This window comes from Chelon labrosus, assembly GCF_963514085.1.
Source record: "Chelon labrosus genome assembly, chromosome: 7".
NCBI classification, from domain to species: Eukaryota; Metazoa; Chordata; class Actinopteri; order Mugiliformes; family Mugilidae; genus Chelon; species Chelon labrosus.
This window is the reverse complement of record NC_140343.1, coordinates 29,728,846-29,873,024: the sequence shown is the minus strand read 5'-3', so window position 1 is coordinate 29,873,024 and position 144,179 is coordinate 29,728,846. Positions and strand designations below refer to the sequence as shown.

Genomic DNA, 144,179 nt, shown 5'->3' with positions numbered 1-144,179 from the left:
GATAGTCTTGGCAGTAACATATACATTTAAAACGTGTGTTTGATTTGTGTCTTTATAATTTACACGGGGGGGGGGGGGGGGGGGGGGGGTCATTGTGAAATATGCTTTTCATTCCAGCGAAACTTCACTTTGAGTAACAGTTTGTTTGGTGTTCTGTGTAGATACTGACACTACCAGGAGAAGAAGTTTCTCTGCTTTGTCTCAACTGCAGCCTTTTACTTTTAGAGCTATTTTTTCCTTATGGACGCTGTTTAGAAGACATTCCAACATAATTGTTCATTCATTCATTCATTCATTCATTCATTGTAACCGCTTGTCTTGTGAAGAATCACTGCTAACCACCACACCACTGTGCCGCCCCCAACTTAATTAATTGCTAGAATTTACTGTAAACACTGCCTTTTGCGTCTGATAACTAATCAGGTTAAATCTTAGCTGATATTGTTAACATACTGTGTTGTTACACATTATATATATTTTGGTTTTTAATCGATTATTCACTAAGTATGGTTACAGAATGTATTTAGTCATCTGTTTGTTTTATTAAACATTATCTAAACCTGAAGAAGCAGTGTCCAGTGTACATGTGCTTGTAGATGAAGGTCATTTTCAGTATCAGTCCTTTGACTTGCATTAGTAAGCACTTAAATCACACATTACTGTCCGTGATCAATGCTGAGTATGTGAAATAAAAAGAACAACTGCAGCCTGTGACAAACAATGAAAAAAGAAAGGTAAAACTATAATATGAGCACACATTAGCAAGTAGTTTCCGGTATGGTGGCAGTTCTGGTCAGATTTTAACTGGGACTAAGAAAAATAACAGCATGTCAACAGTAAACAGAGCTGGTTTTTCATCCCACCCCATTATTTCATTCATTCATTTTCTGTAACCACTTGTCCTCTTTAGGGTCGCAGGGGGGCTGGAGCCTATCCCAGCCGTCACTGGGTGAAATCCAGGGTACACCATGGACAGTCTATCACAGGGCTAAGACAGAGAGACAGAGCCATTCACACTCACATGCACACCTACGGCCAATTTAGAATCTAACAAGCACGTCTTTGGACGGTGGGAGGAAGCCGGAGTACCCGGAGAGAACCCACGCAGACACAGGGAGAACATGCAAACTCCACACAGGAAGGCCCCACTAGGATTCGAACCCAGAATCTTCTTGCAGTGAGGCATCAGTGCTAACCACCACACCACTGTGCCACCCCACCATTATTTCAATCATGGCCAAAGCATGTGACCATACTTTAGGACCTGAAGAAGAATTGCATGTTTAAATTAAAGGAGTCCTGTGCAGCTGTGGCTCAGCAGGTATTAGACATCCAATAATTGCCAGGTTGGTAGTTTAATTTCTGGCTCCTGCTTTCCCCTTGTCCAAGTGACCTTATTACCGCACTGGTTTTGTATATATGAAGTCACCAACCCCATGTCTTGTAAAAAAGCAGCATTGCTTTCTAAACCGTCTCTGAACCATTCACTGTATCCTTCAGGGAGATGTAGACTTCCAGCATTTTGACACACCTTGGCCTGTGTGTCCTGCCTCTGCAGTGGCTGTCATTTGAGATGTAGCGGGTCTCTCTGCCTCTCAGCTTCTCTCTGCACCCTGCGTCTCCACTGTTAGTAAATAACAGCAGCCATGTTAAGCCCTCAGCCCCACAGCACTTTCACCTGCCGAGTAAAGGCAGCCTAGATAATACAGGATCACCTTGCACAGCCTGCAGCTTCACTGAAAACACAGCCCAGTGCAGCGTGTGTTGGTGAGGTGTAAGGCGGAGCTTGTGTGTCAGTTTCATGTAAATTTAAATTTAATGTGTTTACGTTAATTTTCTAATTCCCAAAGTGCTAGTTTGATTAGTTTGATCTGAGGGCAACCCTGTCCTTGGCTGAATGGAGTCCTGTGTCCTTTTCACTGTTGTTCAGAGAAATTTCCCCTTTAAGAAACCTGCTCAGCTGCCCTGAAATTACTTCACACACTAAACTGCTCTTGTCCTCACTTCAATCTAGCCTCTAAAGTCTCTAATCATTATTATTGCACTCCCAGCCTCAATGAAAGCAATAGAAACACAAAGCCTGGCGCAGCAAGCTAGCACAACACTCTAGGACGGCTTCCATTCCGGCTTTGGTTGGGTTTTGGATTATAGAATCATTTTTGATGGACGTGTGGTCAAATTCGTCCCTGGGAAAAGCCCTTGGTGTTCCTCCCTTTTATCTCAGACTAATTTTCAGGGTATCTAATAGTCATAATCGAGGCGGCCATGCTGGGTGTTTGTGTTTGAAGGAGCAGTCAAGGAGCCACTAATCCCCTCACACACTGTTTGTAGTGCTGGCCCCCAATACAAGAGCTGATTTTGTTGCCGAACACTGAGAGAGAGAGAGGGGTGGATTTGGTTTTGGCTCTTATGAATATACACACCCGCACAAATACAAAGGCACAAATACTCTGGTGGAAATCCTGGGATTCCTGCCATAATAGCAGACAGACTTTTCAGTGCCGGGGCAAGTTTATGGAAACGAAATCTCACCAAGGACAACTGGCAGATCCAGACTCAATTTTATGATTTTATTACTGAAAAATCTGCAATTCATAAATTTAGTTATTCCACTTGTAAATGTTTAGAAATGAGAAACCTTACAAAATTCAAGAACTAATTAAAGTAGACCTTCGTGGGAATACACTGGGTATGTTCTCTGAACAAGAGCCTCAGAAAGTTGGTATAATTTTCACATTCCAAAGTCACATAATCAAAAGAAGTAGATTACAAATGACATAATGACATGGTTTGAATGCATGCATATGAACAGGTGCATCTAATGTGAAGTATCCAATATTTTAACTTAACATTTGTAACAATGTTAACATGTGTAACAATGTTACACATGTTCAAAAAATTTGTCAGCCAGTAATTATTTGTCTGACTTGTGCTCCAATAATGCAATGTTTCAGACAAATGAATAAAATAGTTCAATCAAAACGTCAGTAGAAAGCACTAGAAGTTATGCTCTTCTCATAGATCAGCGGAGGCTTCAGGTCTTTTGGTGTTCAGCAGATTATGAGAGTCAAGTGTGGTATAGTCCTCTGCCCCAAAGTCCACTCTTCTCCCAGCGAGGGAGTCACACAAAACAGAAGTGAAGATGCTCTCTTGAGCAGATGGCAGTGAAAGAGCGGGGACCCTCACAGAGAAACACTGGGGGCCCTCTCTTCAGACAGATAGCAACAGGGTGTCGGCCTACAGTCCCCCCCCCCAGTGATCAAGTTCACCCTCTCCACATGCACCTGGCCCATTGGCCGGACCACTCATCATTCAGAGTGGATAAAATAAAAAGGAAAGACTGAGGGTATTATGCTGGAAAGGAGAATAAAGGTAAGGGAAGAAAAGAAAAGAAAAGAAAAAGAAAAAGAAAAAGAAAAAGAAAAAGAAAAAGAAAAAGAAAAAGAAAAAGATGTACTGACTAGATTTGTTGGATTTGTGAACGTTCAGGAGAGGAGAGAGAACCAGCTGAGCCATGGTCTCCACTTAAAGCATTTTGGACACCACAGATGATCTTGTGGAAACATCTGAGTTGGGTTAACCAGCTAAACAGGTCATATTCCGCAACAACCCCCTCATCCCCTGCGCAGCTTCCCCACATTTCTTCCCATCTCCCCATGTCTTACCGTCCCATGGGGCTGCAGGTTTCTGGTCCAGCAGCCTGGGACAAGGCCACCATTAACTGCAGGGCTGTGCAGAGGGCACGAGGGACAAAAGGCCCAACACGCTGTCCCTTCCCTCAGACAAGGCCTGAAACAAATGTTACAGGGCTGGCACAGAATGGAATCATCCGGCCAGTGTCACTGAATACATTTACCTACCTCAGAGCCCATTCAGCCCCATGCTTTGTTTTAGCCCAAGAAGAAGGGAGGGCGTGAATGGAGGGGCGGGAGCAGCTAGGGACTGGGGGCATGTCAGCATTTGTGTGTGTGTGTGCATGAGATGAGAGAAGGGAGGAAGGGAAGTGAACGCATGAAATGAACGACAGAAGCTCCAGGTTTCCACAGTGACGGCCGGAGCTCTGAAAACACCACAAAGTTTGTGAGGGACGGGAGGAGGTGTATATATGTGTGTGTCCTCCCCCACAAGGGCGCCAGGAGGTCTTGTTGATTGTTGTGTTTTGTTTTTCTTTTGGCCTCCAGCTCCCTTTTTTTCCTCTTTTGTCTCTGCTATCCTTCCTGGGCTCTTTTTAGGCTAATTGGAGACCTGGAGAGCAGAGCAAACTCCTGACAAGACGTCCTTTAAGCTCCTCAACTCCAGTTTGGTCAAATAATTAACAGTGAGAGACAAGCATTGGGTCAGCAGGAGTGGAAGTCACAAAGTCAGAATGCAGGTCTGAGTGGATTGCCGTTGTTTCATTTAAAGTGTTTGACTTAAGTTTGACTTCCTAACAAACATGATGGGATGGACTTTTATACTGGAGTAGATACAGATCAGGAATTAGTTAGAATTAGTTTCCCATTTGAGGCTTTGCGATGTTTGGCTTGTTTTTCACAGCTGGACTGTGAAAATGACTTCTGTATTTTCAATGGTTGTACAAAGATGTAGAGTTTGTATATTTTAAATTGTAAACATTGTGCAAAATGATCAGCTGATGCTTCAAAATGCAGGCAAAGACATTTTAGTTTTACTGTCCTTTTTGTGGTCAAATATATTGTACATACCTTGAGTTTAATTTACTTTAAATGAACATTCTTTAAAATGACTTTAGTATAGAGTAATATGCAAGACTAATTAAAGAAACAATTTCATTGATTATTATTGTCATTATGATTTAATTTCCTGATTATTATCTGGATTCAATTGTTAATCTTTTGACAGAAAAAAATCCCAGTTACCGTTTTTTAACTGTTTATTTCCTAAAACCAAAATATATTTAACTAAGAAAGGAGTGACAAGTTCAGTATAGGGAAGATTGGTCTTGCAAAATTACTTCAACCATTTAATTACTTATATCTTATTCTCTAATAGTTAGTTCAATAAGTTCATGTGATCAGCTCACACTATTTCTGTACAGTCACTGCATCTCTTCTGTACGGTATATTGAAATTCAAATGAACAGAAGAGACTGTATCAAAAGTAATTCACAAAACGTCTGCATGCGCACACCTTCCTCAAATAAAAAAGCTTTTAAACTCAAATTCGTCCCATACACCAACTGAAAGTAATTAGTGTGTCATTTCTCCCATAATCCCTTCAGCTAATCTCCTCCAATCCACTGAGTTTGATTCAGTCATCTTTTCTCTCATATTCTAATCTATTTTGCTTTTGAGTTTTTGTGTGGTTCACAGCGCGCCGCCTTTTTCACAAAGAACCGTCACTGAGCTATGACATTAAAGGTATTGTTGAGCAGGGCTTGGCCCAGAAGCCCCCTTATATGGGCTCACAGTGCAAGGAAGTGCGTGTTTTCATCATTGTTGTCATGGGAATGAACACACACACACAAGCACAGAACCGCCTCCCCCCTTGTTCTGATTTTAGCTGACATAAATTCATTATTTTGTGTGGGACATGCCCTCTTGTCTCGCAGCCATGTTGCTGCTTTCAGCACCTGAACTTTAAAATATGTGCCAGGAAACTCTAAGTTTCTGAAATGTAAGACTGGTGGTTGGGTGGGGGTGAGATATGTTTTATGATGGTATAGCCAAGGAATGAGAGGAGGGCCTGATGTATAACTCAGCCTGTACCACCACAAACTGCCAGCGCCATTCATCAGGGCTTTCAAAGAAGTCACAGAGGACAGATGAGAAACAGAGCTGACTGCAGTTAAAGCTTAAACATGACCTTGAGAAATCCCCGCCAGTGATCGCACAATCACATATTATCTGTGAAGTTGACATGGGGACATGTGTACAGGGTGAATCAAGTATTCAGAGAACACCCATACATACATATGAACATAGAAGAACATAAACATAGCGATAAGCACTTGCATACATGCACTAGTCTATGTATAACTCCAACAATGTTTAACTCATTACAAATACATAACAATATGTTTGCCACTTTTTGGTATTTACTTTATTTGTTTGAAGTCATCTCTGTTTTTAACAGCTCTGCTTGAAATTTTTGCATAAGTAAAGAGGCTTAGAATTATCACTAAAATGAAATGTACTCACTGTACTAATTGTCTCTCTGATTACCTTGTTTGACTACCTTTACTGTTGTAATACTGTCAGAAAGAAGGTAGTTTGAACTGATTTATGTATATATCCAGATCAAGTGCTGATCTGTATTGTCAGATAAAGACAAGAGGGTAAAATAATGTGCACTAACTCTCTCTGAAGCACAGTCGAATATACTGAAAAAATAAAAATTTGGTGTGTTTGCAAAAATGCTAAATGTTAAGTACAAGCAGCTTAAATTAGTTGTAAACTGCTTGTACCTTTGGTGTCAAATCATCTAATCCTAGTTTCTTTGGTAGCTAATTTCTACCCTGAGTACAAAATAAAAATGTTTGCAATTTTAACAAGAAGTTAAAAAGAGTATTAATCCCTATGGAGTATCCTGGTGAACTATATTGTTTTAGGAAGACATAATAACTACCATTTAGTGACAAGTTAAATTCACAAAATTCAAAAATTCATTCATCCTCCAGTCTAGGAAGATGATTCAGACTAATGTGAATTATTATTTTGTGCGAGAGGAAAAATTATGTATTGTAATTTGGGTGAACTGACCCTTTAATGAATCAGACAAAGAGAACCTCTGATCACACTTCCATCTTTTGTTTATGTGTCTCTTTGGACTCTCTGTCTCCCCACACTGTCTGTTTCAGTCTCAGACTGTCTCTAACCTGTCTGCCACTGTCTCAAAACCACCAAAGAGATTTGTTTGCCATACATTCATCACGGCCGTATGTCAAAATAGGGGTCCTATTGTTGCACGAGACACCTCCTTCAAATCTCTACGCTGGTTAACTGAGTTTGTCATTCACTGTCAGATGTTTGACAGAGAAGAGAGCCAAGTCCTCCCTCGTCAATCTTTCCCAAAAGTCAACACTGGGCCAGACACGCACGCACAAACACTGAAGCACACACACTACAATACAGCGCCGAGGGGTCTGGGACATCCCGCAGACAGCATCCTGTTCCCACTGAATGGTCCTTGTGTCACAAAGGACAATTTGGCTTCTCTCCGGCCCAGCTACCTGCATGGGATCTGAATGCATCCTGACTGACTTGTGGCCTCAGGTTTTTGTGTTTTGGGAACGTCTCTCCCTTCTTTACTCTCTCCTCCGCCCTTGCCCCCCTCTTCTCTTTCTCTTCGTCTCAAGTGGTCTGCAGAGGGTGTCCTGGGAACCTGGCGGGTTGCCCCGCTGACAGCCCCCACCAGCAGCCAACACCACCACACACACAAACGCCAATCCCTTCATGATGGACCACTGAATTAGCCCTTGTTATCCCACTGTTTGACAGCCATACTGGTCTTTAACTGACATGCGCACACTTTATAAATATCTATATCTATATCTATATCTGTAGACACACACATGCAAAAATACACACAAACATGCAGCACTGACAATGGCAAAGATTAACAAGCAGTTTGCCAAAGAAAGGCCAAGAGGCATGGGAAGAGAGTAAGTTGCCAGCATGAATTTTCTACTACACACACACACGCACACACGGTCCTGGCTGTCTTTCTTCAGGACTAAAAAAACGCATTCATTCACTTTGCAGCTCTGCGTCTCAACAGAGAGAATCATGCATCATTCACATGTATGATGTTGGAACATATAAAATAACTGAGCATCTGTTTCATATGTTACATAAAATGCAAAAATGAAATGTACAACTTATTCAACTGTTAAAAAATTCAGGTCTTATTTTGTTTTTATCTTGTTGTTGCCCATGGTTAAAATTAGATCAGTGCCACAGAAGAATTGCAACACTGAAGAAGAAAAGTGTACTACCTTGCTCCCTCTCTTGTCTTTCTCTTCTCGTTCTCTTTAAAACAATATTTGTTGTCCATAAGTACAAAAAAGTAATGAAGTTGACAACAGACTAGGCTGTTTTTACTATTTATTTATGAAGTTCATTTGAAAGACAACTTACACACACTCCCCACACTCTCCCGCTGTCCTTCTGTATGCACAGTATAGCTCAGCTGTGTGACCTTCATATTATTCAAACACAAACATCACCTGCATTCACTCACTGGGGATTCAGACTCAAACTCAAAATCAGATACAGCAGCGGTTCAGCGGAGTCTACTGTCTCCATATGCTTGCACTGAGCGTCTGTGTGTCTATGTGTTCCAGTATGTGCATGTGTGTATGTAAGCGGAGAACGTGGCGGCAGGCAGCAGTTCCCCCCGAGGGTCCTTGCTCATTACCCAGAGGTCACAGCCCACGCCTGGCCACTTCCTGCCTGGCCCTCAGGAGAGCAGAACATGCTGGGCTATGGATCACACGTGCTGGTCACAAACAATCCTGTTTCCTGTCCTAGATCGAGCAAGAGACCCAGAGAGAGGGTCATAGAGAAGAAGAAGAAGAAGAAGAGAGAGAGAGAGAGAGAGAGAGAGAGAGAGAGAGAGAGAGAGAGAGAGAGAGAGAGTCCTGGCTTCTATCTGCCACTTGCTGTGCTCATTTCCTCCAATCTCAAGCCCTCTTTCTTTCTCCCATTCTTATTAATTAGCCTCCTGACTATTCACCCCGGCCCAGTCGGCCCAGCACCAGCAATGAGAACAAAATACTCACTGGCCATCTTGTTCCAAACTTCCTCCCACATTCCTCCGTTTAAAAGACATGAGTCATATTGGCCTGAATCAATCATGAATGAGGAGGTTTTTAAGTGTGAGACTTTCTCAGAACATTGAGGAAAGTCTGTGAACTGCTCTGCTTTGGACCAAAGTACCAACGTCTACTGCTGTTAACACCTGATCAGGCAGCAACCTGTCGGGGATACTGTCATTACAAACCAATGCAGTGTGCCAAATGTAATTAAAGAAAATGTATATAAATGGATGGACAAGACATCATTGGTTTCCATTTGATGAAATGGTGCAGCCATGAAAAACATGAAGTCAGTGTAAACGTAATACAGCACCACTAAGGAGTCAGAACAATACAACAGAACAAATACAGACGCATCTACCCATTCGCTCACAGAAGCACACACACATTCACACACCAGTGCCACGCGCTTGCTCGAGGACACTTCAGCAAGTGGCACATTCCGGACTGCTAACCCTCTGGTTCATAGATAACCCGCTCTACCTACTGAGCCACAGCCACCCCAGAACTGAACAATCGAGCAGTTTCTCCTTATTTCCAATCTTTACAGAACTTATTAGCTTAGCCACACTTAGCTTAGCTATGCTTACTGCTAACACGGTCCTAGTTCTACCTTCATACGTTTTCTGTAGTTTTTCATCACAAGCTCATTCTTACAGCAACCCAGACATACGCCCACATCACCCATCATAGCATATTCATTTTGTTCACATTTTCATATCTTATTTCATAAGAAATCGTTCTAACTTAAGCTGGATTTAAAAACTACTAGCAAGGTCTCATTTCCTTTCTATAGAAAGAGACTTTTTACACCTCCATGCAGGGCAGCATTAAATCTTAAATGTAATAACTGGTAGACTTCATATAAGATCACTTCATCTCCAAAACTTTAGATTTATAGCATCTGTCACTTTTTAAGTATTAGCCTACACTGGGCATTGAGCATCCAGAGAGGACCTTTGCTGAAAAGCCACACAAAATGAAGACTGATGTCCTGAACAGCATCTCAGGACATCTTATTGATGCCAGATGGGCTTTGTGAGAGCTAGATTGGCCCCAAGAAAGAGACCTTGCACAAACATTATTGTTTACCAGAGCAGAGCCATTGTTGGTCCAGCGTCTGTGGCTTCACGTACCAGCATCCTGCCAAATTAGACTGCAGCGGCAGGGGTACGACTATCCCCTCGCTTTCATGCTCCTATGGCCCCTGAAGCTTGACCACAAATTCTTTTATCATTGGTCAGTGGCTGCTACAATGAGCCTCCAGGAGACTGACCCCCTGACTCACCGCAGGGAGCCTACCCAGGCCTGAGCAGGGTCAGAGCTGCAGAGGGCGGTGGCCGAAGGGCACGGCGCTGTTGTGGAGGTCAGTACAGGGTTGTTGACTCTGCTACCTGACCCTGCTCGGCTGTTCTCCTGTGGGGTCAGGCCTGGAGCTCAGAAAACCTCCTGCAGAGAACAGGGGATGAGCAGCTATTCACTGTAGCTGAAGAAGGCGCTGCGTCCTGCTCAGCGTTGACCACCCGGGACCAAGTAGGTCAGCCAGGCCAGGCTCCCACTGCTGGCCACAGATCAGAGGCTGAAAGCAACCATGCTCATTAAAGAAGGCATTCTGCTTTGGAGATATGTGTGAAAAGTTCCAATTAGCTGGAATTAGGTTGCACGAGGCAGTGACGCCTCAATTGATCATATTGATTAGAACCCTGGTGTTCAGTCCAATTCCTCATAGTTGCCAAGGCGAGCATAAGCCATACAGCGCTAACACTAAGAAAATCCAGATGGTGACGTATTACACCATGACAGAAACTGACAGACATTCTGTACAGAAAATGTTCACCCACTAAAACAGATCTTCAAAGGCAACATGTGTGATCTCTCAAGGTGATGAATGAGACCAACTGCCTCATCTACCTGGAATGTGAAATAAATATATCATTACACTGTTAAGAAAATGATGTCAATGAGGAAGTCCAAAATCTGGGTATTATGTTTAGTATGAGGGGACACAAACCACAGCAGCTATCCCTGGTCTGAAATGCTTTTCATCGTCCTCACAGAAGATTCTCCCTCCGTCTGCCTCTCGCACCATCTACTCAGAGGTCTTCAGTCTTTTTGCATTGCAGGGATTTCAGTAAAATAACTGTGTATTAGCTCCAACTCCAACATGGAGACTGGTACTCAGTTTCAGAATGGTGCTGACACACCAGCTCCATGCTCAGGCTGGACTGAGAGAAAAGGCAAAAAGTGCAGGGGTCAGGAGGTGAACTGATAACACACAACAACAGGTTGTGTCTTGTTCCCTCATATCTGTCTCCCCCATCCATCCATCCATCCATCCATCCCTCCATCCATCCATCCATCCATCCATCCATCCATCCATCCAGCCAGCCACCTGTCCACACATCCGTCTCTCTCTGTCAACACTGTGTGGCTCAGCTCAGGCTTGGAGAGGAAGCCCCTGTCAAGATATGGTCCTTATCACAGCCGGGACAGCCCCCTCTGTTCCCATCATCCATCAGGCAGGCAGCCACCTGGACGACTGCTGGCCCTCGCTACAACCTGATTGGATAGCTAGGGTGAAAGGACACGCAGGAGTGGAAGAGATAAGATAGATAAGAAGCCTGAGCACATTCTTGTAATTCAGCATTTTGTCTTTGTGACATAGTGAGAGTTAGGAAGTCAGCCAAGATTCTTTTTCTCCTACAGAGTTTTATCATATTACACCATAAATGAGGCAAGGACTGTCAAATTTAACCAGGAAGCCAATTCTGGCCTCTTTTAAGTTGCTATGGACTTCTCTACTGTATGAACCATGGAGATGTGGAAATGCTTCAGATTTCCTCAGAGATGCTTCTCTTATGCTCTTCACCACCTCCTATTCTGTTTGTTTTGCTTGTATTAGTACCCCGGAGGGCCGAATTATGGATCAGCAGAGGAACATCCATCTCCATCTCGCCTTAGCCTCTCGCTCGTGCTAAAATAAGTGGCCAATTAACTTGGCGGCAACCGTGTGTGCTTGTCCCCATCTGACTGTAGATTAATGACCAGCGAACACTTTCCCTCCCCAGGCCCATTTATCAGAAGCAGCAACTAGGTCAGATGATGATTAAACATCCGGACCGCCAGGGCCTCCAGGGGCCCAGGTCCCAGCATTACTGCGGGTTCCAATTGAATGTAATTGCTCTCCCTTCTCTTGGCAGTGAGAGGAAAAAGAGACAATTTCATTGGCAGGTCCTATTAGCCTGTGAGGCAACGAGAGCTGAGGAGTCCAGGATGTCACCTTTCCTTTGAGAGTGTGTTTGAAAAGTCCACTTCATTAAAGTATACTCATTTAGAGCAGGACTTACCCCTATACCAGCTGCTGCAGAATGTCGCTGTCTTGTGTCGCGTATCAAGACTTGACAGCATACAAAGAGTTGGTACAGCAGCAGGGAGGACAGGTGACAGGAAAACTACTTACTAAAAAAGTTTTATAAAACTTGGGTCTTATTTTTTGCAGGTTAGGTTTTTGTATAACATAACCTGTATAACATATATAACATAAGAATTCAATTGCAAAATGAATTCCAGGAGCTTGTGTAGAAATTCAGTTCAGCACTGATCAGTAAATATTGCAGGAAATATAACTAATAAGGCGGCAATAGAAATTAAACTAACTCTGGAATAGAAAACAAATATGAACATAAAATTCTTATGTAAACTAAAATTGACATTATCCTCAACAGTTCTTCATTGCCTCTTATGGAGCCATATTTATTAATCACAAAAACGAAATATACTTCTTGGGTATACCATTACTGAATACCCAAATGATAATTTATGTTCTTAAAACTTAACTGATGCACTTATCGAGATCAGTGACATCCTCTGGTTACTACCATGCCTGATATTGTCCATGGCTGGGTGCTCGCCATGCAGACCTGACTACAATGAAGGAGGGTATCGATGGCATTTGAAAGGCAGCAGAGCACTGTGGCCAGTCTGACCTTGTCCTGCCCCAGCCTTTCAGCATTAGGCCTTTCAGATGCAGCTGGACAATACCGACTGGTGTCCGGCCTCCGACTGCTTTCTGAGCCGATTAGGAACCGGACCTGCCACAGAGGGACAGAGCCGTGGTTGGACACCACCCACATCCAATGACTCCCCTCTTACTGAGCCACTGAGGAGGTTGCTAGGGGCCCAGGTCAGCGGCCAGGCTGACCTCTGATCTTCCGCCATGTTTGGACACGTCCCCACACAATACACAGTCCAACGTGGCTGATCAGAATATGGGGGGATAAAAGAGGGCAAGAGGGCTCCGGACTGTTGCATGCAGTGTGTGTACATGTGTGTCGTTGGCATGACGACCTGGTCATAGGCTGACGGACCACCAGACCTTCCCTTAAACCTCCTTTCCTCCCCCAGATGTGCAACTTATGTCCCAGGTCCCTTTGTTGGGGGCCAGGAGGGAGGAATTACACTAGGGATGATCCCGTATTACTGGGCCTGCCTGCCTTTCAGGTTGGGCTTAGTTTTGTTGGCCGGGTCTGGTCTTATCCTCCTCCCAGTGTTGCCACCACTGAGCTGATCCCTTTGATGTCCTCATACACTGACCACCAGCTTGCAACAATTCACATTTTTTCCTTTTTAAAAACTAAATTGCTTTTGCAGGATTTGTAGGTGGAGACATACAAACTGATACAATTATAACATTGAGAAATACTTCTACTTAACACAGAGACCTGCTTCAGACAAAAACACAGTAGGTTAGTTTTACATTATTTCCTTTAAACGACTCGATTCTGAAAAGATACATAAAGGTTTTTCGACATACTGAGTGCCATAAATGTCTAGAGTGGCATACATGAAGATTAATAGAGAATGAGTTATTTTTACATAAAATGCTAACCAGGATAAAATCCTCCATCCCTCCTCCGTTCCTTCATTTAATCCACATTTTAAAGTATGCTTCATAAAGTCAAATATACAATTTTATTTATTTGTGTGTCTCAGTGATGCTTCTGATGAACATCAACTCCGACCCCATGAGCCTCTCCTCATCTCCACAGCGCCCCCTGCATCCTGCAGCTGTCCTGTCCATTTGGACTGTATTAACCTGCGACCCACAACTAACCCCTCACCTCCCAGCTGTGTGTGTGTGTGTAGTGAGAGGCCTTGTATGTGACCACTGGTCCATACATTTGTTTTTACTGTTCAGTTCAGTGTGCACAGCCATAGGGTGTGTGTGTGTGTGAGTGTGTGATTGGGTTCTCGCTCTGACACCCCTGTGTGTAATCATTCAGCACAGAGGTCGTGTGTCAGGGGTCAAAGGGTCTGTGGGGGGCAGGACGCGATGGTGTTTGGTGGTGATTCAGGGGGGAGGAGAGGCTGGGGTGCATTTTGGTGCACATGCTCCAAGGTATATAGACTATCTTAATTGGCCCCTGGAGACATCAGGGAGTGTGTGTGTGTTAAACGAATGTGAATGAATGAATGTGTGCTTGTGAAGATAAACCTGCTGCATCTTTATGGATGTGATATGAGAGGATGCAGAAGAGTGTGTTTTGTCTTGTCTGTCTGTTTTGTCTGTAAGTAGCAATGTATAGCGTGGAGGAGGAGCCCTACAGGTGATGGTGCAGAGATACATTGTTGTAAAGGAGAGATACTTTGTAAAAGCAAAACATATATGTTGAACAATATAAGGTTTATTTTCATATAGTTTTTTTTATTTTCATCATTTTTACAAGTACTATTTTTTATGGTCTATTTTTTGTATGTTATATTAGGTATTTATTGACTGCTTTATTGGTTTTGCATCACTTATGCTGATTTACACTAATACTGTTTTGCAATGCATGCAACCTGCCTGTTGTCTGTCACCTTCAACTATCTATCTATCAATTTATTATCGTTCATATTTGACTTGAGAAAATTCTGCACTGTTTTGCAAGTATTCAATAAATAAATCCAATAAAAAACAAGAAGAAGAAAAGAAGCGACTAATTTAAAAGTTCTGTTATTGGTTAAATCAAACCTTACAAAGACAGACTTATCCCAACATCCAGTGTTGAGGGGTTTTTTTTTAAATTAGAGAGGCCTATAAGCTGCTGGCTTAAAACAGTGAGAGATGAAGGAAAAACTTGGAGACTTGGAGAAAAAGAAAAACATTTCTTCTTTATTTCCACTGTTGATTCTGCTCTCTGTTGTTCTGAGCGCAGTTAGCTCTTCTCTGTGTGCATGTGTGTGCGTTTAGGCTTCCACAACCCTGTTTGCTCAGGCACCGTCAGGCCTTGTGCCTTGCGACCACATTATGCACCTATCAAAGTCCTTATTTGCCCTCCTCCTCTTAAAAGGACCGTCCGTGTCTGGCTGATAAAAGGCTGCCGAGTGTCTGTTTCACTCAAGACTGGAGAGACAACGGTTACAGTCAGTGAATGTTGGCAGAGCAAACATTCCTGAGCACCCAGCATCACAAACACACGCACACACACTGCAAAGGAGGAAGGACACACACATATAAAGCAAGGGGATAGCTCAGAGAAACAATTGTTTATCTAAAGGGAACAATCTCATTAGCAAACAAAACTCAAGAACTCAAACGTACACACATGCACCATGCTGATGCACATTATGGAAACTGAGCATTCTAATATATAGTAATAACTACAACAGATAACATAGAAATTACAGTAATGTATTGTTTTCTATTGATAGGTTATTGATTTTCAGCACATTTTCTAGATCAGAACAACTATTTCCTTCCATTGTAGGTTATAGAGTATTCATTGCACATGTCAACAGCACACTGACAGAAGTTAAGGATTTAGTTAATTTTAGTGAGCAATCTTCACATATTCTAAGATCTGATTTAAATATGGGATGGAGTAAATTATTTACTGTACACTGTGTGTATAGCATCTACACAGTGATTTGAAGCTGAATATAACTCGGAACTTTAAGTTGATAGTAAAACAAACAACGGCAAACCAATCATCAGTGCTTAGATTTTCCTAGGGCAAAAGTTAATTGTGGCTGTGATACTTCAGGTGAAAATTGGTGTGTTCTATATAAACATAGTTTAAAGTGTTGCAAAAATGAAAAGATAAACCAGGTTTAAAGGTTATTTCAATTATTTAAACACTGCCTGCTGTTGTCCAGTAGTAGTAAAGCTGTTCTCCGGCAACAGTCAAACACTCAGTGGACTGCAGAGACACCTTGACTGACTGGTTCAATATTTGCTGGTGCAGAGAGGAGGAGTGTGGAGGTTGCAGGAGGTCGGGAGGTCAGCAGTGCAGAGCAGTGGCCTTTCAGCTCAGATACGGCTGACCAGCAGGTGATCAAACAGGGAGGCTGCAGCGGGGGAGGAGTGCAACAGTGACATGATAGAGGTGGATTTTAATTTGAAAGTTTAATTTAGTTTTACAATACGTAAGTGTGGTCACCGGTTCGAATCCATGGGTCGGCTGGGCCTTTCTGTGTGGAGTTTGCATGTTCTTCCTGTGTCTGCGTGGGTTCTCTCCGGGTACTCTGGCTTCCTCCCACCATCCAAAGACATGCTCATTAGGTTAATTGGTGATTCTAAATTGGCCGTGAGTGTGAGTGTGAATGGTTGTCTGTCTCTCTGTGTTAGCCCTGTGATAGACTGGAGACCTGTCCAGGGTACCTCTTGCCCGATGACAGCTGGGATAGGCTCCAGCAGATCCCCGCAATCCTTAACAGGAATAAGCGGAAATGAATATGTAGGGGTGAAGAAAGAGCAAAGTTTATAGTCATACACACTGACCGCTAGAGCAATAGTCGGTCATTCAGCATTTTTTCACTACGTCATGTGCGCCTCATACCCACATTAGCAAATCAGGACAAAGATCCTCATCGTGTTAATTTTGTACAAATCACCTTCCCTGAGCTGTTCATCATTCAATGTCAACATTCAATCAACATCTTCCTGCTTAATCCAATTTTCAACTCTTATTTAAGCCAAGGTCATGTGAAAGAAAAGTCAAATGACCATTTTTTGTGTGTGAAACTAATGTGCAAGGATTCCTTACAACAATGAATAAGTAGCGTGGCAATTCTCTTGTCCTAATCTGTTGATCTGTGATGTCAGGCAAGTCAAAGTGTTCTGGGAAAACACTGAACCATTCATAACGTAAGCCTGTTCTACTGTTCAACACATGTAAAACAGGCCTGTTTGAGCATGCAAATCTGATTAAAAGTACAAGCTGAGTGAAAATAAGATCAGGACTTCCTGAAAAGAGACAAAAGCTCAGTAACTTGATCACTTTACCAAAGGTGTTGTCGTTTCTGTCCGAGTTTAACGGATGATGCTGCTAATGAAACTGAGCCTCCTCAGCGCAGACATTCACACCCAGCTTCGCTGTGTGTTTGCTTTTGGTTTCAGTGCCTGCTAAGATACTATTGTTGGCAGTCAAGTAATGTCGCCAGACCGTTTTTGGTTTGGCCTCACTGTGGCACTTAGACGATGAAAGCTGGTCCTCAGAGTCCCCCATCCAGTAATAAGTGTGGCCCCCTGTCACCGCCGCTTCGCAGGAGGAGGCAGATCACTGTGACTGACGTAAGTAGTGCAGACTGATACAATTTCAGCCTGGCAACGCAGCCAGGATCTGGCAACCCTCCGCTCTATTTACCTAAAGGCTAAGGCAGCTGAGCCCGGCCCTCACCTGCTGGCCTCATGGTTGCCATGAAGGCTCACATAATCCCACTAAATCCATGCAAGCGCAGAGCCGCTTCTTGTGCTAAAAGCTCCACATCCCTCCCTCTCACCAAGGCCGCCTCTTGATTAAGAAACAGTTTGCGCGGCGATCAGTTTTTCCATGGCAACATTGCATATCTCTTTTCAGCAGAGGAAACTTCCCACCCCTGTGCTACATACACACACACACACATTTATTTCTCTGTCTTCTATTTGAGCATGTTTTCCCCTGAGTTTCACTTTTATTTTTAGTGTCAGTCACTATTTATCCAAATAAATAAATATTAAAATAATTCTGGATGTCTGTATCTTAGTATGGAATGAAACTGTTTTGTATGCTAACACTTAATAAAGATGTGCAGAAATAGCAGTTGTTGCATATGAATGTTGGCACATTAATCAATTTTTTATTTTTATTTTTTTGTCTCACTGATAAACCCTGATGCTATAAATAAAATTTCCTGATCTGTACAATTGAAAGTGGCAAGTTTGTTGTAGAAGTCACCTAAACCAAACCAAACCAAACCAAGCCCAAACCTTACAGAAAGACTGCCCATTTGCTGTCTGAAGCTCTACAAGAGGATATTTTAATTCAGTAGCAGTTTGACATGAGAAAGATCCTCATTAGAATAAAATATTTTATTAATAAAATGCTGCAACTGTATTTAGCACATAGAGTATAACTACATTTCTAGGAGACATTTGTGATTCTGGGATCTTATCTGAAAGCTCCTTGCAGGTTTTGGTTGTTCCCACTAATTACAGACAGTCTGAGGTTTGAAGGTCAGCCTTTAACATGACATTGGAAGTGGTGGTTTGGTGTTTGTTTTTTGTTTTTTTCTTTCAAACAGCTGATCTACTGTGTGAGCGAAGTAGGAAAATATCAGTCATAAGGGAATTATTAACAGAGGCTTTTTTGCTCCACAATGGCCTAATTCATTTATGACGTCCCGGGCTGTGAGAGGATGAGGTCATTTTATGGATTCTCTCTGGGTGTATGTCAGACTTTGAATGGTGAGAACATGTAGTGGTCCTCTGCCTTACCACTCCTTTGGACACACACAGACTCATGCACACACACACATACACACATATATAGCTACAGGACCACCACAGGATTCACACGGTCGAGCCTCCTTCAGTTCCTAAAATGTAAGCACTGAGTGCTGCGATAATTTATAGCTCACACAGAGTAAGAACAGGGCTCTCTGTATATATGTGCGTGTGTGTTGGGGATGTGACAAGGAAGGTCGGTGACCTCTGTGACTTGGCTAAAATCCCCATGGGCCTAATTCGGCATTGGAATGGACCCCACAGCGCAATGGGAAGATGGCTCCAACATAATGAACACAAAGGCCAATTGTGACGCTATTCTCTGCAGGGCAGAAAGCAGAGGGCCCCGGGGACAGTAGAAGGTTTTGTTGGCTGAAATGGAGAAGGAAGCCTGTTGCTTCAACAAGCCTCTGATAAGATTCATCAGTGGTGACGCAACAGTGGCAGTTTGTCTCCAGGGGCAGAAAGTGTTAGATTTACATCCACTGTATTTATCTGTACTTGTTGACTGAAGAGCTGATAAATGACTCTCATTGGGCAAATCAGAAGCTTTTACATATTATGGCACTTTCCTATATATAACAAGGAGTCTGCCATGTACTTAGAGTCAGACAGATTGTGTTATGTGCTATCAGTGCTTGTTATGGTTAGTTTACTGCAGTGAATTACTCAGGAATTGATTGCGGAATTTTTTTTATTTATTTATTTATTTTTTACATATGCAGCACTCAAAATTAAAGTCATTAAAGAACAACCCTGACTGTTTTTTTTTTTACCATTGTCCTCAAAAATGTTATAAGGTCTTATACTCAGAAAATAAATAGCATCTCTCACGTGAAGCAATTCCAGTTGTCCATCTTTGGCAGAAATATATGCATTTGTATCGAGGCACGTTGTCAGAGAAGGAGTGAAGCTGATGGAATTAGTAATTTATTTAAAAATCTTTCTTTAAAAGTGAACGATTAGAGACTACACTGAAGAGCTACCCTTTTCTGAAAGATGGCATTTTACTCCACTGCCTTTGAAATGTAGCACTAAATCTTTACAGTGCTATGTTATTAAGATGTTTGTTATCACACATAGCATCAGGGATGCTTATCGGTCCCAGAGTCATTCTACAACATGAAAATGTTGTCCAAGTGATGAAGGTCCTCTTCACTGGTTGGTGGGGCCTCTCAGCTGCTACTGATGAGGGCCTGTCCTGTGAGGAGAGACACATTGGCTGAAAACATTGGGCAGTGTTTTACTAATCTTATGTTGAGTAACGTTTCTTACCTTTGCTGTCTCCTCAGGTGTTCCGCCTAAAAGAGTCTGCTGGAGGCCTGAATACATTCTTAAACGTCCCGGGAGAGACCATTAGAATAACTGGAGAGGGGGATAGCAAATGTTTGAAGATGGTAAATAACTGCTCTGAGTGAATGTTTGATATATAAGATTTTTTTTTTAATGAGGTTGACAAAAGTCACGGTATTGTGAGTATAGGATATTTGTTTATTTATATGATTTACCCCAGGATACTGTAAGGTGGATCTGGGGAGAGAGCCCACCTGTTCAGTGGTAGGGCTCAAAGTGTAATTAGTAGCAGCCTATAAAAGGGAGCCTGTGCACACAGTTGTCAAAGATATTTAAGTTCCTTAAAAAAAGAGTTCAAGTGTACCAATGAGAACCGATGCTGTTATAATTGCCAAACTTTGATTTGTCTACTGCACTTGGTGTGTGGATAATTAATAAATTATAATAAAAACTATTCATTGCTAAATTTCTCTAAAGCATCCTCCAAAGGGAAATTTACCAGTCTTAAAAGTGGACTTCCTAGACCACTGTCCATCAGAGGATGTTCTAGCTGCTCTATAGTACTTGCCATAATCTCATCGGGTGACGGCCACATACGTTAATCTGGTTGTCTGAATCCCCCACAACGTCAGCCAACAACTTGATAACAGAGGAGACAGAGAGATGAGAACAAAGCCTGTGCCGCCAACAAAAAGGCAACCAAATGCAAACACGGCTGCTACTGACAGAAAACACCCAACCCCACAACTTATAGCCCTTTTCTTAGACTTATTCAAGGTTTTCATCATCTCGGTAGATGAGTAGTGAATAGGGGGAGTAGTGGCGGTCCACTACTCCCCCTGCCAAAAGGCCCTGCATGTGTCTGCATGAGTAGGTGGGGGATTAAAAAAATGAAGCAACAAGATCTGTCCTTTCTTTTTTTTCAGAAAGACTAGAAATGAAGCTTTGTGCATGTCCACTGCTGTGGCACATTTGACAGGTCTGGCCTGACTGCTTTTGTGTCACCAGCATAAAGGAGGATTGAGGGAAAACACAAACTGAGCCACTGTGCCGTTGTGGCGCTGGCTATTAGTCAACGTGACGGCCTTTGCAGATGCTAATGGTTTATAGTGTGTCCCGGGCCGGCCTCCCTCCTCCCAGAACGTGGCTATCTGATAGCACAAAGGCCTTCTGCTGGAGGTTGACTTTTCCCCCTTTCTTTTCATGGCTGCTGCAGAGTCATTAGGGTTTTTTCACTCAGTCTTCAAGAAAACAGCTGAATATAATAGCGGCACAGGAACAGCAATTTGACGAGATGCAGTTATCTTCATGTGTAAGCCCCAGGTGATGGCAGTTAGGATGAGGCCCTTCCCCCACATTCATCCCTTCCCACCATGCTACCCTTTGAGCAATGTGGAGATGCGGTAACAACTAGGCTCTTGTGAAAGGAGAGGGGATGCCCGGAAGTGAAGGAGGACCTCTGGACTCTGACTTATTAATCAGTTAGACCTGCCTGCCTCTCCTTCTCACTGCTGCCTCAGGCTGCAGCGTACTTTCAGCCTGCACTGAGATGAGATAGCAGCCTACAGAGTTAAATACTCTTGAGAGTTTGCCCAGACCTGGAGCAGAGGCCTCAGCACTTCAGCACACAGGTCACTGCATCCAGCAACAAACAGCTGCAGCATAACATCCCAGACTATTGAACATGGCTCTCCAAAGCTGAGAGTGAAACAATGCATGAATATACTGTATGATATGTGACCTGGCATCAAGTACACAATCCAGAATAGTCTACAAGTATATTTACTCAACTAAATATTGTTGACAGTTCTACTTAGCAAACTGCATTTTCCCACATCACATGGGGAGCTGATAAAATGTGCTTAGAGGTTAATAATTGCATCTCTATAAATTACACTATCCACTGACAGTAACTACTCAGGTAACATGAATATTTTGTTCGTGTTGTGATTCGACTTAACTTCCTCCACCACTGGAGACAAACAGCTACTATCAGGAATCATGTGACGCTGGCGGTGAGGGTCGTGAAGCAGAGGATGGAGGAGTAGCTATCTGAAATCGCTGATGAAAAGTTGAACGGGTTGCTGTGTGATGGTTTAAGGATCTATTGGCATTACAGAGGAAGATAAGAAAAAGCAGGTGCGAAGTGGAGTAACGTGCTAGCTAACACACTTCATTTAATGAGTTAAATGAACCATTTTCTTTTTACAGTGTAAACTCACAAAGTCATTACTACTGAGGGCTAAAAGAACAGATGGCCCAAGAGAGCTACAACTCTTTGCCATCCTGGCTGCAGAACTGAAAAGAAATCTATGTTCCAGTTTTCTTCTGTTTTCTGACATATAATATATAATATATAACATTATTAGCACTGATGCCTCACAGCAAGAAGAAAGAGGCAGGCAGCTGCAGCACTGAAGATTCATTAAGGTCAGGAAGAGGTGTAAGGAAGAGGTAGATTTAGCCCGGGTATTTGGTTTGGTAGGGATGTAATACTTGTAGTAGTACTGCTCCTAGATGTAGGGTTGTTGAAAGTTGCCAGTCATAGTCTTACCAGTACCGGTGCGAAGAAGACCCATCAGGACAGGCTGTGAAGTGGAAGGCCCCGTCACAACAGTCTGCAACGGTGTCACACACGGCTTCTTGGTTCTTCGAATTCAGAAAAAGAGAGTCAATCCACTTAGACTTTATCGAAACAGTTTTAAAACAAGACACCGCTTCTTAAACATACACTCTTGAAAATTTCAATTTTGTGAGCTGGTTATCTACAGTTAATAATAACTATTTTGGAATCATTAGGAAGACTAAACACACACATACATTTGCAGACTTTACAAAGTTGTGAAACCAAAGAGCAAAGGTTGAGATATTTTAAGTTCTGACATTCTGATGTCGTTAATACATTTCCAAGGGAGATTTATTTATTACCCTGCATTTATTTGACAGCTTTGTCTTCTAAATTTAGCTTGTTTCACATCTGAACTGCTTATAAAACATTTAGTTAAAGATTGAGCAAGCTAACAACATCATCCATCAAAGTAACATACTCTACCAGAACCTTTTCAGAGAAGATTGTGACTTAGTTTGCTGATCAAATTCATGTACTTGTAGTTAAGCAAAGCAGCTGAGTACTTATACAAGATGACTCAGATAGCTAGAAATGTTTGGTGTTTCTCTTTGAAAGAAGGATTTCTTGTGAGTAGTTTCACAGTGAAGTGTCCAGGAGAAAACGAAGAACTGACTTGAAAGAACTTTACCAGAGTTTAGAACTCAATGACAGTGGACACAGTGATATCACTGCACTCCAGGTTTATTTCAGGTCAGTCAGACTTAGTATTACTATTTATGAATAAAATTGACTTTATTTACTCTGACTGTAGCTCAGACGTGAACTGCACAACACATGCTGGATAGCACACAATGAAATGATCATTTTAGAACACTGATTACAATCAATTCATTTTAAACTGATGTAGAAAAAAACTAATCACAATTTAAGGGATTGTGTTCTGCAATTAAATATTATTATTATTTATATTCAACTTCATGACACGCACAAAGAAAGAAATTAAAAGCACACACACAACCACATTTATCCACATGATTAGCAAGAGTTCAAACTCGTCAGCCCAGTGCAAGCTAAAGCTTCCAACTGTTATTGTAGCGTAGAGTGAATTTGTTTGCATTTTAGGCTGGTAATAATAAATATTTACCGCAGTTTGATTATTATGTTATGTTTGATAAATACACATATCAGAAATCTGACTTAGGCCAGACATAATGTGTTGGTTCTCCACTGCCAAATTAACACCATGGAGAAGAAGAGGTCAAAGACATCAGGTACCCAGTTTAGACAAAAGAAAGAAGGAAAAATGTGCAAGAGATACAGGTATGCAGCTATATGTATGATGATGATGATATTGTGCATGTAATAATGAAATAGGATGGCTAGTAGAAGCATGTTAGCCTCTTGCAATGCGGGCAATAGGGCCACTCTCCTTGTCAGTCCAACTAGCTTTATAATAATTCAGTTCATTTCACTTGAATTTTATTTATATAGCGTCAGTAACAATGCAAATTGTCTCAAGACTTTTTACAAAACCTGGCCTGAAACCCCCAGAGCAAGTCTGTAGGCAATGGTGGTAAGGAAAAACTCCCTTTTAACAGGAAGAAACCTTGAGCAGCTCATATGGAGGGACCATCTGCCTAAGGCCAGCCGGGTACAGACAGAAGAAAGAGAGAAGAGAACAGCAAAGAGAGAAGAGAAGAGAACAGCAAGATAAACATACATCTGTCATAGATACACATATCTGACTAAAGCGTACATGTGGATCTGATGATACAGATACAACATACAGCTGATGATGTTACATGACAGTTTGATAGTGAATATCAATAAAGCTGTTGATCTATTATGGATGAGTTAGCTAATATAATGATTAAATATAAGGATGATAATTGTTCATTCAGGTAGGAGTGGATAAGTGCCAGTCATGAGGACTGGGCAGGTTGATGAGACCAGGACCACACATGAGTAGTATGTAGCTCAACAGCAGGTCAGAAACACAGCTATTAACATGCTATACAGTAGTAGCACACAAATGCATGAGTCGCATTGCCCGTCAGTAACTTTAACCAGAGCTGTTTCTGTACTATGATGAACTCTAAAACCTGATTGAAACAGCAGTCAGACTCTTCAACACCAGCATTTCCTAGTTCTGCTGCTGCTGAGCTTCTTTTCAGGACCCACAAGAGCACAGTATATACAACCTGTCATTATCTCACGTCTTTCTAGTGCAATACTTGGTGCAACTCCTATTGGAGTCTGTTTTTATTCACGATATTCATGAATGTCAATACGTATAACCTCTTTACCACCTCAACCCTCAATTTACATAAGTTGGATTATTCAGCTGCTGGTTAGCCACTGAAAACCTGATGCAACATGTAAATATTTGTTGTGCCATAACATATTTACCTTTTATATGGTTTCTCTTGTCTGCCTTATTCTATTTTTTGTATCTTTTTTGTATGCACTGTAGTTCCCTGCCGCTGTAACACCCTAATTTCCCCACGGGGAACCTTGATGACCCAAAATGCATTGAAGAATACCTCAAAAAAAAAAGAAAAAAGAAAAAAAAGAATTAGCATATGAACAAACAAATGTACAAGAAATAGAGATGGAAATAAATATATAATAAATAAAGTCTTATCTTATCTATATATAATGAATAAAGTCCTATCTTATCTTAAACTCTTCAAACTATTCCTGTTTAAATAGTCACACAACTAACATTTAACAACAAGAACTGCAAGTCTAGTAATATTGTCAGTAGCACTGGACCTCCACAGGTGACTGTGCTCTTCCCTGTCCTATTCTCTTTGTGCACCTCAGACTTCAAACACAACTCGGAGCAATGCCACTTGCAGAAGTTCTCAGACAACATTGCAATTGTGGGGTGTATCAGGGATGAACAGGAGGAGGATACAAGAACCTGGAGAACACCTTTCTTTCATGAGGCAGAGCAAACTGCCTTCAACACAACCAAAACCAAGAAGCTGGTGACCCCACCTGCTGCCAGTAACCATCAACGAGGAGTGTGTAGAGGTGGTTCAGACCTATAAGTACCTGGGTCTACAGCTGGATCACAAACTGGACTGGTCAGCTAACATAGACTCAGTGTACAAGAAAGGTCAGAGCCGTCTCCATTTCCTCAAGAGGCTAAGGTCCTTCAACATCTGCCGGAAGAAGCATCGCCAGTGTCGCTTCTACACTGTGGTGTGCTGGGGAGGCAGCACTTAGAAGAAGGGTACCTTGCGGCTGGACAAACTTATACGAAGGGCTGGCTCTGTGGTAGGGCCAGAGCTGGAGTCCCTGACACGGTGGACGAGGAAAGAATGTGCAAAACTTTCAATCAATCTGACTTAATGTTTCACTCTTAACCAAAGTGGTGGCTTTGGTTCCAGGAAACACGACGCCACTAGTAAGACAGATCTGATTAATGCTGATGTGACAAGCTGAGACGTCATGAAATAGGTCTTTTTTATTTATGTCAATTTTATTTTCAACACAGATTTAATAAATAAAGCACATCTGATGGGGCTCACCATGCAAACATTACTTTCTACAACATAAAATATGTTTCTGAACCAGCTCACCATCTTTTTATTTCACAAGTGGCTTACTCAGCACATACATGATCATGACTCTGTGACTACCCATTACATTTACCTGTACAGAATATACGGCATGTACCCATATACACATATGAATGAATAATTAGGATTAGGATTAACAGTGTCCTAAATCCCTTTTAGACAGTTTTTTTCAAGATGGGAAAAATTATGTCTGCATGGGTGATGGACAGAGTAAGAATGGTGATGGTGGTGCTGAGAGAGTGGATGTGCGACAGGAGGGCTTGAAGGTAAGAAAAGATCGGGAGCATCAAGTGGGAACATCTGGCCCTGAACAGCAACTAGTTGGAGAATCAGCGAGTAAAAAGCACACATTTTCAGCTTAATCCCTGCCTGTATTTAATTACATTTTCTACCTAAGACAGAGTATGACAGTTTATAAGTCGTATAATTACCTGGCTGTTGTTCAACATGCAGCTGAAATGTAAATTACACAATGATGGAACATCACAAACATGAGACATTTTGTGCATTTGGCAGATATACAAACGTAATATTTGTCAAATAAACCCGATTAGAAGAAAAAAAGAAAGAAAACAAAAGTGTTGTCTCCAACATTGTGAGAGTTGATGATATTCTGTTAATTCTGTCAATGAGTGGTGGTTGTGTTGTTACAACAGGAAGCTTTGTGGGGGTGGGGGTGGGCCGAATATTGAACGGGGTAATTTTTATTCCTGCAATTTTTGAATAGATAGAGACATCTTATTTTAAGAGTACATGCTGAATGCAGTTACATCTTGGAGGGATAACTCAAGTGCTTTTGATCATAAGTACAACTAAAACAATCTTTTGAACTCTAAACTAATTTGCGACAATTTCTGTGTCTAACCAGGCAGGTAACTTGGCATGTTTTAGGAGTGCCAGGCGAGATAAAGGTATGAAATTCAAGGCTATTTAATCTCTCAGTACCAGTGCCAGTGGTGTTTTTGTATAGACTTGTACAATCACACATACGCAACAAAAAAAAAAAATAAAAAATAAAAAAAAAAAATAATTAAGAGGGAAATGAACATGTACACATTTCTCATTTATTGAAAACAAGCGGACAGCGCTGTGCAAGCTTCGTATTTTCCTTCTGATCCAACTGTGTTTCTGTGCTCAAATCGCCCTCTTGACTCCAAGAAAATTAACATGAGAAAAAGGAAAATTAAAGAGAAAGCCTGAAAACTGTTCCTCCATCTTATCTTTCTGTTCAGGTCCATCTCTCGATCAGTGGAAGCCAAGTCATGGGTGGTTAAATAAGGTGAGTGCTGTGCAGGGCCAAGGGGAGGTGGCATAGGGAGAAGTCATTTCACGACTGAGTTTTCTTTGTTCAGTGCATTTCTCTGCTTCTCTCCAAATCTTTCAACCGCTCTGTAAAGGATGGGAAGAAAACAAATAACAACAACAATTTATGCTTTAGTTTTTTATGCTGCACTACACAAGATAATTTCCATCTAGTTAATTGGTAAAATGTACTCGTCCGAGACAAATACCTGGTTCTCTTATTTCTCCTTGTGAAGAGCTTCTATGAAGGCTTCAAGTTTCTCCTGGATCTCACGGACTTTCTCTGCAGAAAAAAGAAAAAACGAGTTAGCAACAATTTTAACCATTTATTTAATGTTTAATTTAAATAAAATGATAAAATTCAATTGTTGCAGTTATGATGATTAGCTGCTTGTCTTTGTCTTTACAAACAGAAGAAACTGAGCTGAGTGTTGTCTGATCATTTTTCTAGTACTGAAGTCCACATTTCTATACTTAAATCATTGTGAACGAAAAAAATGTGAAGATGTCAGTTTGGCCTCTGAAATGAGTACTTTTTGTTATTATCTCAGACTTCATAGCTTAAACAATTAAACATTTAATTAAAGTAATCAGTATATATATCAATATTAAAGATCATTGGTTGCACCCAGAAAACTGAAGGCCTTTGCTTTGTTGGATCGTGGTGTGATTTCTTCTGATATTACATACAAACTCATCATAAATGGCAGATTCATTGATAACGGATGTAGTTGTTAGTTGAAGTCCTAAACTTCTGATTTCTTGCATAGAAACAAGTTTTTTTCAGTCTGAATCTTGACGTCCACTATATTTAGACATTTTGTGGTTAAGCAAAAAAGTAAAAGATGCAGTAAGTATGGAAGGAAGTGACAACAGGATGGATACTAGTATAAATAATTCAGCTCCTTAAACCTGTATTTCTGGAGGTGGAAATGTCCTCACATTTTCACCAAAGACCAGATCTGTTCCGTCTGACAGTGACAGCCAAACCTCAAGGCAGACCTCCATCACACATCTAATAATGAAGCCTTATGTACCCTTTCCCAGTTTAGCACGGACCACATCAAAGCTCTTACATTCCCTTTTTATAGTATGTACCTCCTGGGCACATTGTTAATGGACAGAACGAGACACCATAACAACATTTCACATGAAAGGGGGGTGGGGGGGTCTACTGTAAAAACATTCACTCACTTCTTTTCATGATTAAACTCCCATTGTCCAGAGACTGGATAAGAGGAGCAATCCTTCCACCTGACATGTAATGTCACACGAGATGAGCGAGCCATCTAAAGCAGCCTTAATCTCTGATTAAACAGTGGCTGAAGGAAGTCTGTAGTGCAAGCAGAGAAAAGGAAGCCACGGCTTGCAATGCCAGCTGTACCTCTAGGCCTGGCTGGCTCTCTAGCTTCCCTGTCACCCTCACTAATCTGTCTGGATCTCCCCCAAGCACAAACTCAAACACCAGCTCTGAAGAACAAACCAGCACTGCTCTATCTTGATCAATCAGCAACACGAGATCCATAGGCAAACTATTGTCATTTGTTTTCCTACGAGGAGGCCCACTGAAAACAGAGCTTTAAAAGACTTGTCCATTTTCAGGATGATAAATTATTGTGGCCTGGACCTCAGCGAAGCACAGTCCTAAGTGTCCATTTCAGGTCAGCACAAAGGTGATAACTGTGTGCGTGATTTGGAGTGAAACTAAATATCATACGCAGCCCCCCCTTTGATGGGAGCATGACTGCAGAGGTATCTTTTTCTTGATAGATGGAGGCCCACCCCACTTACACTCTGAAACACTGGCAAAGCTGAGAAGATCTGAATAACCCACCAAAAAATATAACACACACAGGTAGGCAGAAATGAAGGAGACTGACAAACAGCCAGAAAAGCTTTGCAGAGAAAGACACGCAGACGTAACCGCTCCAGTGTCTTGAAAACCAGCAAGAGCAGAAGTCATGCCACCTCCACCTCTTTTCACCTTCCTACACATTCACCACTGGCAGATGGCAGGAAAAAAAATCCCCAGCCTTTGATACTTTGTTAACACACTCAGGCAAACTGGCAGAGCGTTAGGGGAAGATTATAACACCTAATGGAGGCATTAAAGGGACCTGTCAAGGGGCATACTGACAAGTCACTGCAGCAGGTGTGGAGCAGAATGAAACATAACCCTGCGGTACGCCATTCCGACACTCAGCCCACCGCAGGGCACGGCTTTAAGGCAGCTAACAAGAGTTCAGCTACGTAGGCTGTGAGCCCTGACCACAGGATACCTGAACTCAATCCAAGCCAATCAGAGCAGGATTATCAACATCTGTCTGACCCGAAAAAAGACACACGGGAGGGTGGGGCGTGGGGGGGCTTGGTTGGTGTGAGGAAAGGAGGGAAATCTGACTGTCAGACAATCAAAAACACGGGAAATCCCCTGGCTCAAGCTTCAAAGCCTCCAACTAGGTTTAGATGTGGCTGATGATAAGGTGCCCAATGGAGCCTCAGCTTTTCAAATATAGGCTGCTTCGCTTTACACAGGTCAAATACACTGTCTGGCCAAAAACAAAAAAAGTTGCCACGGCATTGTTTTGATAAGCTTCTGCAATGATTTATTTCCATCCAGTGTTTCATTAATTTTCCACCAAGATCTTGTATTGATGATGGGAGAGTCTGACCACTGCACAAAGCCTTCTCCAGTACATCCCAAAGATTCTCAATGGGGTTAAGGTCTGGATTCTGTGCTGGCCAATCCATGTGTGAAAATGAAGTCTCATGCTCCCTGAACCACTCTTTAACAATTTGAGCCCCAGGAATTGACATTGTCATCTTGGAATATGCCCGTGCCATCAGGGAAGAAAAAATCCATTGATGGAATAACCTGGTCATTCAGTATACTCAGGTAGTCAGCTGACCTCATTCTTTGGACACATAATGTTGCTGAACCTAGACCTGAGCAACTGCAGCAACCCCAGATCATAGCACTGCCCCCACAGGCTTGTACAGTAGGCACTAGGCATGATGGGTGCATCACTTCATCTGCCTATCTTCTTACCCTGATGCCCCCATCACTCTGGAAAAGGGTAAATCTGGACTCATCAAACCACATGACCTTCTTCCATTGCTCCAGAGTCCAATCTTTATGCTCCCTACCAAATTGAAGCCTTTTTTTCCAGTTAGCCTCACTGATTAACCGTTTTCTTAAGGCTACACAGCTGTTCAGTCCCAATCCCTTGAGTTCCCTTCACATTGTACGTGTGGAAATGCTCTTACTGTCCCTATAAAACATAGCCCTGAGTTCTACTGTTGTTTTTCTTCCATTAGATTTCACCAAACGTATAAGTGATCGCCGATCACGATCAGGAATTTTTCAGGATTTCTTCCTGGAAGACAACGGTTCCCCACTATCCTTCCGGTTTTTAATAATGCGTTGGACAGTTCTTAACCTAATTTTAGTAGTTTCTGCAATCTGCAAAGATGTTTCATCTGCTGGTTGGATGCCAATTTGACCCTTCTCAACCATCCCATGGTGTTTTCCACGACCATGGGATGTGTCTCTCGACATGGTTGTTTAAAAATAAATAAATAAGAAGCTACTCATTACATCAGTAGGGGTTAAATAACAATAATCACCCATGCAATAATTATCCAATAGGAGGCTCATACCGATTTGTTTAGTTAAATCCAGGCGGCGACTGGTGGCAGGGTATTTAGGATCCTGCCAACTGCCGGGCAGAGGTGCTGAGCTCTGTTAGATCACTGAGGGCATCAGTTGTTTAGAGGTTAGATAAGAGGGCTGGAGTAAAGCAAAAGACACTGGTTTGATTTCCTAACTTGGCTGGGAAAGCTTACAATGGAAGGGTCAAAATCACCCTTCTTCAACACCTGCTGTTGAGGAAATTGAAAACCAATCAGGGTACGTTCACACGTAGCGTCTTTTTTTGACAAAAGAAGTTGTGCAGACCGTTTTTTTCACTTAAAAAAAAAATCTGCCAGCGTTTTTCCAAAAAGCAGCCGGAAGCGTCTTTTTTTGCCGGAAGCGTCTTTTGCGATTTAAAGCAACGTTACGTCGCGGATAAAGTGGATACAAAGTACAACGGATACAAAATGTCGCGGAAGAGAAAATTGGCGTTAGCTATTGCTTTGTTTGACGAGGAGGAAAACGTTTATCCTCCTAAACGTATATGGGTAGATGACATAATACGGGAAAGAGGGCAGTATGGTACATACCATCATTTAGTGCGTGACCTCCGTTTGAGTAGTGGTCGGTTTGTGGAGTATTTCAGACTATGGTATAATTTAGATGTCATGTCAAATAATTCGTTGCTTTCTGACACTAAAACGACGAGTCTCTCGACCGGCACTGTCTCCATTTTTTCTCGTTGTCATGGGTAACCACAGGTCTCATTAAAACGCTTGTGATTGGTCAGCTGTAAAAAAAGACAGCATGACGTATGGCGTTTTTCCGCTAGAAGTTGAACATTTCTCAACTTCGAGCTGCAGAAAAAAGACGGTTGCAGTCGCGTTTTAAAAGAAGCCGGCAACTTTTTTGAAAAAACGGTCTACTCCATAGGGTTATAATGTAAAACAGACGCCGGCAGCTGCAAAAAAGACGCTTAGTGTGAACGTACCCTCACTGGTCCAGCTTTATTTGAGCACAGTTCAAACCGATGGCTGTCCTGGGGAGCTCCTATCAATTCAAGTGAATTGTTATCCAGGTGTTATTTGTGCATAATAGGGGTGTACAGCTATAGATTACTAAACACTTTGCCCTAACAAGCTAAACATAATTGACTGTTCTGTATGTACGGCTGTATGCTTTCAGTGCAGCAGAGAAACAAAAGTGATGCAGAAACTGTAAACATGTAAAAATCTGTAAAATTATACATTGGCCAAAATTCTTACCTTCTAGTTTAAGCTTGATTAATACTTCTGCTTTTAATATACAACTGCGGGTATGACGCTTACTACACGTGCAGTGATGCAGACTGCAACAACTGTTTTGCTGGCTTTGGAGGAGATGTTGCTGGTTTTGGAGGAGCTGAATGAGGAGCCGTATTCAAGGGGACTGTTGTGAATGCATTCTCTGTGATGACGTGAAACTTGAGGTGTAACACATCGCTTAACTTCGAAACTTTAACTTCGAAAGTTTGAGGTGCTCAACTTTGAACGTTTGAAGCACTAGCACCCAACCAGCTCTGGTAGCTAATTAGCCATCTGCTAACACACTGCTCTATGGAGGTTCTGAAGCAGCTGATTCCAGTGCAGTCACTGCTCTATACCCGTCTGTGGATTAAAAATAATGCCACCAAAGGGAAAATTGGAGGTTAAACCAGATGACGAATACCTCTCTCGCTCAGGTAACGAAGTTGTTATCACAACAAAAAGACATGGTCACAGCACTTATGCAACAACAGCAGGATAACTTCAAAAGCTTTGTCAAAATCATGGACTCCACTAACTCAAGACTAGAAGCCATGACAAACTAATTGTTCATCCATGCACCTGCACCAGCACACCAAAACAATGAAGTCATACATCCACCAACAGGTATGAGGAGACATCAACTCGCACATGTCCATTAATACAGCCACACTCATCCCGCAGCAAATCATTTTACAAAGGTTTGATGAACTTGATCACCTGGAGTTAAATACTTTTCAATACACAGAACACCAGCTGCATGACACTGAAATGAACACTGACCCAGAGAAAAAATTCATTAAATACAGATCAACAGAAGCAGAACAAAAGTACAAGAAATACAAGAACAAATTAACCAACATCATGAGAATTTGTAAGAAGGAATATTATAACAGTTTACTAGATAGGAATAAGAACAACATTAAGCAACTATGGAATATATTAAATAGCATTATTATAAATGGCTCAAGTCAGTGTAACTACCCGAAACAGTTCATTGATAGTGATAAAGAGATCAATAATATGGAAGATGTAGTAAACAAATTAATATATATATATATTTTTTTTTTGTGCATGTTGACCCTAACCTAGTTAAACATATTTTTAAGCTCCAGTAACAGCGACCAACTTAACTGAAACTCTTATTGACATAATTCAATGTATATCAAACCGGTTGAGGGGAAAGAAATTATAGACATTAAGAAATGTAAAAACAAATTATCCACTGATCATAATGATATTGATGCCAAATTAATCAAAACGGTAATAAATGTGATATCCAAATGTAAACTACATTTTCAATCTGTCTTTCCAGACTAGCCAATCCCAATAGCATGAAAATAACAAAAGTCATACCGTTGTACAAAACTGGAGATAAACACAACTTCACAAACTACAAACTGATTTCTCTTCTCCCACAATTCTCAAAAGTCCTAGAAAAAGTATTTAATAACAGCTTAGATGATTTCATAGACAAATACAAACTGCACTCTGACAGCCAGTACAGATTCAGGTCTAACTGGTCAACCTCTGTTGCTCTGGCAGAACTCAATGAGGAAATCTCAAATGTCATAGATAACAAGAAATATGCAGTAGGAGTGTCCATATATAGATCCTCAAAAAAGCATTTGACACCATAAACCATGAAATCTTAATCAATAAACTGGAACACTATGGAATCAGGGGAGCAGCATCTGAGTGGGTCAGAAGTTTTTTAAAAAACAGAAAACATGTTTATGAAGTTGGGAGATTCCTGTCTGTGGAGTTCCTCAAGCATCAGTGCTTGGCCCAAAACTATTCATCCTATACATTAATGATATGCAATACATCACAACTACTGCAATTTACAGCAGCTTTTGGACAAAAGCACATCAGAACTTGGCAAAATAAAAATTTGGTTTGACATCAATAAGCTCTCACTCAACTTGAGCGAAACAAAATTCATGGTATTTTGTAACAATAGACTTAAAAATCAAGCATGGGTGCACATAGAGGGTGTTAACATAGAACGGGTTCATGAAACTAAATTTCTAGGGCTAACGATAGACGCCAAAGGCTCATATTTATACTGTCAAAAAGTATTTTTGTCATATCCACACAGCAAAGCACTTTTTGAATTACAGGTCACTACATATCACATTCTGTTCACTAATATTACCATATTTAATCTACCGCATAGAGGTTTGGGGTAACACCTGTTCTTTACAGCCATTGTTTATGCTACAGAAAAGAGCCATCAGAACAATTCCCAACGCCACTTTTCGAACACACCAATCCCTTATTCATAAAATCCTAACAACTTTTCAATTAAACTTTTCAATTTTATTTATATAGCGTCAATAACAATACAAATCGTCTCAAGGCGCTTTACAACATCCGGTCTGAAACCTGGCCGGAAACCCCCAGAGCAAGCCTGAAGGTGACGGTGGCAAGGAAAAACTCTCTTTTAACAGGAAGAAACCTTGAACAGAACCCAGCTCATATGGAGGGACCCATCTGCCTAAGGCCAGCCGGATACAGACAGAAACTTAAGCTTCATGACATTGTGCAACTTCAATCTGCAGTATTCATGTACAAAGCAAGAAACAACCTATTGTCATACAACATACAGAAAATGTATCAGGAAAGAGAGGGACGGAACAACTTAAGGGGAAAATGAAACTTTAAAACTCAAAGAATTTGCACAACAAAGAAAAGGTTCTCTATATCAGTTACTGGGGTAAAACTCTGGAACAGTCTTAATACAGATCTTAAACAATGTCCAAGCATGAATAACTTCAAATACGAGTATAAACAGTTTATTTTCACTAATACATCAAGGAAGAGACTTAACATTCACCAGTCATCTGTTTTTTTGGAATTCCATAACTGTTGTTGTTGTGGTTATTATTGCTGCTGCTGTTACTCTTCTCTTTGTAGATGTCATTAGCCTTATCACTTTTGACATTCAGTCAGTTAGCAAGGGGGTAGGACCATATAAGTGTTTACTTCTTCCTACTCCCTTTTTGAGCATGTAGATCAACTTGCAAAAACTTGCCTGTGGAACCATTTGTTTTTTATTTTTTTTAATTGTCTATTTTGTAGATTTGATTTGATTTTCTTTATTTTCACTAACATGGTCAAAATAAAAATTATCAAATCAATTCAAATCGTAATGGGTCCAGAAAGTGTTTCCTTGTCCATATCTCTTATCAAACAGACAAGCACAGAAAACCCACCCTATGTCTGTCTCACTCAGTTTAGTTGTCATACACACCATATCCTCTGACATCCTCTCTCTTTTCTGCATTGCCACCGAGAAAAACATGTACAAGTATTAATGCTCACAACAGTAAAGCCTATGACGTACCATAAGATCAGCACCCATTTTATGTGACTGTATAAAAAGATTAGTTGAAAAATGAATAAAAATCACATTGTCTGCATTGCTTGAAAGGCTAAGACTACTAGCATCCAATAGCTGACAAGTTATATCACTTTCAAAAAGTTCTGGGTGGAAAGTTCAAATGGCCCCAAAACAAGAAAGCATTATACAAAAGCATCTAGAACTGAAGAAGCTACATGAATGAGTGGTGAAGGTCAAGTCAAGTTTCAAGAAAGTCTACAAGTCCAGTTGCCCTTGCTTTAGCATTTTTAGGATATACCATGATGGTTAACCGGGAAACTTCAGACATACGCCAAACCAACTGTTCTGTATATAACTACAAATATGTATGAGCTCCTTTTGTACCTGGTCTAACAGAGCATAACTGTGAGCCATTTGTGTAGTATTATTTCAGTGAATACATTTAAGTATATATCAGCTGTAATAAGCTTGTTTGAGTAATTAAGAGTTTCAGATGTGTAGAAGACAAGAAAATATAATGGTAGGATAGGTTTAAAGTACCAGCCATTATCCCTGATAAAAATTCCACTTTAGCTTTCACCTGTGCCTAATTACATGTACATTAAATACCCATCATGACATTTTGTATATAGATCAGAACACAAAAACAACCCATCAACTATTCCGTTACAGCGAGATGCTTAATGACTTTAAAATGAGCCCTCAGCAGCTTTCAGGGGCCCAGGAGGCCATGGGTGAATGTGAACCACATATTTCAGAAATGCCAATATTCTGTGGATAAAAACTGTGAGAAACAGATATTTAGTTCACCCAGCACCATCTGTTTGCTACCAAAAGACAGCAGTAAGAGGAAGAAAAGGCCACAACTAAGCTTTCTTTTCTCTGTCCTGTGGAAATGCTACAAAAAACAGTGGACAGAGTCACCATTGCTTGTTCCTCAGTGAGCAGTGGGAATAGCGACCTAAAACTCCATTTAGGCTCCTGTTTACCAAAGAGATGAGCCCCAAAACACAGTCATTCAACCGCTCACCCCTTTATCTGGTCATGAATATTCCCATAATCCTCTGGCCTCTCTCCCAGAGGCCCCTTCTTTAAGATGCTTGGTGGTGTGTAAGTTGCCAAGGGTGGAGAGACCCTGGCAGACTGAAGAAAGAGAGGGGAGCCTTTTCCCCAAATCCTCTCTTTCAAGGCCTTCTCTCGGCTGATCTCCACATGAAATGATATCTCATTCACTCGCACTCTGTAGAGTCCCCTAAGCCTGCTATGGCCGAAGCACTGGTAGAAGGAGGACTGAGCCAGAAAGCCTTTAATTGACCTGTAATTAGACTGTGTGGCCCTGCTGGACAAGTAGCCAACACAGAAGAGAGAGAGAACAGAGGAGAGAAAACATGAGAGGGAAAATACGGGGAGACCTGCACCACAAAAAAAAAAAAAATAAATCTCCTTCCTCAGGGAGATGGCCACTCTTCTTCACCGGATGTGAAAGGGAGGGAACCGTAAAGAGAGGGTGGCTGTTATGTAGAAGTGGCAACAGGAAGATTTCAAAGCATGAAGTTTGGTGCCAAGGTTGAAGCTTCTTTAACATGCTGCTCTGAAATGTACTACCAACAAGAGAGCAGCAGTTCACAGCATGGTCACTGGAGAGCCTGTGGTGAGGGGCTTGGTTCCTGTCCAAAGGGGTGATCATTCATAGAGAAACTTTTTATATCGCACAACTGCCAAGGTCAAAGTGTAGGTGGGGACAGTAAACGTTTAAATGCTTTGCTGTTTCCTTCTGTGAAAGCTGATCTCTTAATGTAACAAGCAGAAAATTCTTTTTCCTCTGCATGCTGCTTGATTTGTCACCAAATCTGAATTGTCACGCTATAAAAACTAGCCCACTAGGGAGACATGGACGCAGGGAGAGCAGGAATGTCGACGGCCCAAACGCCATGTCAGTGACAGACCAATGAATCAACGCTTGAACTCAGGACTCTTATTTAGAAAACAGATACCGTGGAGAGAGCAGCTTAACCTGGGGATAGTGATACTTAGGTCTAAATGGGTCAAAGCTTGAAAGCCTAAGGTAAGCCAGGGGGCAGACTAAACAAAATAGCAAAATGCAGAGAAAGAAGCCTGTGAAAACAGCCAGGTGATAGCTGTGCCATGTGATGCAGGTTTTATTGTCAAGCATTGGTTGTGCATTTGAAGGGTAGGATATCAAGATTTTAGTGCAGGAGGTTGTAAAGATGAGGACAGTGGTGACAAAATTTGGAAGACACAGCTCTCAGTCAGATGGGTTTAACTGAAACATGCAACAGAAAAGAAACACAGACTACCTGGAACTGATCATCCAAAAATGTCAGTGAACAGTCACCATCACTTCCCATTCTTTAAAACATAATGACAGTAAGTCTTCTCATGCTTTGTGTAAATCACAACAAGTCAGAGGCCTGACTCACCTTTTGCACTCAGATGAATAACTGTACTGAGACTAAGTGGCAATCAATCTTGAGAGGCCTCTTGGGCTTGAGGATGTGGGGCTGACAAGTCTGGTTTAAACTGAGATGTTGTCATAGTCCCTCAGAAAAACTTCGCTCTACTGAATCAGCCACAGGTGTGTGGAAAAGGTCAACTGTTGATGGAACTTCACAGTAAGGACATGCCAGTAAACATTACTACAGGACTACCTGTTGATAACTCCACTTAGCTCAGTTTGTTCTCAATATGGCAAAAACCTCAAACAAGACAATCAAACATGGAGGAAAGAGAGAAAAGACAGGCCCCTCAACCTGCCCTAAGGCGAATGCGTGTTCCAAGCTGCTTGGGACACCACACATCTTTATATACATATGAGACTGAGAAGGCAGCAAATGCACCTGGAATTCCTTTGAGTCACTAGAAAAGGCACATACAAGCCCACACAGGCTGAACTTACTGGACAGCTGGTGCAATATTTCCTCAAAAGGTGACATAGGATCGGATGAATATTACTACATTTCAGTATTATATTTTTCTTTACATCCAACACTCACAAATGCAACTGGTGTGTGTGTGTGTGTGTGTGTGTGTGTGTTCTCAAAGAGAGAGAGAGAGAGAGAGAGAGAGAGAGAGAGAGAGAGAGAGAGAGAGAGAGAGAGAGAGAGAGAGAGAGAGAGAGAGAGAGAGAGAGAGAGAGAGAGAGAGAGAGATGTTTTTCCCATTACCTCATTTTAACCAGCACCTGATATTTGTGTGAGCCCATGACAGGACGTTCAGTGGGAATTGGCCCCTGGTGGTCAAACTGTGCTGGAAACGTGAACAGAAGCTTTCCCATCCCATCACTCCACATCTTTGTCTTTCCTATTTTCCCACACTTAACACTCTGTATGTGCCTGAAGAGGATGAAAGATGGCCTCCCAATCTCCTTCTAAGTTTTATTTCTTTAACACCACTTCCATCATCACCTCTTGATTGGTTGGAATCTAAAACACACAACACACACATTAAATGATTGCTGTTGTGTTTAAATGAATGTTTAAGCCCCACAGATCTATTACTGTACAGTTCAAACTGAGCTAATATACTGAGTTTAAACTAAGCCTGTTTCAACAACTGATAGTGCCTAATGATCAACAGCTGTACTATCAAGATCTTGTCAATCAAAGGCTGGATAGTTGCCTATTTGTGTACAATACCTGTGCAAAAGGAAGGCATTCCTGGTTTTTGACGTGAGTGGAAGGATGGATGTACAGGGAGGGAGTGAGAAGTCAAGGAGGAATAAAAGGAAAGAGACGGATGATGGGAATATGGAAAGAGGAGCAGGTCATGATTTCTGTAAATGGTGGCAACTAGCTGGTTGGAAGTTTGACAGAGAGAGGAGAAGGAACAAGTGGAATTAAGCAAAGGTGAAGGACAGACTCATGAATTATGAGTCCAAAAATATAAAGCTCAGTATCACAAAAAGAAGGTATAAAGAAGCAGCTGACAAAAGGTCAAGAGGGAGTAAATGCAGAATACGGTAAATTCTTAAAAGAACCTGCATGATATGTATACGGACAGCATCAAAACAAAAGCAAAAGGAAATCATTAATACTAGAGGAAGGAAGCCTTCTGCAGTAACCCAAACATGATGACAAAATGTCGTTCATGCTCTGTTAATTATCTTCTTCACTAAAAAGTTGACACAGTACAAAAAGAGTCGTCATAATATAAAATATTTACAACATTTACTGATACTTTGGGATATCCAGCAGTAAGTAAGAAAGCAGTAAGTCCATTCATTCGCTTTCCCACAACAAAATGCGATGAAATGCAGAAAGAACTGCCTTTTATTTGCCAGTGTTATGACAACTCAGGACCTACTGTTAGTGTACCTGACACTCCCAAGAAGAAAACATATCATTTGGCAGCAACACTGCAACCTGCGGTTTCCTCCTCTGTGGGAAAAAATAAACTTATATTGTAACATGACGAAGCTTTTCAGTTTACAGAACCACACCGGTAACCTAAGTGTAGGTTTAGTTAAGAGACAATGTAGATTACGGAAGAAAGAGTGGTGATGACAAGGTTACAGACAAAAGCAACAAAGGTGGAAAATAAGAGGGAGGTAAAGAAAAAGAGCATAAGTAGCTAGTTGAAGAAAATGACGAGTTAGACAGATTCTATGATGTTTTGTTTGTACAGTCTATTTCAAAGATTTATTCAAGACAACGAAGATTGTCAAGAGAGTAACAAAACTAATGCCTACTCAAGATATGCCCTTAAAGCCACAAAGAAATTGTGAACTAGCTGAAGGGTGTGCACGAGCAATAGCATACCGACTCTCTCTGCTACTTTCTCATCATGCACACGACACTTTAAGAAGATACGTCATCCCTTACAGCAAAGGAGAACAGAGATCACTTCTCATTGAGCCCTCACTAATCACTGTGGAGGAAGCCGCTCAAAGGAGGACGAGGGGGAGGAGATGAAAGGAAACAAAGTGAGCGTGAGGCTGAGAGGGCATTCCGGTGAGCAAGCCCAGACAACCAGAGCCTTTATTGTATTCTGCTTCCACGCGAGAAAAAGGAGAAAGTGACTGCATGTGCGAACGTGCAAACACTTCACACATTATCACCGTTTTCAGAGCACCTTCTGTTGACACTTTTCATTCCTTAACCCTCAAATAACCTCCCCACACAAAAGATGAGATCCATAATTTTCCCCACATTGTTGCATTCATGAGTGCCAACAAGCCTCCAGTAAAGACGATGAACTAATTGTAAAAGGTTGTGCGGCAGCCAGGTGTTCATCTGGATCTTTCCAGCAACCTAAGTGTGATACGAATGTTCTTGTTTTTGGTGTCCAAAAATACACATAAGAATGATCAACTTTAAGTTTATGAGAATCAAGCCTTGTCAACAGGGACCCAAACTAAAAAAGAAACTGATAAAAATAAAAGAGAAAATAGTCTAAATATACTGACAAACACATCTCTGAGTGGTGGAAACTAATTGTATTGTGCACTCAGTTAAACATTCAGAAACAGTCACTGTGAGTCGCACTTGTTAACCTTTAAGGTAAATATATACTGTATATTCCAATAAGACATGAGACATAAGACATAGACATCCATGTTATATGTGACCAGAATTAGAGAATATAAATATCTTGGCAATGGGTTCTACAAACAAATATTGTATTGACAGACTGATTTATAAAAGATAGCTTTTGTGAAATCATGGGAATAAGAGGTTTATTTTTCTGAACACGCAACTAGACCTTTGAAGAAATCAAGATATACTGTAATGTATATACTCCATTATGGTCTTCCCCTGATTGAGGTTTAAAGTCAGTCCTGTCCTTGGGAGGACTTATATGAGTTTTTGAGATTGGGTGATCGCTAAGGACTGTATTATATCAATGAGGATGCTCACAAACAGTACAAATGTGTATTTGTGTGTGTGTATTCAGGTGCTGTTGCCAGTGCACTGACTGTACAACTGGAAACTGATACCTCCCGACATGAACTCCGTGTCATGTCACAGAGGAAGAGGAGGAGTGAAGGTAGAAAAAAAAGAACTGTTCCGGCTGCCATTATTTACACAGCATTTTGCAAACACTGTACGCAAAGCGAAAGGCTTATTTGCTGACACATCAAAAAAGTGCTGTGCTGATTTTTGTTGATGAGTGTAAAGTGTAACAATATTATCGATGATAATCAACACTTCATAAAACGGCAGTGTTTCTGGAAACACTCTGGTATACTGCACTTTCTCAAACCAAGTACCACAGTACTTTTTCCAGTACAACACACACACACACAAAGCACAGTTTCTATGAGGGCCAATGAAGCAGCCAAGCGACAGCCCAGTGGTCTCCTAAGAGGCCTGTGCTTGCACATTAGGCCTGGGCTTAGCTCCAGAGACGGCACTGTGCCATACAGCTGGTCTGGCACACGCTGACAAACACACACAGCGCCTTGAAGTGTACACTGTACTATTCATTAACGGTGCTTTCACGCACTCACTGACGCACGCACCTGACCTGTATTTGTAACCTGAGCAATGCGGGGCCTGAATGCGTGTAGGGGCAAATAGGGCTTAACAGCTGACTGCCCCTGAGAGAACATTTCTGCCTTTGTTAAGTGTGTTTATCCTTTCTCCTGTCTACCATCCTCTTTTCCCTCCTCTCTTCCCTTCTCTACTTCTAGGAGAGGTTGTCAGGTGAAGGTGGGCTCTCCTCTCAGAATTCTCATTCTTTTTCTTTCCTTCTGTCAAGGGAAAGAACGGGAGGACAGGATCAGTTAAACAGAAGCTATTTGGATCAAGTAGCCTGTGGAATTAGTTTGGTGACCTGTGGTTCAGGCCACAGTGTGGGCCTGAGGCAACATGACCTGCTGTCTTAAAAAGGTCTGAAGAACGAAGTGGGAGCACCATCTCTAAAGAAAGATGATTTCATAATGCATTGAGTAAAATCTGTTTTTCTGTAGAGTCCTGCACGACTACAAAGATGTAGTCGTTATTTCAATAATTGCACTTTTATTTTCAATAAAAATAACTGTGGTGAAAGGTTGGTGTGACTGAAAGACTACTAAAGACTACTAAAGACTGCTAATAGCTGAAATGTCCTTCTTCAAAAGACAGAATTCACTGAATGCAGTAATTATTGTATTCTCCCCCACCCTTATCTGGAGTCAGGCCACAGTGGTTAAGCATGGAATTCCGATACCTCACTGGGAAGGCTAATCAAGAATCACTAAAGCTAAAACCTGCACCAACACTCTAAAATCTAGTTAAGGAGCGCCACAAATCTGACCCTTTTTCACAGAAAACTGCCAGTGCGAACTTTATGGTTGAAATAAAACCAGCTAAGCTGTTGAAATAACCAGCTGAAATAAGCTCGCTCAGTTCGTGCTTCAAGGCATGTCACCAAGTCTGCCCATCAGCCATGAAGTTCAATCTAGACTGATGGATCCACATACCCACGCCCACATACTTGGGTCTGGGCTGCATTACACAGAAAGCCCCGTGTCAAGACAGCTAATGAGCCAGATCCTCTACTCACCCACTAACTCAACCTGACAGACTGACAAAGCTAAAAGAGTTGCAGACACATTTTCTTGGTCGAAAAGAAAAATCTGACATCACCATAAAATTCCAGCTAATTTGCATTTGGGCATGCTGAGTGGTATATTTCAAGAATATGGCAATATTGCAATTAAGAGGGATAAAATTAGTCATTATAACTGTCATCTGAATTTTTGTGGGCCATTCTATGAAATTACAGTAGAATCGTGAGTACAGGGAGGAAGAAGAACTGAAAAGACTCACGGCATTAGATGCTTTTAACATTTAAAACATTTAATTTTAACAACTGTTACACATTATAAAATGTGTAAACCCCAACTCCTGGCTGCTTTTAGTGGTGCGGATACAAACCCCGAAGCTTACTCTGTGGCACAAATAATAAAATTGATACAAATAAACAAATAGAAAAACTGAGTCTGCAAAGTTACTAGGTTCCCGTGCTTGGACCCTGTGAGCCCATGAGAGTAAAAATTCACAGGTGTGGTTCTACTGGGATTTGCAGGATCCCGTGACAGATTCCAACCACATTCCCACATCTATTAGTGAGGGGAGTCTTTGTATGTGGGAAGTGGGAAAGTCAAGCCTGTTAAGAAAAGTTTGGGATTGACTTGCATATAGAATTTGCAAGGCCAGGCAGGTCTGGGCATTCCTGACAGTGTAAGGAATGGAGAGAGGACTCTGTGTTCGCTCCTCTCCTCTGGGATAGTGCCACAGGAAACTGCATAGGAAATGAAAACAGTACGGCCAATTTGGAATCACCTAATGAGCATGTCTTTGGACGGTGGGAGGAAGCCAGAGTACCCGGAGAGAACCCACGCAGACACAGGGAGAACCCACACAGACACAGGGAGAACATACATCACATTACAGACAGATGATTTCGAATTATTTAAAGCAACATAAAAACCTTTCTGACAAGTATGATGTGAACTAGTCTAGGGCTGTCCCTGATATTCCCACCCAGTATCTCTGTTTAAGAGAATGCCATGATCAATCGTATCAAAGGCAGAGCTCAGGTCTAGGAGTACCAGGATTGAGCTCAAGCCATTGTTAGCTGTCATTTAAAGATCATTTGTGACCATAAGCAAAGCAGTCTCTGTCCTGTGGTGCTTCCTGAAACCAGACTGAAATTTTTCAAATGCTGAGTTAGTTTCAAGCACACATACGGACTGCTTGGACACATTTTTTTCTAGATTTTTTCATTAAATGAAAGGCAGCTTGCTAATGGGTCTATAGTTTTGAGGTTGCAAGGGATCCAGCCCTGTTTTTTTTTTTTTTTTTCTTTTTTTAAGAAATGGGTTCACACACAGTTCATTTTTTTTTTTTACTTTATATAAAAACGTTGGGGTTATCACATCAAGAAGGCTGGATGTCACTCTCATATGTGATACCGTTTCTAAAAGTTCAACAGTCGTGATGGGGTAAAACTCGTTAAAAGTGAATGCTGGGGATGTTGGATCCCTATAGAGTACATAGAGCTTGGATCGATAAACCTTTGTATGGAATTCAGTAAAATAAGATAAAAACATATCAACCGTTTCAAATAAAACATGTCACGATGGGGTGAGATTAAATTAGAGAAGTAAAATGATCTTTTATGATATTAAATTGAATATTTAAATGAACAATCAGACAAGATTTCTTCCACCTGGGTTTTTCTGCATTCTCTTATGTGATTGCGGATTTGTTCAGTTATCCAGGGCGTTGTTGTGTATATGTGTTGTGTGTTAATATAGCAGAATACTCTTAAAGGCTATAATATTTAATTGCATGGGGGCTGAGAAACATTAATTAATTAGACCCTGAATATAAAATATATAACATAAAAGCCAAGAATATCAAGCAGCAGAGAAAAGACAGCAGAATAAAATTACTACGGAGAAGGGGAGTCACCACAAAATGAATCACAATATAGAAATGTAGATAGATATTTGTAAGATAAAAAATAAATAAATAAATAAATTTACATTCATTCAAAAATGTGTTTTGGTCATTGGTAATTATTTTGGATATTTCACCTTCACAGGATGATTTACTGTATTGTTGAGTCTGAAACTAAAAGTTTTAAAATTTTACTGTGAAAAGTAGAAAGTTTCTCTGATCTCAGATAAAATCTGATTTGCGTAATTGGATCCAAAAGGCAACTTAATCAAGTGCGATATGGTAACATGACGCGCACATTTAACATAAACTGAGAAATACTTCTTGGTGTAAATGAGTGAATCGTGGTATGCAAGTGCAAATTCTACCTTGGGGTTAGGTACTTTGTGTGTAAATTATGCTTGTCAGGGTGAGCTTCTTTGAAAACATAAGTTATTATTATGAGTGTAGTATACAGATTTCTGAAATGGCATCAAACCTTGTATGCCACTTTGTGAACTTGGCTTAGCAAGCAGAGCTTTGGTGAATGAGACCAAAACTGGAGACACCTCATTATACCAACTTTTAATTAGAATCCGTAAAAAAGCAGACCGGTAAACATTAGAAGCTTTATAGGACCCTATACAAACAGTACAAACTGTCTCCTGTTAAAAACTAGAGGAATTCCTGTACTAATGCTGAATCTATTTTGCTATAAGTTCACATTCACAGTTAAGCAACAGCACAAGTTCACACAGGTCTTCCAGAGATCATGGGGTGGGGGGCTCTCCAGTGTTTCTACTTTGAATCCTACTTTAAATCCTACCATTAGTGAAAACTTAGCCAAAAAAATTGTATGACAACAACTATTATCTGAGGGTACTGCTCAGCAGCCTGTGCGGCTAAATCCTTTCATTGCGGGTAAATCAAAAAAAGATGGAAACACCAGACAATATGTACACAGGTCTGGACATGACTAATACTCAACAACTAGAGCGGTAGTTTGTGGCATGCGCGTCTCTCTGAACAAAGTAAGGCCAAAAGCAAAGAAATCCTTTCCATCCATCTCTGGTTACCATTAACTCCAGGCTCAAACTGAGACCAGAGCAAAGTTGGTGCTCTGACTCATAGGCATCACGCCACATCCCACACATGCACACAACAAATGAGGAGCACAGAAACATTCATTTGTAAAACCATGTGTTTTGAGTCTGGTTCGTGACCTCTGCAAACAAGGATTTTCCAGCCTATGACTCACAAGCTTAAAAAGTGATCAACACTAATGTAACTTAAATATAACTTTTGCACAAACGTTTTTTGAAAGTAGGTGTCAAAACTTTGTTATTGAAAGTTTTTAAAACATTGGCGGGAACACCTAAGAGTTTTTTGGCATTTTTCTAATTGAAGTCATTAAACACATTTTACGAATTTCAGATAAATGCCCTGTGGTAAAATCAAGGAGTGGTGTCATTCATTCATTCATTCATTCATTCATCTTCTGTAACCGCTTGTCCTGTGAAGGGCCACGGGCCGCTGGAGCCTATCCCAGCTGTCATCGGGCGGGAGGCGGGGTACACCCTGGACAGGCTGCCAGTCTATCGCAGGGCTAACACAGAGAGACGGACAACCATTCACACTCACATGCACAGCTATGGCCACTTTAGAATTACCAATGAACCTAACCAGCATGTCTTTGGACGGTGGGAGGAAGCCGGAGTACCCAAAGAGATCAGTGCTAACAACCACGCCACTGTGCTGGAGTGGTGTCATAATAACATGAATTATTACTGCACAAAAAACAATTGAAACGCCCTGACATGTGTAAGTATGTAAGATGGGGGGTTCGAAAGAAAGAAAGAAGCACAAATCTCGGGTTGTCTTTTAGGATATAGGCAATCTTTAAATTGTGTTGTATCTAATCAGCAGAGTTAACAGAGAGCATCACTGCCTTCTATCCCATGTGCCAATTAAAGCCTCCCAAAATATTGCAGATCACAATATGTCATCATTCTAATCTCAAGAAATTAAGCTTTCCAAAAATGTATACAATGTGTTGCACATAGACAAGGGTCTGACTTAATCCCTGTTTAGTCATGAAAATATCGGACAAAGACGTTGGATCGGCAACAGGATAAAGGAGCTAATTTAATTTTGAAATCTTATAAGATAAATATAAGTTACAGACATATAGTCATATTGTGACTTATATACGAACTACCATGTGAGTGTAACGAACAAAGTGAATCCCCTCTTCCAAACTAAACTTGGAATCAAAAGCAGACGAACTGAAATAATCTTATGGCAAATTAGTCGATATGAATTCCTATGGCACCAATGCCACCTTCTGACGGTTTTGAGAATTCCCTTAATGTGACCATGTTTGAACGTGTGGATTACATGTCGTGCTGCTCTCGCAGTTTGTATTCAAATCACCTGAATGATCCCGAAAAAAAACAATGGTGGCAATATGCATCCTTGTTAAATTTTTAGCAGTTGAGTGTTTTCTGCTGTGCAAATGTTTGTGTGTCTTACTGAGATCCTCAGCCAGCTGGACTCTGCGGCCAGTGATGAGCTGGGTCTTCTTCTCCATGTCTTCTCCGAAGTCATCCAGCACCTCCTTCACATTTTTCTCCAACCGGCGCACTGAGAAGACAAATTAAACAACACAGATTATCAATTTTTCCTTTTGATGCTCTGTTTAACTTATATGATAAAGATATTTTAAGATCACTAAAATAGACAAGAGAAGAACCGTTTGTTTTCACAATGGGCATGAAAAGCATAAAGCACATGGTTGTAAGATCAATTTCAATATTGAACATTTATTGATCATCTGGATAACTGTTAACGGAGCCTGGGTAAATTCTATCACAAAGCGTCAGCCTGTTGTAAAGGTCAAACAGCTGTCCCAGTGAACCATATCTGAACCACTTAACCATCTAGTTTTGTTTGGCTGCTCATTGTGTTTATCAATATGTGCACTGAACTTCCATCTTTATGACTGAAAGTGCCATTAAATAGTTAGACCATTTCGAAAAGCCTAAAGAAAAGCAAACCACAGCTGCTTTTATGTAAACAGTGAAAACCTACTTTTAGAACAGTCTTTCATTATAAAAAAAGTCCCCCAACCTTACCTTCAGTGTTGGTGAGCTGCTGTCGGAGAGTGTTGCCTGTGATAACGAGCATCCTCTGGATCCTCCAAAACAGTACCACGTCATTGCAATCCAACTGGGAGAACATGCAAGAACACAGAGCACAGTTCATCCTTCTCACACAGTCACTTTAAACACAGATGAGATAAATCTAGAGAAAAAAAAAAAATGCACTCTCTCAACTCACCTCAGAGTCAACAAAATGTCTCTGGTAGTGGTAGAAACCTTTCTTGCAAAAGCTGCAGTGGGACACCGCTTTCTGCAAGAAGTGTCGGCGATATAGCTGATGCCATGTGTCCTTGATCTGCCCAGGTATGAAATCAGCAGTTAATAGGTGGTAGACATAATGGATGTGATCACTGAAGACTATGATGATTTCAACTGGCAAAAAAATGAACTGAAAGTACCAAAGATTATCAAACACTAACATGTCCAAATCCATATTTAGTTCATCAAATGTAGTGATCTCACCAGCACTGGGTCAACTTCTACCCCTCGTCCCTCCAAGTTCTTCCTGACTGTGGTGACCTCGTCATTGGCCAGATATGCAGTGTGGTCATCGTGCAGCTTCAGCAAGCGGTCCAGCTCATTTTTTGTTTCATTTCTAATGTGCTATGAGGTCATAGAAAAGCAAATGAGCACTGTTTTATTGGTAGGTAAGGCAATGTAAAGTATCGTGCTGGGATGTATAAGCTATGTTGGTATCTGCACTAATGTTGCAACTGGTGTACAATTAGTGCCTAATACGTGCATTTATAAGTCTTCTACTTTACAGTTACAGGTGTCCAGTAGCAAACTGGACAGGATTTCTAAGAACACAATGCAATTCTGACCTGATCTGGTGTACGGTTCTTCCAGTATAGCCACCTCTGCTTCCAATCTGGGCCCACCATGTCTTTGATTACTGATTCAGCTACAAGAAGAGAAGAAGGCAAAGTACATACAAAATGAGGCATATCAAGTTAACTTTCTTATCCTCTAACCTTGGAGGGTTTTAAAAGTACTAGAAGCACAAATGCATGACCACTTGTCCTATTCCTAATATTTGTTTGTGATATTTTGTATCTTGTCTAAGTTTTCAAAGCTCTTTAGGACAGGCATGTGACTGTATTGTCAGGGGCAAAAATAAGAATTTCCTTCGCAGGTTTCAGAAATTAACTTGACAGTCCTTGGCAGTATCAATAGAAATTAAGCTTTCTTTTGTTGTTTTCAAACATTACTGGACAGTTTCCATGTTTTACTTGACCAGCTTCTCTGCACCTCTATAGCCCTATGAATTATTCTAACAATGTAACAGTTTTTTGTTTATGACAATGTATGCAGTTATCATAGCGAACATACTGTCTCTGAGGCGTGACTGCAAGGTTTCTTCCATGAACTGGATTGCTGCATCCCACTGGGGCTTGTCTGTGATGGAACGGTCTTCAAGGGCATTGTGCTGGATCACCCTCTAACAGAACCAGACACGAGACAAGGAGAAAATCATATTATTAGTTGAGCTGCAAGGTAATAGCAATTCATATTATGACAAGAATCACATGTTCCATTTGTTAGCTACTATGCCCAAATCATAGCTCTTGGAGAAGATAGATAAACAAGTGTGTGTGATCTCTGTATCCTTCCATCCAAGATGAGTGGATATGCTGGGTGTTTACCAGACTGTCCATGGCCCTCTCATTCCATTTGTGCCTCTTGATGCTCTCATCCTTTACAGCCTCCTTTAGTTTGTCAAATATGTCATCCTGGTCTTTGCCTTTGTATTCAGCCATGAAGCGGGCAAACTCCTCCTGCAAAGTCTCCCAGGCAACCTAATGGGGGTAAGGTGTAAAGAGGAGGGTTTATATTACAATAGAGTTGGATTTAATATTTTTATATATTTTTATCAGGTGGTGTGAATAGAGTTTTGCTAATATAGTTAAAAAATAAAAAACAAATACATAAAACCATAAAAAGAGAAATGAGTAACGCTAAATTAAAGAATATGAGACTCAAAATGCCAAAAAATCATTCACCAATTTAAATCTGGAAAATTCCTATTATCAGCAGAGGGACAACAAAAATTAAAGTCTAACAATCTTTTATGTAATAATCAACATCTTGTTTACAAATTATAATATGACAAGTTGCATAAGACAGACAGAGAGTCTCTGTGCTTTACCTCCAGTGCTTTGTTTGGAAGCTGCTTGTCAGTCCACTGCTTGAGCCTAATGTCCACAGTGGTGTTAAAGGTACCAGAATCCATGGTTTGGGCAGCAGGAAGGTAGATGTTCTCAATAACATGGGTGGAAACACGCTCCCAGAGCTTCTTCTGCAGAATAGCTTCCCTGCAAGAAGAATAGGAGAGAAATGAGAAGAGATGAGAAGTGATTTGTACTGCCCTCTGTAGCTTGGTTGTTCTAGTTACATGCTCAAGGTGCTGCCATCTTAAACATCAGAAGGACACATGTTAACATCTTCGAAATGTGGTTTGCCATTTTCACTTGCTGATGTTAGATGGATGTAACACACAAGAGTATTTGAACCACGATGCTTTTAGGTGTTTCGCTGAGTTGAGTTAAGTGACCCAGAGGGAAAGGAAGACAATGAGCAAAGAGGGATTGTTGTTGGCTGAGATGCTTTCACTTGTGTAGTCAGAAGTAGTGGCTTTACACTTGACTGTAAATTCCAGCAGACCTGTACTACCACCCTGTCAGGAACTAACAGCCTCCCCAATCACACTCTTCCTCTCCATGGCAGCGTGACCATGGAACAAAACCCTGAGTTCCCCTCCGAATCTTGAGTTCCCCTGAGGCCAAAGCAGAATTGCACCTCTGTCATTTATCATATACACAAGCTCATATTTCATTAGGCTCCCCTTTTGTTCCAGCCAACACTCCTCACTGTCAATAAGAGCTATCTCCAATACTGCTGGCTGGCTGTTGGCTGGCTAACAGGGCCACCCCTGCTCACATCCAGAGTATTGATGTGGGGAAACTGACGGCAAGCACACTTGGGACAGCCACTAGACCATGCATACATCTCATTTACCCAAGGTTTTCCTCATTGTGGCTGAGGTATAACTATATATAAAGGTATAACTGTAAAAAGAGATCTGCAGATCGTTTTAAAATTGCTCTGTAAATACATCATCTTACCACCTTGTACTTACACGGCCTCATTAATAAAAAATATTCAATAGAGGAAACGGTAAAATGACAGTAATTTGAACCAACAGAAATTAACCCAAGATGTTAACTCTTACCAATGTTGTGCGGTCACTTGACTCAAACTAATGACTTCATCCAAGATTTCATTTTTGGCCTTTTCAAAGAGTTCATTCTGCAAAATACGAAAGAACTTATGTTAATACCTCTTTCATTACAATAATAAATGATCAAAGCCAGGTTGCAAAAGAGCCGTCACTTTTTTCTCCACACGCTAAAAAGCAAAGTGACATTTAAATAGACTTGCTGTTGACTGTTACCGTTTCTTACCCTGTCGAGCTCTCGAAGACGAGGGTAGTTGTTCTTCCACTCTGTCTCCAGGTTGAATCGTGACGCTTGGGAAATAAAAATGAAGAAATTGTATCCTTTATTTTATCCTCAATTTGTTTTCTGCATTTAAGCCATCCATTCATACAAACAAGGAGCACAGTTGGAGCAGCGGGTAACCACTTGTGCTGTACTCAAGGAGCAGTTTGAGGGGTTATGTGCTGTGCTCAAGGGCACTTCAGCCACAGATGTATAGGGATTCTCTAACCGCTAGTCCATTAAGGACACTGATAATACAAATTTTATTTGAACAAACCTTTTCAACCTTAATATGTAACATTTTATGTTTGATATAAGTGAAATAACTGAACAATGTCATAAAGGTTAAGCTTCAAATGAATTTCTACAACAACAGTGTATGAGGACTTTGCAGACTCCCTCTCTTAACTTGTCCCTTAGGAAGAGAGCCAATGGGGACAACCATACACTCTTTATCAAAAGTCAGAGTTTTAGCTCTGACATATGCACAGAGAGACAGGGACACATACACAAGCCTGCTGCCACTGTCCACAGCTCCCTATTCACAGTGGAGATTAGGCTAATTGCTGGTTTGTGGAGCCATGCTGGCGCCAAGAATGGAGGATGGAAGCCAGCTTTGTGTGATTTGATGGGATATAGATCGATACACAACACAATAGGCCTATGGGAACTGCAGTCTCATGGTCATAAATCTCCTCTGCTGTTAGCAATGGGCTTGTGATTGTCTAGACTAATTGTACTTGGAAGGCAGGACACAGGGGGTGGAGAAGTGTGGTTGGATGGGCTGAAAAAGACCAATACAGGGAGACTGAAGAGTCAGAAGCAGGAGAGTACAATCACCGGGTCCCTTAACAGTTAATGGAAAAAAAATCCTACATTTTCTATTTACATCAGTAAAAAAATTTATCTGGACATAACTTTACACAACTAAAAGGCATATATTTACTGATTTAGTCAAAACTATCTGGGGTTAAGGTGTAATTGTACCTTTGAAGACATCAGCTTGCTGTTCCACGGACTCCCTGACCATCTTCCAGAAGCAGTCAGAGACGGCCAGACTCAAGTTCTTTGTGGTCACCTGGTGAGCCTTCAGCATGCCGTCCCTAGTTACATACATAAAACAATTTTCAACTTTCAATGTTCAACTTTGAAATTATTAATTCGATGAAACATTAGTGGTTGTTGAATATATGGCATTACTTGCCTCAGTAATCTGGAGTTCTGGAAAAAGTCTTCTTCATAATCTTTAATGGAGTCTATACTTTCACCAGTGCTCCCTGGAGATAAGCAGAACAAATGAAGAGTAAGGAACAAATTCATGATCATGACTTAAAAGTCATCATAAAAGTCAAAGTAAGTAAGCACAACATTCTGGACTACTCAGTAATAGAAGTTACCTTTTCCCGTCACTACAGCAAAGTAGCCCAGTGCTTTCATGGGAAACAGCTTGCCTTCTACTATTTGCTGGATCTGAAAGAGAATATGTTATAAAAAAAAAAGACTTGAGAGTTTCTCCATTCTGCTGCATGAAGCTCTCTAACACTTCTTCACTAAGGGGCCTTTAGGTTAAATTAAAAGGACTGAGTGCCCTCTTGTGGAGTAGCTGCAAACAGTTTCAATCAAAGTGATCAACACTCTATTACGACTATGATTGATTTAATCACTTTTATGTTTTTAGAATTAATCCATTTATGTAAAGTAATATTTTATAACATTTCTAGAATTGTTGAGCTTTCTTACTCTGCTTGGACTGGCCAGGTTCTTCTCAGCCAAGTCCACTTTGGTCAGGACAAAGATGGTCCTCTTCCCCTGAGGATCCATCTGGCTAACTAAGTCTGTTACAATGCTACGCTCTGCATCCACACTGCCATCTGGACAAGGATAAAAAAGGTCACAAGGATAAAAAAAGGTCAAGTCATCTTACAGATCACCTGCTCACTGCAATAACTCCGGCCTTTATGACTGCTGTCAAAGGGAACAGTGTGCTGTTGACTTACCCTGAATACAGAGGATTATTGCATTGGGGTTTTGCATGTAGGCCTTACTCATGCTGAAGATGGTTTCTTTAGTGTCTGATGCCATGCCAGTAGTCACCGTCTGATAAAGACACACATTATGTAACTTTTTAATTAGGGATTAATTAGTAAATCTTCATATAGTGCCATTAGGGCTATACGTTTTGAGTAATATATTTATTTCATGCCCTTATCTTTCCTGTTTATCAACCGTCATCATATAAAGCTTGTATATCACTGTACAGTTTAAAAAAAGAGTAGAATAAAAAAAATACATGTGTACACATTACTGAAAGAATATTGTACGCAGTTATAGGAACCATGTCTTCATTAATACTCACACTGATGACACCTGGTAAATCAACAAGTACCATCCTCTGGATGCCAGGGCCTTTAACACTCAAGGATATGGTCTAAAATAAAAAAAATAATAAAATAAACGTGATTATTTTATGAAACATTACACAATCAAATCAGCAGGTTTATTAGAAATTGGAAGGGAAGCACTATGTCCAACCTCGGAGCTCACTGTTTGACCCTCCTTCACACTCTTCCTCATCCTCAGCTCAATCTCATGCCTCAGAGCAGCCAGCTGCAGGACACAGCAAAAATACCACATTAAATGGTTTGAAGAGCCAACTAGGTGACACCTGTAATTCATACTAGATGGACAAATGACTGACTTACATCCTCCTCCTTGGTAAGGTCAAACTCCCGGCCGCTGTCCTTGAACATGGCCACGTGGTGTGGGCCTTCGCTTAGCGTTACCTGAAGAAAGAACAGGGGCTCATATGTACCAAAAATCTATCTGGGCTAATTTAAACTTCCCAAAATACTGAAAGAAATCATTCTGCCTGAGCAAGACGCCTGCATCATTTTATGATCATACCATGACAAGAAATTCTGCCTAAAAGTATATGTGAAAATCTCTCTGGAATCACATTTTAAATTACATGAGCACACTCCAGCCCCACATACCTTGACAGGAGAGCGTGTCATCATTTCTCCTGAGCCCCTGGGGAAGATCCTGGCCTGGGCTATCATCTCCAGCACACTGGTCTTCCCAGCACTCTGATCCCCAACCACAACCACCTGAAACACAGTAAGAAAAAGTGACCCGAGACTGTGAACACTGAGAGAATAATAGAGGACAGAACATAAGAAAAGGATCCAGGGTCGCTGGGATAGCTCAGTGGGTAGAGCTGGCGACCCATGTGCCGAGGCTGAGTCCTTGATGCAGCAGCCCAGGGTTCGAGTCCGACCTGTGGCTCTTTGCTGCGAGTCATCCCCTCTCTCTCTGCCCCCCTTTCCTGTCCACCTTCAGCTGTCTATCATAAAGGCAACAAAAGCCCACAAAAAAAAATATTAAAAAAAATAAAAAAAAAAAAAAAAAAAAAAAGAAAAGGATCCAGCTATACTCACGAAGAACAGGGGGAAAAAAGTGATAATATAAGAATAAGAAAACCTTTATTTGTTTTTTAGAAAAGTAAAGTTGCCACTTCTACCATAAAATAAATAGCAAAATGAATATAACAACATAAACTTTGATTACAATTTGCTCCTTACCCTGGGTAAGTGGTCCTGGGTGTTATAGTTGGCATCGTAATCAGACAAGATGTCCAGGACTTCAGAATACAAGTCAATGAGGGATTTCTGCACACAGTAATAATTCATATCATTAACATGTATCGAAGCTCTACATCAGCGAAAAGAGGTGAGCGATGCGAGTCCCATTGTGTTTCGTGTGTTTATATACGTAACCTACCTTCACTTTCCTTTGGTGAATCCCCTTATCGTCTTTTTGAAGGACAACTTTCCTTAATTCTTTATTTTCCTTCTCCAGTCTCTCCAGCATGCGTTGATATTTTAGCTAAGGGACAAACAGTAGTGTCCAATCAACAATCACTTTTAAATGAACATGTTCACTTGTGGCAGTATTTCATCTTGTGGTGTAGGATTTAGCACCTTTTTGAGATATATCAACAGTGCAGAGTCAACACTTCACCATGACAAACACAGACCTTAATGGTTAGACTTTTAGATAATTTTGATCCCTGCGATTTCACAATGAAATGAAACATAAAAAATAAGAAAACACTTAAAAATATAAAACCCTTTATATATAAAACCAGATTTGAGACCAAAACACCTGTTCCAGTAAGATTTGGTTGTAAAGAAACCTAGTTTAGATTTTAGCAAGCAGAAATTTGGACATGTCCCACTGTACCTGTGTACGTAGCAGTTCTTCTTGAAGCTGGTCTAGCCTTTCTTTGTCTGAAGACTACAAGTTGTAGCAGAAACAAAGAAAAAGAACAGAAACAAATTATGTTAAAGATTCTGTTCTGTTTTAAAAAGAAGGGCTTCTCGCTACAACAACCCAATTACCAACAATTAAATCCCACCAGTACCACAAAGGTTCAGTACGAGCACACTGTATCACAGAGAGAACCAGAGTCAGGAAAAAGCATACAGAGAAGAACAAACATTTCAGGCAGACAATACTTCTCTACTTTGCTTAAAAAAGATTCACAAACAGTCACAAATCACATCCCTGTAGAATCTGAATCACAAAATGATTAAGTCATTACAGTTTTTATTTGCATGATTGGGTCATTTGAAAGTATTTTGTTATAGATTTGCAAAAAGTTTGACAGAATGAGAGAGAGGACAGAAAGCAGACCACACAGCACACGGACAGATGGATTGTGGCAGCAGAAGGAAAGGAATTTAACAGAAAGACACACCAAACCAGCTCATCAAACACTATTTCTCTGCTACTCAACTGGGACAAGAATTATGCTTTAAAATACCATCTATATCTAGCTATAGAGGTGTACTGATTTTCCTCCATGGCTGACAAAGTAATACACTCTCTGATGAAAGTTAGGTCCATTCATGGTAGTTTCAAAGTGCAGCTCACACCATGCAGGATGTTGCCACTCTCCACGTTTCCATACATTAATACAGTACTGTTAATGATTATCTAGCCATTGGCATGACAAGATGTAGCAGAGCTAGTCGCCATTCTTCTCAAATGCTGCTTTGAAACTTCAGTGCATGCCCCTCCTACAGCCCACTGGTAAGGCAAATCTTAACACAGCCTGACAGACTACAGGGTGATAGGTGGAGACTACTGTCGGGTACCGTTGGGGACAGGCTAAGATATATTGACAGGCCAATTAATATGGGCTACTATATTTGTCTATTACAAGTTTAAAATGAGGGCAAGAAATATCTCCCTGAAAAATCCCTAAAAAAAATTTTGTTATTACTTCAAACTGAGAACAAAAGATTTTAAAAAATATAAGCTCATAAGTATAACGAAGATTATGTATTTATTACATGGCAACAGAACTGGGTTGTATTATTGTGTTTATCAGTTATCCGTATAGTGGTGTCTTTCTTGTGCATATTAAGCAATAATAAATTAGCAGACGTTGAGTTTAAGCTAAAGTATGAATCTTAAATTCTTCATTATAGACACATTAATTTTGCTTTAATACTGATATTTTTTCCAGTTCTATTCTTCTCATATAAAGTTAGCTTAGGATCAACTTAACATCAGTTGAAAATGTTTTTTTCTGACCTTCACTTGGTTGACTTCTGACCTTGCAACAGCCCAGTATACGCTAATCTATGTGAGTGCGTTGAGATTAGCGTTGAGTGCGATTACAGCAGAAGTATACTTCTGACCACACCCATCAGTACAAATGGCTGCACTCAGAGGTGTAACAGGCTTTTATCAGAGACGCCAGTGAAGCACAGTTTTTCAACCTGGTGTTAAGTAACTCTAATGTTTTGTCAAAGTTACAGTTGAAATTAAATAGTCCTACAATATACATAGTTGTGGTCTTTTAGGAGCTTTTTATAAGACAGGGCAGATCTAACCGGGGAGGGACCTTCACCTTGCGTTTCTGTTGATATTGGCTGGGGTTCGGAGGTGGACTGGGAGCAGGCTCTGGGGGACGCGCACTACTGGCTGCAGCAGCCCGCCGAACTTCCTCCTCGTGCCGCTGGATCTGCTGCTGAATAAGAACGAGCTCGCCAAGCAGACCCTGCCGGGGTATGTCATAGTGAGAGAGAGGTAGGAGGGGCAACAAAAACAATAACCGGCCAATGGTCCGGTCAGCCATGCAGGCCAATCCTGCACCCCAACACTGGGCTACAACAGAGGAAACCTGGCCTCTGTCTCAGTCACTGGCACTGGCGTTGTTCAGGCTAAAGCTCCAGAACAGATATCTTTGGCCTCAATAATCTTGCCACCATTACCAGGGCGACCCAACAAAGTCTTTCTCTCTCAAACACAAAAGGGAGATGCCAAACTTTGCCAGACTGGAGGCTGAAGAGGCAAATAATTCCACAGCGAGTGCGTCTCAGCCAGTAGCAACAACAGTGATTCTGTTGTTTTTTCTCACCATTATTCACCACTGTGGATAAATTAATTAATGATTCTGACAACACTAACTGATGTTCGTTACTCTGACCATATTGTGAGACAGCTCTGAGCACAACTGGTATGATGATGCTGAAGATGATGATTAAATAAGCGAAGCAAGCACATCTATCGGGGCAAAGCACACTGAACAGCAGGTGGAATCTTCCTTGGTTCATGTGTCTCCAACATTTCTCCAATTTTGTGTTGTCTTCTGCCTTTTCACTCACTTGAAATTTACATATTATACCTGTTAATTGTTTTTTGAAGAGAAACATGAACTTATGGAAGTCATGTTCATGTTGGTGATGATGACTGCAGACTAAAAGCAGGGCATAGGAAAGGAAAATGCTTTTTTTAAATGCATTTATTATTAATTTTCATTGTCAGACCTTCACGTCATTTGTACTGTTTAAGTTGCGCAGCGTTAAAATATACAAAAACATATAAATATAGAACATTGAAACATTGATCAGGACAAAATACAAAATGAACAAGAAAAAACAGAAACAAATGAGCATATGAAATAATTTGTCAGAAAAGGTTACTTATAAAAAGAGAAGTAACAGTGTGCATGAATAAGAGTTCTGGAGGGGAGAAAGTAAAAAAGCATGATAAGCATTAAGGTACTTCTTGATTCAGTGGCAAAGTGACTTATCATACATACCAAATTGTGTAAACTCTGAGGCTATACGCCGTTACAGCAGTACAGTTTGTACACTGTCCCTTCTGTTGTGTAATACTCTGAATAGCAAACTGCCCTGTATTAAAACTTACACCTAACCCAACCCAACTGTTTCAGTGAGACATTTCTCACTGAAAAGGGACTGAAATGTTTACATTTATTATAGAATGGTAGCCAGAGTGAAACATTTCACTTTCAGAAGAACTGATCGAATCAAATGCTTTACAAGTGCACAACTTGTATATTTCATATAAAGAAGGGTAACTTTTTACAACTTGTCTGACGTAATATGTCAGTGTATTATAGCTTGAATAAAATGAATTCATATTAAAGGTTCTGTGATTAAGTTTTAACTCAAATGATTATGGTATTTGCCACTGAAGCAAAAAGTAGCCATGCCGCAGACAGGAGCAGAGTGAGGCAGAGCACAAAAACTGAGAAGTGTCAACAGGTTTCATAAACTTGCCTTTCTGTACTGCTTGTCGCCACCATCATGTGCTGCAGCTGCAGAAGAATCTGTGGCTTTTAGTGAAGGATTGCCTGAGGTATCTACCAGAAAAGACATGACAAACCAATATAATGTTACATTAATGACAATGCATTAAGACTATTGTGTACTAAACATTAACAAGCTTAATGCCAAATGGTTCCAAAATGAGGTAGTGATTAGAAAGATAAAAACCTGTGTGACTTAAGTTTAAATGTTTGGAAATGTTTGCACTGAAACAGTACATGGATGTACAGACATAAAACCAGCATATAAAACCAAAAATCATACTACAACTGTAAGTGACCAAAAATGTATTGTTGTTTTCTTATCAACATCAATGAAGTAGTGCAACCAGGCTTTTGAGTTAAGACATTAATAGTGTATAACACATTAGAGAACACATTTATTATACATTTATTATATAATTGGTTCCTGTAAAAGGAAATATATCCTCAAAAAATACGAGTGCCGTTGGGCAAGAATCAAGATCATTAAGATTAATACAACACTTTTGGTCAAAGCTCAAAATGGTCAAAACGGCTGGAGTTATCATGCTGTTAGTGTCATGCAGGACGCAAAGTCTTCGTAGCCATATAAATGTGCCAAGCGTTTAGAAAGGTCCAGCATTGTCAAGTGCTGCTTGGTCAAATGTAATATCCACAGAAATAACTGATTACGTAGAAATTACAAAAAAAAATAAATAAATAAATAAAAATATTTTTCTGATACCATGAACAGCTACATACATAGGAAAAAGTAAGAGTGAAGAGAAAGAGCCATGGACACTCTTTTGCTATTTTTACAACTCACAGCAGAAGTGTGGTCCTGTCTGGCCTTGCTAGCTTCTGTACAAATGACTTCAGAAGTTTATGCCTCTCCACACACCACTGTACATTACCTTTTAATAAATGTGTTGTAGTTTATAAAATAAGAACATTTGAATTCATTAAGAGTTTCAAACCTAAATGGATGTCCCAAGCGACCTGTATTTAGTGCACATTTTCCAAACATTTGAGTGCAAATGACTAAAGCCAGAAAGAGGTCATTCAAAGATTAGTTATGGCAGTGTAATTAAAAGAAGCAGAAACCCATAAAGACCAGGTGAGAGGAAGGGTGGAAGTCAAAGGAAGCAAAAATCACACAGATAGGATAAGCACAGCCAAGGAAAGGCAGGTTAAAGAAGGTAAAAGGGGAAGAGGGGAATATACTACTGACAAACAAAACTGATCTGCAATTAAATGCTGTTTGGGCAATTTCAGTAAAAAAAAAAAAATTGAAATGAACTAGGGAATATTAACTAGTCCCTAAGGATTTAGAACAACTATAAAAACAGGGAGTGAAACCTTAAAGGAGCAGTTTCTACTGATTCAAGATGTCAGCCATAGGGTTAAAACCGTTGTCTTCATCAATAAGCATACTACTCCTTGTACCCTGAGTCCAGTGTATGTCACCCTCCTTGTAACATAAATTTAACTTAATGAAGAATCTGTCATGGTATGGACTTTTGCACATTTTCTGTGACCATGTTTGTCTGTCCTTGTGTTTCTTGTTTTTATTTTGTAAGCTCTTCCTTGGTGTTTTGTGTTCTGCTGCACTTGCTGCCTGTTCCGTTTCTCCTTGTGTGTGCCTCCCTCATTAGTTGTGTCTCATCTACCCTTCTGCCCGTGTGTGTATATAGTCCTGCCTTTCCCTTTGTCCTTCATCAAGTCATCTGTGGATTTACCCATGTTGATGTTTCCTAGTGTTTTAGTTCAGTTCCTTGTGCTTCCCTGTATTCTGAGTTTTGTCTAACTTTTGGTTTTTGGATTACCCTGCCTACCCTTCAGCACTTTTTATTCCAGATTTAGTCAGTTTTCATTAAAGTTCTTTTGTTTCCTGCTACTGCCTCCCCTTCTGTCTGCATTTGGGTCCTACCTCCTTGCCACACAACACAACAGAATCTCTATGAAAAGTGCCATTGTTGACAGCTGCACTGGTCTGCAACCTGGCAGCACACATCCCAGAAAGAGGTTTGGCTACTGCATATAAAACCAAATCATGGCGAGGTTGAAGCACAATGCTGGTCAAACGAAGACAGAAAGAAAAGAGGGGCAACGCTACTGAGTGCGGGGTTTACACACCTAACAACAGATGCAGACCAGAAGCTCCTTTGACTTCACTACCCAAACTCACACCTGTAAAGAATGAAGTGGAGGAGGAAAGGAGAAGGGGTCGGGGTGGGGGTGGGATAACACAAGATATAAATCATGAAAGACAGAAGCAGAGGGATGGTGGTCAAACCAGGGACACAGCTAAATTATGTGTATTAATGCAATGCTGCTGTTCCAGAGCTTCAAGTGAAGCGGTCACTTAATGAGAAGCTGTTAAATGCTGAGAGTACACCCTTAACAGATGGTGTTCTTCAATTTATAAAGGCAAAGTTGATGTTTTTTTAACTCACCAGAGGAAAGGAGACTTTTGATGAAAGTGAAGTTCTCTCCTATTTTGTCTAGGTCAGGTAATAGTTTGGCTATTTCCTCCATCTCTGGTAGAGCTTTGGCCAGTTTATCTGTGGATAAAACAGAAAGGCTGGAGGTGTATCTCATAGTGCAACTGGCGGGAAAACAATGTTGCATACAATATTAGCACATTAATTTGAATCATGACATTAATATTACACCTCTTACCAAGATCGATTTGTTCACCGAGTTCCCAGACAAAATCAGGAATGACCCAGTTGTATTCACTAAAATCAGGCAGCATGTCTTTCCACTCTTCATAGGTCTAGAGATAAAACGACACAATGTTTTTTCTTTTACCACTTGCAGTTTTCAAAAGTGTATCCTCATAGCTAGAACAGTATACCAGTGAAGAGAAGCGTGAATGGAAAAATGTGCCCAAGCAAGGACAAGCAAAACGACAATGGTTTGTAACTATTAATGTTGAATAACACTCAATACTAACCTTCTTAGCTGTGTACCCTCCTCCCACTGCTGAGCCCAGCAGAATGTATCTGAGTTTCAGCAGCCGAGCAGCGAGGCGGGCCACCCAGAAGTTGCGCTGTTGCTGGTAATTTTGGCCCCCTGAACCCCGAGGAGGCTTGGGTGGCCGTATGGGCAATCGAGACATGGAGGTGAAATAGCGGGCTGCTGTACGATGAGGAGGTCGCTGAGGGTTGGTGTTTCCCAAGTAGCGGTGGTGGATGGCACGGGACAGAGGGTGCAGCTTCTGCAGCGGTACCCGAAATCTCACCCCCATGTTGGTGGAAACCAGGTTCCTACAGGCCATGCTGAGATTACACACAATTATTATCAATACAGTTGCAAGTACTGGACATAGAACAATGCAACATCCAGAGAATAATACACTAAATCTAAAGCTTGCATTAGTTAGTACATTGCCTTGCCAAAACAAAGTCACCACCAAAAGAAAAGGTCACACACTCTAATATTTCGTTGGATCACCTTTAGCTTTGATTACAGCACTCATTCACTGTGGCATTGTTTCGATAAGCTTCTGCAATGTTTCAAGATTTATTTCCATCCAGTGTTGCATTCATTTTTCACCAAGATCTTGTATTGATGATGGGAGAGTCTGACCACTGCGCAAAGTCTCCCGCATCCCAAAGATTCTCAATGGGGTTAAGGTCTGGACTCTGTGCTGGCCAATCCATGTGTGGAAATGATGTCTCATGCTCCCTGAACCACTCTTTAACAATTTGAGCCCCAGGAATCCTGGCATTGTCATCTTGGAATATGCCCGTGCCATCAGGGAAGAAAAAATCCATTGATGGAATAACTTGGTCATTCAGTATATTCAGGTAGTCAGCTGACCTCATTCTTTGGACACATAATGTTGCTGAACCTAGACCTGAGCAACTGCAGCAACCCCAGATCATAGCACTGCCCCCACAGGCTTGTACAGTAGACACGAGGCATGATGGGTGCATCACTTCATCTGCCTCTCTTCTTACCCTGATGCCCCCATCACTCTGGAACAGGGTAAATCTGGACTCATCAGACCACATGACCTTCTTACATTGCTCCAGAGTCCAATCTTTATGCTCCCTAACACATTGAAGCCTTGTTTCCCGGTTAGCCTCACTGATTAGTGGTTTTCTTGAGGCTACACAGCTGTTCAGTCCTAGTCCCTTGAGTTCCCTTTGCATTGTTTGTGTGGAAATGCTCTTACTTTCACTATTTAACATAGTCCTGAGTTCCACTGTTGTTTTTCTTTGATTTGATTTCCCCAAACATTTAAATGATTGAAAATGAATGTTACAGTGTTTCTGTTACTTGGTCTAGTCTACTGACTAAAACAGAGTTGTGAAAATAATAGAAACGTGTGTTTATGAGCATATATTAGAATGCATTCGTTTTCAGTACTGTAAATGGCAAGTGTATGTACATAAACCAATTACTAGCGTTAATTAACTAGCATATAGTGACGTCGAACATAATTAATGTCAAGTTAGATTACAGTGGTCTGTAATAATCAGCTGTTTTCATATAACAAGAGACTATTGTGCCTAGATTAAAACAAATTCACCAACAACCCGAGTTAGCTACCTAGCTAATCAGTTACCTGGCTAACTAACGTCGAACTCTTTAACAGTAGCACTCGCAGCTTTACAGCTTATAATAATTATAAGTGTGTGGACAGAGGTTGTGCATCCGGGTAACATAGTATTAGATAAATATGTATCGTTTCAGCTAGGACGGCAGATCATATTACTATACACAAAGCTAGCTGTGCTGTCCTCAGCTGTCAGAAAGCCAGCTACATATGTGCTTCCCTTCCACCACAGCTAGCTCCAACTACCGTTAGCTCAAACATAAAAACTCACCAGGCAGCTTTACTCCCGACACGTAGCATGATGCTGTCAACAGCTAGTAAACGTCAATCTCTCTCAAATTCACTCTTCAGGCACAATTTAATTCATTTTTCCAAATGGGACACATTTGCTTGCTTGTTATAGCAGCTAGCTAGCTCGTTAGCCTACAAGGACACAGCCAGAATGACAGCCTCTTTCCTGTCAACGGTACTACCTCCAAATCAGCACTGACAAAAACGCATCAGCGAAATTCGTTCCTATGTATCGCGAAACATAGGAACATAGACTGTTTATACAAACAATATACCCTGACAGTTCAACAAGCTGCGGTTTTTAGTTCATTTGAATTGTTTTGTGCAGACACATGTTTCTCTTATTTTGACAACCCCACCTAGTCAGTGGGCAAGACTCAATAACAGAAACACACGTGTGTTTATTTCATTTCAGTTGTTTACCAGCACCACAAACTACATCATGATCATGCTCAAACATGATCATGATGTAGTTGAATTACAGCCTATATTATGCTGTTTCAACATATAATGCACATTATAACATTTAATGCAGGACTATTACATTACAATGTCTTTATTGTCATTGAGAACATAACAAAATTCTGCAGAGACTCCCGGCTTAGGAGGCGCACATTTATATTATAACATTTAAATAAAACTATCACTGGTGTAGTGCATTTTCATTTTACATGTGTAATGTTCCTAACATGCATTACACATGTGTGGTCAATTCTATCCTCCCTGCTTTAAATTTCTAACATAAGAATATCACGAATGAAGTGGACAGTCCTAAACTTTGCAGATTACGCAGAAAGAGTGCAGAAAGGTATCAGAAAAGTGCATCCTGTGCTACATGTGAGCTGGACATTTAAATATTTAAAAAAAGATAACATGACTGATAAAGATGTAAATTTGACGGTCAGACCGGTTAAGGACATACTGCATGAAGTTAATGTCTAACCAACACACACTCATTTACATTATAAAATGTATGCAGGCAAATTCTGTAAAACCAGAATACAATTTAAACTCCTTCTCCTTACAAACAAACTCCATAGGTATATATAAGAACGCATAGTACCATATTTCCCCCAATAGATCACTTTGATCTCAAAGTGCAGGCTTACATGTGCTTCTTAGAGTTTCAAAAAGTAGAATGGGAGGTAGAGCCTTTAGCTACCAGGCCCCTCTCCTGTGGAACCAGCTCAATATTGAGTTTGGAGGGCAGACATGCTCTCTACTTTTAAAGTTAGTTTTAAAAGTTTCCTTTATGACTGGATTAAGTGACCCTAAACCATCCCTTAGATTGGTTGCTATAGGCCTAGGCTGCTGGGGGACACCACATGATGCATTGAACACCTATCCTCTAATTTCTTCTCTCTTGCTATATATGCAGTCAAATGTTCCTGCTGTATGGCATGTTATTAGCTGCGTATTCCTCTCTCCATCTCATTCCCACTCCCCTCCTTTCCCCTCTCCCACCCTCTTGCGAGAGTCCCCAGCCTAAAAGCTGTGTTTGTCTACAGAGATGCACACCACTCATATATGACCTGGTGTCATCAATCTGCCCAGTCTTCATGGCTTTTTGTTATCCATTCCTACCTGAATAGTTCTCCAACATTATACCAACCACCTGGCGTCTAACATTACTAATATCACTGACAGTTGGCGAGGTGGTTAGCACTGATGCCTCACAGCGAGAAGGTCACTGGTTCGAATCCATGGGCCGACTGGGCCTTCCTTTCCGTGTGAAGTTTGCATGTTTTCCCTGGGTGGGTTCTCTCCAGGTACTCCAGCTTCCTCCCACCATCCAAAGACATGCTCATTAGGTTAATTGGTGATTCTAAATTGGCCGTGAGTGTGAATGGTTGTCTGTCTCTCTGTGTTAGCCCTGCGATGGACTGGCGACCTGCCCAGGGTGTCTCGCCCGATGATAGCTGGGATAGGCTCCAGCAGACCCCCATGACCCTTAACAGGAATAAGCGGGTATAGAAGATGAATGAAAGTTTTTACACCTGTGCTCTTGTTCATCCCATAACAGTAATTTTATAAGCATGGTTATGTGCACACCAACTAAACATTTCTACAATATTTTGAATGCTAGCTCTATCCATCAAAACTTTTTTATTAATGAACAATTTCAGGTGACATGTAATCGCCTATACATGTACATGTATCATGATTATATGCTGCTTGTATGCTTTATTCAAATGTATGACAGAGGTTTTTATCATCTCGTTCCTCCTGCTGCTCTCCTCTCTCTCTTTTTCTGTCTCCTTCAAGCAGATGGGTCCTTCCATGTGAGCTGGGTTCAAGGTCTCTTCCTGTTAAAAGGGAGTTTGTCCTTGCCACTAATGCCTTAGTGCTTGCTGGGTTTGATGCTCTGGGTTCTGTAAAGCATGTCGAGACAGTTTAACTGTCATTGATGCTATTTAAATTAAATTAAATCGAATCAATTTACGTGCAACAGAAACAAAGAATTTGCAGACATGCAGAAGCTGCTTTGAGAACATTTATTGAACAGAATGAAATCAAGATAAATCTGAAATTCAATCCTCGGGGAAACAGGAATTAAAATAAATAAAAAATAAATTATAAAGTACAAAAAAAAGTATATCTCTGCCAATGAAAAAAAAAATTACACCCCAGGAGAGCCTCTTGAAGAGGTGTGGAATCTGCAAATACTAAGCACACCAAATAAACTGTCCTGAAAGAGCATACGTATAGTTGGACAGTATTAAAACATTTTACCAACAGCATATCTTCATTCAGGTTTGGGTTTCAAATTTTATTTGTGTTTTCTCTGTTCTTTACAAATAGTCACAGTTCCCTGAGGAAACGACATCCATGAGTCTTCATTTACTCAGTGGTGGATCCAATCTAAATGCCGTTCAATGATTTGTTTAGAATACACCATGTGAATAAGAGGCCAATGCTAACTGTGAAAAGTCGGTATATGTTGTACCTGTATGAGAGCATAGAGGTTTCAGAATAAAATCCATTGCTTTGATAAAGCTGTGTTACAGCAAAAGGCAAAACTATCATAAAAGAAAAGCTGTAGTATTTATACTGTACACATCTTTAAGTTGAATTTCCTGTATGAAGGTGCACAGACTACGACACAGCTGAGGCCGAAACATTTTGCCCTTAGCAGCAATATAACCACTTCTACAATAGGCTGCCAATATTGAACAGCAATGTACATTCTGCTCGCCAATTACATTTTAATTTTTACATGGATGCAGAAAGAGTTTTAAAAAAGGCCTACACAAAATAAAGTTAAACACATACATTGGATAATTGGACATAAAAGATTGTCACATTGTTGCTTAAATTCTGACTGCATTAAGCGCAGGTGCCAAATACACTAAAGCTGAATTCCCTTTTTGTGTCAGATTCTCAGTTTAATACAAAGCACTGCAGTAAAAGAGAAAAAGAAAAAACAACAATCTAAATGATCTAATTCAACTGAAATCAAACTCTGAAATAGATATCTGGTGCATATTGTTTACCCAAGTGTTCCAATGATACTTACTTTGCAATAACCGATTAAACTGTGAAATAAATGTCCAGTATCCATGCCCAAATAAGACCTAAGACAACATAACTCCATAACAACCATAGTACAAATAAAGCCAACAGACAGTACAAATCAAAAGTAGACAACTGATTGTAACACAGTACCAAAAAAGTAGAAAAAGACACACCAGCCCTTTGATAATGCAAAAACATACAGTATATATATATATATGTGTGTGTGTGCGTGCGTGTATGTGAAACTAAATTTTTACTTTTATGCACACACTAGAAATGTACATCTCATATATACAGACAAAATTCAATCTCTAATATTTTCATCACCTGTGAAAGTTCACTTCTGCTGTGTCAAATCAGATTTGACAGGACTAAAATGTATTCAGTCTCGTACTCCATTTGTTTCCTAACAAACAGCACACGTGTGATGAAAAGTCTTTGGAAAATAAATCAAGAATTTTAGTATTGCATTTCTTTAAATTTTGTTCTTTGCATGACATTCAATCTTTGTTTCCACAGGTATCTTGATAAAGAAAAACATGGAAACTTACATAAGCGGCCAATATTTGGGCACATAAGGAGTGTTTAAATCTGGCAAAAAACACTTGTACTTCTCATCTGTTCACATCCTCCTTCTTCTCACTATTTACTCACAAAATATAACAACAACGCATCCATGAAATCTATGGTCACATGTCACATTTCAGCTTGTCTTTAAAGCTCAATTTTTATATGAATGCGTGAGATTACGTGTATCTCAATGAACAATGCCAGAACAGAGCAATGTATTACTTATCACGAGAAATCTCGTGATTTAGTTTCTCAGTGAATAAAATGTTGATCAACAGACTTGATAAATGTGACGTGTAAAACATGATAGTGTCAGATAATTCAGTGTTGGTGCCAGATGTTAGGAGTAATAATTTGCTTAATGTCGTCCATTACATTTAGTTTGACATTCAAGCACTCGGGAAATTAAAAACTGTACAGTTCATGAAAGGCAGGTTGCTATGCAAAGTCTACAATTACAGTTATACAGACACTGGTAAACCAGTACATGCGAGTTGCCATCTTTGTTGTAAAGTGATACTTGGCCGTAAGTCTCAGATCCCACAGATGCTCAAAATAAAAACCTAAACACCCCACTAGTCATTTAGAACCAAAAAGTCCATTCCAAGGAGCAGTGAAAAGTCTTTAAGAGAACTCAAACAAGATGTTTTAGAGACAATACAATCCAAGCTATTACGCCTACAAAGTCTAGTGTGGGTGAATATAGATTTCAGCGAGCGTCACTTTAAATGCCAAAGAAAAAGTAGTGAACATAAAAAATAGCCCTTAACTCTCTATGCAGGAAGCCTCCGTGTAATACATGGATACAGATGTGCAGTCACCATCCATCTTATGCAGGGTGTGCAGGTGTGGCAAGTGGATGAGGTGCGCAATTCCTTGCCTCAATCTACTACAGTCTCACACTTTTAATCAGTCTTCCATAGGAAGAAATCATGTTTAAGTAAATTTAAGTAGAACTTCTGACTTCTATTTTCAGTTCTTATGATCTCATGTATGTGGTTCACTGTCCTCAATAACCAGCCAGACGCAGGTGAAGTATATATATATATATATTTTTTTGGAAATACGGACACTTTAATGTGGATTTTTCTTAATTCTACAGTAATGCTGTATTGCATTTATCAAGTCTACAGAATGTGATGATTGGAAGCTGGCTTCATGCAACTCTCTGTATGTTGTCTGCCGACAGGACATGCTGACAGATGCAATTACAAGACCACGATAGCAGCCCGTGAGTGTAAAATGCTCACTGCGCACTAGTAAACAAATAATTTTCTAATTATGAGAAGTTATGAAAAAGACAAGTTTAATGTTCATAGACCCACATTACTGGGGTAAAAAAGCATGGACTGAGAGAGATGCGCCGTAAGAATGGTCATGTTGTTCCCAGTCACACTTATTAGCATAAAATGCTAACACGTATCATGATGGGGTGAAATGAAAACATTTAATGTTAGCATGAAGGACAGTACTGTTGTTAATGAGAAATCAGTCAACAGTTTCAGAGGTATCCTGTTCCATGGCTACACAGCAAAATATTCCACACTCTGGACTAACAGAGCCCAACCACTAGTATGGTTATGGAGCAGATCATATCGTAAAAAACCCTAAAGGTTAACTGAGGAGAAAAAATACAATGAGCAACCTGCCACACTCATCAGCCTGCAGATGCCTATGCACAAGAACACTGACAGTTCTCTTTACATGTTTTACTTTTTCATAACATCTCGACTGTATATGAAAGTTTTGACCAGAAATAAAAAAATGCAATCTCACATGCATTTTTGGAGTTTACCATTTAGTTAATAATCCATCTGTGATCATATTTTATGATTAAATCTTCAAGTAATTTCCACATAATTCTGACCATTTTAATTAAAAATGTCAGAAAGCTGATTTTCACACAGGTTAAGTCACTTTTAGGCATGTCTACAAGTTTTGTTTTCAGTCATTTCCAAACCATACAAAATATGGACAATTCCTTCTGTATACGTTTTGAGATGTGTAAAATGCCTTTTCACATCCAATAAGATATGCATAGGGTGTTCTAATATTCATCAATAACATGTACAACTGTCTGAATCATGATCTCTTTATTCATCCCCAAGGGCATGAGAAACTGTTTATCTTTCTATGCTCTCTACTGAGGACTCGCCACAGGGTAAATCACATTAAAATTACTTTACGTATATGTATAGTACATTAGCTCTATAAGATCACTACATAGCAGCAAAGCCTGCACTACTCATCCAAATCATGTGCGGAAATGAGAAACACAAACACAGACTGAACTGTACTTCAGAGGGCCAAAGTGCAACTTTCTTCTACGCTAAAATCTCTACTTTACTAATGTCTGCATCAGAGCTCACTGAAGTCTTGCACAGGCTATTTGAATCTGAAAATAGTATTGTGAAAATAAAATCTGAAGACTTTTATGTCAATTATAGAAAAATAACTAGTGTCTAGTGTTAAACACCCTCTGTAATATTCTATTGGTCTGACAGGACATTTAGTTGGACTTGGGCTCTCTTTTACACTCTCTACCTCACAGACAGTGTGAGGGCATTGAACCTGTACTGGCAATCAGTCTGAAGGGGTCAGTGCACAAATTTGACTGGGCTAATCCATTTTCCTTGCAGCCTAAGCTGAATGCTGCTCAACTTTGGTAAATAGAAATGGCAATACAGGATGAGATTATATTTCAACATCTCTTAAATTACGTTTAACAACAAGAGACCTGAGAGCGGGTGAGCGAGTGACAGCAAGAATAGTGAGAACTAAAATATAACTGTATTTGGTACTTGTGTGTTATCCTATAGTTTTTGCCACAATATCGCAGTATTAGATGCAAGAGCAGTGGAGAAACCTAATTCTCATGTTTCATTTTCATTTAAATAGGGTGACTGCGCATTTTCTCATATGCAACACACCTCATATGCATGTTTCCTGGAGATTTGGAAAAAAATGTGGGGGAAGGGTGCGTGTGCTAGGAGCTCACGATGATCTGAGAGGTGGAACAATTTTCTGGGCTGGGCTTGGCTTCAATGGTGGTTGTTGGCTTTGGAGGCCAGTCGGGGTCCACACTGAGCTCCTGTGCCAGATGCATGTAGCGAGCTTTGGGTGTCATCTTGCTTGGACAGCAGAGCCAGGACAAACATTTGTGCGCCCGCAGGTCAATGCCCCCCTGAAAATACCACAGCGCCAAAATAAACAGATAAATAAAAATATCCGAAAAAGGAAGAATTTTCATGAGTCTGTGTCATACATTAATTGTTCAGGCTTTCCAAACACTTATACTCACAAATCAAGACAGCAGTTAATGTTACTACAAGAGCTGCATGCAAAATACAAAACTGAAGAAGTGCTGTTTTTTTTTTTTTTTTTTAACACTGGTAACTACATGCAAGTCAGTCAAAACAAAATTCAGCATGACAAGAGTTAGAAGGAGCTGCCGGTAGATGGCTATAAGACTGAGCTTCCTCTTAAAAACAAGCTCATGGAGTCAAAGATAAAAAAAAACAAACAAAGGAATCCAACTAAAAATGTAATATTACTAACCCTAACACAGACATTAACAATTAGACTGCAATTACACACACTGTGTTTGATAGGAAACACTATGCGGTGTTGACAGCTGAGCTAGGACATAAAAGAGTACTTGGCAAGAAGTGGGAGATCCAATGCTTGAAACTTGGTTAAGAACTTTACAAACTGTAATTCTGCCAGGGATGTCCCGATGAAGTCTTTTGTTTTTTGTTTTTTTGCCCCTAATCTGATCCCGATTATTCAGTATTGAGCATCAGCCAATCTAAGGCCCAATCCCATTTCATTTTGTTTTCTTGCTTTTTTTTTTGTAAATAAACAATACCTGGCTCCAAGCTATTCATTATATATTATATTATTTATATTACAACGTAACAGTAGAGCCCTCTGCGTTGTGCAGAAAAATAACTAAAGGTATGTCATCACAGAAAACAGAGCTGAATGGTTTTAACTAAATAAGCATCTAATAAATATTTTTATAAATATTTATGTGGTTTATAGTTTAACTTGATCATTCACAGTGTCACAACAAATTCATGCAATTCTGTCTAGACCAGCATTATAAAGCTATACAACAGAAATCTCTTCTCAGTTGTCACCACCTTAAGGGTTTATTTCACATGAAGAAGGCTGAAGTTGTAATAAATCATGCTGGGATTCAAATAATTTCTTCTGCTGCTTCTTGTATTTTTCTGTATCTGGCTGGAAAAGAAGCTGAACCTTACCACATTCTGACGGACAACTTTAATTTCAACATTTTACTTTAATTCCAAAGCCTAAAATTTAACATCGATTGTGCAAAACCACACTTTTAGACCACCAGTAGCTTCAAAATTGAAAATAGCTTGCAGTTATATTCAGTACAATACGGATCTTTGAGTAAAATTGGAACCGTTATCAAGCCCATCAGGAGACACGTGAAGAAGAGTACAGGTAAGAATGAGACAGGGGTCTCACACATGCAGGTCTTGGTTAGCAGTTACATTAGAAAAGTGTGCTCTGTAAACATTAGAGAAAGAAGTTGGGACAGAGGGAGGGAACACCACACAATAGGAAAATAAAAGGGCTAGAGAAGAAGGTGTCAGTTTTTCCCAACCTGTGGTGTCTTGGCGGCAGGGGTGATGCCAAAGTTGCCCTGTTTGTCTCGGCTGAACACAAGCTTCCATAAGACGATGTCAAGGATGAAGGTCTATGGAATAGCGCAGTGGGCAGGGGAAAGAATTACAGAGAGGCTAATTTGATTTCACATAGCTCTTGCTGTTTTTTTTTTTTGTTTGTTTGTTTTTCCCCACAGAGGACTTCAACTGATTTTTAGAGTCACAGCTTTAAGACATTATGTATGTCAACTTTTTATTCTGTGAAGCTGTGTGTTAATCTTACAGGTGAGGTTAAAATGAAATGTATTAGTGAGAAGAGAGTGCCTGAATACTATTGGCTCAAACATACTGAACATTTTTGTGCAGAATAATTTTGTTTTTTAATTCAGTTAAAAGATTAAAGGGTCTCGGGTGAATGGTAAGAAGTGCATGTATGCAAGGGCAGCCAGACACAGTGATACGGACCCACTGAGTCAGCAGGTATAAATGATGCATTGTTATGAAACAGTGCAGGAACAATAGAAACAATAGAAAACACAAATATATGCTGCTTTGAGAAATTTCAGAAGCCAACCTACACACTACTATAATAGAAATCAGTTTGTCTTTAAAGACAATTTAACTTTGTGTCATAATTTCACCTCACAAAAGACTGATCCTGGTGAAAAGCTAAATGAGACAAAGATGAGCACACTGCATGAAAAAAAGAAAGACAAAACATGAAAAAAAACATTTACTGTTACCGTGTGTTGCTGTGTGCCTTACCTCAACCAAAATGGACACCAAGGCATTGACTACAATGATGAGGAAAAGTTTTACCCTCCATTCAAATGGGATACAAACAATCTGCACAGAGGGAGAAATGCTCATTGCTGTGGTGACCACAAACAACACTTCATTACATTAATGAAACACAAATATTAAGAGAACACAGAGCTTGATGCGATAAAAACTAGCCAGTCTACCAAAGTGCATTTTTAATGTCTCCATACCTCTAAAAACTCGTCTATCGTTTCAACAGGGTGGAACAAGATGAATAGCAGGAAAAAATACAAGCTCACAGCAGACAGCACAAAAGGCCCTGTGGAGAGGACACACAAGCACAAAAACACAATTACAATACAGCTGTATAACTGTAACTATTTAAAGACACATGTATTAGTTTTAAGAAGGAAGTTTCTTACAATTCTTGTAGCTAGGCTGCCTGAAAGGTTTGCCCTTGGAGAAAACAATGGCAACAATGAGGTACTGGAAGGAGGAGACATAGAAGAGGCTGGTGTTCTCATAATTTTGGATGTTGTGGTCGTCGATTTCTGTGTCGTTGAGGTCGGACACATTAATGTGCGATGTGAGGTTGCAGACACTGGGTGAGAAATTATCGAGGGACATTTTTAGTCTGTGGTCGACATACAGAACTGAGTATGCACAAGACAATATTTTAACTTAAAAAAAGTTGTTCTCCAATGTCGAGATATTTTTAGTTTGGCTGCTCTTTATTAAAAATAAGAGAAGCTACTCACTCTGTAAGTGGTGTCCAGACTGTGTACCAGGGCTGCTGTCGGACCCATAGGAATGTTATTGTCTGGAAGCCCAAGCAGATGAGGATCTGGGTCAGCACAGAAAACAGCAGAGGCCCTGAGATCAGACCTGATGGGGGACGACGTGACACCAGTTCTTTCCACGCTGGGTTCAGACTCACTGAAGAGGAGTAAGGACAGGGGAAATGATGAAGAGGGGCAAAAAACAGGAGATGAGGGAAATGCATTGGTTATGAAACATCAAAGCAAGAGACAGAATCAACTGTGAAAGAAAAATACATAACACCTTATCTTTGTTATTTTTCCTTGTACTTACTGGTAAAGACAATAAGGAGAATGATAGCGATGTCAATGAAGAGGAACTGGAAGTCTCCAAGGTTACTGAGGATCTAGGAAAAGAAAAAGTGAAAACAGTCAGTACAGGTCACTGATGTCACTGGATTTTTCACTGACTCCATAGCTACTGTGGAGGCAGCATTACGTACAGAGTACAGGAGAGTGACGCTGATGTATTGAATGATGCTGTAGAGGGCCATAAACTTGAACACACAGAAGGAGGTGATAAGAGCAGCACGGCCCTCCCTGAAACAGAACAGAACAGAACAAAGCAGACACTTTGATCAATGTATAGCTCTCCCAACCAGAAACTTAAATGCCTACAGGTGTCAATAATGGTGTACCCGTTAATCTGTATCATTAACACCTTAAGTAGCTGAACAGGACAAACTGGCAACACAGAGGAAACCTTAAGTTCACTCTTCACCCTCTCCTTAATTAAAACACATGATGTGGTCTCATCAGCCTGCCCAGTCTTCATCGCATCCTGCAATTATCCACTCCTACCTGAATGAACAATTCTGATTGGCGCAGTCTCCTCTGAACAGTTGATGTAGAGATGTGTCTGCTACTAGAACTCTGTGTGGCATTGATCTGGGCTCTAATCTGAATTGCTGTTAACTTGCGATTTCTGAGGCTGGTGACTCGGATGAACTTATCTTCACCAGCAGAGGTGACTCTTGGTCTTTCTTTCCCGGGGGCGGTCCTCATGTGAGCCAGTTTTGTCGTAGCGCTTGATGGTTTTTTTAACTGCACTTGGGGACACATTCAAAGTTTTTGCAATTTTCCAGACTGACTGACCTTTAGTTCTTAAAGTAATAATGGACCGTCGTTTCTCTTTACTTAGCTGATTGGTTCTTGCCATAATATGGATTCTAACAGTTGTCAAATAGGGCTGTCAGCTGTGTACCAACTTGACTTCTGTACAACAAAACTGATGGTCCCAACCCCATTAAGAACGCAAGAAATTCCACAAATGAACCCTGACAAGGTACACCTGTGAAGTGAAAACCATTTCAGGTGTCTACATCATGCAGCTCACTGAGAGAAGTTCAAGGGTTTGCAGCACTGTCAAAGCAAAGGGTGGCTACTTTGAGGACTCTAAAATATGAATCATATTTGGAGTTATTTCACACTTTTTTTGTTTATTACATCATTCCATATGTGTTCATTCATAGTTTTGATGCCTTCAGTGAGAATCTACAATGTAAATAGTCATGAAAATAAAGAAAAACCATTAACTGAGAGGGTGTGTCCAAACCTTTGACTGGTACTGTATGTATCTATGATAGATGTATGTTTATCTCATTTCTCCTGCTGTTCTCTTCTCTCTTTCTTCTGTCTCTACCTGGCTGGCCTTAGGCAGATGGGTCTCTCTATATGAGCTGGGTTCTGCTCAAGGTTTCTTCCTGTTAAAAGGGAGTTTTTCCTTGGCACCGTCGCCTTAAGGCTTGCTCTGGGGGTTTCAGGACGGATATTGTAAAGCGTCTTGAGACGATTTATATCGTTATTGACACTGTATAAATAAATTGAATTGACACTATACAGTACATACATGCAATTTAAGTAGTATTTTTCAAACTATCATATCCATACAAACAGTCAATGTTTCATTGTAACTAGAAAGTGACCATTTTCATCCTCAATCTGACAATTCATACTTTTTATTCATAATTATTATTTTTTGTTTACTATTTATGGAACAGCTTGTTGATAAAAGGAAGGTTAAAAAAAAAACCTGATGAGGCTAGGGACGCAGGATATGTTGGGAGTCCTTGAGGTAAAGGGGGAGGCTACTGAGGCTTCAAGCTCGGACAGGGAGATTCCACCATGAGCCCTCTTCAGCGCCTGTGCAAGTTAAAACAGATGCATTCAAGCCCATATCAAGGTGTTATTTTCACACCAGTTAAAAACTCTTAAATTAAGTGTACGTACCCCACAGTCATTTGCGCCATCTCCACACATCCCCACAAAGTAGCTGTGAGCAAATTATGAATGATGGGGGGGGGGAAAAAAACAATTTTTCACACAAATAATAATTTATTATCTTTACTCTTTATATTACTTTTAACTTAGTGTTAGATTCAAATATTAAAGATTATGTGTCAGCACACCATCGTGTACATCATGTGTTTGAATTAAAAACTCACTCGACTCCCTGCAGCGCCTCAATGAGCTGGGTTTTCTGGTCGGGCGCCATCCTGGCAAATACGGTCCCATGCAGCACGAGCTACAGGGAAGAACACACAACCACAGCTAGGTATCATGGATATAATAGTCCCCATGGTCCAGCAGGTAAAAAAAAAACTAAAGTGTTTGATTAATTTTTATTTTCAGTTCGAAGATCACGTACCTTTTGAAGCACATCAGGGAAATGCTCAGCGATTACAGCAAATGATTTTCCATTCATAGCAAAGTGGTACATCTCTTGTGTTTTGGGCTCGTCTACGTGACACACATCTTCCAGGCTTATATTCACTTCCTGTAAAGGTAACGGTCGTGGGGATCAGATCAGTACATTAATACATAAATAAAACAAAACTGAAGTGTTGGACTACATAAATAATTAAGAATTGCAAAAATAGTTTTTAAAAGGTGATATTTTATTAGTCTGCTGTAATGGATTGCATTTCGTAAACAAATGTATTTGTATTCATGTAAGCAACCACCGTATTGCTTCACCTCGAGGCGAGACGTCTTGCTAGGTTTGTCAGCGTATCTCCAGGTTATCTTGGCGGCTTTTCCATCATGGGGAGGGACAGCATCAGCAATAATGACTGTGTCCTGAGGGGGGATCATCCCACAGTCCCGGGCCACAGAGATAGCAGTCAGCATGTTGTCACCTGGAAAGTAGATCAAGCAAATAATCTATTAACAAAATCTAACACTTTGATTTTCCAGCTTTTCAGGTTATGTTTTCATAACACCATGAAGTTTCCAGTAATGTTCAAGTCCATGAACAGTATCTGTGTGAAATTTGACATTAGTGACTGTAGAGATGCAATAATTTTGGCTTGTTGTTATTGTGTCGCTCTAACCAGTAACCATGACAGTGCGGATGTTGGCTCGATGAAGGTCCTGCAGAACTCCTGGGGTTTCTGCTTTTAGCTTGTTCTGCATGATGATAAGACCCAGGAACTCCATGTTTGCCTCTATATGATCCCTAGTTAAAGAAAAAGAAAAAAAAGATTCACACGCATGTATTTAGCAAAGTACCTAAAATACACATACAATTGTTCCCAGTAACTAACTTCTTCCTTCATCAAATTTTAGATAGTAGTAATGGTAATATTTAGAGTATTTCCTGGAGTCCCACAGGAATAACCTTTTAAAGGCAGCAGTGTGAAGTAGAAGGCTATAAAGCAGTAGCAGTCTTTAGCTTTAAATTCTTACAACAGGTTAAAAGTGACGGTCAAAAACAATAACATCAACAATATACATTAATACATTACCTGTTGATGTTCTGGACCTTGTGCCAGGTGAGTTTGGACTCAAGTCGACGATGAGCCAGGGCAATGACTCTGAAACCCTGCTTAGTGTAGCCTTCCAAAACCTCTGCAAAGTTTTCTGGCACTGCGTATTAAAGAGATTTGTGCAGTTAGTCAGACATCAAGTAAAGAAGTCTCAACAAATGCCTTTTCTGTGACTAATGGTGAAACGATAATCGACAATCTGTTTGGTTTGGAGTGGTCTAACAGGAGACATTCATAGTTAGCTTCCAGTTTGAGGAATCTAAGCCAATCTAAGCTCATTATCAAATAAGCTACACCGACAGCTCACCTGTCTCTTTCTTGCAGAGACTTGCGACCACTTCTGGTGCCCCCTTCGTGTAGGCATCCATACGTTTCTCCCCTAGTAAACGAGCAACCACACTCATCCTTTGAAGGCCTGAGGAAAAGGGAAACTGGCGCACAATACCAATCTCATACGCCGACTGCACACGCAAAGACACAAGAAAAGACAAAACAACAGAATTAATCATTTATATTAAAGAGAAGATAAAGGCAAAATAGGTATCTGCTGAAATTTAAAACATTTCAGGGGAACCATAGACATTAAAGCATCTCCATTTCAGACAAATTTAACTAAAACCTACAGAATAATTTTGTTGATTAGACTGCCAAGTTTGTTAACTGGGGACCATATATTAAATGCCACATGTCGAAGTGTCCTTGAGCAAGACACTGAACCCCCAGTTGCTCCCAGTGCGTGGCACTGGTGTGTGAATGTGTGCGTGCTTGTGTGAGCGAATGGGTAGATGTGTCTGTGACTGTAAAGCGCTTTGAGTACCAATAGGTAGAAAAGCGCTATATAAAAGCAAGGCCATTTACCATTTACCATTTAATGTTTTAAAAGTCTCACCTTAAAATGAACATCATAATACATCACCAACATAAGGATACTATTTATTCTTAATTTTTGAAGTGTGTAAAAATAGCTTCAACAATTAATTCTGAAGAAAGCAAAATGAAACTAAATTACAATTACTATATTAAAAAAAAGACTACTTACCGAGAGCTCATAGAGTTCCTACACAAAGAAATAGCAAGCAAACCAGTTATTTAGATAAACAATACATAGCTATTGTTATGTTATGATGGTAGCGTCCATTTATATTTATTTATTTAAAGATTTGCTGAACATACCATGTCCTGTTCTGGTGATACGGTGGGCTCTGGGGGCAACAGCTGCTTTGGGGGTTTAACTACAGTGGGCATGATACGGTTGTGGAGAGAGGTTTCCTCTTCAGTGGCCTCCTCCAGGATCTGAGCAATGAATGTAAATAAAATAAAATAAATAAATAAAAATACATGAATAAATAAATAAATATATAAATAAAGCATCACACAGTGACAGCTATTGATTTAACAGCTATTGACTTGTTTTTTTAAAGTAATGTTCCTTTTCAGAAAAGGCAAAAATTTTCTGGAAAATGACCCAACACCAGGTATACGATGTAACGTATGATGACGTAATATACTGTATGTACCATAAAGTCTAAAGTCTAATCTTTTGGTCCCCATACAACTATTAAAGGTTAACAAACTGATCCATCAGGCATTGTGCTGCGCTCACCGGCGTTAAGTTTATGGCTAGATACAGAACAACTCACCCAGCCTGTAGCCTCAAACATTTTTAGGTCCAGTGGATCTCCAGACAGCTGGCCTTCTATTTTGGTTAGAGAGTGGCAGGTGGCCATGCAAGCTACAAACTGGGATTTGACAAGATTCTCCTTGTAGGCATTTTCTTCTGACAGGTGGAAACTAGAGAAGCAGAAGTCAATGGTGGACAAGGGAATATAAATTTCACTCACAAAAAAAGGTGTCATATCGTACAATAAGGAATAAGGACATTTTTTATGTGAATAATGTACATAGTAACAAGTTTTAAATGACCTGTATAAAAAAAAAACATAACAGTCCATCCACACAGTATATATTACACATTAATACATTAGAAATATATATATATCATAACCACCCAAATTACAACTACCATTCACAATTTTGGGAAATAATAAGATTCATACCGTTCAACCAACATGCATTACAATGTGTGATGAAGTTTTCAAATTGTACAAATATTTTATCAGTGCACTGATTTCATGTAGCTTTTAAATTGTACTCGAGATGTTTTGAGATAATCACATAAGAAATGTCCCAACTCCTGTCACCATTTTCAAATGAGATTCAAAACCGTAGTGAAATACATTCTGGTATAACCAAAATCCAAATGGCAAAACAAGAACATCACTCCAGTCGGGTCAGTGTTTACGGGTCAGTTACCTGCCATTCTCAACTCTCTGGACTCCCCACAGGTCTAATCCATCTTCTGTTAAAGTTCCAGTCTTGAAGAAGAAATGAGAAACACAACCAAATTTAGCTCTGTTATTTCCTGTTGATCTTTACAAGACAACCAGAGAACAGTAGAGGGAAAAAAATAAAATAAATAAATTATCAGCTGCTTCTTTGTTTAAGTCAACACTTACTGATCCTAAACATTAACTACACTGGTGTTACAGTTTGCCCCATTCCCGATTTCTAACGTTTTTTGCATGATGTCACACTTAAATGTTTCATTCAAATTTAAATATTATTCAAAGATAATACAAAATACAGTTTTAAAATGAAGGTTTTATTATTAAGGGAAAACAAAATCCAAACCTACAAGTGATTACCCCCTAAACCTAATAACTGGTTGGGCCACCCTTAGCAGCAACAACTGCAATCAAGCGTGTGTGATAACTTGCAATGAGTCTTTTGCAGCACTGTGGAGGAATTTTGGCCCACTCATCTGCAAAGAGGTTTTCGAGCATAAACCGTTTTTTTTTTAAGGTCACAGCATCTCAATAAGATTCAGGTCAGGACTTTGACTAGTGCACTCTACACTTTGTCTTTGTCAGGCAGGGCAATCTAGTTTTTCTAGAAAAATCTAGAAGAAAACCTTCATTTAAAAACTGCATATTGTGTTTACTTGTGTTATGTTTGTCTTATATTTAATTTTGTCTGATGATCTGAAACATTTAGGTGTGACAAACATGCAAAAAAATAAGAAATCAGGATAGGGGCAAACACTTTTTCACATCACTGTGTATGACTCAAGTTCTTTTGTTACTCAAAACCTTCTAGTCCTACTACTGCTCATTCATGTGCATTTTGTTTGCTATAATCTGAATAAGTGACAAACTCACTTTGTCAAAGCAAACCAGATTGATCTGCCCACAGATATTGATCCTTTGTGGGCTGATGCAGAAAATGCCAATGTGTTTCAGGCGTCGCTGGGCATACACAATACCAGCGGTCATGGCGGCTGGCAGCGCTGGTGGCACAGTGATGGTGATGATGTCCAAAGACTCAATGATGATGGTTTTAGCTGGCACCTGACAGGTAAAAAAAAGAAAACTCATCAGACTATAAAACAGCATTCCCACACCAAGCAGGGATTCACAGTTCATACTCATTCATAGGTCGGATTGGCTGCTAAGATCCTGCTGTGAGAGTAATATGCGGTTTAGACTTCTGCGTTAAGTTGACGCAGAGGCTACAGCGATAACGCAGACACCTTGGCAGACCCTACGCAAAGCCTAGCACTTTAACTGACATGCACCTCCCCAGAAATGTAACTACTCGCTGTGCGTGCAAGAGCTGTGATTGGTCAGCTAGGTAGTAGTGTGTTTCCACTAGTATTTCCGGCTGCTTCTTCATCTCTGCAGTTTTTCGAATTGATTGTTTTGGATCAATAAAGAATCGGTAATGAACTGAGGACGTTTGGAAATACAGACATTTGTATGACTCGTGTGAAAGTTTCAGTCACCATTGTTGAAAGTGAAGCAGGAAGTAGAAACAAAAATGAAACCGACTGGCAAAAAAGACACAGCGCAGCCTAGTGTTTGGGTGGCGTTGTTACAGAGCGAGCCAGACTGACGAGCGCACAAGTATAAATGGCTCACACTGGCTTGGCTACGTGCGTATGTCGTAGTGTTTAGGTCCCGCAGAACCATATAAGCGCCTAAAGATGTCTGGCATTTGAGATGTAGAAACCCACTTTTTTTGCCTTGAGGTCTGGTGATAATACTACCAAAAGCCTAAAAACAATGTCTCAAGCAGTTCATGTACTGCAGCACACAGATATGCAGACATGTATTACAGTGATGTCTATTGTTAGGAAATCGTTTGAGCAATGCTGCAACCAGAGAAGAAAATATTTTTCCAATGGCCACAGCGGATGACTGAACATCTGTTTTTGATAATTCACTAGACTTTATATAAACAGTATTGACTTGAAAAGGAAAGTATCTGACTGAAAATGTGATCATCTTTTTGAGCAAATTCAAACTTTTTGGGCAAATTCAAACTTTTTGGATGTACATGTACTTACATACAACAAGATCAATGTCTTGCAAACTTAAAAGACACAGAAAATATTCAGACAAGTGGGCAGATCAAACTAGTGCCAAAGCACCAGTCACTGATTATCAGATTTATCAGATTATAGAAGAAGGAATTCATTGATCTGCTGTACAATGTGATGCTAACATGCTACAAGAGAAACACAGGGGAGTTACTGTGTGCTTGCTTTTGCCACACAGTAGGGAAAAAATCTTTTAATTCAATTTAAGCCTCGGACATAGTGGACTGGTCAGTGGTCAACAGATTACACTGTTATACTGAACACATTCCAGGTCAGATTGTTGGCAGTTATGACATACCACTTCCAAGGTAAAAAAAAATAAAAAATAACAAATTCAAAAGTATCAGTTAGGCTTTGAAGATTTGCATTACCCAACATAATGCACTAATAGACTTATATTGTAAATATTGTCATTATTATGATTATACATAAACGGATTCTGTTTTATGCACAACTTTACTGTAGGAACTGTGACCCTAAATCAAAACATTACATTTGTCTAATGTACAGTTTTCACCATCTAGTTTACCTTGTTCATGATACTGAGGACAATGGAGTATACAAAGCCAATTCCAGCCACAGCCACCAGACACAACAGGAAGAGGTAGGCATCACGGTACAGTTTGAAGTCGGTGGGTTTGGGATAGAGGATGGAGCGCACCAGCTGGCCTTTGGCTGTGCTGAAACCTGGGCGAAGAAGAGAGTAGACTTGCATAAAATATCCAGCTGCCTATATGAAGATATTGTTTTATTATTAACTTTGCCACAGTGCCGGTTGAAAATGATGTGTCCTTAAAACAGTCCATCTTTTCTTTCTTTCTTTCTTTCTTTCTATTGTTGTTTGTATGCAGCAAAACATTGTGTTTCAGTCACCTTCACTAAGCTCACTCTATGGATACCAATCTCCTGCAAAGAATAAAGTCTATATATGATTACACCAGAAATTGTGCCTATCAGGAAATCTTAAACATAAATATTTTATTTGAATATCTCAGTGCGATATTATCCCAAAATCTCAAAAAGGATCAAGGACATCAAAAACAAATTCAAACATTAAGGTGTTTAAGACTGACCTGTACGGACCACTACAGCCTTGACCAGTTCGCCTGTGTAGAAGCGGGTTTGGATGACATTGGTGCCACAGAAGAGTGTGTGTCTCTTATGCTCTTCTGTGTTGTAGGCAATATCAACATCGTCCCCCCTATCACCTGGTGTTGGGTTTGGGAGGTTGGTTTTTGTCACAGGAACACTTTCACCTGAAGGAGAGGGTAGATTGATATTAGGACTGGCTGAAGGAGCTATTCAGGAAAATATGTTTTTACACAGATATCAAATATACCAACAGCTAACCTGTAAGCATGCTCTCATTGACAATGCAGGTGCCGCTGACCAGCACAGCATCACATGGCATGATGGTCCCATTGCTGGGAATAACTATTACATCACCAGGCACCAGATCAGTAGACAAAATCTCTTCGATATCTGCAAGGAAGAGGGAGAGCAGGAAACAGAGTAGTGAGAATGTAACTGTGTGCATTAAACAAAAACAGGTAGAGAAGAGAAGAGCATGGACATTAGTGTGATGCATAAAAAAATCTTAAAGTGAAAATATTTGACTAAATATAACCCAGAGTCATGTGAGTGTGAATGGTTGTCTGTCTCTCTGTGTTAGCCCTGCAATACACTGTCGACCTGTGCAGGGTGTACCCTGCCTCTCGCCCAATGACAGCTGGGATAGGCTCCAACCCCCCCCCCCCGCAACCATTCACTGGACAAGCAGTTACAAAAGATGAATGAATGAATGATAACCCTGTGTTTAACTATCTCCTTTGGACAACTAATGGAATTAAAATTTAAATTGCTTCACATCATCAGACACTGATGACGATATTTGATAATATGATCATTGCATAGGTCTTATGCATTTAAAATGTGTGAAGAGACACAAAAGCATGTTCAGAAGCAGTCAAGAAACTATGGTTTTAAATGTGTGCATAAGCTAGACCCACTGCCTATCCCTGAGTCTGCATTGTCTCACTGTAGCAGCCATCTGGAGGTCAGCCAATGCAGGGTGACTGTGTAATTGAGTCTAGCCAAGCACAGAACAGAAGCTGAAAAAAATGTCTTCAGTCAGGTTTAGAAAGCAATACATGCTGTGTGTCACTACTTAAATGATTCTACAGAGGCAATCTATGAAAAAAAAAAAAGACACAAATAAAAGTTCAACAAACCATTATTCGCTCGGCATATGGACACACGGACAATACTGTGAGCTGCCACCATGTCGTGAAGCATGATGTATTGCTGGAGAAAGAGAAAGACAGAAAAGAAACCCAGTGATGATAGCACTTCAATGAGCTTAATTCCCATGAACACGTGTGTGAGTACAAGGCTGTTTTCATTTGAGCTGGTGAACTATGAGGCAGCAGACCGTGTGTAGATGAGCCTTTATGTTAGTCTGAAAAACCGGGATTAAACATGACTGGGGCAGCAGATGTGTCCGTCATAGTACTGAAGTATTTCAGAAACTGTGACGCATGCAGTAACGGGTAAACAACGACTTTAAAAACCCTTTACTCTCAATATACATTCTTTGGTACATTTATTGTTTTGGTACTCAAAGTAATTGTTAAAAGAAAAATGTTACACCAATAAAATAGACACTTTTGATGAGGATAATCTGAGATTTAATTACACTTTCATGCCGATTGTTTTACTGACATATTGACCAAATATATAGATATAGATAATATCATAATTTGTATATTATCTATTTTATTTAATCCTGTAGAAATCAAGGGATTTTCCAAATGTCCTAAAATGAAACCAGTGAATTTCTGACCTAATACCAGAACTTTATGACAAGTCAGTGGTCATCAAAACTGTTGACAGTCATGAACTGTCATGATAATTTTGCTCTGGATAAAAGTAATGTATAGACAGATGGACAAAACAATAGAAGGACAACAATCAAACACTTGGGCAGAAAATCAAAAGCAAGCTGTCACTAACGTGTCATAACAAGAAAAGAAGCAAACATTATGGCTGCATGATAAATGAGTGGACAATATATTATTATTTCGTAAACTGGAAAACATAAAAACTAAACTAAGGCTTTACAAGTCTTTGCATTTGCATGATTATACATATATAGATCTCTGTAGATAATATATATATATGTGTATGTGTGTGTGTAAGTTCTGACAAATGAAGCAGGTCTTATAGAGAATTTGACCATTTTGCCAGTCTCACCTTTTTGATGGTGTACAGAGAGGTAGCTATGGATATGACCGACATGAAAACAATGGCCACAGCATAGTAGTAATACTCATCGGCACTCCACAGGATCACACTGAAAAGCTGGAAGATGTAGAAAGGGTTGAGGACCTGCAGGAGGAGACAGAGAGAGGCATTAGTGTGGCAAATGCAGAGGTCTCCGCTTAAGGACATAACCAAGAAGCTGCCAGGAGAGTTAATCTGACTTAACATAAGTCTTGTAATATGTGTGCAGAATTTTATTTACAAAACATGTATACCTTTATGTACTTTAAAATAAATAAGTGCAACACATTTACACACTTCTCAATACACAACAAAGCAGTGTTTAGGGTGTACCTAAATGAGACACCCTAAATAATTACTTTGTAATACAAGTTGTTCAAATGTGAACTGTGACCCACTGACTATCAGTCAAGAAGACACCCTAAACAAAGTACTCTTCTTGTAGATATATTACGTAAATATTCAAAATAGTTGTCTTTAATTAGCATTTGCTTAACTAGAAAGGTCTCTCTACTCACTGGAAAAAACATTTCCCATAAGTAGAGGCGTAGCTGTTTACATTACTAAACAGATTAACTGGTAGAACTGCATTGGTCACAACTGTATTGACAAATATCAGACAACATAATAAGAATAATCTATGTGTCAGCTGCATAGATGCGTCCTCACTTTCTTGCACTGGTCAAACGGACACTCTGCTCCACCTCCAACAGTTACAAAAAATGTTGTATTATACACTGTACTCATTTATTTTCTTATGTTACCACAGTCCTATCGGGCGGTTTACAGAGCGGTTGGCATGGCAACTGGTGGTCATCATTATGTCACATTCTGTTTCTACAGCATCAAATAACCAACTAAAACAACACTTCAGCATCATATTACCTACCTAAAATGACAGAAAGTACCCTAAAAATAAAAATTATTTGACATGTATTTTAGTGTTTTAGTTTGACCCAAGTCCCATCCACTAACATGGAGGAGGTGGAGCTTATGACCTATACTGCAGCCAGTCACCAGGGGGAGCTCTACTTGCTTTGGCTTCACTTTTGAGGAGCTGTTCCACCTTCCATTTTTATTTACAATCAATGGTCTATTGCAGCAATGGTTCAATTTGTTCATTTTGGATTCTAAAGGAATTACTTTTAAGCACATAAATGTCCTAGGTTCAACTTGAAAGTAGTAAAATAATTATTTTCAGCTGCAATAATTGCTGCAGCATTTCAGCTCTCCTTAGAAGATTATGAAAAAAATGCAAAAGGGGGAATTAACTTGTGTACCTGTATTATATGTCTATAAAAAATGCTGCAAAAAATCAAGTCATTAATATTTGGCAAAAGAGGGTGTTGAGAATGACAGTATACACTAAAATAAAATGAGATAAGGACACAAGTTAACAAGGTGTCTCATTCAAAGAAAATTCAAATCCTTACAGTAACGAAAATGCTCCATATGTTAATGTGAACTTGGCTTTACCTCTTTGATAAGCAGCTTGAAAACAGAAGGCACTTTCACTGCAATTTCATTCACTCCGAAGAACAGTCTCCTGTCAAGAGGTGAAAGAAATTTAAAAATTAAAAAAAAAATAATAATAAGAAAAAAAAAAAAAAAAAATCAAATATAAAATCTTGTGTCCCAAAATACTTGTAACAGGACATTAGGTTCAGTGCAAGACTACCTCAGTTCGGTGCAATCTGTGATGTAAATAGAATAGTCTTTTTAAGTATATAAACTCCTGAAATAGACATTTCAGAGGGCAAATTCCAGCACCTCCAACATTTTCACAAAAAGAAAGAGGCTGCAACAAGTTCTGCAGTTCTGAATCTAAAATTACACTGTTTACGAAGGTGTTGCATTACTTAAGGAATTGGAAACATTTAATTTATTTTGTACTTGAGAAGCATGTTTAAGTTTTACATTGGAGTGTACACAATAGGGTTTATTATTTTCACTAGTTAATTCTAGAAAATATCCCAGTCATGCCCACTGAGTGGCTGCTGAATGTTTAGATTTTTCAAAATAAACAACATGGGTTCTTTTTTGCATTTTATTGTCTTTTGCTGTACAGAAAATATGCTAAGCAGTGAATTACATGTGCAGTTGCACCACGAGTCAAGACAAAGGGATAATAATTTGCAGCTACAATACAACAACTCAAACATTTTGTCATTTTGACTGACAACGAAAAAGTCTAGCGCAACCTCAGATCAAGAGGTACACGGTTCATAAAAATCCCGTCATAACCCATTTTTACCCGTCACTTTAATTTTTTTTTTAAAATGATAACAATGACATATTCAATACCAATTCATTTTCATTCATTTTTAATTAATATTCAGTAGCGGTGGAAAAAAAAAGATTCGGCTCATGTAACCGGCCATCAAAGACGACTCAAGAATCATGAATCTAGAGTCTATTTAACCGGCTCAGTTGAGTCCTACCACGTTTGATTGATATATAATCAATAAACTGCACCATTCAAACATCTTACATCACACTCGGCAGAGAATCAAAACGTACTACCTGACTTGACCACTAGCAAACTAAGGCACTCAGACACTCACTCACTTACGCACAATACGCAGAGAAACGAAACTTAACTGACTCATAACCGCTGCTCGTGGATCCCTGCTTAACCGAGAGTCAGCAGCCACTCACTCGGCCGGCAGAGAAACTAAACTTAACTGACTCTTACACTACGAATCAAGTGAGACAAGAGCCAATTAATATGCTCACTTGCCACCAAGTTTGCAGACAACATCGGTCTGACTCTTGTCTGACCAAAATATTGCCGAACTGGTGACGTGACCTTTCCCTTTTTATCTACAACATCCTCTTGTCGCACTCATATTCTCCTTTCACTGCACGCCGTTTTTTTTGTTGTTGTTGTTGTTGATGCCACCAACCTGGCTTAGCTGGGCCGTGATAGGTCGAGAGGCTAAAGCCCTTCCTCTGCCTACATCCCCCAGAATGACTTACAGTTCTGGCTCTGGGTTTTCTTTCTATTTTTCTCTAACGGAGTTCAAGTGAACTTATCGAACATTATACCGAAAGTATTTTCTATTGATATTGATCACGTGTCTATCACGATAGATAATGTTATCGTTTTATCGCCCAGCCCAACCAACAGGCCTGAGTGCACTCCTCCTGCAGAGTCATGTGCGATCTATCTATGTATTACCTGTACTCCTGCTGGTTCCCGGTCAGGCCTGTGCTGTGCTCCGAGTGAAGGGTGGAGCAGTTGACATGCAGATCCTCCAGGCCGCTATAGAGGGAGTATAGGTGGACACTTTTTATTACACATAGCAGAGCTTTACAACTGCTGCAAATGGAAAAGCTTGTTTTGCTGATTTTCTTACCAAGGTATTCATGAGTCAACATAAAAGGTTTACAGATTTAAGTATCATTATCAAATAGGCTTACTTAGTGTTTTCTGCAGCAAACGTGCACCAACAAATACAAACATGCATCAAAACAGCAATACATTTTTTGTAGATAGTTAAAAGATACTTACTTTAAAACCTCAAAGTTCTGCACCTCGTCATTCCAGTAATACTTTGTGCTATGGAAGGTAAAATAGCGAATCTGAGAGGAAACCAAAGAAGAGGGGCAAAAGTAAGACAGAAAGTTAACATTTATTTGACAAATGTCAAAATTGCTGTCCATTACATTATACTGTCTAGCTATGCAGTGCAGCCCCACAAATAGTGCATGTGTCTGTGTCTAAGACATGGGCAGGTCAGTATTCTGTTGTATGCAACATATGTTTAACAATTTGTGATATCACTATAACATACATGGTAACTAATTATAAATGATTCAAACATGGCAATCCTTCGATCTACTTTGGAAACAAAACAATAGTGACAGGAGTTGATCCTACCTGAATGGGCTGGTAGTCGGCATATTTTCTGATGAGCTCCTGAGCGGGGCTGCCATCGGAGGGGTGAGGGGTATGTCCGTTGGCCAGAGGGGGGGAGGCAGGGGAGGGGAAGGGGCAGCAGGGAGAGGAAGGGGAGGTGGTCTGGGTCTCCAGGCTGTGGAAGGGGTTGCTCCCCGGGGCCAGCATCACTCGCACCCTGGCCAGGAACCAGCGACGGAATTCATCCTGGTCGACAATCAAAAAGTTAACTTTTGAGAAACCTTACTATCTAACCATATATTAGTGCCTTCCATTTCTTCTTCTTTCCAATTTATTATTTGAGGGCAAAACACAACAGCAGTTTTTTCATCTTTCTGAATGTCATGGTCTGGGTTTCATCATTGAAAAGAGCCATAAATGCCAACAATGGCATACTACTCGTTGACTAATATTTGATGGAAAAAATGCCTGAAATGAGTTACCGATTATCCATGTAGTTTCTAATTAACTTTCTGTTGATCGACCTGCTACATACCGTGGAGCGCATCAACACCACTTCGGCATCACGGGCTGTGGTACGGGTGCAGGTAGACTTGACACACCATTCTGGCATCCAATAAAGAAGCAGGAGGAGGAAGCCCCCTGTACACAGTACCCCGAGGCCCACCAGGGCCAGCCGCCAACGACACAGACGGTAGCCCTGCAGCTCCTAAAAAACATGGGAGAAGAGAGGAGACCACGGTCCAATAAGTAATAACTCTCACACTGGCACTGATTAAAAATGAAAAAGAAGCATACCAACTCCTCCTCTTCCCCCTTATTGAGGATCTTTAGGTCTTCCTTCTCCATGCTGCAGAAACAGTTTGCCAAGCCCCTTCCTTAGTAACTGCCAACACAAGAACAGAATGGGTCAGAGGATGCTTTCAAGGGATATAATGCAAACGAGTGAAATGTGGAAAATGTTCTGTATTTTTCATAACAACTGCCACTACCGTGTTTGAAAATAACAGCCATTTTTTGTTATTTATCTCCATTATAAAATTATGTAACAGCTGGAAAACTGAAAACCCAGCTCTGCATTCATTATGGTTACAAAATCATTACACAGAACTTCTTAGTTCGAGTAAGTAAACTGAAAGGACTGGGCACCACTTCTGTGCAGCTGATTATAATTTAATCTGTAGGAAAATCTAGGGGTACAGTGGTGGTGCAAAGACAAACATGCATTTTGAATGGCACTGGGGATCTTTGAAATCTTATTAGCAAGCACTGCCCCCACCCAAAGCAATAGCGGTTACTCAATTGTCTGTTCATTCATCATTAACATATTTAATTAGAATTGTATTTATTTTGAAAATAACAATAACTGACTTAATAATTTCCTGACACAATACACTCAAAATGCATGTTCCAAGGCATCATCGTTTTCATTCATTCATTCATTCATCTTCTGTAACCGCATCTCCTGTGAAGGGTCGCGGGGTCTGCTGGAGCCTATCCCAGCTGTCATCGGGCCTGGATAGGTCTCCAGTCTATCATAGGGCTAACAAAGAGAGACAGACAACCATTCACACTCACATGCACACCTACGGCCAATTTAGAATCACCAATGAACCTAATGAGCATGTCTTTGGACGGTGGGAGGAAGCTGGAGTAACCGGAGAGAACCCACACAGACACAGGGAGCATCAGTGCAAACCACTATACCACTGTGCCGCTCTTGAGGGATCGTTTTGTTTTTCCTAACTCTGGTCAAATCTTTTTAACCTAATGTCAGCTGTTTAGGGGGAACAATACCACCTGTGGATACACAGTACATCAAAACTAACAGAGGTCAGATATTTTATTGGAGTCTGCAAGGTATGTTCCATTTTCAAGCATTCACAGTACTTCGCAAACAGTTTCTTGACCTCAGACCACCTGACATGATTTCTAAAGAGTGTCAACAAACCCACATATGGACCAGTTGAGTCATCAGATGTGTGAGTTACCCATTACCAAGCTCATCTCTGAGCGGTAGGCAGCTGCCAAGGAAGGTGCAGTAACTATATATGAATGTGGATAGAAATTCTGTCTTGATAGTGACAGGGAGGGTCATCAGTTTTAGGAAAAATTACACTAGACTAACTGCAGGTGATTTACTTTCTGTTTTGTTAATCGTGTATTGTATTGGTTACATAAAAAAAGCAAAATGAATGTTTGAATAGAATGAAACACACAGTGAGTTGTAAGAGTTGTAGTGGTTTGCCAGGTTATGGCAAACCATTAGTCAACTGGGTACAACTTCCTTCTTTGTTCACACAGTGAACTTGCCTCAAACCAACGGAGCCAGAGCAAAACTAGGCTCAGCTTGTCTGTGTATTGTAAAGTCACAGAATGGAATGTCTGTGAAGGTTCTCAGTCATCCAGGTCATGGTATATCCAACAAAGGTTCAAAAAAGGCAACTGGACTTGTACAGTTTTTTTGAGAAGACGTTTCGCCACTCATCCGAGCAGCTTCTTCAGTTTTTCAGGAGGGTACCTATTTAAACCTCAGACTTCCCACCAGTCCCCCAGAACTGAAGAAACTACTCAGATGAATGGTGAAATGTCTTCTCAAAAAAACTCTACAAGTCCAGTTGCCTTTTTTGAACCTTTGTTGGATACAGAATGGAATGATTGCACAAACACAGTCCTACTTCTGTACATTTGGAATTTCTACATACAAACTCTGGTAAAATTCTGCCATCTATTTTGTAAGACTATTGTGCCTTTTACAGGTCAGCAAAGAAGGAAGAGAAAAAAGTACAATGAAATGACACACTGGGATAGTTACTGCACCAAGACTGCCCATAGGGCTACCCTTCTATCACCCCCGCTGTTCTACAAAACCCAGTGATCCTGTATCATTGCCTCTCACACTCAGATCTTATCTGCTTGCTGCACCTGGGTGGACTTTTCTCTGGCATGCAGTGAGATATTTTACTCAGGACCAAGCCCTTCCTACTATTTTACAATGGAAGCTCCCCTGGCCAGAGCTAGGCAGTGGGGGCAGAGTGACAAGAACATTCCCTCTCTGGTTTCTGATATGAGTGGAAAAGCCAACAACCGGTGCATCATGGACACAACCATTAAAAAGCTTTCTGCCCTAGAATGGTGACTCAGAAAGAACACGCAAGTGGAAGCAGGCCAAAAGGATTTGAAAATACAAAATGTATGTGGTCATTAAAAGATCGTTATATAGTCTCAGTTCAGATAAGAGGGTTGTAACTTGTAACTGTAGAATCCACACAGACAACAGGCCAAAGTTAAAGGTTTGTGGCTGACACATTAGACAAGTTGACCCTATTTATGGCTGAAGTACCAATATGTTACATGTTAACTGAAGCTGGAGACAAGCAAAGTTTTTTCATTTCGGTCAACAGTAACAAAATGGATGTGAATACATTTTATACAGCAATATCTGGAACTATTGTGAACACAGTGTAACTCTGAATTGATCTCTTGGTGCTGCTTTGGTTAAAATTTCCCAAGTAACACATCACTTTGTTCTGTAAATGTCTGGAACAGTATATATACACTACCTGTCAAAAGTTTTAGAACACCCTAATATTTCAGTGTTTTTATTGAAATGTATGCAGTTTAATATCTCATTTTACTCTGGAATGCAAGCATAGAACAAATAAACAACTGAAGTTTAAAAAAACAATAATGGATTCAATTTACAAACCAAAATATATTCTAAACTTTCCACTCATCAAAGTAGCACCACGTTTTAAGGCTTTTCAATTGCAAAACACCTTTTAGTTGTTAACTCATTTCTTGTTCCCTGAAAAAGGCCTTTCTGTATAATTCTGAAATGTACATTATTTTTTCAGCCTTATCTTTTTTTTAACCTCTGGCAGTTCACCACTTACCTGTGGACTTTAACAGCTTAAATTTCTATTAAAAAAAAAGGAAAAATTTAACAAAACTTTTGACCGCTAGTGAAGACTAGGTGAAATAAAATCTTTCAAATGTGTTGCTGAAGGTTTTATCAAAGTTCCTTCACATACTGCAGCTAGCCAGTATATTTGCAGTGCAATTAGTCTTGAATCCCTGTTGTCTTGTGAGATGAATGTGAATAATTGTGCAGAACTTAGCTACACAGGACGCTGAAAGCTACAAAAAATGCCAGATGATAACTACAAAGTTGGCGAACATAATAATTAGTCCAAGCTTGCTTAGAGATCAAAACAGCAACTTAAAGATTTGAGAAGCTTCTGGACAGTTTGATGGTTGTTGTGCTGGTTTGCACATGTTCTGTATATTTCAACATGTGTGTTTAACTCAGGGAGTGAAAATATTCACTTGGCACCTGGGCACCCAATACCATCTCAAGTCCTGGAATCATTCTGGTTCTCTTACCTTGAGAGCCAGGGACGATATGCCCCAGGCGGTTCTTCTCCCCACAGTTAGCTTGTTGTCTCACCACACCAACCTGGAACCCTGGGGGACATTACAAACACAGGTTAACATAACATAGGTCTTTCCACTAAGGCTGGGTTTTAAAAACTTAAAAACAATTTTTTCCCAGTTCAGTGCTGAATAAAAGCAAAGCCATATGGCTGATGTGCCAATTGCACAATTTACGTAGAAATAGTCTATTTGTGTCTACATATTTGTTCCATGTAAAACATGGCAGTGTGGAACCATGTGGAACTCGCAGTGAATGTAACAACGCTCCTCACACTTGGTCATTTCCAGACACAGTTGCAATAAAGTTTATTCAGACAAAATGGCTATGTCTGCAATGTTGGCAAAAATTTGCTTTTTTTTTTAATGATAATATTTTATTTACATTGTTATTTTATTGATTTTATACATGAGTATATAAAGGTCAGAGTCTTACAGAGTCGTTACTGGGGTTGTTGTTTTTTCTTGATGTTGATTTTAATGATGATTCTTACTGTAGTAAGTTATTTTTGGCATTTGACACAGAAGACACAGTGAACCATGACAACAAAACCCAATGACATACTGAATTGTACTTTCTGTATGCAGATTTTAAGACTTTACCTAATTAACCTTGCTGTTAACACTAGGTCATATGGACTTTGGTCATTTCTAATCCTGCTCAGTGCCACCCTGTTAATTTTATGCTTCAATCCCTGTAATTACAGGATTTCCCGCAGTGACTTAAAAACCTAAGAACTGTAAGTGTCAATATAATAAGCAATACCTTGAGAAATTAACTGTGACTTCATACTGATTGGAGTGAAGGAACTTCCCTGACTCTCACAGATTCACAAGGCTTGTCCTATTTGCATGCCAGAGACACAACATAAAAAATTTCCCATAAATTTGTCTACTAGAAACTATGAAGAGACAGCAACAAACAACAGACTGGGTATGCGCCCTGTTCTGAAAAATAAAGACAGCATAAAGCAGTGTACCTAGTCACAAAAATCGAGGACCCTGTTTGGAGCCTCTAAGAGTCAGCATCACTTCAGAGATATTTATAGGTTCCTCGAGCCCAGCCTAAAGCCACATTGTTGTCGCTCATTTGATTAGTCTGCTACTGTATTATTAGGCAATGTTAGCTTGGGGAAAAAATAAACCATGGGGCAGCTGTTGATGCTTTTTTCAAACAAGATTAAACATGACAATCATCAGTGTTCCTGGAAAGAAACTACAAAATGAGAAAAAAAATCTACTGAACCAAACAGATGTAGAAACACAAACAGTCATTCAAGTCCTAAAGCATCCAAATTCAAATACAGCTTTTACACAACCCAATGACACAGTAAGTTATGCGATGATTAATAAACTTTTAATTTATTTGACTGTACTGTCAGCTTTCTAAACTCTTGGATTCATTAACTGGTTATCAGTAATATGTTTATCAAAGTCAGCCAATAGACCAAGTAATTGATTTTACAAACTAATAGAAAATGTTGCTTACATCAACATAAATGCTTACAATTCAAAACTTGGAATGTTCAAGGCAATTGTGCTTAAAAAATATGTATTTTCGTTCCAACACAATGATTAAATCCACTTACTGTTTTAAGTTATGGGACTTAATTCAAAAGTATCTTCTTAGTGTTCAGACACTTTTAAATACCTGAACATGAGCAGAACAAAGATATACAAATAAAGATTGAAGGCTATCTAACACTAGACATATTCTACTTTCCCTTTCTGCCCTGTTCTTCAACACACAGACAAAAAGGAAAAGGTGAACAATGAGCCATGACCTAATGACATAAGTCTATAATTCATGGAAGCATTTGGAGGAAAAAGTGTTTTGTTGCCTACATACTCTGCACTCAATGTGCTTTCTTTATCACTTCCCCTCCTACTCATGGGGTATTACAGCCGAGCTTTGTTCTCCATCATGAGCCAGTCGTGCTGTTTATCACTGTGGCCTCTCTAAAAAAAAAAATCTTTGGCCACCTGCCCTTCTTCTGTCTAGCTAAACAGTCTTCCTCAGCGAGCTTCAAGAGCTGACTGCCACTACTAACATCATTAAGTGGAACAAATTCAATTAACATGTACAAACAAAACTTTATTTTAGATTCATACATACAGAAGAGGTGTAGCAAGAGCCCGACCACTTCCAGTTACATCACTAAAAACGTAACAGAGCCTCCTTCTTCTTAAACGTCAAACTAAGTGCAATCTCATTAACATATGAATCAACCAGTCAAACTCAATAATCAAAGCAGAAAATATCCACCACTCAACAACCCAACACCATTGGCTTCCAATGCATCATAGATATGTAAAGCATGTTAATAGCTATGTGTCCCTCTCCTCTCCCCTCCCCGCCTCTTCCATCTTCTTTTGAGTGTCTCTGGCCTAGAGTTGGATGTTTCTGTTCTGTGGAGCTCCAAACTACTCATCTGTGGTCCTGGTCTCATCATGCTGCCCAATTTCCATAGCATGCAGTTATCCACTCCTGTCTGAATGCAACATTCTCTAACCTGCCAATGATACCGATTATATTCAATCATTATAGCAGCTAACTCACCTGATAGATCAACTGCTGTCACAAGTTTTAGGCCCATATGATCTGGTTTATATTTATTATCAATCTTTCATTAACATCATCAGCTATATCTTGTACTTGTATCACGATTAGATTCTACATGTCATTTTTAGTCAGATGTATGTAACTATGACAGATGTATGTTTATCTCGTTCCTCCTGCTTTTTCGATGTGAGCTGGGTTCTGCTCAAGATTTCTTTCTGCTTCTGGTTTCTTCCACCTGCTTTAAATATCTGATTACATTGTCATTTGTTTGAAGTTCTGAATTTTTAATTACGTACTGTAAGTTTTCAGACACACCAAACCACTGTGAAAAAAAACTACCTGCAACGAAGGCCACCTGAAGCTGCCTGTTCTTGACCAAAAAGTTGCACATCAACACACCAAAAACTACAGCCAAACAGTCCACCCTTAACGACAGGTAAGTATCTAACCATTAACAGACACTAGTCGTGTAAGTTTCGGGTGGTTAACAGACAACTGTTGAGCAAGTTTCTGATGGGCTACACCCACAGATGTTCCTAAACTCCCCACCAGTCCCTTAGAACTGAAGAAGAAGCTACTCAGATAAGTGGCGAAACATTTTCAAGAAACTCTAGTTGCCTTTCTTTAACATTTTTGGATTTATGTCTGTGAAGGTTCTCAGTCAATCGGGACATGGTATATCCAAAAAAGGCAACTGGACTTGTAGAGTTTTTTGAGAAGACGTTTCATCACTCATCCGAGTAGCTTCTACAGTTATAGGAAGTACTAGAACTGAAGTTCTTCCTCAAAGTTCTTCTGGGAAGGACTAGAACTGAAGAAGCTACTCGGATGAGTGGTGAAACATCTTCTCAAAAAACTCTTCAAGTCCAGTTGCCTTTTTTGGATATTTTTGGATTTACTTTCTTCACATCCATTTCTCTTCTCATGCACTGGTTTGGCAATCAGAGATCTTTCTGACAAACTCGTTCCGCCAAATATCAATAAGATGAATCAAATTACTAGTGAAAATGGTGCAAGACACACTGCTAAAGCTGGGCTCACTGAAGGCCTGACAAAGGCAAAGAGACGGCCGTTGCCTTGGTGTCTTGCAGCCTTAAAACTACCTTTGCTGCTCTAGAACTGCCTTAACTTACAACTTTGACAACAAAACCATATTTACCTTACTAACCATCATCTGTGTTTCAGATGTGCTGAATAAATAAAGACCTCCCTTGCTTATGTAAAAAGTTGAGTGTAATGGTGGAAATCTTGGCAAATTAATGGAACGACATCTGATGATGAGAATTAGAACTGGTGCTACTACCTTCAATGTGGGGGGAAAGGGAGTTAAATATGAGTATCAGATCAGAAAGTGGAAAACAGAGTTCTACAAGGGAAAAACTATGAGAGGGGGACTGGACTGAAAAGGCTGGGAAAAATCTTTAATCCTACAGATCAAAAGTGTGCTGAATTTTAAGTCTGACCACATGCTTTAGGATTAACAGTAGCATTGCTAGACAGTCTATGAAAAACTGCTTAAACAACTATGCAATAGATTACAGCACTTGCAGAACTTCATAGAGCTCCTTACTGGTGCATAGTGACCCTTAGTGAGAAATAATATTTCTGTATGGATGTTACAGGTCAGTGAATGGTTCATTATTTCACAATAGGAGTTGCACAAGTTCCAATTTTTAAAAGTCGACTATTATGTGATAAAAGTCAAGTCAACACTGACTAATCACTGATGACCTCACTAGTAAAAACAGAGTAGAATGTAATACTTTGCAACAATGAAATCTATATTCTTAACTTGAATACATATACTGAGAACAAACAGCTCATGTGCTACAGTGTGTGCTGCAGATACGTATAGCCTACATATATCGGCACCATGAATAGCATTTAATAGTACTCCACAGTGTGCTGTAAGATGGTAAAGTGCAGCCATGTTGAAAAAATTGCAGTATTTCTCTAAAGCTTTCTCTGTGTACTGTAGCTAACAGTCTAATAATTTTGACAATGAAATTCTCCAGTAAATTGTTGATCTGCTGATTTGTTAATTGAATGCCTGTCGAGAGGATCTGGGCCATTCCTGGGCTCCTCACCCGTCTTCTCGGAGGCGTCCACATTGTTAGTGATCGGCAACTAGTCAACATAATGCTTAAAGCGTCGTAGCACAGCAGTGAAGTCAACAAAACAACCATCTGTACAAACCCTATTTCACAAGCCAAACAAAGAAGCCTACATTTATTCCACTCACACTATTCGCATGTGAGAAATATGGTGTCCTAAATGGTGGAGTATATCAGGAAGTATTCCAGGTTATTTTCAAAGTAAAAGTGTAATTTATTTTTTTGCCATTTGTGTTTTATATATACACGGATCAATTTTCAAAACTTTTCTTCTGTTACACTACATTAGTTTAACAGCTGTAAAACAACCACAAATGTCATAATTCCAGATGTATTAGTTGTTTTATCAACAACTGTGTTAAACTGTTTGGCATTTTTACTCTGTATGTAAAAAGGATCCTGAACATTATGTTAGATACAGACTCTGACAGTTTAACACGCTCAGTCTTCCCAACAGCTGCCAGGGGACCTTACCCTCAGGTTTGCATTAGCCTATTAAATTTTACAGTTGTTTCTGTTTTCATTCAGTGTTCTTACTTTCACTGATGCAGCCTCTGGTTTGTCCTGGTTTTCTAGGAGGCAAACTGCTATATCAGCACTAGAAAGATGTGTTTCTCTATCACACTGCTCTGGGAGTCCCACACCAAACAGTCCTAGGCTGCTGAGAGGACTTTTACCATGTCAGGATATTTCTCGTCTCTATTCTGAATCAACACTGGCAGGCCTTCCATCACAGGCCAATGTCTTTAAGCTCACCTGTGAAAAGTTTTGAGGCACTGGCTCAAAGGCCGGAGGAATATTGGTGCCTCAATCCCTAAACTGAGAATAAACCGCTTAACAAAGGCCCAGTTTGATAAGACTTCAAGCTCTGTCACAGAAAGAAGCAAGTTCAGAAATAAACAGGGCAACTTAATTTTTCTGTATCCATTTTCAAGTGACAAATGAATCTAATACCCATTTCAACTGTACTTTTAACTTTCCCAGCTGTAGATGGTCAACTTTTACACCGAGGACTTGATGTCTTACCAGTTGGACATCTTTCTGTTCTGGAAGCACAGTGAAAATCGATCACAAATGTTACTAAATCTTTTTTGTTTTGTAAAAGGTTAACAGATCATCATCATATTTTATTCATAGGGTGATTTATACTGCACCTTTCTTATAATCAAATTTCCAACAGAAAACTCAGCATATAACGTCTGAATTTCACAAAGGCTGCAATGGTTATGTGGGTAACTGTTCATTATATGGACTGAAGGAACAAAACAATGAATGTGTATATTATTCCTCTCAACTCTCAACTCAACCAACTCAACTCAGCTCTCATTAAAGCCAGACAAAGTAATTATCTCCTAAGCCACACTGTGGCAGCATGGAAAACCTGGAAGATTAATGTACAGGCCTGCACCACTGTCTCTGTTAATAGATAAAAAGAAAACATAATAGATGATGAATAAAGATGTACTGAGCTGCTCTGTATGATTTGTATTTGTGCTGGCAACATCTACATCACAAAGCCAAAGCAGAAGGTTACACAAATCTGCAACGAGGTACCAATTGGCAAAAACTTTCCAAGGCATTGACCGTCCACACAAGGACTGTAAGACCAACAGAAAATGGAAAGTGGCGCAAGCATAAGGCCAGCTCCTAAAGATTAATTCAGCGTTCCTCTGAAGGATTTTCAGTGTTCATTTTTGCCAGAAGGCTTGTAGAAAGCACAGACCTTAAATAAAACTGAGGCCCTGTTCAAGTTATGCATTAAAAGCCATCCTTGGGAATGCGACTGCAAATGACCAGCATAAAGTACAGGTGTGAACACACCTAGGACGCATTGAGATTGCATTTGTGAGAGGCGATCTCTGAAGACATTTGGAGGTGGTCGGGGTTGCATGTGTTACACACAATCCTGAGTCCATTAGTGCATATGGAAATGTGTATGCCAAAGTCATGATACACACTCATAAACCAGTACTGTTCTGGAGCAGCAGTAGAGATACATTTAACTGTTGTTAAAATATTCTACTGCGCTTCAAATGAAACAGATCAGATCTGGAGAGCTGGCTGGAGATGCATTTAGAGAAGCATTTTAACAGTAGGTCTGAACACACGTACCTAGAGCTGGTCACCTGCGATCACATTGCCCAGCACGGATTGTAAAGGTGAACTACTGTTTTTTACAACCTGGACCTTATTTCTAGCATAAAATACCATCGTTTACTCACCCATATAACTTTTGTGTTATTTGCACTCAATCAGGAGATAATTAGATCAGCGTATATCCATATAGTGTGAGTGTCTTGGGCACCGAGATGCAGCCTCTAAATAACTTCCTTGTTCATTTCACCTATATTTTGTTGTGATAAGCTAGTGCTATTCCCCATTGAGTCCAGAGTTACCTGTTATCATCATCCGGGGTCTGTAGATTGACCCACAGACCACAGATAATGTCTTCTGACCTGGATGATGTCATCTTTGAGTGCCGTGCTCACCAGTGTCGGTCGGCTTGTTTACCTGTAATTTGCTACTGCTATTTTTTGCAACATGGTAAATGGTAAATGGCCTTGCTTTTATATAGCGCTTTTCTACCTATTGGTTCTCAAAGCGCTTTACAGTCACAGACACATCTACCCATTCACTCACACAAGCACACACGCATTCACACACTTGCTCAAGGACACTTCGGCATGTGGCACATTCCAGGGATCGAACCAGTAGGTAGAGCGGGTTGTCCACGACAACCCGCTCTACCTACTGAGCCACAGCCGCCCCACATGGCTGAATATTTTTCTGATTCTGAGGTTGTGGACGAACCATAGCATTGTAGCTATAGAAGACATCAGTCACTGTGAGGAGACATACAGTTTCCCAACAGATACGACTAGTACCAACTATCAATTAATAATTATTATTATTATTTTTTTTTTTTCCAACAGTTTAGAAACTTGCTTGCTAGCTTTGGCTGCAAGTTGCACACATTCCACTGTATAATGCAGCATATGATAAACAGTGACAGTTGTCAAGTCATGCGCAATCTAAGTATGGGAGTCTCATTCTATTTTTTGAGTGAAACACATAATAAACAAAGTTGCTTTATCATTGACACCCCTTAAACACACTCACTTGCCAGTCCATTGGATACACTAGTGAAATCAAACACATTCTAATAGAACAGTCCTGCACTCGATGCCCCTTCATGATTGTTATAATGTTCACTTTATGTTGAAACAGAATCAGAAAGGTGGTTCTTCCACTGTATGGTCATTTTGGAGGATGTAGTTTGTGGCGCTGTTAAACTGAATGAATTAAACCCAAAAGTGTTTCTGTTATTCGGCCTAGTCCACTGACTAAAATGGGGTTGTCAGAATAAAAGAAACGTGTCAGTATAACACAATATAACTCAATAGTACTACAAAACGCTGCCTCCAAAATGAAAACACATTTGAATCAATGGCTCTTGCAGTTCATTTATAAAGTAAAGAATTGCTGAATACCATAACCTTCATGAAATCAAGATATAGTGCAGGACTGTTATATTAGAATGCATTCGTTACTAGGACACCTAATGAACTGGCAAGTGAGCACATAGCTCACATATTATGAATTGTTTCAATTCATTCCTTCACATGCATCATTAATTTGAGTTTACACAACTATAATAGAACTATTTTCTTACATAAGATAACCTGACAAAATCCACGGTGATTAAATACAATTCATCAAATCCAGCAGTGGATGAAACAGTTGTTTTAGTTGCATATTTTCTTACACTGCAGTTGAATTTAATATGTGCAAGATGAAAATGAGCTGCAAGGATGCAGATGATTTCGCGAAGCTGACTAGATGGAAACCAGGTCAGTTTGTGGCAGGTGTTCGAGAGTAGTGAAGCTGTCGGAAAGGAGGTGTGTTGGCAAATATAAAGCCTCTATATAATCGTATTTTAATATACTAATGAAATAACATCGAATACTGTATAGCTCCGATTACTGTTGTCAGCCAGGACAACGAAAATAACTTTGTAAAGCAATTTAAAGACCAAACTGCCACATGTCACATCTGTGCAATACGAAACAAGGTAAACACTTGCTCAGTTTATTATTCGCTAGCTAATGCTAACACAATAGAGAATAAGGCATGGTGGTGTTAAATGCCAAATTGCTGACAATGAATCATGGCTACAAGCCCCAGGCATCTAGGGGCTGTTTCATCGGGAAGATGAGAAGACGTCGCTGGATGTTTGCTAGCTGGCTAACGTTAGCTAAGCTTCATTGTTAGCCCACTACTTAGTGAGTAGCTTGATAACAGCGTCCATGTGTTCTCCGTTGTCATTCTCGGTTTGGATTTTATAAAGCACGATAACAAACGAACGTTTCAACAGCGACCGTGGCACGTTTCCCAGCCCTACCACAGGAAGGAGAAGGCTGACGTCCGCACACGGAACAGCTAGCTACCGCTTTAGCTTTAGCACTGCTTGGTAGCAACTGACACATGGGTGATGATGACAGCGATGTAGGCAAAACCGCAAAGCACATTTCAGAGTAACACACTCACCCAGAACCACCTGGACACTCTGAAGATCACCTTCGAGTCATAGTGAGAAGAGAGCTCCTGTTATCTGAAGGAAAACGTCGTTGATGAGGAAAACGGGCTAAGTTTAATAGTAAAATGTTGTCGCAACAAACGGGAACAGTGGAAGGTTGCCGTGTTGACAGCTCAGTGGGACAGACTGAGTACTACAGCGGTAGTGAACTGGCCTGAACTGGCTGTCTGACGGCAGGAAGTGACATGTCGTGACATCACCAACAGTGAGCCCGTAAATGTCATCACTGCTATAATAGGGCGCTCATTTACTGCCATGGAATACAGCTTTCAGTGACGACTACTGCAAAGAAAAGACACCTAATGGTGAGCTAGTGATTAAGTAATGACACATTCAGCACAGTGTAATGCAGTCACAAACTATAAACTGTAATTAAAATTGAATGGTTAATTGTGAACCTTATTTAGACATACAGTTATTTATCAAGAAACACTGATTAAGTGAATGGTAATTATCAAGGTTTGCAAAGTGTGCAAAGAAAAGATACCCATTGGTGTGCTTCTGATGAAGTAATGACACATTCTTTGTCACAGCACAGTGTAATGCTGGCACAAAAATGCTATAATAAAACTTTATTGTTTTATTATGACCTTGATTCAGAGATAATCAAGAAAAATGAGTAAGAAATTGCCCATTCCCATTTACCAAGTCCCACCTTCACTGGATTAGTCTGGGTAAGTTTGGTGAGGTAGTGATGCCACATTTCTGGTACTTTGACAACACAGTGTAATGCAAGAAAAAGAGTATTATTACATTTTTGTGGTTTATTGTGAATCCAATTCAGTTAAATCAGAAACCACTGATTAAGAAAGTAGTGATTATCAAGCAGGCAATGTAGGAAGCTTCCCCATGTCACCACAATTTTATGGTTCCCAAAGCCACGCTCTCACCGCATTAGTTTTATAAAGCACAATATCAGCTGTTCTACTATGCTTATTTACTGCCACGTGTTACAGCTTTGAATAACAAGTGCAAAAATGTACATTACACAGTATGTAATGATGAGATAGTGATGTAATCTTTGGTAATCATCTTTAGTAAACTTTCTGTAAGAAATTCTAACCTGCTCGTGCGGTCGACCGGTGGTCAGCTAAGCAGTTTTTCTCGGGGTTTTTTTTGTTTGTTTTTTTCGTCCTTATATGGGACTTTCACCCTCCCTGTCTTGGACAAGCGTACGTCTGCCTGCCTTAACTTTTTTTGTATCTTGTTTTTTGCTCGTTAAAATTTACTTGCACGTAAAGCTGCTCACTTGTGCCTTAAATTTCACAACAGCGACAAATAAAGTTTTCTGAATCTGAATCTAAATCTCAAATAATTGGAAACCAGATATTTTTCTACCTTAAATAAAGGTCTTCCAGAACTGCAAGACATTATGTATGACAAGAAAACTGTTATCTTCATACACTATATTACCAAAAGTATTCGCTCACCCATTCAAATGATCAGAATCAGGTGTTCTAATCACTTGGCCTGGCCCCAGGTGTATAAATTCAAGCACTCAGGCATGCAGACTGTGAAACAAGACATTTGTGAAAGAATGGGCCGCTCTCAGGAGCTCAGTGAATTCCAGCGTGGAACTGTCATAGGATGCCACTTGTGCAACAAATCCAGTCGTGAAATTTCCTCGCTCCTAAATATTCCACAGTCAACTGTCAGCTCTATTATAACAAAATGGAAGCGTTTGGGAAAAACAGCAACTCAGCCACGAAGTGGTAGGCCACGTAAAGTGACGGAGAGGGGTCAGCGGATGCTGAAGCGCATAGTGCAAAGAGGTCGCCGACTTTCTGCACAGTCAATTGCTACAGAGCTACAAACTTCATGTGACCTTCAGATTAGCCCAAGTACAGTACGCAGAGAGCTTCATGGAATGGGTTTCCATGGCCGAGCAGCTGCAGCCAAGCCACACATCACCAAGTGCAATGCAAGGCGTCGGATGCAATGGTGTAAAGCACGCCGCCACTGGCCTCTAGAGCAGTGGAGACGCGTTCTCTGGAGTGATGAATCACGCTTTACCATCTGGCAATCTGATGGACGAGTCTGGGTTTGGAGGTTGCCAGGAGAACGGTACATTTCAGATTGCATTGTGCCAACTGTGAAATTTGGTGGAGGAGGAATTATGGTATGGGGTTGTTTTTCAGGAGCTGGGCTTGGCCCCTTAGTTCCAGTGAAAGGAACATTGAATGCTTCAGGATACCAAAACATTTTGGACAATTCCATGCTCCCAACCTTGTGGGAACAGTTTGGAGCGGGCCCCTTCCTCTTCCAACATGACTGTGCACCAGTGCACAAAGCAAGGTCCATAAAGATGTGGATGACAGAGTCTGGTGTGGATGAACTTGACTGGCCTGCACAGAGTCCTGACCTGAACCCGATAGAACACCTTTGGGATGAATTAGAGCGGAGACTGAGAGCCAGGCCTTCTCGACCAACATCAGTGTGTGACCTCACCAATGCGCTTTTGGAAGAATGGTCAAAAATTCCTATAAACACTCTCCTCAACCTTGTGGACAGTCTTCCCAGAAGAGTTGAAGCTGTAATAGCTGCAAAAGGTGGACCGACATCATATTGAATTCTATGAGTTAGGAATGGGATGGCACTTCAGTTCATAGAATGAGTAAAGGCAGGTGAGCGAATACTTTTGGTAATATAGTGTATGTGAAATCTGTGACCCCTTTTTATAAAATAGTTAAGCGCCTCACTTTTATACAATATTTTCTTCAGAGTTATTGAGTAACAATTATGTATTCATTGCTGAGGGTTTAGTTTCTGATTTATTTGTGGATTATTCACTCCAACTATTGTGTTATACCTGAACCATTTCCCCTGTCCCTCCTCCTCCTCTTCTGGCCAACTTACAAGGTGAACAAAATGTCCTGGAGGCTCAAACCTCTCAGCATCTTCCATGTCCTCTGCAGTGGAGCGATCAGTGACGCACATGCCAAGAAAAACAGAAAGGCCGGTTCCCCACTGCTGCTTCAGATGTGCTAATCCAGGCTCTCTGTCACTTTTGCAAAAAGAATTCCACCTTTTTATGTGGGACGCACAGTTTGTTTTCCTTTGGCCCAGTCTCAGAAGGGACAACGATGAGGCCCAGAGAATGAGAAATGCTAGCTCAGCATTTGTAACAGGCTCAAACCCCTGAAACAGCTCTAATTCCAAGAAGTTCACATTCTCAGGTATACAATAGCCATACGGACAAACAGATAACAAAAGAAATGTGCTGGTAAAATTCAGGAGACAAACATTACAACAAAAGACGGTTAAACTCCCACTATCTGTGTAATGACTGATCTTAAGATTTACCACATAAAGGATATGTTCCATCCATCAGCAACAACTGGTCTGCCTGTAAGTACCAAGAAAACACCACTAATAAATTGACATTGTGGGATCATTAGTCACATCCATAATGTATTAATGGTTAACTGTATTTCTATTATCAGCAGGACTGGGACATATTGGTTGAAGGGATGTTTGCAATATTGAGAGGGATTTTATGATATATTGAATGTTGACAAATCCACACTTAAAACAAACAAATGTTGAAAGCAATTACATTTCCCCATGAAATACAATACATGCCAAGTTCCTCATATTTGTCAAATGATACAACAGACTTTGGTTATTTCCCACAGTTTGCTCATAATCTTTAAGAAAGACTGACCTAATGAGATCAGATCACATAACTAAAAATTTACTGAATATTACACTAGTCAAAACTAGTGGGGCATGTTTACAGCCAAGAACAAGCTGCTAAATTACACTAATATTCAATATTTAATAATTAGTCTGTTGCATCTCATTATTTGTTTCCCAGTCATTTGTCTCAGACATGTCACTCGAGGAAATGTAACAGGGCGGAGTAAAATGAGGTTTGTAACTTTTCTCTAATCTGTGTATTGTTTTGTTATCAGTCCTTAGGAAGTCCATTCAGTTAAAAATGCCCTGGTGTGTTGTTCCAGATTCATCTTGAAAAGCCTCAGAGAAGACAGAGCGACAGAGGTCTGCTGAATGATGGAGAGGACGGACAAGCCCTGGCCGTCTAGTCTGGTGCTTATCTGCTCTGCCGTCCCTTTTCCCAGTCAAGCCCTGATAACCCAGGTTGACTAGCAAAATACAGGATGTGACCCAATAACCTTGAGTGGCAGCAGGGGAGTAATAATGTTTTATTAGGGAAGGTATTTTCTGCAAAGCTTCCCAAGTGATCTGCGTTCTCAGAGGGCTTAATTTTAGCTGTAGTTGCTGCTGTACAACTGTGTCATAAATTAGAGGCAAAGCTGCAGAATGCATATATTAGCTAAACTATACAACCATCCAGTAAAACAAGACAGATAACAAGCCAATGTTTGCACTTTTTATTCAATCTCAAATGGATGCACCAAGTGTGTGTGTGGATAGGAGTTCATTTAGCCAAGCTTACAGTGGATTCATCCTCTTCTGTACCAGACAGAGTCTTCTGCGGGTGTCCAGACATGGAACAGAAGTTAAGGGGTTTGGGCTTTGTTATCCACTCTTGTAGTGGAAACTCATTTCCCTCTTGTTGTTTTACTGTTTGTTGACTCCACTGTGCATTCGCAGCTTCAAAATCCCACTGGAAAAAAATAAATAGGTCAAAGTATTTTTGAGGAAGACATTAAAGGTGCCCTGTGGAGCTAATGATTTGAAAACCAGCAATGTTTACATCCATGTTTACTTGCTACAAGTCAAGAGAACATATATCCAGTACGTGGATCCTGGTACATAGGAAAATAATAAACCCGTAGCAAAAATAAAAGCTACATACAACAGCTTTAAAGTCACCATGAAACATCTAGCAGATGTATTTTCTTCTGCATATTAACTTGTAAAAACACAATCAGAGAGGCTGCCCCAATCTCAAAAAGCCCAGTATGCTCTGATTGGTCATCTCAAATGGCTTGAGCGGGCACCACAATTCATGTTTAAATCAACAGCCTAAGTATACAGTGCTGCTTGGGAAGAAGAGAAGCAGCGGGGAGAGAGGGATCTACAAATCTGAGAATGTTTTTGATTGGATGCAAAATTAGTATACGCCTCTGAGACAAAGGTGTAAAAGGTGGCTGTAGTTTGCTAAACAATTTTAGAAAATACACTTCAAGTAGCACTTATCTATTTGTGGTGCAAGAATGTGTATGTAGTACATATTCTTACAGTGTATGTAGTAATTGTCTGAGGCACTCATCCTACTCACATTCAGCAATGATTGTAATATTACAGATCCTGTTAGATCCAGTTTGTTTTACTGGTCTGTTGGCTATTAGTGCATGGAATCCTCCACTGAGCTACTACAATGCCAAAGGTTTAGCATTGTTCACACACAGTTAAATTCCTGGCCAACAGGCATCACACTAGAGACCTTAAACATCTCCCGAAATAGCAGAGGGTAGCACTGGCCCCCTATAGACAAGGCACCCATTTTGCACAACTTCCTAGGCAGACAGACCCAGCCCAGTGTTGGTCTTTAATCAAAGATCCTTTACAGCAGAACAATTGGGCCACATGGCAACTCTCAAACAAATCCACCCATCACTGTACCCCTGGCCAAGGACCGGGACTCAGCAGAAATATGCAAGAAACACACAGCACAATAGAGACTTCAAGCCACTGGCTGCAGAGACTGCTCACTTTGGGCAGGCAGCACACCCCAGAAGTTTTTTGTGTTTTCCTATGAGTGGCGATTATGGTTATATCATGTAAAGTAAATCTCATAAAACGCTTATTAATGTAAATGAGATACAAGATAATCCTTTAACTTATCCCACAGTGGGGAAATTTGCCATGTTACAGCAGCATATGGTTAAGGACAGTGAGCAAGACAAGGAAAAGTAAAACATTCTTTCTGTTCCCAGCAGTTATAGGTAACTCCTGGGTTTGTATGCACTGAAACTAACTAAAAAGTGACAGTTCCATGAACCCATCTGGAGTTCTGTGCATTTGGGATTAAACTTTAGACCCAAAGTTAAATTGTCAGGAAACCATCTTTCCATTATATCATTAGGCAAATACCTTCTGTTAATTCAAACTATAAGTGGTAGTGACTGTCAGCGCTGAATTTTCCTCCTAATTAGAAAGACCAGACTAAAGATTTGTTCAGTGTTGAGCCACAATAAATTTGCAAAGATTACCTATTATTAGCTAAGTTTACAATCATCTGCCTTTTACTATGTACTCCTGATGCCCCTACAAATTATGTAATCGCAACATTATTTCGGATCTTTGACACAGTACCAAATTTGAATACGGCTGCAAAATGGGTGGCACTACATTTCTTACTTCAGATATTCAACATGACACCATTGAGCTGAAATCGTCAGCACTCTCTCAGCTCAGTTAAGTGACACATCTCCTGACACATAACCCCGATGGTGGCATGTTGGCACATTGAATATTTGGAGGTACTTGTAGTGTGTAGAGCTAACAGACCTCCCTAAACCAGTAGAACCTGAGATTAGATTAGGTGCAAGAGGAACCGTTTTCGCTATAAAATGAAGTTGTATGCTTTAAACATACACCATATATACTCAACAATCTCAACCCTTTGTTGAATCCCTCTTACTCTTTAACACACTAACTGTGCTAAGAGAATTCCCGTCATTTGCTTTTTCCTGTCTGGTAAACACTATCAACCTGCAATTGTTTGTGCTTGCACCATTTGGCTTTGTTTCTGATTAAATGACATCCTTCATAGCTTGGCTTTCTACTGCAGCACAGTAAGGGAGTTGTTCTTGTCGTTGCGAGCATCAAGGCCCAAAAAAAGAAAAAGCTTGTAGTTTTGCTCCCATTACAAACTCCAACCATTCAAAGAGGGGAAATTATATAGATGAACCATATACTAAAATTAAATTTCAATCCAGGCACAAATGTAAACTGCATGACAAAAGTTAAAATCCAGAGCCTGCCCTTTTGCTTCAATTTTAGCCACAAACCCCAATACACACACACACACGCACGCACACATGCACACACATACACACACACACCTCTACATCCAGTACAACTCATCAGTCCCACAAGAACATGCTGACTTTTGTCTTCTTACAAGAACCTCTGACAGTTGTCTTCTGACTTACTTCCCCAGAGTCACATGTGGAAAGTACTATGTATGCAGAATAATCACTGTCCTCACCATTACTTCTTCTTATTCTTCAGTTTTTCTAACTGTTGGATTTTAACAAGTAAATGCCATTCCTTATGGTAAATAATAAGAAAACCCAGTGCCACTAAATCAAATGTCTGAAAGCATGGCAGTCATGATGACAATTCTATCATGCCATCTCCAGATGTATATTTTTATCACAATGAGTCAATATCACATTAGGCTCTGCAAGACATCAAATTTTCCTGTTTATCCCAAGGGAAACATAGTAAAAACAGCAAAATTCTTTCAGTCAGGCATTCATCAGATAACATCAGTCTCCACTTTCACCTCTTCATGAACTTCAATGCTGCATTGTGCAGGCCAAAACTCATTAGATAAACTCACTTTAAAAAGCAACAAATGGGACAGATTCAAGTCAACACAGCAGTTCACACAAGGACACATGACACAAGCAACAGCAGCAGCAGCAATTAAACACCCAGTTACACTTATTCATATTCTCACATAATGTTTACCGCACACCCTTCTATGTGTCAGTATGCTGTCACCGCCTAGTGGGGCTTTGTGAAAAGTACATGCCAAAACTTTATCTGCTGACAGACTTGTTTCTAACAAAAAAAACAAACAAAACTTTTTATCATTTATGCAATCCACACTTGCAAAAAGTAACACTTTCCTTTAAAATATTATGAATGCAGAATTCAGCGTATATGTGCCCGTTTTAAGACAACAGGAAATGCAAAACTGAGCAGTCCAACCCACCTCCAGATCAGAGCTGTCCGTTGAAGAGTCATATGATGTATCTGCGGAGCAAAGGCTGTCGACTCTGATCATTTGCACCATTCTGCCGAGAGGCCAGTTCTCCACCTCCTTCTTAGACAATCTCACCTCCTTAAGGGTCATCTGCAAATAAAAAGAAAAAACATCCATTTGCTAGAATAACGACTGAATGAGGTCAAGAAAATATGCTGGGAAGATTTCCTGTCAAGTGTCTTCTGCAAAAGATTCTTTACTTACTTTTTGTTGAGGTTGACTACTGACATCCATATAACGGCCCATCTCTGTAATTTTCTGCACATTTTTTGCCTATGAAGACAAAGATTGACTACTTCCATACTCAAACAAAGACTTACATATTATGCAAATGACTCACATCTTGCAGAACTCATGTATAATTCAGCATAGACTAACTTACTTTTGTTTGTACTGTCAAAGGTACTGGTGTTTTTCTCTGTCTTTTCACGACAGCATCATCCTCTGCGGGGAAGCCACGTAAAAGTCTTTCTGTGTCTGGAGATGCCCTCACAGACTGATGCCTGGTCTGTCTCTTGCACCAATAGGTGACTAAAATCTTGCAATGCAGGGTGAAGTTCAACAAATCCCACATCAGTACTATTTATACACATTCAAACAACTCATCTAAATGTAGCTGTATTGTACACCGATCATGCCTAACATTATGACCACCTTCCTAATATTGTGTTGGTTCCCCTTTAGCTGCCAAAACATCCTTGACCCTTCGAGGCATGGACTCCACTAGACCCCTGAAGAGGTGTGCTGTGGTATCTGACACAAAGCCTGTATGGATCCCCCACCTGCTGCCAACATCTTTCTGTTCCATCCCGCAGATGCTCCATCCCACAGATGCTTGACTGAACTGTGATATGGGGGAATTTGGAGGCCAAGTCAACACATCAAACTTGTTGCTGTGCTCCTCAAACCATTCCTGAACCCTGAACATTGACCAAAGCATCACACTGCTTCTGCCAGCTTGCCTTCTTCCCATAGTACATCTTGACATCATGTGTTCCTCATGTAAGCGACGCACATGCACCTGGCCATCCACATGATGTAAAAGAAAACATACTTCTTCCGTTGCTCCGTGGTCAAGTTCTGATGCTCACGTGTCCATTGTTGTCACTTTCGACAGTGGACCGGGGTCAGCACGGGCCCCCTGACGGGTCTGCGGCTATGCAGCCTCATCATAACAAACTGCAATGCACTGAGTATTCTGACACCAGCATTAACTTCAACAATTTGAACTACAGTAGCTTGTCTATTGAATTGGATCAATGAGCCTTTGCCGCCCATGACCCTGACAGTTCCTTCCTTGGTCCACTTTTGATAGATACTGACTACTGCAGACAGGGAACACCCCACAAGACAAGCAATTTTGCAGATGCTCTGACCGAGTCGTCTAACCTTCACAATTTGGCCCATGTCATACTTCCTCAAACCCTTATGTTTGTCCGTTTTTTCCCGTCCCTAGCACATCAACTTTGAGGACAAAGTATTTACTTACTGCCTATTAAATCCCGCCTACTAACAGGTGTTGTGATAAAAAAATATTAGTGTTATTCACTTCACCTGTCATAATGTTATGCCTGATCAGTGTATATTTTATGAAGTTCTATTTAGTTTGTTTCCACACTGCATTTCCATAGATTAGACCATTTTCATGTTGTTGTTTTTTTTTTTAAAAAAATGATCTAAAGATTCCTTAACCAACTGGCAATGTTTCTGGCCTTGCAGTGCAGACAAAGTATAACAGAAAATGGATATGGTGGCAGGACTGTCTGTTTAATCGGTCCTTGTTTACAGTGCAACTATCAACTTGAGGCATAAAAATTTAGAAGGTGTTAGGAGAAATCTCTGACTGGACACTTACATACTACTTAATAGTTTAAAACCACTACAACAGCTTTGTTTGAGGCATTTGCTTGACAATTGGCATTAGCTGGCTTTTTCTGTCTTTAGGCACTGTTTATCTGCAACCAAAGCCAGCATAAACATGTTCACTAATCTACTGTACATAAGCAAATATCACTTTATAGATATTAGTGATACTCTGGCTTCCATCTCTTCAGTCATTCTGTTGATCACTTAGAATATGTACATATTTTCACAAGTTGAATCAATATTGAGTTGTTAATGCCAGCATCACCCATCTTACAACAGAGGGAGTAAAACGTGGGCATACTGTGTAATAAAAGGATACGAGAAGTTCCAGGGTGGCACAGCCTATTGATGACAAAAGCCACGGCAAGACTCTCAAAAGATACCCAAACTGAGTGTTGTGGAAGAGTATGGCAGTAGTGTACAGGCCACCAGCCAGTGAGCACAACAGTCCAGAAAGGATACAGACCTGGCTTAGCATCTGTCCTCTGCACTAGAGAAAATAAATGTCACTGCCTTAAAATGTATTTAACAATGGAAACTGTTTTGGTAAAGATGTATTATTTGGTCACTTACTACTCTGCAGAGAGCAGGGAACTTGGAGGTAAAGGTGATGACAAAGGACAGCAGCCCAAGTGTGTATCCCAGGATTTCTGTATAGTCCTTTAGGAGAACAGGTTTAAGTTGTTATCATCTCATATACAACAAGAAGGTAAGGATAGTCTAAACACACCAGAGTGAGTAACATCAATCCCACAAAACAGCCGTACTTTTTGAGCAGCAAAACAGCATGTACTTTTCACAGTGGACACACAATTTAAGAACCGGTCAATACTGCTGAGTATGACTCATGTCTAAGGGCACATAGACTAATTGTATCCACTGGCATGCAATTAGTCTATGTGCCTTTCATATTTCAGCACATTTCAATGTTCACTGAGCACATTCATTCGTCAGTCTGACCGCACCATTGACGGACTCCAGCTGTAGACTTGGAGAGGGTCCTGCAGCAGTGTCCTCCCTCTGACAGACCCAAATGCAGGAGGGTGGGTGACTCTGGACTTCAGAAAACCTCCCGCAACCACCATCAACACACACACAGCCAGCAGATGCTGCCTTCTCCGCCTCTTCAACAGCCGCAGCCTCTTTTCTGAGGGAGTGTACCAGAAGATACTTACAGTTAGAAACTGTTTCAACGTGTCTCCTGTTCATTCGTTAAGTTATCTACAGAATTTCTCTGATAAGTCTCTTTGCTGTTTTGCCTAAAGGCCTTGGCCAGGTGGATGCCGCTATTGAAAACACCTGTGCTACCTACTTTGTTTGAACGTGGTACATTAGTTTGATTGTCTAAGAATGACAAGGTTTGCAACAGCGAGACGTGGAATTTCACTACCTGCTTTCGAGTTCCAGCACAGGATCAATGGACAGCAGCAAAAAATGCAGTTCAATACATCCACAGCAGCAGCAAAAGCGCTCATAAAAATCTACAGAGGAGACAGTATGTTATAATTAAAGCCTGCAAATGATTAGAAGTACTTTGGTAAAAAGTATGTCACCTGAATATGCAGCTGTCTGGACAGAATGGCTCCTACTGTGCTGCATAGGTTACCGAGGAAGCAGTAGAAAACAACGACGTTTTCTCGCGCATTTTCTCCCCGAAATTTGCGCTTGTGATTCACGACCCTTAAAATGTTACCACGGTTAAATGTTTATGGTTCAAACTGGGGCAAATAATGAATCGGAAAGTACTTACAGCAGACATGACAGCAGCAAGAGGAGCGCAGAAAGCAAGGTGAGACCAGCGGAGACGCAAAGTTTGTTTGCGTCACGAGAAAAACAGGTGGTGAATGAATCGACCCAAAAAATAACCAGACTAGTAAGCAAATTGTTTGGGCTTCCTCGGAACTGATCACCATCGTTCACTGTGCTTTTCTCCATTTTGTCAGGAAAACTTTATCATCTAGTGAAAGAAATATCTCATGCCATTTCTTAATCGCGCAAGCACCGTCTAACGCACAGCAGCATCCTCGAGGTAGGGAGGAGGGGCTAACCCGTGAAAAACCATTCACAGGGCGCCATTTAAAAAAAAAAAGAAAGAAAAAAAAAGACAAATAATCCACCTGTGAGGTGGATGATTTGCACCAAGATCACTGCAAGGACCAGTTATACCATTAGGAGAGGAATGTTTCAAATTACGCATACAAAGTCGGTCCAAATATTGGAGTTTTACATAAATGTAAGATGACCCAAGTTTTTAAAAGATTAATGGAGCCGGTGGATATTTTGCATTCCACTGTGTTTTATTTATTATTCTTTTTTATTATTTATTATTCCAAGGAAGAGGTTTCTGTGTGCGTCACACCTCTCATCTCACTGCGCTACGAGACTTCTGTTCAGAATAATCTTCTCAATTTTGCCAAGGCTCAAACTCTGATATGCTCGATATCCAAAAACAAAGCTAAAACAAACGCAAACGGACCTCTTTGCGTTTTCTTGAAGACATTTCGCCACTTGTCCAGGCAGTTACTTCAGTTTTAAATGACTGGTGTGGAGGTTTTTATTGAGAACATCGTGCCCACTTGAAATCCACGAGTTTAGTCAACACCCAGATGGTCACCTGCAATTATAAATGGTTCAGATATGTGTTCCTGTTTTTGTGCAATGAATGGTAATCTTGAAACCCATTAATGGCCAGAAATGAGTGATGCAATTTAAAAAAAAAAAAAAAAGATAAAAACAGTATACAGATAAAAAAAAAAAATCAAAAAATGTTTACACCTTGCTTGTCATAAAATGAAATTCACAAGTTCCAAATCATTCCAAATGTCAACTGACTTTTTGTCTTTCAAACATAATATTGTGCAGCACTACTCAAAAATAAGTCCATGGAAATGTAGCAAAGAAAGGACACACCAACATGAAAACATTCATTTTATTCCATAAGTCATCTTGGAAAAATCATCACTTAATGTTGATAAAAAGCAGTATTCAATACTTAACTGTTTAATAAAGGCTCTGTGATGTGCCTTCTGAGTGTGACTGTATTTTTATTTACTATAAATTTCTCACGTGGGGATGTTGAGTCCGTCAGTTGCTGTGCAACAGGTGATCCAGTTAATGGAATGCAGTGGACCAATGTGATCTTCAAACCAGAGCCGTAACAAGACAGACTGTACATATCGTTAGTTAATATCAAGACGGCCCCACCTTTCCATACTCGCAGCATTAAGGGGCCTTTATCTACCTACAGTCTATTAGATATTAATCCGCATGGGATCACATGTGACCTGTACTTTAGCAATTTCCACGCCAGCTGAAATGATAGTAATTTCAAAAGCTTTGATTTCACTTCATCAGGTCAGGTCAGGCATCCAGATGCTTAGTAATCCGACGCACTTTCTCCTTCTTGTTCCTGTTCCCATGTTTTTTCCAGGGTTTGCCCACCGCCGTCTCAGATTCAGCTTTACCTGGTCCGACAGGTCCACTGCCCGGTTTGTAGCCCATGACGGACTGAACTCCTTTGGAAAGTGCCCGCACATTCTCCTAAAGTCCATCAACGATAAAGGATTTAATCTCTGACAGCTAGAATTCTTAATAAATAAGAAGTCAGTAAGCGTATTTTACCTGATGGAAGAAGTTCTTGTCAACTACATTTTCAATTCTCTTGATTTTCCGTGGGTTGTTTGTGGAGAGGTCACAGTTTCCTATTTCTCTTCTCTGGAACTTGCTGTGCTGTGGCTGGAAGTCTTCAGCTTTAATATGTGGGGGGGGATGGCAGTACAGCAGCTTGCCCTGTGAGAAGTAAACTTTATTAGCCAGACTGTTAGAAAAAATTAGAAAGACAACACATTCTTTCAACCAACAACTGATGGAACCAAAACTTACGCTGACATAATCCTTCAGGATGTACCGGGCTGATCTGGGCTGATCAGGCTGGCCGTGTGACGTCATGAAACCTCTCATGTCTGAAACAGAAAACAGAATAATTGACTTTATCCAACTTTAGCAAAAATTATAATTTAAACAGTGCCCAACAAATTTCTTCACATACACACAATTAGTTAGACTAGCAGGTTGTAGAACATTTGTTGAAATAGTAAACAAAAATTATGAATTTTTTTTATAACACGTGAAGTGTTATATAAAAATGCATTTTAGATTTCATAGTTGAATGCCGTAACGCTTTTTTTTCTCTTTAGAAACATTTAAAATGTTTGATAGTCTTACATCCATAAGCCATTAGCAGCTCCTCGGAGGACGGGAGCCTGTCAGGATCTTCATCTTCTCGTGGTCTGATGATGTTGATGCCATAGGTACCTTCTAACACATGCCGAGGGATTGTTTGACAAATGTGACAAACGCATTAAGGAAATGAACTGTGTGAATTTAGGTGCATTATAGTATTAATCAAACGCACAACTCTATATTATTAAAAAGATATAAGGGAGGCAGCAGGGACGTGATCTCTCATCTGGTCAATGGGCAAAATTCCAGAGCAAATCATCTCAGCTTTGGTAGATACAAATGATGGCATGACGAGACCAGGGCAGTCACAGAGACACAGGCCTGGCTCCACATATAGAGTCTACGAAAAGCAGAGCAACAGATGCAACCATAAATGCTTTGCTGATGGAATCCATCACGTGAATTCATATGGCTTGTAGCACTGTACCTGAAAGTGCTTAGTGTGTCCAGGAGTGGCTGAAACAGACACCTTCTTGTCCCTTAAAATAGTGTTGATGGTAGAACTCTTTCCCACATTCGGATATCCAACCTATTGAATTCATGCAGGACAAAAATGTACTTGCTTTAAAATACATTAGTACTGCAGAAACGGCTCACTTTCACTCAAATAATTCATAAGAATTTTTCTTTCCCTAAGCATGAGTTACAAAAACCTTTTCCAACAACAAACAAAGAAAACAGTCCTGGTGAATTCTGCAACAGCCTTTAACAATTCAAGTGAGTAATGCAATCTGAAAACTCACAGGATGTCTGTGATATATAGACAGAACTTTTTACCTACCAGCCCCACTGTCAGCTGTCCTTCTTTACACTTGGGCCCATTGTGAACAGACTTAAACATGTTCAGCAGCTCATCCTTACGCAGCAATCGGCTGGAGTTGTGGAAAGATTCATTTGATGAACCAGAAGTCCCTTTTTCTGCTTCTTCCTCGTCTTCTGAACAGGTGTGCCAGTCCTCCTCATCTACAGTTATGTTTTCCTGCTGCTCTTCCTCTGCACAACTCTCTTCTCCCTCCTCCTCGTCCTCCTCCGCTATATCTGCCCCTTTCTGGCTGGAGTCCTCATTATCTGGATGTCCTTCTTCCTCGACATCACTCTCTACACTCTCTGGATTGTCCACTTCCATGCCCTGTGAGAGGAGACATTTATCACTATGCTTATTATACAGCAGCACTACCAAAGATACTCAAGAGTGTGACTTCTATTTTTTTTTAAAAATCAAACTGATAACATCCATGTCCCTAGCAAGAACGAATGTGGGTCCACAAAGTTATCTGTTCCCAATGGATGTATTTAGCACATATTTACACTGCTCAAAAGGAACACTTTGAAAATGTATGAAATTTTAATGGGTAAAAAAAAAAAAACAGGCTCGATATCTATACTGATATGGAGTGGGTTATTCGTTAGGAATGAAAGAATGTTACAACATTTGATGGAAATTAAAATGATCAACCTACAGAAGGCTGAATTCAAAAACTAGGGAAATAATGTCAGTGGCCTCCACCTGTACCTGTAAAACCCATACCTGTTTTGGGGGTCGTCTCATTGTTGTCCCTCTAGTGCACCTGTTGTTAATTCCATTAAAACCAGAGCAGCTGAAACTGATTAACAACCCCCTCTGCTACTTAACTGACCAGATCAATAGCCCAGAAGTTGAATTGACTTCATGCTTTACTCTGATTAAAAATAGTTCCTTTAATTCTTTTGACAGTATAATCCACCGGTTGTCAAGCTTCCACTTCCACCTCCTCACCTTGTCCTCTGCATCCAGCCTGTCGCTTTCAGCCAGGGCAGACCAGAAAACTGCCCTCAGTCCCTCTTTTGCAAAGTATTTGGCCCAGGCTCGCCTCTGCTCCCTGGTCAACAGGTCAGCCTTGTTCACAAGAAGCATGTTCACCTTATCCCCTGACACTTCTTTCACATATGACTCCTGGAGGCACACAACAGGAAACAAGTATTTCAGTGACTAGAACATACATGAGAAGTTTACACTGATATTGATAGTACAGTATTTCAGCTGATCACAGAAAGAGGTTTACTGACTTACATATTCATTTACTGGCATGCAAATTAAATAATGTAAAATTAAAACTCGAAAAATTTAGTAATATAAAAATGAAGGCATCAGCACTTTGAGAATGTACACTCCTGAACAAAATCTTAAGAATGGGGAGAAAAATGACAACATCTCCTCATAGCCAGCCACCGTTTGACACCCCATGTACAACCAGAAGCTCCATTGTTCCATTGAAGGAAAAAGCACCCCAGATGCTTCTACACTGTGCCGCATACAAAACATCTCCAGTGGGTTCTTTTTGTCATGCCAGTAATGTTGGAAGCCATCAGGACCGTCCAGGTTAAAGTTTTTCTCGTCAGAGAATCAAAGTTTCTTCCACCTTTCAATGAAGAAATTTTTTGTTAATTAAGCTCTTCTCTCACAGATGTTGTTGGGCCACAGTCAGCATCAGTAGGGGCCTTCATTTGGGTTAAGGATCAGCCCGTGTCTTCACAGACAGCCCATTGGATTATCCGGCTCAGCACAGGTAAAATGTTTTTGACTCTTTTGTCCCATAACCATCAGGATCTTTAAGGAAATTTAAAATAAATATCATACTGCAACCAAGCTCGGCAGTGATGGCACAATGCAAGAGGCCTTGCTTGTGCAGGTTATCAATTCTGCCCCATTCAAAGACAGAAAGTCTTTTTGCCTTTGCCATCAAGAGGTCATGAAAGTGTGAATGCCTAAAAGAAATGATTGTGACTGATGACTGCGGTGGTTGGGTGTATTAGAGATGGACAGGAGATGTTGTGCAGTGGTCTGAGACAAACCACCTACTCCTGAATGTGGACAAGACCAAGGAACTGGTCATTGACTTCAGGAGGAAGAGGACACCAACGGAGTCCATCACCATCCAGGGCCTGGAGGTGGAAGTACTGGACCACTATACGTACCTGGGAATCCACATGAACAACAGACTGGACTGGAGGGACAACAGCGATGCTGTGTACAAGAAGGGCATGAGTAGACTCTACTTCCTGAGGAAGCTCAGGTCTTTTAATGTATGCAGCAAGTTGCTGGAGGTGTTCTACCAGTCTGTTGTTGAAAGTGCCCTGTGCTTTGCAGTGGTTTGTTGGGGGAGCAGCACCAGCAAAAAGGACATAAGTAGGATTGATAAACTGATCCGAAAGGCTGGACACGTGATCGGCAAAGAGGTGGAGACATTTGTGTCAGTGAAGGACAGAAGGATACTGGACAAACTGCTCTCCATCATGGACAATCTATCACATCCACTAGACCAGACTATACAGGAGCAGAGGAGCTCATTCTCCGACAGACTGACCCAGCTCCGCTCCCACAGTGAACCATATTATTAATGTTAATATACATCATTATTATTATTATTATTATTATTACTACTACTACCACTACATCTTATCATCTACATCCCACTGGAAATATTATCATCTCACTGAAGTCGTGTCACGTGCCAGCTTGCTTCAAGGCCTCAACCATCATCCCAGTCCCCAAAAAGCCAAGTACCACTGGACTCCATGACCACCGCCCTGCTGCCCTGACATCGGTTGTAATGAAGTCTTTTGAGCGCCTTGTGCTCTCACACCTTAAGGATTTAACAGACCCATTCCTGGACCCCTTGCAGTTCGCCTACAGATCAAACAAATCTGTGAATGACGCCGTCAACCTGTCCCTCCACCTCATCCTCCAGCACCTGGACTCTCCCAGAACATATGCCAAGGTCCTGTTTGTGGACTTTAGCTCGGCTTTCAACACGGTCGTTCCGTCTCTACTACAGGACAAACTCTCCCAGCTGACCGTGCCTGACTCCATCTGCAGGTGGATCACAGACTTCCTGTCTGACAGGAGGCAGCATGTGAGGCTGGGAAAACATCTCAGACTCCCGTACCATCAGCACGGGTTCCCCTCAAGGCTGTGTCCTCCCCATCATCCTGTGTGACTCCACAGTCAACACTGTGGACTCCTTCCGTTTCCTGGGCACCATCATCTCCCAGGACCTCAAATGAGAGCTGAACATCAGTACCCTAATTATAAAAGCACAGCAGAGGATGTACTTCCTGCGGCAGCTGAAGAAATTCAATCTGCCAAAGACAATGATGGTTCACTTCTACACTGCCATCATTGAGTCCATCCTCTCCAACTCCATCACCACCTGGTATGCTGCAGCCTCTGCTAAGGACAAGAGCAGACTGCAGCGTGTCATTCGAAGGTGATTGGCTGCAGTCTAAAGTCTCTCGACGATCTGTACGCTTCCAGGACTCTGAATCGTGCAGCTAAGATTGTGGCTGATCCCTCTCACCCTAGACACAGACTATGTCACAGACTCCCCTCTGGCAGACGGCTGCGATCCATCGAGTGCAGGACCACTCGCATGGCGAACAGTTTTTTTCCCATCTGCTGTGCGTCTGATGAACAATGCCAAGCCCCCCCATGAACACATCAAACCCAGTGTTCTGGCTGTTGTAAATACTGTGTTTATATTTTCTGTATATTTGAGAGCCGAGTTTCCATATTTTATTTCATTTTATTTGTTTATGCGTAATGGGTGCAACAACACCAAAACACATTCATTGTATGTACAAACATGCTTGGCAATAAAGTCTTTTCTGATTCTGAATAATCCTTCCTGTGTAAATAATATATACTGCTGTCTCTATTTCTTACATCTTCTTATGTACATTTTATTTTTTTAAACTATCTTTACCTGTTTTTCTTTTTACTAGTGGTTCTCAAGAGTGTTTTGTGTGGGTGTGTGTGGGTGTGTAACTGAGCTACTGTGACCAAGCAATTTCCCTTGTGGATGAATAAAGTCTGCCTAAGAAAATGACATAAAAGCCAGATTTGAGAGCAGATTTTGCCTTTTTACATGGTCTTAAACTTTTGATGAGTTGATTAACAGCCTGTTTCAGATTAAATGCAGTTTTCAATTAACTGCCTAGTCTTTATTTATTGTCTCTTGCTTCAGTTTCTTCTTTTTGCATCCTCCAGCTCTACTTACAACCTGGTTACGATCCACCCACACAAAAAGCAAATACATGTCATTTTTCCCCCGATCCTAAATTTTTTTTCAGGAGTGTATTCTAAAGCAGGCCTGTCAGTGAGAAACATACAAACATTTACTTACCAGGTCAAGACACCTGAACAGCATAGGATTTCTGGCATCGACAATTTGAACGACGATATCACTAAGAGAAATCCAAAATGATTTTGCATTAACATCAAATAAAGAAAACACATTCCTCATTAGAGACAAGTAAGAACTCACAGCACAACATCAATTTTGCTGTTACCTCCTCTCAATCACCCTCCACAGCTGTCTCCAGAACTCAAGGTTCCTCTCAAATGGGGTGAGAATCAACTTCTGTTCCTCTTCCAGTCTTTGAAAACAACACTTGTAATTAATTAAATAACTCACATCAGTTATACAACACAAATGCATCATAAAGTATATGTTAGAAAATGTAACAAATCCCTGCATGGTACAAAGGCTTTGAGTTTTTTAAGACGCAACACTGTTAACTCTTAATAGAAACGATGACTTAAGAGCACAGAATATTACATACTGTGCAAGCTCTCGTCTCCACTCCAAGAAGCTATCTTTCTCTGCCTGCTGAAGGGCATCTGGACTGGTGCTTCCGTCCCAGTGGGGGCTTAAAATGAGAAGACATGGAAACACTTAATCTGTAGGTCATGGACATAATGTGTAAGAAATGAACTAGATCTGTTCAACTTACCGTCGTGGAATTCTGAGGAAATGCTCATTGTCTTTGTGCAACTTCTTCAACCTGGTTTTCTCCTCAGCTGTTAATAAGCCTGCCCTAGCTTCCGCTGGCACAAACTTGATATTTAGTTTCTCTAAGAAGACAAAAAAAAAGGGAAGGGAACTCAAGGGATTGGGACTCAACAGCTGTGTAGCCTTAAGTAAACCACTAATCAGTGAGGCTAACTGGAAAAAAAGACTTCGGTTTGCTAGGGAGCATAGAGATTGGACTCTGGAGCAATGGAAGAAGGTCATGTGGTCTGATGAGTCCAGATTTACCCTGTTCCAGAGTGATGGGCGCATCAGGGTAAGAAGATAGGCAGATGAAGTGATGCACCCATCATGCCTAGTGCCTACTGTACAAGCCTTGGGGGGGGGGGGGGGGTCAAATTGTGAAAGAGTGGTTCAGGGAGCATGAGACATCATTTTCACTCATGGATTGGCCACCACAGAGTACAGACATTTACCCCATTGAGAATCCATGGGATGTGCTGGAGAGGGCTTGGAAAGGGATGGAAATAAATTTTGTGACATTGCAGAAGCTCATTGAAACAATGCCACGTGCTGTAATCAAAGCTGAAGGCGGTCCAATGAAACATGTGTGACCTTTTTTTTTTGGTGGCGACTTTTTTTGGGCCAACAATCAACATACACACAATATAGACACTCACCCACAATCATATCATAGCCTATATTCAGCCCTTTGCACACACATTTGCATCTTTTGCACACACTAAGCTGCTAATTAGTCATATGTTTACAATCACCCTAACTCATACTCTGTTAGTCTGCTTATTAATCGGCACTACTTGTTGTCTAGAGTCTTTTTTGTACTGTCTGTATTGGATTGTTTGTCTTTGCACCGTTGGCACTGCACCATTTTGTACTGTCTGTATAAGCTTGCACACACGCATTTTATGCTCAGTCACTTGTATTGTATTTAGTCCCATGTCTTCATTTAGCTCCATGGTCCTGGAGGAACGTTTTCTCATCTCACTTGCTATATATGGTTGAAATGACAATAAAAAATCTACTTGACCTTTGTATTTGGGGCAATGGGTGCAACTTTTTTAGTAAATGAAAATCATGTATAGTATTAGGCCACAACAAAAGTGTACAATACACAAGCCAAAAACTATACATGAGTTAAGTACTACTTACCTGCAACAAACTCTGTTCCTGCCAGTTCAGCAGTGGCCAGAAAGTCATCCATGGAGCTTTGTTCTGTCACTGACTGCAGGTTCAGTCGTCCCCAATCGTACCCATCATTCAGTTCACTGGTGTGGAGCTGGAAATGTGAAATAAAGGCCACTAAAAAAAACACATCTTGAGTAACAGCAGCAAGTCTATAATCTCTTCCAAAAACTAAATAAAGCTCCTTGGCATTTTTTTCCCATGCCGAATCCACTCACAGCTTCTATTTATTGAGAACACAGTCTAGATCTAATAAGCAAAGAGTCAACAAAATTAAGAAAATGTGTTAATACACAGGGTTAGATGTTACAATCCCTTGTGCCAAGATCCAAGGCAAAACACATTTAGAGGCCCTGTCCAACTGAGAAACCCTAATAAACCCATAGTCAATGCGTTATGAGATATGAACTACATAAATGCTGCTGGCTTGTACAGCCTGATCAGCAACAAACAAAGAAGTACTTAGGTATTTCTCACTCCTCTTCTAATTAAACTTGCAGTCTAAGTGAACTAACTAAAATAGGAATTTTCTTCTTAGAAAGGTTTGGCGAAAGCAACGTTATCCGAACTGTTTAGACATATCCCGACCCCTGGGTGAAGTGAAGAAGTTGGGCGGTAGTTTAGGACATAATAGTTTTGGACATGTCACGCACCGCCAGATAACTATCCACGTGACTCATTTAAAAGAGTTTAATATAAGCTAGTTCTTTCCATGTCATACCCACGAGTCGGCCCTCTTGTTTCCTCGGCTTGTCTGAAGTCTCTCCTTTATCAGCGCTCTGCCCAGTCCGCCTCCTCCGCCGGCCTTCTTCTTACCCATAATAACTTCTGATGTTGTCACTTCACAAAAAAAATACAGAAATATAGATGTGTCCCGAAACTAACTGTATCTCTCACTAGCTACTGAGCTCCATGTGCACTACGTTGTTGTCGTAAAGAACGGAAGTGGAACAAACCACTGTACTCCGAATACTGGGAGTTACAACGAACCTGCTTTGAAAACCGGAGAGAAGCCTATCCCAAAACAGACCGTTAGTATATTAAAACGAAGCAATTTCTCTCTTAAATGATTAAAATACGTTATTAAATCAATTTATAGTAGACATAGATGGTTACGTAGTTATGGTTTATTCCAGTCGACTGTCCAGCAACTAAATGTGCCCTGAAGAAACTGAGAGTGTAAGAACAAACGTTCCGATAGCATAACAACATAGAAGTATGTAAATATGGCCCTAATTAAGAGGAAGCAATTATTTAAACAGAGGCTGAAACTGTCAAAAATATTTTTTGGACTACAAAAACACGGTAAAATAACACACAAATGATCTTCCACTGTCACACAAAGAGACACGGGATAAACACATGCACTTCTGGTAAGAACCAAAAGATGGCAGCATAAAACAGCAACGTCAGAATTACTCTTTTACGTTTTTCCATATTAACCAATATGATGACTCTGACATGGACTAATAAATACTGCTTCTGCGTTACTACTTTGGTGTATTTTAAGTGTGATATAAGAAATTATTTAATGTAAATGGATGGGTTTCAGGATGAGAGCAATGAAGAGCAATTTATTAGGGAAACACTTATTTTTAGTCCAATTTCAAAAACGGAATGAAACAATGCCATTCCAAACAATATCCAGTTTGTAAATTATGAACGTAATATTTTTTCCCCCATGAATTATAATCCTAAAGTATTATTTAATTTTTTTTTTTATTTTTATTTTTTTTTACTGTGGTCAGTGTATTTTTCCTGTATAATATGAAAATGTCAAAGATTACTAGAGTCGTAATAAAGTCCTAGTTAACCAATGTTTTGTTATTACATGTTATGATTTTTTTTATGAATCTTGGTCTAAAAAAATATTATATTATATATGTATTCATGTTTACTATAGTTTATAAATAATAGTACATGTATCCATTTTAGTTGTATACAGGATTATGCCAAGTGCGAAAGAACCCGCTAATCCAAGTTTATTCTCACTTGGTTTAGTCCCCCCTGCAGTCACGCTGAAATGGTTTCTCCCTGTATATTACCCAAGAAACTGTCCCCAGTTCAGCAGACTGTACTTTGCTTTATGATGAGATAGGGCGGCAGACATCAAAATGGACAAGAGCACTTTAGAAGATGGACAGATGACGTACGGTGTTTTTGCGTTCAGTTCACATAGAGTAGCTCATAAATGACCTCACAGGCAGTAAACGCCTCTCTAGCATTTAGTAGTGGTATAAAGTTTATTTTTTCTTTCTCTCTTAGTGTTGCTGTTGACTGGAAACAACGATAAAATGCTGCCTTGGAAGAAGAATAAGTTCGACCTGATTGAGGAAGACAAGCAGTCCAAGCAGAAGGGCTATGCGGTGAGTCTCAACTACTCTGCGCTCACCTCCTTCGCCAAGTCCTGCCCCGAGAGCGCGATCAACAGGGTGGGCAGCATGTTCAAGTCAAAGAGGAAAAAGGTGAAGATCACCAGCGAGGACCCCACTTACACAGTGCTCTACCTGGGGAATGCCACCACTATCCAGTCCAAAGGAGACGGCTGCACGGACGTTGCGGTGAGCAAGATCTGGGGCAAAAGCGATATGGGCAAAAACGGCACCAAGATGAGGCTGACCATCAGCTCGCAGGGCATCCGTATGGTGCATGTGGATGACAAGGCGAGGAGGCCGGGGCACTTGTACTTGCTGCACCGGATAACCTACTGCGTCGCGGACCCACGTCTACCCAAGATTTTTGCTTGGATTTACAGGCACGAGATGAAGCACAAGGCCGTGATGCTACGCTGCCACGCAGTGTTGGTGTCCAAGCCGGAGAAGGCAAAGGCCATGGCGCTGCTTCTTTATCAGACATCGGCCACAGCCCTGGCCGAGTTCAAAAGACTCAAGCGGAGGGACGATGCCAGGCACCAGCAGCAGCAGCTCATAGGAGAGCAAACCATCCCGTTAGTCCCCCTGAGGAAGCTGCTGAACGGACAGTGTTACTACAAACCTCCGGTGGAGCGCAGCCGGAGCGCGCCGAAGCTGGGCTCCATCACGGAGGACTTGGTCGGCGAGGAAGAGGAGGAGAAAGCGATGCACTTTGAGTGTGAGGACATCCTAGACACGGACCACGATTGTGTTTCCAACGGTAAACAGGAGTTGACTCAGATTATTAATGACTTGGGAGAAATGAGCATAGGAAACGACGTGCAGACACTGAAAGCTGACCTCAGAGTCACCAGACTCCTCTCTGGGGAGAGCACGGGGAGTGAATCCTCCATTGAAAGCAACCAGGAGCCACCTCCAATCACTAACGGGTTTGAAGAGGTGAAGGTGCAGGAAATTGCCTGAATAACTTTAGGCGTTTCTGGGCGCATATGTTTGTTGAGCCACGATGTCTCCGCAAGAAATATTTCCTATGTCGTTAACTTTGTGTTGGAAAGTGTTTGTCTAATCTGTGCCTCTACGACTAATTGAGATGAACAAGAAAAGATCATCTGAGGTTCTTACTGCCACACGGCGTAACCCAGTAATTGGGCTACCAAATGATATTTTAAGATGGTGTAAACACAGAAAAACAAGGACAACAAGTGCATGCCTGTTTGAGAGATAACTGGTCGAACCGACAAGGTCCCAGTGCGCCTTAGGACGCACGGCACTAATTCCATGACTTTTATTTGAGATGATTTGTTGTAGCATCAAGCTTGTTTACCTAACGTTTTTTTCTCACTTGAAAATAGCATTCTTTTTTTCTCTAGATCTGGCTCCAAACATGATCTGAAAAAAGACCATTTCTTTTTTTTAGAGCACATTCTGTTCTTAGGTTTTGGAGTGGCTGTAAACAATCATCCCTAATGTTCCTGTCGCCCTATTCATTTATTTGATTTTGCACTGTTGTGGAATTCATTTAAGTATTATGTTGACTACCATGTACATACTGTTGGTATGTTGCCCGAAACATAAATGTCATATCTTTGCTGTGCAAAAGAAAAATGCCTTTATGTAAGATGTAAAGATGTTTAAAATATAAAAAATGTTATTTTTAAAAAATATATATATAAAATGTGGTTTGTTGAACCTCATAGAATTGTCAATAAAAAAAGAAAATGATATGAAGTTGTTGAATGGTATATGTACAGCAGGTCTGTGTTTTCTTTCAGTGCTCTTTAATGTGAGTGAGGATTTACCTTAAGAGTCAAAACCAGGTCAGATTTGCTCTGCTGGATAAAAGTCACATGTAGAGGCCAAACGGAGCATAACACAACCAGAGTATCAGTGTTGCTGTAAATATGTTTTTCGTTCGATAGCCTTGAATTGATCTTTAACATTTTTAGTCAAACTGCTTTCGGGGAACAGTTATTTAGTTAAGGTACTGAAGGCCCATTTATTCTGTCTGGCCTCAGGGAAGGCACAAGCACAAGCTCGCACCACATGCGTCACTCAGTGATGAAGCAGCAGTTACTCTTTTAATAATACACTGACTCTTTATGATTTAGTTTTACGCCTGTCCTCCTTTAGTGAGACCAATGATATTTTAACATTCAAAACAATATTGTAACTATACATTCTGCAATGCTAACAGTAATATACAGTGGTGTGAAAAAGTGTTTGCCCCCTTCCTGTTTTCTTCTTTTTTTTTGCATTTTGGTCACACCTAAATGTTTTATATCATCAAACAAATTTAAATATAAGACAAAGATAACACAAACACAAAATGCAGTTTTTAAATGAAAAAGGGGAAGAAAAAAACAAAACTACATTGCCCTGTGTGAAAAAGTGCTGGCCCCCTCGTGAAAACATAACATAACTGTGGTTTGTCACACCTGAGTTTAATTTCTCTTGCCACACCCAGGCCTGATTACTGCCATACCTGTTCTCAATCAGGAAATCACTTCAATAGAACCTGCCTGAAACAAAGTAATTGAGATCTATCAGTCTGGAAAAGGTTATAAAGACATTTCTAAAGCTTCAAGACTCCAGCAAACCACAGTGAGAGCCATTATCCACAAATGGCAAAAGCATGGAACAGTGGTGAACCTTCCTAGGAGTGGACAGCCGACCAAAATTGCTCGGGGACGACTCATCCAAGAGGTCACTATGACCCCACAACAACATCCAAAACTGTTTTGCTGCTTCAGGACCTGGAAGACTTGCTATGATAAATGGAACTATGAATTCTGTCGTCTACCAAAAAATCCTGAAGGAGAATGTCCAGCCATCTGTTTCGTGACCTCAAGCTGAAGCGAACTTGGGTTCTGCTGCAGGACAATGATCCAAAACACACCAGCAACTCTGAATGGCCAAAGAAAAACAAAATGAGGACTTTAGTGTGGCCTAGTCAAAGTCCTGACCTGAATCTTATTGAGATGTTGTGGCATGACCTTAAAAAGGCAGTTCATGCTCAAAAACCTCTTTGCAGAATTACAACAATTCTGCAAAAATGAGTGGGCCAAAATCCCTCCACAGTGCTATAAAAGACTCATTGCAAGTTATCACAAACGTTTGACTGCAGTTATTGCTGCTAAGGGTGTCCCAACCAGTTATTAGATTTAAGGGGCAATCACTTTTTCACACAGGGTCATGTAGGTTTGGATTTTGTTTTCCCTTAATAATGAAAACCTTCATTTAAAAACTGCATTTTGTATTATCTTTGACTAATATTTAAATTAGTTTAATCTGAAACATTTAAGTGTGACAAACAAGCAAAAAAAAAAATAAAAACACTTTTTCACACCACTGTATAGTTTTGAACCGGGTAATACATTTCATTTACATTTGCCCTACTAACCAGAATACCTGTATCTATAGTGTTGTGTGTCTCTCAAAATATCACCTTATACATGGAAGTGCCACTACAGAATTTTAGTTTAGTTCCTCATATTAAATGTAACTTCAGCAGGCCCAACACGTGATACCCACTGAGGCAAAGAGGCAGAGTCACCACATGTGACCTGTGGTCAGTGGAGGATGGGACTTAGCAGCAGTGCCACCACTTCTCCTGCTGCATTAAATGTGGAAGACTGTCACTGTCACTGCCATCTCACAGACAGCAGCTAAAACCCTCTCACCGTCTCTTTCTCCCTCTCTCTCGCTGAAAACAAAAACACTCCCACCATAGATTTAGATCCCAAGGCAGAAGGTTAGTGTATTTTCAGCCAGCGACCCGGTGAGTCCTATAAAAATACTTATCGAAGCTCATTATGAATTGATGTGCTTTCTGCAGATACAAATACTCGAAACAGAGACTGTCATTGCCTTATTTGTGGTTTGTCAAATGGTGGTTGTGCTGGTGAGCTGAGTGCTCAGCACCCACACATTTAGTTCCTCTTCCTCATGTGGTGTGTTTCTCTTTCTACACCAGGAAGTTTTCCCCTTCTACTAAGACAGCATGTCATCATGAGCTTGTGCCCCGCTTAATGTAATTAGCGGAGAGTTAGCACTGTAACCACATAAATACAAAGACAGAGCGGCAGGCCATTTGTCTGCTGCTGCTGCTGCTGCTGCTGCTTGCCTTTTACTGATGCTCAGTCCATTTATAGATGAATGTGTCTCCCTGACCTACATTCTCATACCGCCTTTGTTGTATCCCACCTCTGCAATAGCAATCGTGGTCTCGCAATCTTCCATGGTAACCTGGATATCAGGCGCATGTGCAGCCAGCCCATTCACACAATTAAATGCCTGAAAGTGTTTGTTGATAACAAGTGGTTGCAGAACATGTTTCAAACTGCCAAGGGAGAAAGCAGAGTTCCTGACTGATAAGGGAGGACATAAAAAAAGGAGGTCTTTTGATATTCACTCGTCACGTTTGCTTTTTCTTGAACAAACACAAAAGTGTTTGCTTGACCCACTGTCAGACATGTGAGTCACAGGTAAAGACAGTACAGGAAAGAACATTGTCCATTAGAAAAGAAAAGTGTGTTGTAGTTTTAAATAACTAAATTGTTGTTGAGGAAATGACAGAAGAATATTTTTCTCTGTGACAGATGATAGTGAAAAATAGCTATTTTCCCACTATATGTTTTATGTGTTTGAAATTATTGAAATATGTGAATTCACCTTAACTAAAAAAACAATTAAGTACAAGTATCACATGAGACAAAGAAAAGTCACAAATCTTCAATAATCAGAAAATGGGTTTGCCTTGCAAAGGACCTCAATGATTCATTAATTAAAATGTCTACAGATTTATGTTCTGGAGTAAGAGGACTAATCTTTTCAGCCCTGCAGCCGTTAGTCATTCATCAAAATAAATTCTGTATTTACTGGATGTGAAGCAAGCATTCATTTTTGAATACATGTAAAATAGGCTGAACTACACCATCAACATACTCCGTAATAAATACGTTTGCATTCAACTCAAGTATGAAACAATCAGCAGAAAGGACTAAAAGCAGAAGTACACATCATACAAGATGGCCACCTTTCAAGTACTGGTTTACCACAGATGTGTCACTGTGGAGACAATTTTAAGTGTTCTCTACACTGTTGAGTGGTTTAGTCTAACTAAGAACTATGGCCTCATATCTAATCTCAAACGTTTTGCGCATACAGTCCACAGTTGTCAAACAACATCTCATGTCGTTTTAATCCTTTTAAGCTTGTGACTTCTCCAGCACCTTGTCTTGGTCTATTGGTTTTCTATTTCTTTCTTTTGCAGATTTTTAATTCTTTCATTTTAAACATTAATTGTTTTTTAGTCAGGGAGACTTGCTATGTAAGATGGGGCGGCAGGGTTAGTGGTTCGATCCCCGGAATATGCCACATGCCAAAGTGCCCTTGAGCAAGACACTGAACCCCCAGTTGCTCCTTGCTTTGAGTATAAAAGCAAGGCCATTTAACTGTTCTTTATGCTGAATCTTGAATCTTGCGTAACAAAAAAAAAATGAACAAAAAGTAGTATAAACACAAATTTAAGCAGCTTAAACCAGTACAATACCTGGGTTAAGGTACTACAGTTCAATTAATATAGATATCTCTGGGAATCTGCCACTCATTGCTTTCTTCAGTGGTGCAGTGTCAACCCATTAAAGCCCTCATTAAAATGAACCACACTATACTTCACTGACAGAACAGCTCTGATTACACTTTTAAGCACACTTAGTTATCCCCGGACAAACAATAAATGGACCTGGCAGTCAGGATCTATCCAGACACGGAAACAGAAGTGCAGAGTTTTCTAATTATTTGCTAGTTGAGTGGCACCGCAGGCCATCAGTGTACTAGATCACCACGGTGCCAGTCAGTCTAATTCTGAGCCATGCTACAAAATCTGTTCGTCTATAATGCATGAGATGAGCTGGGAAAGCACCAGAGCTGTTAGTTAGTGTGCCGGGATCTGATTACACCAGCAGCACGAGAGACGTCAGAGGGGTTGCATCAGACCACAGAGGGATGGTGACCTATTCTTAGCGGTGGAAACATAAAAATGAATCTCATGTTATAGTTGCAGGGAGTGACAAGCCCCAGCATGTCTTCAGATCATAATTAGATGGTGCATGGAGACTGTACCTTAGAAGTGGGGGAAGGTGAGGAGGACCTGGATGCATGACACTACTATTTGAAGCTCAGAGGTGTGTAATTAACACACACTTCAACTGCAGAATTGCACTGTTGGAGGTAACCTTATTCACAACATAGAATTAAAGGCAGCAGACCATGAAGGCAAAATTGTGGTGAGCTTATTTTTAGGTAAGATGGTGTGTTTGGACACTGGCTTTCATGGGCAGACAGTGTCAGACAGTGTCAGTGTCTAAGTCCACCTATGACATTAGCAGGGTGACAAGCGGGTGTGTGAGACAGACAGAGAGACGGAAAGAGAGAAAGAAATCCATTATGGTGCGAGCCTCAATGCTTGTTAGTTTGAATCTGACAGCTGTCTTCCAGCAGTACTGTATTGTATGTAAGTGTGTCTTTGCAGGCAAGTGAACTATGTGTGTAAGGATGCCACTTTTTCCCTGTAAGTCATTTTCAGGCTCACCTGTTTTACACAACATTTCACGCTCCCTAAGGTGCTGCTCTAGCTGAAGTGGAGGCGGGCAAAGTAAGACAAGCATCAATTAATTATTAAGAAAGTGCATTCATTAAAGGGACTCTGCCTGGAAACATTCAGATAGATGAGCTGCCTGCTGACAAAAACAAAGCACAATATACCAGTATTTGTCCAAAGTATTACCTAAATGGGCTCTGCACAGACAAGATTTATTGTTATTGGGGCCATAAAAATAGATTTGATCCTAAATTAACAGAAAATTAAAAATTTCCAAAGGCAGAATCACCAGCCACAGCAAAATCTTACATGTGCTATTCCCCCAGTCCAAACTAGCTGTCATAGTCTGTCATAGGGTAGACAGAAGGGGGTCCTTGGACAGTTCATAGTGTGGAGTTCGTGAATTTCCGCACAAATTTTCATGGTGAACCTACTGACATTGCCAACCATAGCACCATACAACTAGCATAGTAAGATCAGGGAATACGAATAAGAAAAAAGGTTTTGTGGGTTTCATGGTAGTGTCCCACATACAGGATTTGAACCTCAGTGTCATCAGTTTACTGCTGCAGGTACACAATATCCCATCTGTGCACCCATCATTCAACCTCCAGGTTACAATTTCCTCTGTGAATCACACATGCTGAGTGTCTCACATGACACTTCTCAGTTGGTCTCCATACAGTCTGAACATGTAGTGAGCCGTGTCTGTAACTATGGCCTGAGCCCCATGAGGCCTCAAAACTCTAGCTCTTGCACTACCATTCAGCTACCACTGCTCTTGTTTTCCACTTCGACACAAAAGCTGTGCCCCTGGAGAGCCATAGATTTCAGCAGGGTTATTTCGGTCTTTCCGTTCACCGGGAGGAAATGGAATAATAACGGAGGAGAGAAAGAAAATCATGGGGTGACCCTCAGACAGACAGACTTCTTAAGCAGAAAGCAGAATCCAAAATAAGATTTTCTATTTATTATTATTATTATTATTATTATTTATTTATTTTATTATTTTTTTTCGTTTTAATGAGTTACCCATCAGCACGTTTTGTGTTACGGGAGACTAAGGGTACATCTACCCCTCCATGCTTTTCTCTAATCCCATGTTTATTCACCAAAGTGAAATGCTTTTGGAAATCTCATTCACCAGATACAGCGGCATGTTTTCAAGATCTGTCCAAGTTTAAGGAAATCCCAGTGAAATACACATATGTGCCTTTTCTGTATCAAATACTGTCAGGAAACCAATGCAGCAGCAGTTCTCAGACTTCTGCCAAAAGGTGTTTCTCTGTGTAAATGTGTGCATGAGTGAATGAGTTTTTGGACATTTCAGGCACTAGTGTCTTATCTGAGGAAGAAAATACATTTATTAAAGTTTGAGCTTCTATAGAAATTCCTTGCTGTGATTTTATGACTGCCTGTTATCTCAGCATGACATATTATCAAAGCTCCAAAGGCAACACCTTGTGTTGAGCCTTGAGCCATACACCAATCAGGCATAACATTATGACCACCTTCCTAATATTGTGTAGGTCTCCCTCCAAAATAATTCTAATTCATGAGAATGAACATGGGCCTTCTAATGGTGTCCTGTAGTACCCTTTGGGTCCTATGGGTTGGGGGAGGGGCCTCTATGGATCATCCCACAGAAACTTGATCAGTTTGGGATCTAGTGAATTTGGAGGCCAGGTCAACACCTTGTTCTGTTCTTCATGTTTTTTTTTTTTAGTTGTTCCTAAAGTGTTTTTGTGTGTGTGCCTGTGTCAGGCTGCATCCTGCTGGGGATGGCTGCTGCCATCAAGGAGTGTCATTGCTATGGGTTGGGGGTGCCTGGACTGGTCTAGGTGGGTGCTACATGTCTAAGTAACATCCACATGAATGCCAGGTCCAAAAGTTTCCCAGCAGAACCGAAGATGTCACAATATTGTTATGCCTGTTCGGTATACATAGACAGTGAACACAGTGACATATTTACTGAGAGACTTGTAGAGCTCAGAGTAATTGATCAGACTAATCAATTCAGAATTTTCCATCAGCTGCATGACCTGTAACAGACTGATTTTGTTGCTGATAGGTACAACCTGACCTCTATGTTCAGATCAATTCAATGCATTGCATTGTGTGGAGTCATGCTGCCGCCAGATATCAACAGACTGTGGCTGTGAGAAGTGATCGGGGTCTCTGCTTTGGCTTAACTGCTGTTCGATTCATAGCTTCATGTTGTTATTTGACATCCACATCTTTTTATGTTTTTTTAAAAAAAATCTGTTGTTAGGCAACAGATGGGATAAATGACTTGCTCATGAGCACTTTCCAAGTCGCTGCCGTTTCCCTATTTAGTGTCACAAGCGTGTCTCATAACCATTTAACTTTTCCTGTGTAGTGTTTCTTATTGACGACAGGGTGATGATGTTGATACCCACTGACCTCTTCACCATGCTCCCATAATCAGGTGGTCAGAAGAAACTGCATGAAGAGAGCAGCACTCAGCACAGTGTATCTGGAAAACCATGTGTGTCCCTGTAATGGGAGTATATACAAAACAGGGTATTTTGTTCTCAGCAATGCCAGTCTATCTGTTGTTGTCTCATCTAAAAACATTTCTTACAGTCAGACTCATACAAATACAAAATGACACAAGTGTAAAAATATGCTGTATGTACAGTACATACTTGAGTTAAACCATAAGTATTCAGATCTCCATGAATCAGTCTATTGGCTTGACTGATTGTCTACATGGCTGAATGACACGACAGTGACTGACAGTGTGGGTGCGGCTTACCTTTAAATATTTTAAACAAGAGAAGCTGTCATTCCCATAACAGCAACAGATTAAACTGATCTGGGAAGATAAAATGCAGTGTTTGTGACAGGCATGAGAAACCTAGCAGCATGTTCCCTCTCTGATTTCACTGTAGTTGGCACAGATGTGGTGTGTGAAACTGTAAACAGCAAATGCTGCACAGCGTGCTGCAAAACCAATCTGTCCCTGAGGTATATAAAACAGATAATGCAACATGCCAGCAACAACAGCGGATTGTTGTTATTATGGTTACATTGGTAGGAGAAAAAGTCCTAATTTTCATTTAGATATTTTAACAAAACACAGAACGTTCAATTTTATTGCAACTTCCATAAACAGAGTGATACTTCCTGTGTAATACTCAAGCAGCTGGGTCTGAAAAAAATGAAGCCAACAAACTGCAGTTCATCAAATGGCCAATTGAGAATGGCTTCGAAAGGGAGTCAATCACCACAGACTTCCATGTTAAAATGGCCAACATTACAGCAGAAATAATCACATTTAGACTAGACAGACTTAGACAGACTTTATCCGTCATTTTGATTTCCATCAAAATGAAATTTCAGTACATATACAGTATATATATACAGAATAGAATAAATATACATCTAAAAAACTTTAAATGTAGATAAATATTATTGCACATTTTTTATTGCAGGGTAATGGGAGTGGGTGGAGGGGGGTACTGTTTATAATGCGTTGAGCAGTCTTATGGCATACGGGATGAAACTGTTTTTGAACCTGGCTGTTCTGCTCTGTAGGCTGCGAAACCTCCTTCCAGAGGCCAGCAGCGAGAACAGTCCATGTTGGGGGGGTGAGGGGTCTGAGGTGATGTTTTTATAGCCTGGTACAGAAGGCGGTCTTGGTCTCTATAGCAAATTTTCCCATTCATGCCTACTGTACGTTAATGTTTATTATATCAAGGCTTAGTGTGCATTTTTTTGTTCACAGCAATTTGAATGACAGGTAAATGGTAAATGGCCTTGTTTTTATATAGGGCTTTACAGTCACAGATGTCAAGTCAGCAACAGCTGCTCACATACATTTTCCAACTGTTGTTTGTGTTTTTTACAGTTAATAATATTTTAAAATATATATATATTCTGTGTAAGCTAGAAGGGGGAAAATATACCATCATAAAAATCTCTACTGTTTCTCTGCTGATATTACAGTGTCTCATCATTGCTAACTAATCATCTCCCAGAAAACAGAAACCAGGTACAGAGTAATCAGCAGTCTTGTGCTACATCACACCACATCAGCGGTGTCAACATATTCCCCACCTGCCGTGTATGGCTGGCTGTTCAGGATTTAGCCAGATGGCAGCTCATCTCCTCCAAGCCTCTTAAAGCCTCTTAACACACAGGCCACGAGCTGCAGGAAACAACAGAGCACTCACATACACGCATAACGTCTAGGGAATGCACAGTGCCCTTGGCTGCAGCCATGCCCACTTTGTCCCGTAGCTTACCTGAAAGGTAAACCTTAGGTACAAATATGTGACTTTTGATTTGAACACAGATTTAACTGTGATTTCAGTGCTGCTGTTTCCATGTTTCTTGAAGATATTTGAAGTTAGTAATTGCATGCCATCCCATCTACAAAATCTTTATTCTATCCTCCATGCTGCAATTGCTAAGAAAATGAAAAACATCACATCCTCTTCATCAGGGGATTTTCCTGTGAAAGAGTTACCTTACATCATGTGCTTAGAACCGCATGGAAACATTGGACTTTGCCTTTCATTAACTATTAGGAGAAAGCAGATTTCGCTACACAGATTAAGAGTTTTGGAAAGCAAATACAACGTTTTTTCTTAAGATGTCAGTTCACATCAACTCAAGGCACATTCACATGCCTGTTATTATCTTTAGTTTATTTGTCATTGTTTCTTATGTCCTGCCAAAATATCCACATGGTACAATATGCAATCACAGCACAGGATAAAGTGTACTGTATTTGGTTTGTGCCATAGCCTGATGATTAAAAGAATAATTGTATAACTGCATCCAAATACACAAACACAACCTGACTGAAGGGCACATAAGAGCAAACATCCAGACTGGACAAGCACTCGTTTGAACGCAGACGCAGTAAGATAGAAAACGGAAGCCACACACACACATCAAACACAAGGGATCACTTTTGAATCAAATCTGAAATTCTCATTCTCTGGAGGCATTGTGTTCACAGAGAAGACACAATAAATCAAACCAGCATGTTGGAGCTGAAAGATTGTTCTGAACAGAGATTTCTTCTCTGTGCTAGCTCACACATACACGTTGTTATTATGCACATTTATGTGTAGGCATGTGATAACAAACATACCAGTGGCATTCTTGTAGTGCCCTTTGACCTTCCACTGACATTCCTTTCTTGTTTTTGTGTCTGCTTTTACGAATGAATCATGTTCGCCCTGAATGTTAGGGTCAAAGACGAATATTGTTAAATCAATGTAGCTTTTCTGATTTAGATTCTTAGCCACACATGCTGCTGATGGGACGCTACAGGCTGGTCAAAGCAAACAACAGGAAATATTTCCTTTTTGATCCAGGCCATGCCGTGTTGTGGTGACAACAGCGATGTTTATGTGGAATAACTGGCTTCCTACTCTGCCTCACTCTTGAGTTAATGTGCACAAAGGCTTTATTTGACTTCAGCCGTTAAATGTATAATAATCATTTTATTTGTGCATGAGTTACCTTCACCCACTCAATAAAAAGTCTTGATGTTCAAGAGGTTACTTGCAAAAAGAGGTGACAGCTGAAAAATGGGATGCTGACTCTGAGCAAATGATTCCTGAATGAGAGCAAAAAAGTTATCGGCAGCTGTGAGATTCCTGCTTAGAAAGTAGTATAACTCTGGTGAACGCAAGTGTCTCATAACCATTTAACTTTTCCTGTGTAGTGTTTCTTATTTCTGTTTATTATATTTATCTACCTGAACTTTTTTCTTCACATTTTCAGTCTGCATTTTTATCGATTCTCACTCTTAATCCTCTACGTTCAGGGTTTCTCATTTTGTGTCTCAGATCCTGTTTTCCATCACCATCAACAACAACAGTAAGCCGTGTACGTGTGTGTGCGTGTGTCCAATTTTCCACACAGGATGGCAAATGGAGAGTGGCAGTTTTGCAGTTTCAGAGAACAAGCCCTCGTCATTTCCTTCCCGTTTCCTTCGTTTCATTCTCCTGCTGCAAACTGCCCCCTCTTTCCTCCACCTGGAAACACACACACGCACAAAGAATGTGAGACACCACACAAACAAGCTCACACAATCCCTCTTGTGCACATGCATATACAATGCAGTTGCATCTGCAGGATTTTCACTAAAAGAAAATAAACCTGCTCTGCAACAAATGGCCATACGTAAATATAGTTTCAATTCATATTCATGAATGCACTTCTACATGCAAATACATTAAGTGGCATTGGGAAGCAGCATAACTGGCTTATCTGTGTCATTTACATGCTACTTATATAAAATATATATATATAGTTAGTAAATATAAGTGCATTTGTGCATTGTTAATCATTTTTCAGGTGCGGCCACTTAGTTCATAATATTGAACCACCATCATACACAGCAATGTAGACTTTCGGGTGCTGCAGGTTATTAAAGTAGGCGTGAACAGACGCTCCTCTGTAATTATACCTGAGTGGATGTTCTTTAATGTGGGTAATGGCACCATAGTGATATGAGGTGAGGAGATGCCAGCCACATCAGCAAAATGCCATTAAGCAATAAGAATAAAGGTCCTCTGCGTTTATTTCTCACACAACATTTTTCACAGTATCAGAAATTAACTTATGTTGCAGCCCACTAAAAACATCTGCAGCTCTGCTTCATGGGAAAGACGAGCAGTGTCCGAATGCATCACTTCACCAAACTCACATACATCAGGGGGCCTATCAGACGTGGGAAAACACAGGAACTGCAGCGTGTTGAACTAGACACAGAGGATAAGCACATTGCTCTATAATCTTCCAGCTTATGAAAATGAAATTGAAAGATACCATTGTTTGCTCTAATAAGCAAATGGTTCTAACGCTGTGCGACAGGAATGCTCACGGTCAGGATTCTTGCGCTTAAAAGGGATTGGACTTGTGTTTGAGTGAGTGTGTATGTGTGTGTGTGTGCGTGTGTGTGTGTGTGTGCATACTTTACAGCAAAGCTTTGTGTGTCCGTGTCTGTGCAAAACCAACAAAAACACTGCTGTGAGAAAGTTCAGATTTTTTCTTTTTTTTTTCTTTTTTTTGTAAATTGAAATGCATAATTCTTGCAAAATGTTTGTGCTGGTTTGTATCTGCAGATGCATACATATATTTTAGCTGTAACAGTTTTGCAAAAAACACAAACACCCGAAAGCACAGCTAAAGCATTAATAATGGCTGTGTTTCATCAGCCCAAAAATACTTCAGTTTCAACAATGTTTGAACAATAAAAATGCTATTAGGATGGAAGTTTTGCAACTTTTGTGTGCATAACTCCCTTTTCTGAGATATAAATCATAAATATTGGCTTTTCTATTATCATCTAACTTTGTATTTGTCTGTGTTGCATTTGTTGTAGCAAATGCCAAGACACATTCTTTGTATATTTGCATATAAGGCTATCAAAATAAATTCTAGTTCTGGACATGTGCGACTGAGCCAGGCTCTGTCTGGATGGGGGGGCTCTTATGGGTTTTGTTCCCATCTGTCACCAGAGAAGTCACATGGCTCCGCCCTCCCGTCTAACCTGCTCTCCTCGACATTGCCGTGCAGACTGGAATTCGAAGCCGCTCATATCTGGCTTCTCTGAAGTCTTTAGCATTCCTCTATTAGCTTGAGAGAAAGACAGAACAAGGTTCAAAGAGGAGGAGAGGGAATAAAGTACAACAGGAACTTACTCTCAATATGGTACACCAAAATGCAGTTTATTAATGTAAATCATCCAAAATAGTTGGAAGCAGGGAAAATAGTAGGTAGCTGCATAGACTCACTAGAGTCCAAATGGGTCCCCCCGAATATACAGTAACTCTGTGGGTGAGTTTGACATTAAGTTACCAATCTTCTGATATATTGCTTTGGCAGCAAATTGTTGTTCTGGCCTGCTATATGACCTGTGACTTCTTCAAAGAAAAGAGAAGTGAAACTTTACGGTGGTTAAAGTTGGCTTGTCAAAAACATGTGAAGGGGTCTTTATAAGCAGTTCAGACAGTCATTGTTCCAGACACACAAAATAGATGGTGAAAAAACCAAACTAATTAATGAAAAGGGCTGATGTAATCCTCTGCGTATGTAATCTGTGCATTGCAGAGCTAAGAGGATTTCACTGGACATCATTACGGCCATATCTTGCGGAGTCATGATGTTGGAAGATAACTGTGAAGCAAATGGGAAAAATATCACATGGTTGCATGTGAATTCAAAAGTGACATTTGAAGTCTAAAACATGTGACAAACTCCATTAGCAACACTGGCATTTAGATGGAAAAGGGCTGCAAGGTATCAGACACAGGAATCAGGTTGTACTATAGATATTAGTACTCATGCAGATTCCACCGGGGTAGTACAAAGCTAGTATGACTTTTTCAGATGTGTAAATCTGGAGCAGCTAGACGCATTATGGCAAGTCCTTTGAGATTCAACACAGACAATACCACAGACATGGCTTGATTTTGATTATGTGTGAAGAAACGTCTTTAAATGTTGTTCACTGTTTGAGTCATTTGCCAAATTCCCCACATTCATCCTTCCCCCCTTCACCCTTCATCTAACCTGAAAAACAGAGAGTGAAGAATGAGAGCCAGAGATGGAATAAGACAGTATAGAAGGTGAAAGTGGGTCAGAAAACCCTTTCTATTATCAAGCATTGCATATGCAGTAACTCAATTAAAACCAGCTGCAGCAGCAACAACAACTGAGTCGGAGGAGATTCAGTTCAGCTGTGAGGGAGTCCTCTCCTGAGAACAAATAATGTTGCTGTTGGGTGTCATTTATCACACCTTTAATAAACACTTTAGAGTCTGGAGAATGAATACATGTATGCATGTGTGTCTCCAGAGTGTTTGTATCAGCTTTCCTGTGCTCATTTATTATTCATGCTTGTGTGCAAGCCCATAGTCAGGTTTATATAATAAATTCATGACTGGATAATATTATTATCATCAAAGACGCTTTGTATAAAAGGTAATGATTTTCCACCCTGACAAAAATGACATTCAGATTTGTTTTTCTGAATTAGTTTTAATATAATAACCAAAGCCTTGTTTGCACATTGACAAGTGGATCCATTTAATTGTTCCATTTATTTGTGTGTGTGAGAGAGACGAAGATTCACTCCGTAAACGTGTGCACATGTAGAGCATATGCAGACCTTGCGCAGACCCTAGCACCGTAACTGACGTGCACCTCCCCAGAAATGTAACTATGCGCCACAGTGACGCAGAGCGCAAGGGCTGTGATTGAGGGGAGATGTGTTTTCAGTGACCAGTGGAAAAAGACGGACATCATGCATTTAATTGCCTACTTTGGCATCCTCATCGTTGCTGCTGTCAACAGGTCAAGAGGGGAGTCGACTACACGTCAAAAAAATTAATCACACTTCCATTGTTAATTGTGTTCTAACAGAGACCAACTGCAATCATTAAACATACACACTGATCAGGCATAACAACATTGTGACATCTTGTGACAATTCAATGTTCTTCTGGGAAACTTTTGGACCTGACATTCATGTGGATGTTACTTAGACATGTAGCACCCACCTAGACCAGACCAGGCACCCCCAACCCATAGCAATGACACTCCTTGATGGCAGCAGCCATCCCCAGCAGGATGCAGCCTGACACAGGCACACACACACAAAAACACTTTAGGAACAACTAAAAAAAAAAACATGAAGAACAGAACAAGGTGTTGACCTGGCCTCCAAATTCACTAGATCCCAAACTGATCAAGTTTCTGTGGGATGATCCATAGAGGCCCCTCCCCCAACCCATAGGACCCAAATGGCCCCACTAACAACATTCTGTTGCCAGACACCACAGGACACCCTCAGAAGACCCATGTCCATTCTCTGATGAGTCACAACAGTTTTGGAGGCACAAGGGAGACCTACACAATATCAGGAAGGTGGTCACAATGTTATGCCTGATCGGTGTATGTTAACTCTATTGTTTGAAATTCGGATAAAGACAATATATGTTAATGGTTTATAAAGTAAAAATTTATTTTAGAATTGTTCTTAAAACCCCAACTATGTCCTGGGTTAATTTGACCTGAGGGATACCAGAGAGTCCCAAAAGTGAATACCTATGTGCGTCTGGTTTTCTGTTCTACTCTGTACTACTTTTTTGGTGTTGATTGTGACTTCATGTCTATAGAGTGCCTTTTCCATGTGTTTGTTTGAGTCCCACTTCCCTGCTTTTTTCTTCTCTGATGTTCAAACACTGCAGCCTCCCGGGTGTGAACGGACACACTCAAAAAGTTGCGATTTATCTGCTGGAATGTATGTGTCTCTGTTGTGTGTTTGTGTGTTCCTGGGACAGACAGGGACATTAAAAACAAATGCAGCGAGGGGGGCACAGGCAGAGCAATGAGTTCACAAACACATCGATACAACTGCACAACACTGAACGGACACACACAGCATACAGGAAGTGTGACTGATAAACAGGCGTCGGGGCGGATGGCAGTGGGGCCAGAACAGACTGTTGCACTGAAATGTTTTCCTTGATTCAGTGACCTGCACTCTTCAGCCTCCCACGTAACCTTTGACTTGCGTCCAAATATAGAGCAAGCACATTTTCCTTTCTTCTGTTGTCAAAGCTTGTAACAAAAAAGAGAAAACAAATTCCCTTGGCCAATCACAAGCTTCAGAAGTATCTTTTCCAGAATTTCCTCAGTTTATTAGAATTAGAAAAAAAAAAATGTGATCTGTGACTCTGAAGAAAATCACCACACAAAACACAG

The 144,179-nt window shown here is 40.4% G+C and overlaps 5 protein-coding genes across 11 annotated transcripts; 1 reads left to right on the top strand and 4 right to left on the bottom strand.

Annotated features, from left to right (window-relative positions):
- Window positions 1–25,861: 25,861 nt before the first annotated feature.
- On the bottom strand, window positions 25,862–64,671 carry opa1 (OPA1 mitochondrial dynamin like GTPase). 4 transcript variants are annotated; one of them, XM_084547772.1, is made up of 31 exons: window positions 64,036–64,671; window positions 62,154–62,478; window positions 61,877–61,973; window positions 61,651–61,758; window positions 61,331–61,384; window positions 59,187–59,269; window positions 57,509–57,658; window positions 55,831–55,884; window positions 55,369–55,473; window positions 55,170–55,256; window positions 54,582–54,695; window positions 54,291–54,371; window positions 54,121–54,195; window positions 53,945–54,016; window positions 53,586–53,685; window positions 53,329–53,459; window positions 52,986–53,058; window positions 52,793–52,865; window positions 52,576–52,691; window positions 51,553–51,617; window positions 51,321–51,397; window positions 50,238–50,403; window positions 49,735–49,887; window positions 49,421–49,529; window positions 48,913–48,992; window positions 48,551–48,691; window positions 48,267–48,383; window positions 48,062–48,155; window positions 47,460–47,570; window positions 27,485–27,558; window positions 25,862–27,362 (listed from the first exon to the last, which is right to left on the bottom strand). In XM_084547772.1, the coding sequence occupies exons 1-30, from the start codon at window positions 64,062–64,064 to the stop codon at window positions 27,494–27,496; spliced, it is 3,105 nt and encodes a 1,034-aa protein (XP_084403898.1). In that variant the 5' UTR covers window positions 64,065–64,671; the 3' UTR covers window positions 25,862–27,362; window positions 27,485–27,493. The 4 variants fall into 4 exon arrangements, with proteins under 4 accessions (XP_084403898.1, XP_084403900.1, XP_084403899.1 ...); XM_084547774.1 differs by lacking the exon at window positions 57,509–57,658; XM_084547773.1 differs by lacking the exon at window positions 61,331–61,384.
- A 1,864-nt stretch (window positions 64,672–66,535) lies between these two features.
- Window positions 66,536–103,719, bottom strand: atp13a3 (ATPase 13A3). Of its 2 annotated transcripts, XM_084548623.1 has the most exons (34): window positions 103,370–103,719; window positions 94,097–94,177; window positions 90,509–90,596; window positions 90,246–90,419; window positions 89,732–89,956; window positions 89,363–89,433; window positions 89,030–89,113; window positions 87,325–87,394; window positions 85,819–85,953; window positions 84,798–84,870; window positions 83,917–84,048; window positions 83,640–83,822; window positions 83,096–83,253; window positions 81,347–81,535; window positions 80,442–80,503; window positions 79,769–79,919; window positions 79,302–79,421; window positions 79,168–79,185; window positions 78,436–78,589; window positions 78,108–78,228; window positions 77,694–77,818; window positions 77,338–77,498; window positions 77,009–77,137; window positions 76,806–76,885; window positions 76,591–76,633; window positions 76,394–76,503; window positions 74,805–74,901; window positions 74,636–74,708; window positions 74,302–74,479; window positions 73,966–74,144; window positions 73,774–73,862; window positions 73,547–73,627; window positions 72,781–72,873; window positions 66,536–71,325 (listed from the first exon to the last, which is right to left on the bottom strand). In XM_084548623.1, exons 3-34 carry the CDS (start codon window positions 90,557–90,559, stop codon window positions 71,128–71,130), a joined length of 3,807 nt encoding a protein of 1,268 aa, XP_084404749.1. In that variant the 5' UTR covers window positions 90,560–90,596; window positions 94,097–94,177; window positions 103,370–103,719; the 3' UTR covers window positions 66,536–71,127. The 2 variants fall into 2 exon arrangements, with proteins under 2 accessions (XP_084404749.1, XP_084404750.1); XM_084548624.1 differs by lacking the exon at window positions 103,370–103,719 and having other exon boundaries at window positions 94,097–94,375.
- A 4,040-nt stretch (window positions 103,720–107,759) lies between these two features.
- On the bottom strand, window positions 107,760–115,170 carry tmem44 (transmembrane protein 44). Of its 3 annotated transcripts, none has more exons than XM_084548957.1 (10): window positions 114,965–115,170; window positions 114,768–114,894; window positions 114,605–114,695; window positions 114,180–114,361; window positions 113,788–113,874; window positions 113,534–113,704; window positions 111,731–111,886; window positions 111,553–111,621; window positions 111,298–111,438; window positions 107,760–108,009 (listed from the first exon to the last, which is right to left on the bottom strand). In XM_084548957.1, exons 1-10 carry the CDS (start codon window positions 115,147–115,149, stop codon window positions 107,821–107,823), a joined length of 1,398 nt encoding a protein of 465 aa, XP_084405083.1. In that variant the 5' UTR covers window positions 115,150–115,170; the 3' UTR covers window positions 107,760–107,820. The 3 variants fall into 3 exon arrangements, with proteins under 3 accessions (XP_084405083.1, XP_084405084.1, XP_084405085.1); XM_084548958.1 differs by having other exon boundaries at window positions 111,731–111,879; window positions 113,534–113,699; XM_084548959.1 differs by having other exon boundaries at window positions 111,731–111,879; window positions 114,965–115,097.
- A 918-nt stretch (window positions 115,171–116,088) lies between these two features.
- Window positions 116,089–125,485, bottom strand: lsg1 (large 60S subunit nuclear export GTPase 1). The gene is made up of 14 exons (XM_084548471.1): window positions 125,170–125,485; window positions 124,416–124,542; window positions 123,229–123,349; window positions 123,058–123,144; window positions 122,785–122,871; window positions 122,619–122,679; window positions 119,213–119,389; window positions 118,238–118,585; window positions 117,884–117,985; window positions 117,653–117,796; window positions 117,439–117,562; window positions 117,097–117,176; window positions 116,836–117,003; window positions 116,089–116,754 (listed from the first exon to the last, which is right to left on the bottom strand). Exons 1-14 carry the CDS (start codon window positions 125,266–125,268, stop codon window positions 116,575–116,577), a joined length of 1,905 nt encoding a protein of 634 aa, XP_084404597.1. The 5' UTR covers window positions 125,269–125,485; the 3' UTR covers window positions 116,089–116,574.
- Window positions 125,486–126,505: 1,020 nt separating this feature from the next.
- On the top strand, window positions 126,506–129,532 carry fam43a (family with sequence similarity 43 member A). The gene is made up of 2 exons (XM_084547679.1): window positions 126,506–126,597; window positions 126,714–129,532. The coding sequence occupies exon 2, from the start codon at window positions 126,743–126,745 to the stop codon at window positions 127,781–127,783; it is 1,041 nt and encodes a 346-aa protein (XP_084403805.1). The 5' UTR covers window positions 126,506–126,597; window positions 126,714–126,742; the 3' UTR covers window positions 127,784–129,532.
- Window positions 129,533–144,179: the final 14,647 nt, after the last annotated feature.

Coding starts and splice junctions, on each gene's coding strand:
- opa1 (XM_084547772.1), bottom strand. CDS start 64,064: ATGCTACGTGTCGGGAGTAAAGCTGCCTG. Junction 47,571..48,061: donor GCAGCTCACCAACACTGAAG/GTAAGGTTGGGG, acceptor TTGTCTTCTCAG/TGCGCCGGTTGGAGAAAAAT. Junction 27,559..47,459: donor CCAGCTGGCTGAGGATCTCA/GTAAGACACACA, acceptor TTTTTTCTGCAG/AGAAAGTCCGTGAGATCCAG.
- atp13a3 (XM_084548623.1), bottom strand. CDS start 90,559: ATGGAGAAGGAAGACCTAAAGATCCTCAATAAGGGGGAAGAGGAGGAG. Junction 78,229..78,435: donor TCTCTGCAAGAAAGAGACAG/GTGAGCTGTCGG, acceptor TTTAATACGCAG/TGCCAGAAAACTTTGCAGAG. Junction 76,886..77,008: donor TCCCTGATGTGCTTCAAAAG/GTACGTGATCTT, acceptor TCTTCCCTGTAG/CTCGTGCTGCATGGGACCGT.
- tmem44 (XM_084548957.1), bottom strand. CDS start 115,149: ATGGAGAAAAGCACAGTGAACGATGGTGATCAGTTCCGAGGAAGCCCA. Junction 114,895..114,964: donor TTGCTGCTGTCATGTCTGCT/GTAAGTACTTTC, acceptor TAACATTTTAAG/GGTCGTGAATCACAAGCGCA. Junction 114,696..114,767: donor CCAGACAGCTGCATATTCAG/GTGACATACTTT, acceptor TCTCCTCTGTAG/ATTTTTATGAGCGCTTTTGC.
- lsg1 (XM_084548471.1), bottom strand. CDS start 125,268: ATGGGTAAGAAGAAGGCCGGCGGAGGAGGCGGACTGGGCAGAGCGCTG. Junction 118,586..119,212: donor GGCTGGATGCAGAGGACAAG/GTGAGGAGGTGG, acceptor CTCCTCTCACAG/GGCATGGAAGTGGACAATCC. Junction 116,755..116,835: donor ACAAGAACTTCTTCCATCAG/GTAAAATACGCT, acceptor GATGGACTTTAG/GAGAATGTGCGGGCACTTTC.
- fam43a (XM_084547679.1), top strand. CDS start 126,743: ATGCTGCCTTGGAAGAAGAATAAGTTCGACCTGATTGAGGAAGACAAG.